Source organism: Cyanistes caeruleus, chromosome 5 (genome assembly GCF_971803275.1).
Source record: "Cyanistes caeruleus chromosome 5, bCyaCae1.hap1.1, whole genome shotgun sequence".
Taxonomy (NCBI): Eukaryota; Metazoa; Chordata; class Aves; order Passeriformes; family Paridae; genus Cyanistes; species Cyanistes caeruleus.
This window is the reverse complement of record NC_141705.1, coordinates 76,796,779-76,939,838: the sequence shown is the minus strand read 5'-3', so window position 1 is coordinate 76,939,838 and position 143,060 is coordinate 76,796,779. Positions and strand designations below refer to the sequence as shown.

Sequence of the window (143,060 nt, the reverse complement as noted above, 5' to 3'; positions counted from 1 at the left end):
GTGACCAGTAGCAGCAGCTGTCTGCAAGCAGCATCTCTGCTATCCTTCATGGTGCACAGCACAGGCCAGAGGTTTTTGTGTCCCAAGGCTGAGAGAATGGTAGAGAACAGGATACCTCATTCCTTAACCCTTCATCTAAGGCTCCTTTGTGCTGGAAACCAGGGGATAGAGACCATTGGGAAAAAAGAGCTCCAGGGACCCCTGCTTTAGACATTATCAGCTGGGCTCTCTATTAATGCCAGCAGTGTAATATGAAGTTTAGGAGTTAAAATACCAAAACCCACCCACATCTTGAAGTGTGACTGAAGCCTCTGTTCAGGTACCTCTTGGCCAGAACACAATTCCCTGCTCTCAGCATCTAGCATCTGATAGAGAGAATGATACCTTTTTTCCAAGCAGTTATTTTAGGGTAGAGGGATTTATCCTGTAAGGACTAATTCTGACATAAATCCTTGCCTCTGATTGTAATAAAAGCTCTTTATGGTGACTTTTCACCAAGCAAACTTCTGTCTGAAATCTTTCAGGATTACAAGCCTCCTTTCCCACGCCCTGCCTGGACAAGAGGGAATGGAGGAGAACAGAGTTTATTTTGCTGCAGGCAAACTGGCTTTGTGTGCTCCATGTATTTTGGCTTTGGGATTCTTCACAAAATTCAACAGAGTTTTCATGAGAATGCTTATAGGTTTGGAGGCAACAACTTATGGTGGCAGCCTGAGGCAGGTCAGCTGTGGATTTGAGGGGCTGCAAGGAAAAATGTTTCCTCTAATGGAAACCCACACTGACTCCTGTATTGAGAAGCATTGCAGGGACACAAGAAGCCACTGAATCCAGCAGAGATGCTGCCCAAGCAGTACAGGGAGGAGATGGGTTCTGGAAGGTTTCACTAAAATCAGGGAGCAAGTTGTGCTCCTTCCTCCGAAGAGAGAAGCGCAGCGCATGTCCCTGCCTGGCAGGCTGTGAAGTGAAACCCTTATCATTGAAAGCACAGGTACTCCAGGGAGCCTGATGTGGAAAATCCCTCCATCAAAACAATCCCTGTGAGTTTTGCAAGGAGTCCCAAACCTCGCTGGTCTGTCAGAAATGATGCTTAGCTATTGCTAAGGTTTTTCTAGAAGGATGCAGAGGGCCAGCTGTATGACTTTGGCAACAATCAGTGAACCTCCACAAAAAAGGTTCCCTTTTTTAATGGAGTTAATTTATATGAATATTGTCACTGCTGCTCTCTTCCAAAAGCTCAATTTGCAACAGCGGCTCAATCTCAGCCTAAAAAAAAGGAAAACGGAACATGTAAATGTGTATCACATGATGAACTCACCCATCACATGAAACCTCCCTCCACGTGACAAGCTGTCTGAGACATCCTGCTATGCACACACAATAAAAACTGTGGGAAGCTGGGACTCAGAGAAGTGCTTATTTAGTTTACAAAGTTGGAAACTTTGTCTTTATTCAGCTGAGGTTTTACACAGACTAATGCACCCTCAGCTCCAGACACAGACTTACACACATTCGCCTGTAGAAATTTCTACAAGCTCCAATTACCATACATAACTACACATGCTGGAATAACCAAAGCAAATTTTTCACAGAGCACAGCTACTGTGTGCTACAGTGAGTAAAACTAGATTCTTACTATCAAGAAATGCAAGATCTGCAAAGCCAGAAAGGAAAATCACCTTCACAAGATATTAGTTCACCAACTTAGGTAAAGGAAAAAGAGAAAATTGTTGTTGTGCAGGACAGCAGTGCTCAGCTGAGGGATATAGGCAAGCAGCAGTGCAGGTTACCAGAAAATTGTAATTAAAAGTAGATTTTGACCCTAGAAAAGAAGATAAAAATATATTACTTTCTAAGAGAAAACAAGTTTTCTGTTCTCCTGTATCTTTTACCAGCAAGTATATGATTATCAATAAATATATATATATATACATTCAGACCCCACACAATTTAGAACATTACCAAAACATTTATAATGCCGTTTATAATATCACATTATAACTGTATTACATTATAATATCATATGACTGCCCTAAAACTTCCTGCCTATCCCATTATACATTACAGGAATCCGCAAAGTTTCAATTTAAAGGCAGTGGTCCAAAACCTTCTGTCACTGATTTCTGAGTCTGCTTGTAGCAGCTACACTGACAAAACCTAACACAGCACTGCCCCACAGTTCAAAGGGACAACTCAAGCCTCCCTCACTTAGTTTGTCCCTGAGGCCCCTATAAAACAGCAGCTATACTGACTGAGAAACTTGAAATTCATATACAGAGACCACCAGAATCAATGCCTCCTCCTGAAATCAGTGTTTTCCTTTGATTTTCAAGAAAAGCAAGCCTTCCAGCCACAGCCTTTAAATTCATATGGAAAAAACCTTTTAGAATTTCATTAGAGAGAATAAAGCATAAGTCCTTTAAAATTTGTTATGAAGTAATCCTTAGGAATAGGTAATTTACTAGAATTCAAAAGTATTTTCTGTAAAATTCCACAGAATTAGAAAGCGAGCATCTGTTCTAAATAACTTCCTAATTGTCATATAGAATTGGAGAAGAATGTCTTTTGTTGTTCATTTTTATAGGCTGGTACATAATTCATGTAGAAAGATTATCATATCCTATTAAATGCTACAGCACTTTTTCATGCAGGAGTCTTATTCTTTTCTCTCTCTGATCATGTCTTATTTGAGGAGGGGAATGTTTTTCTGCAGCCAAGTCTCCATTATTTGCTTTGGACAGTCAATTCTGCAGCTGAGCCCATAAGGTTTCTCCATATAATTATAAAGCATGTCGGACTGATTCAGCAGTGGGTGGACAATTACAGATGTCAAAACTTTTCTTCCAGATGCTAACAAAACTGCAAGGATAGCAAACCTGTTATATGAACCTCCAAATTAAATATCCAACATCATATCAATTCTGCATCTGAAACACCCTGCTGGGCAACATGCATGGAAATTACCTATTTGAAAGAAAAAGCTGTTTGGCAGGGTAAATATTAACACTATCTGGCATGAAAATCTTGCTTTGGCATAAGTTTTAGGTCAAGAAAGAATAAACAATGACAGAAGAAAACCTCCCAGCTGAATAAATTATGCTAGTTAAAGAAAGTAAAAGGTGATAACTCTTTCCAAGACCTTTTGTTTTTTTAGATATCTTGTGAGTTACCTGAACCAGATTCAGTTTCAGACATTAATTCAAATATTATCTTAAGTATAATTTCAAAAGCATCAACCTCATTCAGAGTACAGTTTTATTTCAGAGATGCACCCACCAAACTAAAGACTCCCAACACACTAAAATGCTCATGTCGCTTGCCCAATGTCCTCCACACTAACTTTCAGTCAGCTCTTCCAAAATTTAATCTTTTTATTAGAGCAATAATAGTTCTGTAAACAAAAAGCATTTTATGATTGTTTCTGTATGTATCAAGATGTGTTTGGCACTGCAATCTGCAAAAGAGAATTTCCTGTTTACAAGCTCATTTTCTGTCCTGAATTTGAATGCATACTTGAGCAAAACCCTTCCACACAACTCCTCATCTTCTTTCAAATAAGAAAATATTTTGATGAGCATTTTTGCTTTAAGTTAACCATAATTATTGCAATAGTTTGACCTCTTATTTTTTTGAAAAGAAAAACAGAAGAAAAAGTATTCACAAATTAATAACAAAATATGGATGTTACGACATAATATATTAATCTAAACAACTTTATAGGTCTGAGAAGTCCTGTTTGGTTCAATGAGGCAACGCTACCATGTTGTTGGCCATGTATAAATGCAGCCAAAGCCTTTGTTTGTCAGGTTTTTCTCGACAGCTGTTAAGCATCAGCTGTATAAGTCTGACTTTTTGCTGTATTTATAATAATCCATACATTATTTTAGACAAAAAACTCATGAAATTATGCAGAGACATTAATTTACCTTATTTTCTCATTTCAAGATGCAAAAAAAAAAGCCTTTTTTATTTCTTACTTTTTATTTCCCATATCCTCATGGAAGAACATGCATTAGTTATGCTCTCACTACACAATTGTGTAAGTTCAAAGTTGAAATGTGTTACATTCATGAACCCGAGTATTTATGCTGTGGAGGAAAGGAGCCAAAGTAACTAGGATAGAAACAAAGGTAATAAAATAGATAGAAATAAAGAAATGCACAGTGAGGAGTATGATTGTGTTGTCCACATACCACTTAAAACACTGTCCTGGAGGTGTTCCTGAGAGCCATGGCAGAACTTGGGCCCCACATCATCAATGTCCAGGTTGCCCAAATTCCCATCTCATTTTCCTGAAACAAGTCTAACTTTGTCATCCTCAACTCAATTATTTCCAACTTCCAGTGGAATAAAGGATTTATCATCAGGTTTAGAAGAACACCTGGATGTAAACCAGCCATGGGGCAATCACATAACCCTTGGTCCCTGGGAACCTTTTTCAGCATCATGCTGGAATCTAAAAGCGCTGCGTACATTATTCAGGTCCAAAGCCAGCATATTCAGAGAAATGTTGTATTTACTTAAATGGATATTATATCACCCAAAATTGCTACCAGGTACAGAGCTTGTTATTTTGCCAGTTACGAATTTCTAGTCTTACAAACATGTTTCATGAAATTATTAAAAGTTACAGGGACAATTGCCAAATGGTAGCAACCTCTATTTAATATTCATATTCTAAGGAAGAGAAAAGCCTCAGATGTGTTGTAGAAAACAGCCACTGAATTAAAGGCTCAGCTGAGCCATTTTCTGTAAAAAAGGGGTTTTGGGCAGACTTTCAATAGTGCTTCTTGTAACAGTCCTTTACTCAGAAAAGCAAACCATTTTTGTCTGTGCAAAATAACAAACCTGCTGGGGTGAGGCTGTATAAGGAAAGGCAAATACAATCACAGAACAATAGGGTAGGACAACTCAGATGTTTGATTCTGGTTCATTTATCTTTATTCTTCACTTCTATGACCAAACCGAAGGTTTGCTGTCCCCCTGATTATAAAATACTCAGTCACAAGATAGATATCGTCAATAGGTTTGAATTTGCTCCATGGGATCCATAACTCCACTAAGAAATACTTACAGATTTGGAAATTGAAATCTGATGAAAAACCATGTAACAACATACTCCAGGCAGGACCAGTTGCTCAATACTTATGGAGTATAACCCCTAATAATTTAAATTAATTATTCTACAATGATGGATCTCCATTAGATCATCTACATCTCATCCCTATGTACCTTTACATGGGGTGTGCTGGGGGTAATCTGCTGTGGGAAGCACAGTTTAAATACCATATGGAGAAAAGCAGAGCCACAGCCTGGGAATGGTAGGCAGAGCAAGCCAAATTAATATCTTTTAAAATGCACACATGTTTAGCAATCAGATTGCACATTAACATTTTCAGGTGTGATTCCCTTTGCTTTGCAAATACCTTGGTAACTAGAGTAAAACCTCATGAGCATCTCAGCTCAGGAAACAGAGATGTGAGAACGGAGCTAATCCTCTGCTAACGTGCTCAGAGGCACAGAGGACACAGAAAAAAGGGGAACCTTTGGCTGTTGCTCTCTGCCACTTTAATTGCACCAACAGAAATTGAGGATCTTCACCACTTCTCTGCTGATTTTTGCACAGCTACAGACCGTCAGTGTCTGACAGCAGCCATGATCTTTACAAAGTCAAGCAGGTCAAAGACTAGCTCACATGAAATCAATCAGGATTTACAAAATAGAAATGAAACTGTCACTCCTCAAAGGCTAGATCTAACAGATATACTTAATTTGTAAATATATAAAGCCATGTGTCTAGTCAAGAGGATAAAGTTCTTGCAAAACATAGCTGTAGCTGCTTTGTTTTAGGTGGTTAAGCTGTGCTTTCATGCAAGAATGTAATTGTCAGAGCACTTACCGTGTGGGAGACACAAGTTCTCTTTTACATCTGCCACCACCCATGAGAATGATGTAGCTACCAGACTGCAGAAAAGGCATTCTTCAGCTTTTCAGTTGAATCACTGCTGTGTTTTCCTGTAAAATATAAGTCTCACTGATACAGAAAAAAAAAAAAAGGCATGCAGGAGACTATGCTTCTAAAGTCTAATAGCTATGTCTCTCACTAAGAAAAGGACAGTCTCGGTTCTAGTTCCAAAACTATGCCTGTAATCCCCATCATTGCATAAAACATATGAACACTACCTCATACCTTCCATTCCTTTTCCTTCAAAAAAACACAAATTTTTCTGTTCAGTTATTTAAAAGAAAAGGTATTTTCAGAAATACTCGGTGGATATGCACCCACTCAAGTCACCTCCCTCCTGAGCAAGGTGCCTAAATCTCAGAAGATGATTAGAATTGGACACAATCTCCTGTATTTTTGTCTTCTGCAACTTTTATTAACTATCTTGAAGCATCTCCTCACTCAACACATCCCCCTTCTGTGATACCTTCATTGCATACCTCCTCCAAGATGCCAAGGTATTCAACATTTGGATTCTGGATTTTGGAATTTGCAATTTGCAAACAGCTGCTCAAAGGTTAATGTCCTTACCTCTGTAGCAGAGGTCTGCTACATTTTTCACCCTCCAGAAAATAAAACAGACACATTTTTAGCAGCCAGGGTCTGGAAGCAAGCTCTCCTTTAGATTTCCATCTTCCATCTTTTTCTCCTGTCTCGTGTTCCCTATAGCTTCCCCCCTCTTCCAGTCAGTCCTCCCAGTATTTTATCAGATGGGCAAGCAGCAGTTGCTCATCATTGTAGCTGTGCTGGTGAGACAGGATATACTTACTTTACGATTTCTTCCATCATGAGAAGCCAGGATTTCCCGCCTTCTCTTGGTGGAAGAATTCATTGGAAGCCCACATCCTCACCAGATATTGTCTTTTTTTCACCATGCATCCAGCAAGTTAAAACTTCCAAACCATGAACTCTTGCCAAATGTAACTGAATTCACCAGCAGATTCTGAAGATTTTGGACAATAACACATAAATGTACATATGGACAAACATTCTGACTTCTAGACACCAGGCTTGATGAGGAGATGAGGCTGGGGTAGAGAAAGAGAGGAATATGAACTAATCAAATAGCTGGACATTTCTAAAGCTGAGATTCACCCATCATGTACACTGCAACCCTTTTGAGCACATGCTCAAGAAACCACCAGCCCAGTAGACAGAGAGTGTCTGTGTGAGCAAAAAGGGCTGGGGAGTGGGACCTGACACATCCTCCAGGCTGCTCAGATCTCAGCAGTGACCCCACTTTGGGCAGAGCTCTCTGCAGCACAAGGCTGTGAGGAGAGGGGTGAGCCTGAGCAAGGAGCACTTTCCCAGGGGTGCTTTGGATGCAGTCCCTCTCTTTGGTGAGGGTGACTCTGCTGTACTGATGTGAGCTAGGCTGGGCCAGCTGGCCCCAGGAGCAGAAAACAAACCTTGTAGAAGTAGCCAGAGAAGCTGGGACGACATCATGTGTTAATGTTGGCCCAGCTTATTGTTCACAAAGGGTGGATGTAGCTCTGTCCACTGCTGGAGCCCCTCGGCTCTTCCCACACGAGCAGCTCTGAGCCGGCAGTGCTGCGAGGACAGACAGCATTCACAGCTCCAGGAACTCAGTGTTCCCAGATCCTGAGCTGACGTGCTCACGGTAAAACGTGCATTCAAAATATCCCTCTTGGACAATGACCTCATGTTTTTCCATAATACAGGGGCTGCTAAATCCCCTTTTCTTTTTCAATCCTTCTGTGAAAAACTGAGATTCAAAAACTTGACAACAAAATTGACAGGCCCCATAAACAGCATTTTCTGTTGCCCATAGGGGTTAAATCAGTGCTCAGTGACTTCAGTCACAAACTGGAAGACAGGAGTAGTAGCAGGAATTAGTCAGATATCCTTAGCCCTGGACTTGAATCTTTTTCTCCCCATATTTGCACTCTTGGCAAAATATATATATACAGAAACACACATGCACACAAAAATTTCCACAAATATCAATACACATATATAGACATCTATTAATAGATTTACACAATAGCTGTACTTGTATCTACCCAATTTCTTAAACATATGCTGAGTATAAGTATCTAATTACATATGAGTATTTCTATAAGTTTGTTTAGACATACACTCACATGCACATACACAATACAGATAAGACATACCAAATACTGATTGGGGAGCAGTTCATGACATACATCCTGAAATATTTTGGCAAAGGTTCTCTGAAGGATGGAAATGGAAGAGTGGTCTGCTAGAAAAGTGTCCACAAGTGCTGGCCTGATCTCATGTTTCCCTGTGCTGTATCACACATATATATGTACACACACAAAAACTCCCACAAAAGCCAATATGATCTTTGGTGTAGAAGCAGACCTTTACAATCATTTCAGCAAAAATTTGGCAGGTTTTGGCGCATTTTGGTGAGTGACACAATAACCACTCTAGCTAACACAAAGAATTCTACTTTAATGCTTCTAGGATTTTTATAAAAATTTTTTTTTTTTTTTATTATCTATATTTTTATAGATAAATAATAAATATAAATATATTGTGTATATAAATATACCTATTTATAAATATAAATATTTTTATAAATTAAAACTTTCCCAGACTAAAAAAGTAGAACAGAGTCAGGTAATCACATTCTCCAGCCCTCAGTCACATATTCAGAAATGAAAAGTATTTAAAAGAATGCACCTTATTTCAAGACTTCCCTGCTCTGTTTGACAGTATCCATTTTTAAAAGCTGACCTTTTCTTTAGGCTTCTATTTCCAAATAGGCTGGAAATACACTTCCAGATACTATTTCCAATATACTTCATGCTTTATAGAGATGAATTCAGGAGCATATTGCTTTTCTGGAAGTTTCTATCTCTTAATACTACCTACCCTGATACTAGGTTACCATTGGAAATACTTCCCTTTCCTTTGGTCACACACAGTTTTGCACCCTGTAGCACACTTGTGGGAGGACACTGAAACCAATTCCCTTCCCTTCAGGTAAAAGTCTAGCTTAAAAATTTGGGTCCACTGCTATAAGGTCTGTTCTCCTCTCTTCATACACCCTGGACTCATCTGTCATACTCACAGCAATGTTGGCATTGAAAGCCTTAACATTAATATCAGTGACAGCATTAACCATTAATATTAAAATTAATACCTCTGGCATCATTCTTACTGAGCCCACCATGCTGCTATTTTATAAGCAAGATTTTTAGTTCTCAGTTGTATACAGTTTTACTGACTGGCAATACCTTTCCAAGGGTCCTCTTATTTAATTATCATTGACTAGTAACAGCAGAGAACCTTTCCTACAATTACTTTCCCACGAAATGCAACCCAGACGCTTTATCAATAAACTCTTCAGTCACTGATGATGTCTGTAAGAGAGATAAAACCTCCTGTTTTCTCAAAGTCTGTGCTTACTAACTTCTGAAATATGCCCTTACTGCTCCTTTTCAGTCCTTACAAGAAGACAATAAGCTAAATAGTAAAATTCCTCAGGATATTAGGCAGTTAAAAAGTATGGAAGTGTGATCATGCATTGGAAAAATAAATGGCATTGTATTTCTCTTAAAAATAAATAAATAAAGGACATAGAACCTCACTACCATTTTGAAATAAACTTGATGATAGTTGAGTCTCTAGATTTTTTTTTTTTTTCTGACAAGCAGAGCCCTTTTATTTGAGACTTTTAATCAGAAATTTGTAAAGCTGGAGGAAAAGCAGCTGGGCATTTCAGAAAGGGAAGGAGAAGGCTCATAAATTAACCAGTTGGCACAATCCTAACTATAGTATCACAAACAGTGCTGTTATAATATTATTGCTGTAGGTTAATGTGATCCTTTATACAGCCTTTTTTTCCCCTCCACAGTAGCCCATTTTCAACAAGTAAAATGGTTTCATTTGAATTGCAAATCCCAACACATATATAGTTTGATTCTTTTGGAGCAGGATGAGTGACAGTGGTATATTAGAGTTAACAAACCTTACCCACTTTTAAATACATTTCTGGTATTGAAAGCTAACAGAGCTGAAATCTGAATGGGTAAAGGCTCTGCTCTGGCATTCATTCCTTTATTGGAGCCTTGAAAGGACCGTATGGAGGGAACCTGATAGAAATTTCTTGTTGCTGCTAAATAGAACTCAGTCCAAGGTAGAAAAATAAAAGGTTAGGTCTGTCGTCTTTTATAACATTTCATTCCTGGGGGCCACTGCTTTCAAAACTGAAACTAGGGGCTGTGCAGCCTCTTTGATTCAACTGGTCCCTCAGCTTAATGGACTACAGGCCTTGCAAAATTGCTGAATTCAGCCTTTTGAAAGATTCTCTGCTTCCTGTACTGAAATCCATTAGCGCGTGTGGCAGCAGCAGAAGATAAAAAAAAAAAAAAAAAAAAGGGAAGCTTCAGGAAAATGTGCAGTGGGAAGTAGATAATGATCTCTTTCCAAGTCCTGCACACTTGGGGAGCTGGTTTTAGGTCCAGTATGGAAGCCTAACCTGCATATTGCCATAAACAACAACCAAAGGCATACCACAGACATTCAGACACAGAGCAGCCAAACAACGCAAATAGGACAGAGACATGACATGTCAGACTAAATTCATTTGCTAGTCTTTTTAAAGAAAATGCTGGACCCCAAAGCATATACTAACACATTTTTATAGGAGGGGGAAATCAAATTTGTAACAGGACAAATAGGAGCCAGTCAAAGCTGTGCTCAGGTGCTCTATCAGAAATACCTGCCCAAGCAGGAATTAAAGTCAGAATTGCTGCATATCACCCTCCATGTTCTTCCAAGACTTCAGGAAAAATTAGCAGTAAGACGATTGTACAAACAATACAAATATTCTTCTTGTAACCAAGCTACCCATCTGTTTAAAGCATCAAGGAGCAGAGCACTCCACACCACGGGCACAGACTCTAACGCAATGTGTCCCAACAAAGACGTTTCGTGTTTTCATAGTTAATCTTCCATTCAGCCATTGTACTTTGATGTGCTCTGAAAGCAGAAGAAATTTACTCATCCGCCCTTCAGGCTGCAGCAGCTGTGACACTGCAGAGCCACACAAAGGGACTGCTCTGTGGCCAGGGGATGGCAGAGACCTGCCTCCATTTGAGGCTGATAACTCATTCTGCCATTTAGAGCTCCAGTGCTCAACAAACAACAGACTTACACTCAAAAAATGGAAGTTATTCGAGTGAGAGACCTATAAAAAGAACGAGTTGCACAAAAGAGCAGGCATTAATTTAATTAATTTAAATATACCTCAACATCAGCTCAGGTTGAGGAGTGTGTGATTCCATGACATTCTGACACTCATTTCAATAGGTTTCAATGTCTTGATCATAAACAAAGAAACCTTTTCTACTCTTTTATATTTCTCTAAGACTAACACCTGCAAAAGTCTGGATTTTGCCCCTCACCATCCAAATGATCATAAATGCTGGCTGCAAATGTAGAAACTAACATTTTTAATGCTACGATCCCCTGCCAAAATAATCCAGAACACATACCTAATGGCATAAAAATGGGCCATCCTGCATTTATTCTTCCAGTTACTGTAATAATTATTAACTTGAAGATCAAGAAAATGTAGATTTTGAATGCTTCAGGAATAAATTTCCAACATAAGGTGAATATACTCAGTCATGGGGTGGACATTCGTGCTTTCTTTACTAGTGGCTTTCTAGCCTATAAAGAGCAGTGGCTTTGATTCATCAACCTTAGAACCAGGGAGAAAGCCAAGAAAAATGTGCCTAGGTTGCTACTGCAAATGCTGCATGGACAATGGCTTTTTCACACATAATTTCTTTTAAACATTGTCTTCATTTTTGTATTTCAGGGGTTTCCAAGAGATGAATGACAGATGTAGCAAGTAGTTTTAGCTGCCAAAACAAACGTTGGTCACTTCCCTCATTGTCCAAAGCCTTTGACTAAACAGATTCAGGATGTGAAGGATGCAAGGAGAAATTCCACACTACAATATGCATTCTGGGCTTTGCAATATCTGAATAAAAAACCAGTCTGAATGCAAAAATCACTTTTAAAAAACTGATCACAAATCTGTCCCTTTGGCAGCACAGATGGTAGAAGTTAGAGACAGAAAAACCTTACAAGGCATCCACTTTTGCTCATGAAGATCATTCTTCCTAATTCATTCTAACACAATAACCTCTAATATACTTTGTTATCTATGTTTATAAAAAAATCTGGATTCTCCTCATAGAAAGATCTGTAACCAATATATTGGATCACACTTTTCCTCAGAGTCCCCCTGACCTTTCCCAGTTTAATTATTAAATTTCTTCTCACAAATATCCCAAGCACAAATGCTTTCATTTTACTACTTACTGTTTAAGATTGAACAGAAATGGACACAGTTAAGCAAACAAGTTTTATGGGATCATCTGTACATAACAAGTATTTTTTTAATTTATACATTTTAAAAAAATAAATATTCATTTTGCATCAGAAGTGATTGTGCATGGGGCTGGAATTTGATGATTCAACTCAAGGACCAGGAAAAACAGTGAAAGCAGCTGACAATAGAAAAATAACTCATTTTCCTGTATTCATTTATTTGCCTACTAGGGACATGTTTAAAAGAGAAAATATCACCTTCTAATTGATCTGGGTACTTTTCACTCATAGTGCTCTTTGCTTTCTAGACAGGCAAAATTTCTTTGACAGGTAACACAAAAAAAGGAGCTATTTTTCACAGTTTATCACCCAAGGTTTTATACAATCTTATGATTATTCAGGCTATACCTTTATGATTGAAGAATACCAGTAGTGGTAGGGTAGTAACAGAACCAGCCAATGTAATGGAAGAACTGTCAGTGGGATTTCCACACAGGAAGGGTTTCTAAACAACAAGCAAAACAACCAGCTCATTACTTGCATTTGTCTTATTACCTGCCAACAAAAAACTCAGATTTTGAAGGCACGTTGTAAACATTGCTTCCGTCATTCAAACCAGAACCCTGGAAGCTTGTCTTCTGTGATGTTTTATAAAATAAAATAAAATAAAAACATTGAGGGAAATCAGAGATTGTTAACAAGACTTTTTCAAAGCAGGCCTCTTATTTTGGCTCCTCTTTAATTCCTAGGCTGACAAGTGAATCTGGTGAATTAATGTTGGAGATTTGAACAATAAACACTCTGGGCCTTTTCTATTGCTTCAGTGATGCAAAGCCTAATTAGATGGTTAACTAGGCATATGGCTACTTTGCATCATTGTAGAAGCAGTAAGCATCTGATGTGCACACTGCTTCTAGAAATTCAAAAGCACTATAATTGTTGGAACTTAATCTTCCTAGATGCCAATAACAAATGGTTGGGGTTGTAGAAACATGGGGGATATTATAGGTTTTTCTTTATTTCTTGTAAATATCAACAGTATAAGCAGAGAACTGAATATATACAGTGATTATTTTTTATTGCAGACTCATAAGTAAGTCAGACTCAAGAAACAGAAATATACTGAGTAAAAACCAACTATTTTGGTTCAGTACTTAGCTTAGCTAACAACTAAGTTAACTATCACATTTTGAAGGCAAATGCCAATTTTAAAAATTGGTGGTATCCATTGAAAATATTGCTGCAATCTTCATCGCATGTTAAAACAAATGAACAAAGACTGAAAGACTTTTTTCAGGGTTTTTAGGGTTGAACAATGCTCATCTGCCCTTTCAAAAACAATGTTTGTTTTTCAATACTGAAATTTCCATAAACTAATCACCAAGAGAGTAACAAACCCAAACCAGAGTGATTCTTTCAGAACATAAGGCTGATCCTTTTTATCATTTGAAGCTGTAATCTAAAGGATCAGGATCTTTTCTAATGCCTTCATTATTTAAATTTATTCATCAAATAGGTTTTTAAAAAGTTACTTGCTATACTGGCAATTTACAATCAAATCTTAGGGAACATTAAATATACAGAACTCAAGCTCTTTTTGAATAATGAATTTGTATGCTCTGCTTCTGCTTTTTTTCCCTCTGAAGAAAGATTATATTCAAAATTGCATTTCTCACTCTAATTCCCTTGACTACAAACTTTTATTTCTTGCTAATTTATGCAGCTTCTTTTCAATCACCCTTATCAGTGAATGTTCCAGCACTCATGTTTGTTTGCTAAGCAAGTCACAGGAATCAAAACCAAAGCAGAATGTGAAGGATCCTAGAATTTGAATGCCTGTGTATCAGGAGCTCTCCTGTCACAAGGAGTACTTTTAAGAAATTGGAAACCACGTCTATCCGGAGAGCTGGAAAGACAAATTAACACATCTGACTGTTGGTCCATGAGGAAGGGCTTCACAGATTCCACATTTTTAACACACACACTCTAAAATTCCATCCATCTTATCACCCTTTCTTATTAGCCTTTACTATTTTAATAAGGAAAATCAGGCTGCTGTCATTTAGCCACCTATATGAGTGCTTCCAGTGGAGTTTTCTGTATGCGTAAGAATGTCATGAGAATAAGTGGCACAGGCTTCACACAGTGCTTGTTTCTGCCAAGTCAGTGTGATTACACAACTTGACCAATCCATGATCTCACTCATTAGACAAGGAAAAGGCTGGCTGTGAAGTCCCACACAGTATTCCAGTGTCATAGCTGAGTATTTTAGGCAATTTGCTATATTTCACTTGCCTTGGCACAAAATCACTCTTCAGAACTGATACATATTCCAAAGCAGAGAAGGTTCAGATACACATACAGTGGCCCAAGTTTTTTCATTCCTATTGGATTTTGTTCATCTCAGTACACATCTTTCCTAATTCTGAGCTATTTTTATAAAGCATAGAATGTTTTTTTGCTCCCCTGTCAATAATGTAATTTGGAATCTAAATTAGCCTCCATTCTCTTCCTTCACCAAACTTTATAAACTTGGAATATCCTTCAAATACTACTATAAGAAATATATCCAACCAACTGTTTGAGTTGCTTGGTCCTTATATTATCAATCAAATTACTGAGTCTCTCAACATCCCTTAACATCCTGTGCTAATGAACCACTGCAAAAATAAACCAGATTACTACCACAGCCACAAATTTTCAGCATTCAGTAGCTGTCATTCTTACAGCATTGCAGGCATTGCAGAAGTATTTGTGATCTCAGGAGGGCTGGGCTACGTATTCTAAGGCCAAAAAAAAAAGCATCCAAAAGTAAAATAAAGGAGATTTCAAATTATTTCTTTTAAACATTTCAAATTAAATCAGTCAGTATCAAGAGACAGCCAATGATGCTTTGTAAAATAATGGCAATGGGCTTTCTCTGGTTTATGAGTTAATTCCAGGGAATTCAACTCTCTGACAAAAGCTACTAGCAAGTAACACAGCCCAATGGGAGAAGATTCCTAGAATGAATAGTTAGTGCTAAAATCTCATAAATCAAAAAAGAGTCCATTAGAACTTTTAGGCAAGGATCATGGACAAGGCATCTTAGAGATTTCAGTATGCTTTCTGTGACATTAGAACAAGCAATTAGTACAATCATAAAACAACTTCCCTCTGCAGACACCACAGAGTTTGTAACTCCTTTCAATGTTGCTGCACAATGTAACCGCTACTGTAAAAACGTTATTTTTTTCTTTCAAAATTACACAATGAATAATTGGCCTTGCCCAACTCTTGTCTTCATTACAAAGTTGCTGCTGCCACTTCCTCTCAGTGGGAAGTGATCCATGTGAGATGAAGGCTTCAATTCACATTTTTAAAATAACATCTCTCCTCTTTAATGTGAAGTGATCCTCAATCATTTCACGCAGATGAGAGAGGAAGCTGAAACTTATCCCAGCTTTTTATTCACTCTTCTATAATTAACATTTACCTATCCCCAGCTGACGTGTCTTACATGTAAAATTCAGAACAGTCTGACAGGAATGAACAAGCTTACCTTATGAGAGAGTTGAGAAATGGTGCTAGCTTCCTCCCTGGAAAAGTAGAATCTGCAATACGGAGTAAGGAAAATTTTATTTCAGTGGAAATTAAAAGAAATAAATCTTATGTGGGAAAAGAGAGGACTTGTTCCTATGTTTAAAGAGTGCTGAATGAACGGCAGAAGGCCACCCTGCACTGAAAGATAATAAAAACTTCAAGAACGTAGGTGTTTAGTTAGAAATACCTAGTTCTAAATATCTCAGGAAGAAAAGTGCCAGCCTGAAGCAGGATTTGGATTCAGGAAAAGGGCATTCTAAGTGTCAGTGCAGAGACACACCCAGACAGAGAAGCAGAAGTTTATCCCTGCATCAGAAAAGAGCCAGGAAAGGTTAAGATGAGAACAAAACCAAGAGCCACAGGAGCAATTCTCCGAGGAACAACGCAGCCAAACATCTACAGGAGCCATAAGAAGTAATTCATGCTATGTCACAGAAAGCACAGCCTGTTCTGTTCTTTGTCAGCTCTCACTCCCAGGACAGAGAGGCCGTGGCCACCCACTCAGGACCATCCATTCCCATTCCAGCCCTGCTATCATTGGTAGCCCAGCTGCAACCAGTGACTACTGCCTGACATAAGGGATGACAGGCAGGCCAAGGATTCACTCAGGCTGGGCAAGTAAGCACAGACCCAGCCACAATACTCTTTGGAGTTATGGGCAGCTTCACAAATATGAGCTGAACCGAGATAATGGCCTAAGGGCTGAAAAGCTATGAATTAAAAGCCCAAACTCGTCAATTTCCATGTTTCTAAAATGAAATATTAATTTATATCCAATACTTCCTTCAAAAATGTGGCCAAGAACACATTTTATGGAAGAAACTCTCCAAGCCAAAACAATCACCTTAAAGCAACTATTTATTTTATTCCAAATCATGTATCTTCTTTCTATTTCCTGGGGAAAAAAAAATAATTTCATTATTTTCCCTGCTTTTTTTTCATCTGATCATAAAACTGGGGGAGGCAGAAAAAGAATCCTTACATTGCTATAAACCTCCTAATAAAATGCATGTACTGTCTCCTTGCAGACATGCACTAGCCCTTTGAATTTCCAACTGGGCCACTTGGTCCTGGAAATCCTTCAAATCCTTCCTGCAATAATGGACTCAATGTATTTAAATACTGAATCAATGGAAGAGCAAAGCTGGAAGTGGGAAATACACATAGCAGTGGGATCCAGATTTCCTCCCATATCCATTGAAGTTCAGCCTCACCTTTCTCCATTGCAGCTCATCCAAGACCTGCAGAGAGCTAACTTTTGACAGGTGGTGTCAGAAGGCAAAATTCTATGTTTAGGACATTGGAAAAACTATCAAAAAACGTGTTCTCACATTTAAAAACCTCTAAATGCAGGGCATTACCATGTGCCAAAAACTATAACACAAAGCTTTAAAAAACCAAGGCATGAAAAAATGCTTTCTGTTTGCCAATGCTATCTCACTTTGTTTCTTATTTAATGTGTTAGGGCACAGGAAAAATAAAATCTTTTTTGAAGCCATGAATAAATCTTACAGATTCAGATACACCTAATATGTGTACACCCATACATAATCACCCATATCCTTACTCAGAAAACATGCTGCATATTTTTCCCATTTTTAACAAATTTAAGTTTTCCTAGATTTATGCATGTGGCACTATCATGCTCTCCTCAGATTCTAGAGTGGATTGAACTGCTCAAAAGCCTCCTAGAAAAATATTTGCAAGAATTGAGAAATAACCTCAGGAAGTTGGACTGACACTCTTGGAATGCAAAGATCAAGGGTTTCTTTGCACTATTTTTATTATAAACAAATAACCCACTACAACTGCAGTGGCATCACTGGGGGAGGTGGAGGGAGGGGATGAGGAACAGTAGGAAAGCTGGAAAAAAATACAGATAATTATTTGAAAGACCTGAGTATATTCTTTCTGTAATCCTCACATCATCATTGCAATGAAAATACCCCAGGCCTTTTCACCAAGAGCTTCATTTCTGTCTGAATGAAGCCATAACATCACAAATTTTGGAGGCTGTTTAAAACATCTTTATGTGAATCACTAAACATTTCCCTGTTTAAAAAAAAAAAAAAAAAAACAACAAAGAAACAATCAAGTACCAAAATACAAAGGAAAACAAAAGTAAGAGGAAGAAATAAAATGAGCTCAGTTTTCTGACCATGTAAATCATGAGGAATTGTTTCATCTTAAACACTAAATGCCCCAGCCATTGGTAGCATGTAGAGATAAGACATTTCCACCTCCACATGACAGCTCATACAAACTGTTTCTTGTTTATGTCCCTATTAGGAGTTCACAGCAGTCACCAAGATCATTTCACTTGATTTGATTCCCTCCCTGCTCTCTGTGGTTCATTTACCAAGCCCCATACAAAGCTATTGATGTCCCTTGGGAAGATCCAAAGCTAGAATTTGTGCTGAGAAAAGCCACAGCCAGACAAGGCTCCGTGGAGCCCTGGCCACCACAACACTGGTTCTTTCACCAGCACTCTCACTCAGATCACCTCCTATGGCCAAGGAGGGGAACAATTCTCCGTGCTGCTCCCATGTCACTGCTTTTCCCACCTCTCTCAATCTGCCAGAGACAAAAGAGGCTACACTGACAACTAAGGTGACAACAGGGACAGTTGTGAGGCTGGTGTCCATGGCTGTTGAATCCCAGGTTTCCCAGTACAGCCTTTCTGCTGCAAATAAAAGTGGGAGCACCTGAAGTACGTCTGGTTAAAGCCAAAATATATTCCCAGCAATTATTTGAAAATTTTTTCAGAAAGATGAACATGCAGAAAGCATGTATGACTGATGGTGATGAGTGTCACTGCCTTTGCTGTTATTGTTGTATTTTCTTATTGCTCAATCAAAACGTAAAGAGGATCACATTGTATTTCACAAGAAATGCATAAAAAGAAGTGTCTTCCACAACATAATTACTTTTAAAAAGCTTAGCTCTAGGTAACATTCTCTGCTAGCTGAAAAATCAAATTTTCATGTTAGTTTTTATAAATGACTTTTGGTGAATTATTGCCAGCCTACTGTCCAACCATACACTTACTTATACAGGGCAAAATATAATTTATACATGAATGAGATACCCATTTCTGCTCTAAAACCTGATGTAGCAGAAAAAGCCTTAAAAAAAAACCACCAAAAAACCCACAAAACAAGAAAAAGAAACCTTTGTTTGAGTTCCTGAAAAAAAGCCTTTTTCCCATGTGGAGAACACCACCAACAGCACCGCAGAATAACAGCAGAATTAATTTTGGCACATGCCCACAGTTTGCAAAATTAAGCAAATATTAGGGAGAGTTAGGAAAAGAATAGTTTGATAACATTAAAAAAAAAAAAAAAAGGAATAGAGAAAAGATAGCCCACACCATAAGGTTGTCTTGCACCCCTTTCTGGTTGAGGGCCACACCCTGTTTGGACAATAATATAAGAGACTTCAACAGCTAGTTGGTAAGAATTTACTCTCATGGTAAGATAAAGCAGATATATGCTGTAGCATGACCAAAGGAAAACACTTCAGCCATCTGTGCTTGAAAATTTACAAATATTTTACTAGCTGCAAAACCTGTTGCTCACTGTACCCAAAACACAATGGAAATTTTGGGGGAGGGTATTTATTCCAATGCAAATTTTTTATTGACGTTACAGAACAGACTAATTTTTGCAGTTAACTATTACAGGAAGGAAAATATTATAGCAGGCACAGATTTATTTATTTTTTTTTAAGTATTCCCCACATCATAGTAACACTGCATTCTTTTCGTTTAATATTACAACTTGAAGCTGTTCTAAGTGAGATACAAGTCTCCTGAGTGAGTGTTAAAACACTTCGGTATTACTGTCTTAACTTCATCTGTAAAATATGAAACAAACTGGAATGGTAACACTGAACACTAAGTAACCTTCCAGAACATTCCAGCCTTTAACCTTCGTGCCAATCAGAGATCTGCTTTCATATCACACACTGAAATAGATAATACATGCCATACTTGTGGAAAAAAAATTGAGGACCTGCAACTACAACCAATAAAATATTCTTTCACATTTTTTGGGTGTGATCAAAGAACAGAGGCTTCTGGAACATCATCCAACAATAAATGATAGAAATAGATATCTGAACTTGGTGTGATTCATTTGCACATGTGACCTGGGAAAGAAATCAAATAAGTATTCTGGAAGGAAATCAAAGACAGAGCCAGTCTGAAAAATTTTAAAATAAGAGCTGGAAACAATAAATGATTGTTAATATAGAGTAAGGCAAGTTAATACAGTAGTAGAGAACCCAGAAGCATTTTCTCAAAGACAGATGTGCAGATAGAGGCAATAGTATTTAAAATGGACTGTAGCTGACATCTGACATCTCTGTACACGATACAGATGTTATACACGAGCAGCTATGGCCAAGCTCCAGATGGTCACTCGTGATAGCTGTGACTGTTGACCTAAAAATCCCTGGAAAAGGAAACTGCAGGAGTTGTTGGGGTTTTTTGCTAAGCACTTCATTGCTGTTACTTGTTCCTGGATGCTTTAGCAGTGAAAAATCAACATTGTTGCAGAGAATCAACCAAAACAATTGACTCAATCAAAAAGCTGGTGTACAAAGACCAACCTACAAATGGAGGAGTGCAAACACATCAGTAAGGAGATACAGAAACATCTGGTACACCCCTTTACTCACTCCCATCTCATCCAACTTGAACAGCAAAGGAAAAGCGGTTACCGCACAGTTTCAGAAACTACAGGACATCTCTTAATCAAGAATCCAAAAGCACTTTTGGGGAATACAGCACTGAGGACTAGGTCTCAGGGGGATTCTTCTAGCTGGAACCTAGGAAGGAAACTAGAGAAAAGCCTGAAGCAGACTGTGGGATTAAACATTGTTACACATTATTTCTCCCATTTATATTTCATTGTCTTTGTCAGCAGAATTTAGCACAGAACTCCATTTGTTCCTCCTCCCCTTTCTCCAGTCTTCAATATTTTGATCTGCTGCAGACATTTCTTACAACCACATAATAAGATTGTTTTATTTTATACTTGACATTTTCTTCCATCCTTACATGTCACTGTATATTCTTAAAGGAAAAACAGTAATCTACTCTAAATTATGGCAGTGCTGAGCTTAGTAGGGGCTTTCCTGGGAATTGCAGCTTTGTAAATTCAGGCTGCAACAATGTAAGTTCTCGTGAAAATAGGTCTTTTCTGGCTGAACAATAATGAGCACTGAATTCTAAGACTTTCTTTCTAACTAAATCTGTTTGTTTCTCCTGAAAAGAAAATCAGCTTTGTATTTTGTTTTAAAGCAAGAAGGAAATGATACAATTAAAGAAATTATATAAAGCAAGGGGACAGAAAACATTAGACATGCAGGGGGGGAAATGACAGGATGATGAAAATTAACAAAAATAATAGGGGGTGGGGTGTCAAATCAAACACAAGGTATTCTACTGGTTTCATTTCTGCAAAAGAATAGTCTGGGATATCCAGTTAAACTGTGGATATTCAGGGTATTTCATAGGGCTGCTACCTGATGTAAGTGATGATGCAACCTGTTCTGTGTCAGCATCTGCCTCACTGTGCAACCCCACTGTGCTCTGTTTTGTTGATCACATCTTTATGAACAACTTCTGGGTAGTCTCCAGTGGGTGTATTCCATTACATTCTGCTTTTTGATCCTCTCTTTCCCATTCAGTGTCTCTGTGAGAACACTGGAAGCTTGCTTCTCTCAGGTGAGATATCTCCAGGAGACATGGAAAAGCCTCCAGAGGTTCAGTCATGGCCTTGCAACTCTTCCAAGTGTAGGACCTTATGCTGCATGATTTTGGCTCTTTGCAGGAAGTGTGTTATCACAGTTAGAATATGGCACTAGAAGGTCCAAATTCTATTTTTATTTCTAAAAATAATTTTTAATAACTCCTCAGGAAAAGTGAGGGCAATTTTTAAAAAATATTATCTTTAATATCATCTATGTAGAGTTGCATGAAGCCAGACTTTTTGAAGCAAACGGAACACATTTAGACGCTGAAATAAAGGTCAGATTTCCAGAAATGATCTGCAGCTGGAAGCTCTCACCACCCTCAGCTCACTAAGCTCTTTGGAAACTCAGCAATATATACAGACACCTAAACAAGAGCTGAGTTGTTCTGAAAATCTGGTCCCAATTGTGAATGCTAACATCTCCTGAATATCCACTCAGTGGGTTCTGAAAAGCTGACTTACCTACAGCTCCCACTGACTGTGAATCCCTATCACTGAAAGCCAGAGCCACAGCTGCCTGAGTGGAGACTGCTGTGGTTCCAAACATGAAAATTCACTTTTGCATTTTTCATTTGTAATTATTCATCTTTGGTCCAGCCACAGATGATTTAATTTGTTAGTGTTTTTCAAGGACCTTGTGCTGAAAGGTAGAAATTACAAGGATGTACTAAAACTTATTAATGACACCCTCTAAAAAATGGGCCAAACTTTCAGGGCTCCAGAAACATCCATTTAAGTTAAACAGTTTTGTTAGTGAAAATTCCACTATTTTCTAGGAAAATGAGGGAAGAGGAGAGCTGTCTGCTGGGAAGTTTCAGCTGGGTATGATTATGACTCCTTTTATACCCACCATAAGTATTTCATGACTTTGAAACCATCTATTTTTCCAATTAAGATGTCAATGAAAAAAAAAGTAATGGATCACAAAAGGCTGATCTTAAAAAGTCAACATCAACATCAACCTCAATTCTGTGTTGACACTTTATAGTTTATTTTCCAAATACTTTATTTCCCATCCTCATAGAATTAACATTTTCTTCAATTGTCACTGCAACATAATGTTAGTACAGAAAAAGGATTTTTCTCATCACTTACATATCATGAGGTTGCCCTCAATTTAGCTTGTGTTAAAATAACCCCTAAACTGACAAGGATGTTTCCCATCCATTCTCCTGCTTCCATACTCCAGCCCTGCAGCAACTTCTGTGATAATGTCATGTATTGGATTTTGAAAGCATAGTACTGATACTACTTAAAGAATATCGCTTTCATTTTAAAATGTAATAAAAAGTAAGAGCCCAGCAGTTTCCTGTCAGAATGCACAACTTCAATCTCCTCACAGAACACAGAATTTTGCAATCAAAATTATGGGCTTTTTTCACCAGGAGAGGAAAAAAGAATAGAACTCAAAATGCAACAATAAAAAGCTAACATAATAATGAACCTTAGCTTATTTTATTTTTCATTAAAGCAATACCAAAGACTGTACAATAGCTGATGAAAGTGCCTCTAGAACAGCCTCCATGCACGGTTTAAGTACTACACCAGCTATAAATTGAACTGCATAATTTCTAATGCATTAGGATACATGGATAAGGAGACTGACATTAGAATATTTTCTCATAATACCTCTGAGGAAGAAAGAATTAAAAGAAAAAAAACAAGGACATTTAAGTGAGCCTCTGACATCTATCAATATTTTAAACTACAAGTTAAGTTCTCTATAATTAATTTCAGTTTGCATTTCAAAAAAAGATAAAGATATTTTAAAGATTATCTTAATACTTCTCAATACATTCACAACCTGGACTATAAACACTAAAAATACTGAAATAAACCCATTTTATGTACTTGAGTAATTTTTTATTTGCATATAGATGTTACATTTTACCCTAAATAATCAACTGTGATTTCATCCAGCACACACAAACTTTTTCCTTCATGATGGCAGGTGGTTTTTCTTGGGGGCAACGCTGGAGTTTTGGGGCTTTTTTAGGAGGGAGAGGGATTGCTGATTTCAGGGATACTAAAAGAAAAGTGTATTTCCACAAGGATATCAGCATTTTAAGTGTCTCTCATTGCAAAATGCATATCCCTGTGACTGATGAAGACACAAACTCGATGGATTTTAGAACACGAAAGCACCGTGCTGATAAATATTTTAGAGAGCAGCGGAGAAGGCACAACCTGAAGAGAAGGGTGCCTCCCTGTGGCAAAGGAATACAGGAGAAGCCAGGAAAACTACTGAATCTTAGTTCCACTTTCTTTTCCATCAGCCACAGCCCTGTTCTGTGGGCAAAGGGATTATGAAACTTTTGCCCTCCATCTCCAGAACTGTTTGAAAGGACAACTGGATAGTTCTAGTACCATCATATGGATTCAAGCAGCCATAGAATCATATGTTCCTCTGAGCATGCTGTCCTCTTTATGCTGGGCCAGAAAATTGCCAGGGCAAAAACACACCAACACCACACACAAAAACAGAGAAAAAAAAAAAATAAACCTACAAAACACAGGCAAAAAGCATCACAATTTTTCCTAACTCCGGGACTTTAAAGTTTAAAGCTTATGCTGTGTTTTGATTTTCAATTAAAACAAATTAAATTACACAAAGATTCTCTTTCGGCATCATCTTAATATAGATAGAGGCACATTTTTACAAATTCAGAGAATCAAATTAATTATTTTCTGAGCATCAGTTAACATCTAATCTTTCTTGAGGCTCCCTTTCCATTCTCTGCTTCTAGTTTTTCCAAATCTGTTCTTTCTTTCCTGCCCAGTCCAACTCTTGTAAGGGCTCCATAGTGCCTTTACTGCAAGTTCCTTTTTCCTTATTTTTCCACATCTCCTGAAGCATGTTACTTTTAAAACTGAAGTTATCACAGCAATAGTTGGCCTTGTGCTACTATTTAGTTCAAGCTTAATCTAGCCAGTCAGATCTCTAGAAATAACTATATTTTTATCTGAGTGAAGACTGCATCAGCAACAGTCAAGATAATTACATTACCCAGATAGCACCGTCCCATACAGGTTGTTGAAGCATTTTCAGATGTTTCATCTTATTTTGGAAACAAATATTTTTAAGAGAGACAAGTTATTTTAAATATTTTTTATTTTTTTCTTTAGATCTCATTTTCTTTAGCTTGCTTTTCTTCACTGGTGGAGTGGAAAAATGACAGAGAGAAATGGAGGAACTAAAATCAGAAACCAGCTACACCAAATGGTTTCTGGAAATTACAGTATTTTTTAACAAAACATATCCTTTCTGTTGGATTAATTGCTATTCAGGTCCCTTATTGTTTTTATAATTATGCACAATTTAAAAATTATTCACAACTGTTCTGGTAAGTGCCTTTTCCTATAGCAGCACCACACAGGTTTACCCAAAAAAAAACTGGTTTACCCAAAAACTGCATCTCTGCTCTCAGTCACTTAATGCTACACCATCTCATTGGATGGGAAAAGATTATACCCTCCCAGATTAGTCTCTATCTTCTAGGAATTCTGTTCATTCAACAACTAATCCACACTCATGTGTTCTTGTTCAGTGTGTGCAGCTCTTGCTCTCTCAGACTCTACCTGAAATATTTAGCTACCGCTTTTTCAACACAATGATAAATTGACAAATCAAAGAACTGATACTTTGTTTTGCCATATAAAGTAACCAAGAGCAAATTTTTCATTTCTAGATTTGCATTTCCCCTCTCAAGCTCTGTCTACTCTTATTAAACATCAGGGCATGCTGCAAATATTGAAAATCTAACACTGATTTTTGGACCAAAGGTCAAAATAAATCAGCTATTTATTTGAAAACCAAAAAAAAAAAAAAGAAAATTATTTCTTCATTGTATCAAATCTAGAGGTCAACAATGCATAAGGCTTTTCAAAGTCTTGCCATGACTTGTCATGTTTACTCTTTAGAGTTATCATATTAATGAATCCCTCATTTAGAAGACAGTTGAGATTAAAATGCCCTAGCAAACCACAATGAGAACCACAGAAGTTTTAGAAGGAGAAGATCTTCATTGAGACATCTAGTCTGCCCCTGCAGATGCAGGATTGAGAGCAAAAGGGAAAATTGTAACTTTCCAGTCGAGTCCAAACCGGAAATGTTGAACAGCTCTTTAGAAGGAGCTTGAGCAGTGTCAGTTTCCAGCTCCACATTGCAGAGAGGGTTAAAAACAAATACAAACTGCATTTCAGATGTTGGAGGAAAACACAAGAGCCCACCGAGTGCCACAGCTGCTGTTGGGCAAGAAGGAGAGAGGAATGTTTTGTTGCACTATATTAGGAATGGCGAAAGTACAACACAGACTCTGGCTGGGTTGCAAAAGAGAGCAAGTTTTATTCTTCCAGATCTTCTTTTATAGACAGTTCCGAGAAGGTCTGAAAGGTAAAACATCACCATCACTGGACAATTGGGAACACCACCCCTTGACTGTTTCTTGCAAGCAAACAAGGATCCAAACAACACCTACAGAGGGGGTTTTCCTTCTCTAAGGACTGCTTGGATTCCTCCTTATGATTTCTCATGCCAGAGTGAGAACAAGTTTCACACAGGCTCAAGCTAATGCCTGAAGCCTAAAAATCTATTTGACCATTGATCAGTTCCCACAGTGCTGAACCAGAAGAATGGATTTTATGCTGCTGGTGGCTAAATGCATGGCCCCATGCTGAAATTCCTGCTGCTGCCTGTGCCATGGAAGGGAGGATGAGAATGGGGCTGCAGCTGGTTCAACCCAAAGTAGTTGGTACAAACCTGCAGTGCCAGGATGAGTAAAACATGAGCAAGGGCAGAGAGATGAGCTGAACACACATTGAGCCTGAGCATTTCCTTCATTTCATCTTCATGGGCAAAGTCTGCAGGGATGTGATCAAAATATTTACAGAAAGAGAGTAATACAGACATAGCTTTAGATGTTAAATCAATTGTGTTTCAGTGCTGTGCCTCTAAGCTTCATTAATTCCTGTTATTCTTCAGGCTTTAATTAGCCTTGAAGGAAGAAGTAGTCAGTTCCCAAAAGATTTCTTCCCTCTGTGTGCTGCACGCAATGATAGGAAAAATCAAATCATGGTGTTTCAATAGGAAGATATTATAAAAAAATATTATAATACATGGAGAAAAATTAGGAATAAATTCAATGTATCCATCTTGTATCTGATGTGTCCATTGTGCCAAAAGAGATTGGCTTATTGTTTTTTTCTCTCTGTCATAGTGCCCCATGTTCTTAATGAGAGATTGAAGTTCTGCTCTAGTAGGTGCTTTTACAAACCCAGAGAAAGATCTGGACCACACTGCAAAATGTTACTGTTCAATTAAAAACATTCCCAAAGCCCAGAAAATCTATGTCACAGCTGAAATTTGTGTGCTGTGTGAAACTTCAACATCACAAAAATAATTTCTTTCTTTTCTTTAATCAAAATGAAAAATATCAGAATTTAAATTCACTTAAGGGCTTATAAGTTTCTTTACATCCAATTGGAATAATTGGGAAAAAATCCTAAGCAGTACTGTTTCTTGAGACACTTAAAACTATAATGCACCTACTTATTAGACTCATTCAGTCATTTAAAAACATTTCAAATTGTTATGACACAACAGCTCAGTGAAAATTATTTCAGTACTGAGATTCTACACATCTTACTTAGCAACTTCAGGAATCGATTATTTGAGCCTGCTTACCAAAGATATAAATGAACATACGTAGATCAACATGAAATGAACCCTTAACATGAACTCAATTCTGTATCTCCTATTTATGGAAAAGCACTTTAATGTTACTTATCCACCTTATTCAGGCTTCTTGCAAACTTCTCATAAGTCTTTTTCCACCATGCCAATCTCTTTCTATCACTCTCTGCTTGCTTACCCTGCACATTCCTTTAATTCCATCAGATACACTTAAAGATTCAGTACATGACTTTAAATTGTATTTGATACAGAAAAACACATATCATTGAAATTCAACATATTCAAACATAAAGCAAAAATATTTTATCCTTATAAATTCAGGATATGTATATAAAACACCTCCATAAGGTCTTGTGCATGTATGATGGAACCAGTTCTTCCCTTTGGGTAAAAGGGGCATCTGAAAGATAAAGAAAAAAACAGACATATCTTAGGAAGGATAAAACTATCCTTTTGCAATCTAAGTGAAAAATTTGTAGTTAAGAGGTGTAGGATCACTGCCTGGTTGCAGAGAACTTTTTCTTCCGTGGCTTTTCCTGCATATTACCCTAAGAGGAAATAAGATTGAATGTTAAACAAATTATTCACTACAATAGTAAAATAAACTTTCAATATTTAATAAAAGCAATAAATAATAGATTAGTTGTCAACCTAAAACAATTTTAAAGGCAGAATAATTCTTATCCAAACACACTCCACTAGGCTAACAGGCTAAGTCAGGGTTATTGGGTTTGAAGTACACCAAAAAATCTTCAGATATTTTTTCCTCTGTTCTAGAGCCTGCTGTAGGCAGATGAAAACTATCATGGTTATCATCATGTTCTGAACTAGTTTATTTGAAAATAATTTTGAAGTCAAGGTCTTGTGATACTTTATGACCTCCTTTACTCTTCCTCTGAAATACTCTTGGATGGACTTAAAAGAGAGCTGCACATATGGTCTACCGGATTAAACAAGGAGGTAGGAAGGTCAGATTATTACCGGAATAATTTATATTTCCTTTTGCATTGGCTGTGTATTACATGAGCTGTAGGCAAATGAGACTGCCCGAAATTCATAGTCAGCTACACTTTGGATTGAAAATCAGACTAGAAAAAAGGAGATTTTTCATTAACCAGAGAACAGAAATCATGCCCAAAAACTAGAGATTGAGCGAATGGAGATTAGAAAGATCTTACCATGCACCTAGAATGCAGCTCTTCCTGCAGCATATACTTCACCTATTGTTCTTATTTAAGTTAGTATTTCAGATTTTGAAATTTGTAATCACTTCATCAGGGAAAAGACATTTTGTTTCTTTAGCCTCTCTCTTCACAGCAGTGAAGACAACCACTCAGTGGTCATTATACTGTATTCCTGCAACTGAAGGCAATGCTCCACTAAAAGAAGATGCACTGTTCATTTGATAGCAGCCTGATTCCTCTTTAGGAAGTTTCTTGCTAAAATTTACTGGAAAGACCCTGTTACCTAGGATGATCTGGGATATATCCACAAAACAGAATAAAGGTTTTTAAAGGTGCATGTTTTGCAGTAATCCTAGCAAAGCTGATCTTTCAGAAACAATCTTTTCACAGAATTTTTAAACAAAACCCACACGTATTTCATAAAAATAAAAATAAAAATAAAAATAAAAATAAAAATAAAAATAAAATTAAAAATAAAAATATAGAGAGAAACTTTCTCTTCTGCATTCTCCAATCATCTGAGAAATGAAGATTAATAACTAATTGCCTATAGGCAAGTTGTTATAGAATTACCTACTAAAGGACCTCTTCCCCTTCACCTTGCAACACCCAGCTCCGCCTTGAGACAAGGCATCAGCTTCTGTGTTTCAAAGTATATTTAAAAGGTCATCCAAAGTAATCACCATGATAAATGCAAAGAAAATCAACTGAAATTGGGTTAGGGAAGGGTTTTCTTTCCTTAGTAGAAAGAAAACTTCAGGAAGTTCTTCTGTCAATCCCAGTAAGACTTTGACAGTAACATGTAACCTCAGTCCTTGACCCAGCAAGTCTGAGCTGCGTTTAATTGGTCTGTCTGCAAAGCTATGAGAAATTTCTCTTTGTGTACTGTAAAATAAAATGTATATATTTCATACAGCTGGGAAACAATATCTACTATTCAGAGCTGCTGGCAGCACAACAGAGCACTTTCCTTGTTAAACTCTCTGAAACCATCCCTTTTTTTCCAGCCCTGCTTTTAGGTGCACTGAAGAAGCCAAAAATATAAAAGTCAACAAGTGGAAAGCATAATCACTGGAAAACTCAAAGGATATAAATCATTCTTAGGAGAAACACAGCATTTGGTGAAAATCATGAGAACCTTGCAGATTTGTTGGGTTAGTTTGTGGAGCTGGGGAAGGACTTATCAGAAAAATAAAAAAACACTGAACAGCTACACTGAAATCAAATCCTCATCTCTGTCCTGTCCATCTCTCTTTTTTTCACTCAACTTACTGGTCTTTCTCAGTATCAGGCTACTCCCTGTAAATCCACAGCTAGAAGCCATGTGGACTTTTATGAGACAAATCTCAGTATAACTGGGAACTCAGTTTATTTTTAAAAAAACTAAGCTTTTCAATAAATGATCAAATAAACATTCAAGAAGGAGGAATTTAAAGAGGGAGAGACAGAAGCTTTCTAATCTCTAATTCTCATGTCTGTCAGTGTGAGTTACCACGGCAGTTTTAACACACTTTGAGCTTGTGGCCATTTTTATGGCTGGGAACAGGCTAGGTCAAGGTATATCAACATTATAAATCCATGCCATGAGATTCCCTCCTGGAGATGCAACATGCTGGAGCAGCTACACCAGTCACATTAAGATGTAAACAAAGGTAGTAACAGGACTTATTTCACTGCTGAGGTGCAGCTACCCAAGGAGTTTTGCTGGCAACAAGATCTTAGTCACGGAAAGGAGGACATGGTCTTCCCAGTTTCCACTTAATATACCCAAAAACAGTAAAATTTATAGTAGAGGCTGAACCTGAGCTGTATAAAAACTTAGTTGCTGAAAGCTTACAGAAAACTGGTTAAAAGGAGAAAAATAGTTATTTAAAGGACGTCAATATTGATAAGATATATGGACTTTTCATTGATCCCATATGGATCTGACAATAAAATGTTATAATAAATAAATAATAAGATAATAAATGAATAAAATTATGTTATAAACATCACCACTTCATAGGACTGAACACAGTAACACAACTTCAACTTCTTCCAAGCCTTCATTTGCAATCAAATGACAAAGAAACAGGTAAATCATGTGTGTCCTGTACAGAAAACACATGTGGAAGTGATGCACATCATGTGTAAATTAGATCTATTTTTATTCTTCCAATTACCTTCAGATGCAACAATAACAAACTGTAGAAAAGGTGTTCCTGCATGCAAGTACTGTCAAGATGCAAGACCATTTTGAATCTTTAAAGGAGCTCACAATTTTACAGTTGCTGGCAGTAGAAAGGCAGAAAAAACCAAAAATGAGAGTATCTTCCTGCTAAGGGGCCTGGACAACATTCTGACACAAGTCTCCTTATTGTTTTTTACTTGAGTACAGAGAAATAAAATGGCAACAGAAACAATTGGTAATCATTAGGCCCATTTTTCTTTAATCCTGAGCAGAAAAAGAACATTCCCTTAAGTAGTGTTTGAGTGGGCACTGAGCAAGTGGTAAAACTACCCACTCCTGTTTCTCCCTAGATGCTGTTTGGTGCTGCTCTGAGTTAAATGGTAAAACACTAGCATTTATACAGTTTTATATCTTCAAGCTTTATATCTTCAACTTTTATATCTTCATACTGGTATGAATTGAAGGGGTTTTTTTCAGCCTTTTGTAGGTGTGTGATACAATGCAGAAATACAGGCTGCTGAACACTAATTAAAAACAAACCTCTAAATACATATTCCATTTGCTTTAGAGCATCAATTATAAAACCAGATGTTAGAGCCAGATGTCAAAGAATTATTTTTCATAAGCCACAGCTTATAGCCATGTAGTCTCCATTTATCATCTCAGATGGGAACATTTAATTTGACAGCACACATTTTGGTTAATAGCCAGTTTCAACATTAGCACTTGTTTTTGCAATTTTATGTAAAGGGATGCGATAAAACTGTCTATAATGAAAATTCTGTTATTTCAGTACCTCGGCATTTACAAATCATGTCTATCTGTGAGCAAGCTGAAAATGTTTTACACACTTGTGAACGTCTGCAGTATGTCTCAGAGGCATAGTTCTTTCCACATGCCAACTTATTTAATATATATCTATAGATAGAGCTTGCTCCTAGAAGCTGTGCTCCTCTTTCAAGACATTTATCTTAAAAGAACAGAAAATAAAACATCTTTGCTCCTGTGTTTCTTGAACATTACAAATTTCAGTGGATAGCTGATTCACTGATTTCAATGGATAGTTTTGGTTAAAAAATATTGCATTCTGCTACTTTTGGTACACGTTCTAAACAGAAATTTGGGCCTTGAACTCTCAGGGCAGCCCATATCTAGGAATACAAGTCCTGTCTTCTTGTGTATTTTTTGCACTTCTAGGTAAAATCTATGCCAGGTCTTTAGCTGCTGTCAGGCTGGCACAGATCCATTGACTTCAGCACTGTATTTCTTTTACATTTGACAGAAAAAAATATAATCTATCTGTCCTGAAGCCAGGTACAGTATGGAAGGGATAACTGGCATACCTTAAAAATCTGCCAATAGATATCAATCTGCTCTGATTTTAGCCCTAAAGGCGAACAGTCCCACTGCAAGGTTTCTACTGAGAAAAACTGGGTAATCATATCAAATTATGTGACAAATTTGTGAAAAGAGCAAATTCATTTTCCTCCTGACTAAAGCCAGGATTTGACTCTCCAGATAATGAGAAGACACAAGTACACTGTTTCAACTGTGATATTTCAGGTTTGAATTATTTTGTCCAGACGGCAAAACACATTTTTTGGCTGCTGATCACACGTTTTCAAACCCAGACATTAATTTTAGAATAAAATCCTCAAGAGGTAAAATCAAGATGTTTAATGCTTCCCTATCAGAAAGACATATTTTATGTGCTGCCTATACTTGTGAAAAATTAGGGAATTAGCATTTTGATTGCTCCTGTTCATAAATCAAAGAATTCAATGAACTAATACATAAAGGGACTAAAGAGGAACATACAGTATCATCTTTCAAGAAACTCCTACGAAAGGGAAATGGAGATGAATCATAACACACCTTTAATTCTTCAATAGGAGTCATGGCCAGATCACAGACTCCAACTGCTAATAAGAAAAACAGAGTCTCTTAACTGCAGATTAATACAGAAATCACGGCCAACATCCTTTCATGCTGACATAGAAGAAATCATACAAGCCAGCTTTACTTTTCTATTAAGAAGGATTTCAAAGTGTTTCTAAGAGAAAAAAAAAAAGTACATCTGAATTGGTCTCACCTTACCAGCTACCAAGAAAGAAAGAATAAATAAGTAAAAAAATAAGTGTGTGAATAGGTGTCACGCCTGGTTTCCTGCTAGTTTCTTTAGTAATCCAGAAATAGGAATTCCTAAGCTTCTTTCTGTTTTACAGCTCTAAGCCAGCACCACCATTCCGAGGACACAGGAATCAAAGGGTTTTGGACATTTGGGGTCCTCAGCCTAGGGTGGCTTTGCCATACAGGCTGCGTTAAGGGTGGTGGCTTCAGGTCAGAAACAGCCCGAGATCCCGAAGGCCATGTGCATCCTGGCAAGGGTGCTGAACGCTGTGTTAGCTCCTCCATGCGCTTCAGAGGCAGAAATGCAGAAGGCCTGGATGTAACCGTGCTCAAAGAGCCTTCCAGATTCTGAGCTGATGAGGATAGGAGGGTTAAGATTCCTCCCATGACATAAATAAATTCATTGGGGTTTAAGTTAGTTAGTTAGTTAGTTAGTTAGTTAGTTAGTTAGCTAGCTAGCTGGTTTGTTAGATTGTTTGTTTTCCTTGCTGAGGTTTTTTAGGTTTTTTTCTGTCTCGGAGACTGGAAGTTCCACCTATTAGAATTGGTGGAAGTCTTACTCCTTCTGGTCAGCATGCAAGCAAACCTAACACAAATACATTATCTCAGTAAGTTAGTAGATTAGAATATACTCATGACTTCTCCTTCCAGTTCCTGAAAAAAAACAATATTGAAACATCAGAGTTATTCACACACTGAAAATTCTGATTTTTCAATACCCTGTAGCAGTAAAGTCAGCTCAAGGCTTTTGAGCAAGTCACAGTTCCTTTCATGATTTTGGATATTTGTTTACAAATTCAACATAAAGAGACTGAATCCACTACAGAACTTCTGATACACACAAACTAATGTTCTGACACAGGAAAATGCCTGTATACAGGAATTGTACCTATTGGTTTCAGTTGTTATGGTCTGGCAAAAGGCTTTCAGTGCTCTCATATCTGCTAACACCACAGGAGAAGGGCATTGCAACTTAATTAACTTGTTAACAATGCAGAGGCAATGAGAAACTAACATTCTACCTTTTCACATAGATCTTGCATGTTGAAAAGCTCTAATGTTCAGATCATTAGCCACAAAAAAAGTTGTTTTTCCAGTCACCGACGTCCATGTTTTTATTAAAGCAGCCATAACACTGTAATGGCTAAATGGGTTTGCTTTCCCAGAGTGTCTGGGAAATGATTTTGCTAATCTCAGTTCACAAACTCATTACCAAACTGAATTCCAGCATCTTTTCCACTGTCTAGCCAGAATATCAAGTTTCAGGCACCTTTCAGTACTCCTTATTTATGTAATTCTTTATTAAACCTGCATTTTACAGCCTTTTTTTACAACTTGGGCATATTAAGTAACAAGGTCCGGGGTAACAGGAAAAAATTCAGCAGCAGCTCGAGAGGTACCATGGATTTGGGATGGAAGTGTAAAATAATTTACAGAGCGGCGGTGTACACAATGCTGGCAACCATTCGATGTTGACGCAATTTGCGTGGCTGCTGCCGCATGCTTTCCATTTTACACAGGAAGGTGCGTTACATTCCTTCCCATCTCATGTTAGCCCAGGAATTCACTTCTGAGGATTAACTGTTTCAAGAGCAATATCAGATTTCCACAGCAAGACGACCGGCACAGCAGCTAAATAATCTGCACTTATGAGGCACTGCAGACATTTGAAACATTGTGCAGACAATTAACTCGCTAAACCTTCAGCATCCTTTCCAAGGCAGGCAGGCAGAAGGGAGTGCACTACAAGCACAGTCACATGGCAGCCAAAGGATTGCACCAGGTGTGAGGAAACAGGGCCAATCTCCTCTCAGAGGACAAGGGACAAGAGCACAATCACCACAAGAGGTAAACTGAAGATTGCTATTAGGGACTGGGGAAAAAAATCCAGCTCTTACAGAAAGGGTGGTCACGCTATGGAAAAAGTTCCTTTGTATGGAATCTCCATCCTTGGAACTATTCAAGAATCACCTGAGAAAGGCCCCAGAAACCTCAACTGACTTCTAAGTTGCATTTACAATGAAGAAAGCTCTGCTGTGATTGGCTTGGATCAGCCAACTTCCCCTCCCAGCCTAATTTATTCCATGATTTGATCACACTTTCCACCCTGTGTTCAGGATTCCACAATTTGGGAACAGAAAAGGGAAGCCTCTGCTGTGGAAAGAGAAGGCACATTTTCTGCCACAGTGACAGGGAAGCAGAGGCTGAGCAAGGCAGAAGCAGCTTCAGCACCACACCCGAAACTCTTTTTCCTTTTTAACGCTTGCTCTATCCTCTACCCCCTTAGAAAAAGACAGCATGCACTAAAATCATAAATTTAAATCACCCTAATTTCATCTCCTCAAAGAGTATTTTTCTGGAAAGGGCTATAACATGATCAGTTTTCCTTGGAATTTTGAAGGGCAACAACCTCCCTGCAAACTTGAAGAATGTCTACAGCTGGAGGTATGCTGGATGCAGGAAGCTTTTCATGTTCTACCCTAAATCCAGCACAGTGGATATAGCATTTTAAAATACTGCTAACATTTGAAAATAGACTTTTGCCAATTGAATGTCTGGCCAGTGCAACAGCTATTAGCTGAAGACTTCTGCATTTCTTTTTGCTCCTTCAAAATCTCGGTTTGATATATTCTTTCTTAAAATTTCAAGTTATCTACCAAAATAATAAAAATTTTCAAGTGTCCCAAAGAATAATCTAATTGCAATTTTACTGCTGCAATAAAATTAACAATTCAAATCAAGCATTTTCCCTACAGTTCACAAGGAAGTTAGAATTGCATTTAAACTGTAAAAATAGTTTTTGTCTTATCAACTAATCTTATTAAACTAAGTAGCAAAGTTTTCTATGACATCAATGTGTATTTAAGTCTCACAAAGAAGGAAGATTCCTAAATATTGAAAAATTAAAAAAAAAAATAAAAATAGGACTTTGTTTCATCCTCCCCAGCTTCTGGAATAAACTGCACAATTAACTTCAAGATAGTTCAGGTTGTTTCATTTTGGTTCAAATGGTGTTTCATGAGTTGGTGGTGTGCTTGTTCAAGTGTAATTTCAAGAAAATTCAATCAAATACAGTAATGTAAACTGATAAATTGCAGAGTGGAAAAAAAGTTCATAAATTCTCACTTGCACACAGAGATGGTATTCGAAAAGATATTGCCACTTCTAATTATCACAGGCAAACAGCTGGCATGTAAAATCGTTAGTGACCAAAATTATACACAGATAGTTATTTAAATTTATTTCAGACTGGAAATGGGCTCTTGGAATGAAGAAAACCTATAACTAATTGATTTATACACTCTAATTTGCTTATTTCAGTTAAAACATAAACATTTCATACATTCCTGAAAAACCTGCCAAGGAAATTAACTGAGAAATGATGATGCTTCTTGCTTGAGTATTTTATCATTGTTCATTTTATTTCTGCTTTTTTTTTTCCTACTGGATATATGAAATATGCAAAACTTCCTGTCATTGTAATACAGATACATAAACAGAGGAATTTGGCTTCTCCTCAACTCCACTGCAAAGGGAAATAAAACAGAATTTAAACTATTGTCAGAGTTAGTCGTGGTTGTATTTTTTCAAAACTACATTTACTGCGGACCATATATGAGGGAATTCAGGTCAAATCTCATTCTGCCCATCCACTTTTCTTTCAGTCACACATTTCATTTATTTCCTCCTGCCATTTCCCAGGCTTTCCTGACACTTGGAGCAGCACCACTGAGGAGCTGGGAGGGATTATCTCAACCCATAACAGTGCTCCATCACAAAAATGGGCATTATTGCTCTAAGAGCCACTTAATGAGTAATTAACAATATATAACCTGCAACTTGAAATAATTATTTTAAGTTGAATTAAAACATTTTAAGTTGAATTTAAAAAAAAATTATTTAGGTATCTTAATACCAAGAGGACTCATTTTGAATAAATACCACTCTCTTTAGTCCCATTTTACTTCATTTTTATTTCATTGTTTTGCTTTAATTTTGCTGATACTTGGAAAAAAAACCCCAATATTTTGAGGCTTTTAATGCAAAAGGTAATGATATACCAACATATTCACAAAGCAACACTACTGCAAGGCTGGTCTCACTGTCTGTCTAAAGGTTAGAGAGCAAATAAATATATTTTAGACTGCAATTCAACAGTAAATATGTCTTTCTCAGTGCAGCCTGATGGTAGCTTTTTGCTTTCTGTGTATATGCATGAACATTCATATAAAACTCAGAGGGCAAAGCACTAAAAAGAGCACTGGGAAGATTCAGTAAGCCTAGAGAGAATCACAAAAATCTTTTTTTAATGCCATCAGGTTCAGAAGTCAGACAAAACTGGAAACTGGCAAGTTTTATCTTTGCATAATCCTTTTCTTGTATTAAGAGTATAAATTAGACTCTAATCATTAATCTGGATCCCTCAAGAACATACCAAACCTAAACACAGAAACAAAACCATGCTGAGGGACTGGCCTGAAGTTGTGTCAGGGGAGGTTTAGGTGGATATTAAAAAAAGGTTTGTCCCCTGGGCACTCAACAGGCTGCCCAGGGCAGTGGTCACAGCACCAGCCTCACAGACCTCAGGGAATATTTGGACAATGCTCTCAGGCACATGATGAGATTCTTGGGGTGACCTGCACAGGGCCAGGAGTTGCACTGCATGATCCTTGTAGGTCCCTTCCAATTCTGGATATTCCATGATTCCGTGCAGCCCCCAGGATGAACGGCTTCAGCAAGTTCCTGTATCCCTTTGTGGAGCACTGTGAGTGAGCACAAAATCCAAGGGCATTGCACCTATTCCACAGGCCAGAGGGGACAATCCAATCCCCTCATTCAGCCTCCTTATGCCACAGATCCTGACTTTCACCCAGGTAGAAAAACACTGAATTCTGCACCTTGTTACTAACAATGGGGAAGCTTGGTGGTGGTGCCTGCAGTGCCAGATGCTGCCAGCAACAGAAGGATGCTGATAAGCTAAATAGGGAATGAAAAATCTGTATCCTTCAGGACAAACACAATCCTGAATACTTAAAATTGGTTCAGAAGCTTCATTTGAGACTGTAGGTAATATTCTGATTTTCCTTTAAGGAGGCTGACCCAAACAAAATGCACAATGTACCACAGAAAAGTCTCATTTTAAAGAATAAATTATTTAATTAGCTGGAGTCTTTAGGCTGGGAAAAGAATGAATTAGGACTGGTTATTATGACTTAATGTTCAATTGTTTAATGATTTTAATGAAATATCTTACAACTGTGCTTAAACCTTTTTTTAGATTGAGAGGTTTTTGGTTTCCCAAAAGTAGAAAAAGAGCAATTAAAATTCTGCCTTTAAAAACGTATTTTTTAATGCAGACCACAACAAGAGCACACACACCCACAGCCTCGAGTGCCCCCAGCCTTAAGAGATCAAAGGCACATCCTGAATCCTGCTGGTTCCACGACAATCCCAATTCAGACCTCCCCAAAGAGCGAAGTGAGGCACTTGAAGCCCCCAGTTTCCAAAAACACCTTTTACAAATTGCAGCTTCACTTTATGATGATTCTGAGCAGACATGTCCCTAAACATGGCCTCTTCCAAAATTTCAGAACACCTGTAGGAAACTAGACTAATTTTTCCTTCAGCAATGGGCTCTCACCATCTACCAGTGACCGGTTCCTGACCTGCAGACAGAGTTTGGTTCTCTTTCCCTGTATGTGAAGAGACCCAGCCGCTTTCTGATGGGGATGCATTTCAAATGCTGGCATAAAGAGCATGTCAGGAGCTGCAGGCTGAGAGGAGCTTGGAAACAAACATGGAGAGAACTGGAGGAAGGGAACTGGGCCATGCATGGCTTTTTCACACACTTTTGTAAGAATTTTAGGCTAGTCTAGACAGTTGGGAAATCCCGAATGACAGATGATCCATTTTTATTACCCTTACATTTCCATTGTGGATATAATTCATATTGGACTTGTTGCAAAAAAGCACCATGCTCAAAGCCAAAGAAGATCTAGCACATTTCAAAACAGTCTTTTTCACATCTCTATGGTTATTCTAGGAGGAGTTAATGTAAAAAGTAGCCAGCATGACATCTGCATTAGTATATACATGCAGCACCTATGGGTTTACTCGTTAATTAAAGCAAGAGCCTGTATGTCATTTGTACAGCATGAGGTAAAGAACGTTTTTCCTGTCTGTATAAGCTTCGGTACACCAGTTTCCTCCCTAAAGAGCACATAATATCTACATTTAAGTAAATCAGGTCAACATGTCCTCCTTTATTTTATGTTAAGGTAAACTAGCCTTCCTGTCCCACTGCAGCCTAATTTTTTCTTTATAGCTATTTAAAACCTATTATAGGTTAACATTAACATTCAGACTGCTTCCTGCACTGTCTGATTTTGCTAGATGATAAACTTAATAGCACTTAGTGACAGACAGCAACTGAGAAGCTGGGGGAAGGGAGAATTTCATCTCCAACAGCAGCCTACAACATTTATAGCAGTTTAATAACGACATCAATAAAAAGGCAGATCTACTGTAAAATGCCTGCGGTGGCAATTACTCTCGTTTGTTTACTTTGGCTGCAGCCACCAGAGAGCAAGATCCATTCTGCTTACCAAGCACCACCTCTCCTCTTCCAGTCAGTCCTACCCCACATCTGGACAGGGAGAAGCGTAACTCGGGGTGGGGATCAGGAAAGTTTAGAGGACAGATGCCATACTGCACCTGGCACAGACCATGTTTCTCCAGCACACAGACGTTCATTCCGCTGTTGTGGCAGGACGCATTAGCATTCAATGGTCCGCACACAAACTATAACCTTGGAAAAGACATTACCTCACAAGAAAAAAATCTTGCACTGTATTCATTTTTCAGGATTGAATTAAGCCTGTTTTGGTTAAATGTGAGTATCAGTAGTTTCGAAACCCAAATCTGATGCATATGTCTCTCTATAATGCCTCAGAGGTTCAATCAGGGGATGTTTAAAAGCTTTCTTCTGGTAGCAGGCAGCAAAAGTCACTCAAGAGGCAAGAGGAATGATTTGTCAAGAGGTTTCTGATTCCCAAAGCTGGTATTCAGGAGCAGTTTTGTTCTGAGTATCAGTGTGGCTTCTAGAAACAGAAATTCTGCAGTTATGCTCTGAGGCTGCTTTGGAAATACCTTCCTAGGCCAAAAGCAATATATAAAGTATGAAAGACCATGTAAGTTACTTCTGCAACACTCAGTTTCTAAAGGCATTCACACTTAGCAGATACCTGAGTCTTATCTTTCAGGGAAAAAATATTAAAAAGACATAGAAAGTAAAACGTTTGTGTTTACAAAGGTTTTGTAACTGAAAAACTGGCTGTTCTCTTAAAATTATACAAATGGTACTAAAATTATTCTAAGCTGGTTGTGGGCTTTCCTGTCGTCAGGTCTACTTGGTACAGAGTAAATTCGTGGAATAAAGAGAAGAAGTTTCAAAACTGTAAGAAATGATGGACTCTGGAATTTTGCTCAGGCTGACAGTTTCCATATGGTCATAGAAAACCAGGAGAATTTTTAAAAGATGTCTGTGTGCCACCTTGTACAGATTTAGCTACTTTGGTAGTGCACATAAGGAGGTGTCACAGAAGACACTGCTATCTCCTTGCCAAGGAAACTAGACAGGTATCAGTCTGCACTCTCTAGTGAACAGCACAAAGCAACCAGTCCTTTCATTCGATCAACTTCCTCCTTGAGTTGGACTCAATTATTCTTTTGGGTCCCTTCCAGCTCAGGATACTATGTGCATGATAATGCAAACAGCTATGAGTATTGACTTTCCTCCATGCGAAAACAAAATGTCTTGCATTTGTCCCGAGGTCTCCAAAAATATCTCAAGCAAAATAAATACCCATCACAATTCCAGAGATCTCCTTATCTTTTCATCATATTATGATTATTTTTTCATCCCAAAATATGAGACCACACGATGGACCCATGAGATGGGGCAGGAGGAAGCTGGCAAGCCTTTTAAAGAGGGAGATGCCAGGCTGTGCATCCAGGAGAGCTCCTCTGAGCACAGAGCAGCCACACAGCACATCTGATCACAACATTGCCACTTTACCTGTGTCCCATGATGTGGCAAAAGAACAAAACAGTGGCAGAAAAGGAGGCAGAAGTCAACTGTGAGAGTTGCATTCTCAACACATCGTACTCAAAAGTCAGAACAAAGGAGTTATCAAGGAGCACCAACAGCCATGAAAATGTATGTAAGCAGCAAGGACAGGTGCTTTGTATGCCCCTTCTGCTTCCCATCCTCAATGCACAACCAGTTTCAGGATACAGTGGCATCCCAGGAAGCTGCAAATGCTCAGGAGTGCAGTGGCCTCCTGCCTCTCTGATAACCCCTTGGGAAAACATACTGTTTAATATCAATGAAAGAAAACCAAGGAATCTAGTCCAAATCAAGATCTAGGAGAGCCCAGCCAAGCCAAAACATGGAGAAGCACAAAAGTGCTGTCAAAGCACCTTTCCACTCCGCCTCCCTTGAACTCAACAAGGACTAAGCCCCAGACCTCACAGCTGGCAGCAGATGCAGCTGTTTGGGAAAGGAAAACTCAAGTGCCATTGCAAGCCAGCCCTCCAAGGCTGAGCCCCAGCCAAGGCAATACCTGCAGCATGTGTGCAGGTGGCACAAAGAGAATCTCTGTGCCATGGCCAGCAGGACAATGCCAGCCAAAGGGGTGGCTGAGGACAGCCACAGACGGTTTCACTGCCTGCACCAGGCAGCCAGCCCTGGCTGAGGGGAAACCTGGACACAGGACAAGGCTGAGAGTGGGCAAATGTTCTACTCCTTCTCAAAACAACTTTCTGTTCTCCTTTTGAAGTTTCACACTCCTTGGATTTGATTAAATTTGAAGGAAAGGAGGAGTAAGAAAAATTTTTGGACAATGGGCTGGTTTTTCAGCTAGCTGGGACTGTAAGCAATGCTTGAAAGGAAGTGTCAGGTCCTAAAGCAAATTTCTGTGTCCTTTAACAGCAACAAGAAAAGTATGAACAAGAGAGGGGCTATACCTATTTTAGGAATGTCACTGTTTTATAGGAAACACACCAACCCCAGTGTTCTTCTAATTTTGTTTTCTAATACTCAGTGCTTGTAAATTCCTTTGGTCCAGGAAGTCAAAGATTTCATCAGATAGCATAAATGTTTAAATAATAAATATTTAAATAATAAGGAGTTGCACACCATTTATGGGAGATTTTTAGTTCTTAATTTTTTCATAAATATCACTTACTGTACACTGGACCTATGAAGAATTAAGGAAAAAGGCCCTCAACTACCCTGTGCTGGTCATCTGCAAAAAATTTCATGGCAGAGTGCAGCAGCTTCTGGAAGCCCCTGGTTTACCACCACCTCCAAAGCATGAGAGTAATCTTCCAGAGACTCACCATGGAGAGGCCAAACAATTGCTACTGGTCTTAAAATGAAAAGAAAAATTGCTCCAAGGAGCTAAAGAGAGTCTGCTGGCTTGGTCTCTATTCCTACTCCGCTGACAATACAGAACAGTAAAGAACACAGATTTCTGCTTTATACCTCTTAAAGCACAGGAAAGATAGGAAGATAAAGACAATTCATAAAGATGGGAAAGAGTCCTGCAACAAAGAACCCTCCACTGCATGCTCAAGAAACAAATTCTTACGTCTTCTTCTAGACCACTCATAAATCAAGCGGAATCAGTTCTGAAGTCAGATTTTAATAACTCTAAATGAGATTTTCTTTCACAGTTGCATTATTGGAGTCATGTAAACTCCTGGAATCCATATCATCTTCCAACTATAAGCTGCAGAGTTTAAAGAGAAATACCTGATTCAGTTGGTTTTGAATCTGCTGCCTGTCAACTTCTTTTGATCTTGCCAAAGGCTTTCTGGGGAGAACATTGTCAATGGAATTTTTGTGAAAGCAGCGTGAGAATCTGCAGAGATTGCTACACAGCTTGGATGTTAGAGGAACTTCTGAAAATAAAATGCAAATGTTGCAGCTTATTTCATTGATTCAGAACTTTGCTTCAGCTGAAAATAGTCCAAGAATTTCATTTTCTAGTGTCTTTTGGTGGCCCATAGAAAGAAAAACGAAAAAAACCCAAAAAAAACCCAAACCAACATTGGTCCTTTTGCAAGTTCAAACAGATATTCTGCTTTCACACTGCATTATGACAAAGCAACACTCAAATCAGCATTCAGAAAGAGCCCTGAGGCTAGATGTTGTATGTAAATTCCCTGTTCAGGGAATGTTGTATGTAAATTCTATTCACCTGATTTTATCAACTAGCTTTCTGTTTATATGATCTCTGCTACTGCAGTCACTTCCAAATCTTAGTAAAAAGTAGCAATTTCTCCACCTTAACTTTGTGGGAAATTGTGGGGGTAAATACATAACGTTGTGTGCTGGTTTTGCATTCATTGATACTTGCTGAGGAGGGAAGAAGGAAACAATTTTTCAGAGAGAAGCTGCTAAGAGTTTCTCCTATGCCTGGAAAAAACCAATAGCTGGCTGCCTCTGAGAACTGACAACCTATTAAATCCTTTAGGAGCTGGCTCCGCCTCTGTGGAATCCACATTTTAAAAACAGGCAAAGCTGGGAAATCCCCGGCCCTGCTCCGCTGCGGGCTGTGCGGTCAGGCAGGGCCGGGCTGGGCCCCAGCGGTGGCTGGACAAGGGACGGGAAGCCGCGGGGCCCCGGCCGAGGCTGGGCTGGTTCACAGCTGCTGACACCAAGCCCTGCCCCCGCCGCCAGCCCACGCTGAGACGGGCTTTGCTGTGCCCTGGAAGCGGCTCCTGAATGGGCCAGGCCCCCTCTGTGGCCCCAGCGGCTGCCGGGCAGAGGGAGGGGCCCAGCACGGCCTGAAATCCATCACTGAGACTGCTGCCACCACTGCCCATAACCTTCTGCAGGCCTCGGTGAGATACTGACCCTTTCACTGTGCAGATGAGACCTGCAGACTTTGATTCTCTCTCCAGGGAGAGAAAAGATAGAGTGAAGGCACAGAAAAGATAACAGGAAGACACCAAGGTCAGTAAAGAAGGAGTCAAGTCTCAGAAGGAGAATGAGGAGATGCCCTATCCTTGGGGCTGGAAGCTCTTTTGGTAAGGCCATGGAGATCGACTGTGATACACTGAAATATCCCCTTTTATTAGTGAGAAACTATGGGTACATGAAGTGTTCAAACTGTAGATATGAGCAGAGGCATCTACTGATGAAGCCAAGCAGATGTTGGAGTAGATGTGATCCCATGAGAAGCATGAACAGAGAGAGAGAGATGAGATTGATGAAGACCCTTTACCCTCAGGGAGAGAGGAAGAAAACCTCTGTTCCCAGAGATGATCACAGAGACAGATGGAGAACCTTTGACTTTGAACAACCCATCCTTAAAATAATACCCAATGAGTTCATGGCCCATGGACACACCTCTGGAAAGGCTGTGAAAATGGTAGGAATGTCACAATGCAGAATTTTTCCCAGGCAGCTGCTATTCATGGAAATGAAAAGCCATGAGAAAACTGTTTCTTGTGGAGAAGTCTCTATGGCCTGGCACAAGAAAACTTCTCTCCCAAGAAGAATTGATGAAAGACTATTGTATAGTTGGTACAGCTTTAACATCCCAGGTTTTGTCTCTATGTGGTCAGCTGGGAAAGGAAAAAAGTTGGGAAGAGGGAGGAAAGGTGTTCTGGAAGTCTTATTCTGACGTTTCTTATTCTTGTAGTCCTGTTAATAAAGTTTCTTTATTCCTTTTAAGTTTTAAGCCTGGTTTTTTACCCTTCTAATCCATATCTCACAGCAAGAAATGAGAAAATGCCCTGGTGATTTTAGCCAGTGCTGAACCCACCACATTATTTAGTCCATTGGCCAGCAAACCCAAATTGGCAAATCTAAACCACTACATGTGGTATGAGAGACACAGATAAAAACTAACACCAATGTATCACAGTATTTAGTCACTGAGCAGTTTATTAATAATTCCATTAAAAGCTGCAGCAATCTTTGCTACAATTAATCTCAAGCTATTGTCTTAGGGCAGAAATTATTATTAATTATTATACAAATTATTATTAACATAAAGTGATTTGAAGCCAACAAAAAGAAACAGGCAATACCACATATAAAAGAGCATTTGGTGACCACTACTGAAGAAGGGAACTAATTCATTTTCTGTCTAAAATGTTTTAAAAGTTCTCCCACACCATTTTGGTTTCTCCAGACCCAGTTGCCTAAGCACTTCCATCTTTCTCGAGCTGCAGACCCATCTGGAAGAGACTCACTAGCCAGCAGGAAAAGAGAAACTATGGCAATGGCTGGCTCAGCAACTACAGCAATGATGTCGCTTCCCAGATTTTCCTCTAGAAAGTAATGGTTTCTCTTTCGCACTGAAAAAAGGACACTCTAATGCTTCCAAGAAAAACAGGACTCAGCTCAAATACAGTACGCCGGTTTTGCTTAGAGGATCTGTTAAAAAAGCAGTGAAACATCATCCCAGCTGTAGATTGCTCTTGTTAAGAGATACTTTAAAAAAATATGCAGAGTGCACTTCAAAGTGCTTCTTAGATGAAAAATTACCCCATTTTGGAGTAAGCTTTGGATACTGCAATGATGAACTTCATAACCTATCCCTTACAAGTCAAAACAAGAATTCACTGTCAGTATTCCTGCTAAATTACCTGTGTTTACAAAATTCAAGGTCCATTATGCTTCCCGTGCACCATCACTGACAATCTCCAGATAATAAAAACCACAATCTAAACTCCCTAGTGACAGGTTTTTCATGTGAACCATAAATAGGGAATAGAAAAAGAAAATAAAACAACAGATGACAATACAAATCTGGAGAAACCTGCAGACTAATGAGGTCAATATCTAATGTTTTGACTACAAAATCCACTAAATAATACACATTGTGCACAAACATGGAAAGAGATATAAAAAAAAGAAAAATTAAAAAACAAAAAAGCAGAGCTTAGTGTTGGTTCTCTTTTTCCAAAGAAAACTTCACCTCTTGAAAGCTGTGATATGTATGATTTCTCGCCAATCTATAGTGCTAGTTTTGAATTTTTATGTGTTAGACAGTTTCTTCGCTTTCTGAAACTTTCACATACAGTGAAAAAAAGAGTTAGTTCCCCAAATTAATGACTTCAAACAGCTTTGCAACCACTCACTATGCTCCACACAAAGTACAGACATGGTTGGAGGTTACACCTCATTGCATAAGCAAGGTCTTGTCCAGGGAGGTTACAGCTACCGGTGACCCACATGGGAAATCAACAAGATGGGTCCCCGCTTTCTTAACCTCTGGAACCCACTTACTAGGCCATCACCAACACAGGCACCAATTCACATAAATCCAGAGATGGAGAACCACGAATTGAAGCATGGTCATGGGTTTTGGTCACAGCAAAAAAGAAGACCCAGGAGCACAAAACAATAAGGATGCAACAGAAGGGGGAAAAGCGAAATACAATGAATTGCAAGACAAGAAGGACAGAACAACTTGGGCAGAACCCAAAATGGATTAGGGGATGAAGTAACTCTTCCCAGGTATATAGGACAGGTCCCACAATACACAGGGCTTGCCCCATTGTTCTAGGGATGTAAAGACACACGTCTCACTTTAACACTGCTGATCTAAAACCAAATCCTTCCCTCTTCAGTGGGGGCACACTAGAGTCAGACTTCCATTTCTCCACTCCTCAAGCCTAGGCAGTGCTCAGGCACAGTCCAGACCTAGAAAAAAAAATCATAAACAAAAGTCGAAAAAAGCTTCATCTCAGTTGAAACACCATGGCAATGTTCATCAAATATTTAAAGATATATCCTTATAAAAAGAGGGATATGCATACTTATATAAACATATACGCACATGAAAAGTCAGGTGCAGAACACGGCTACTAATGAAATAAATAAAAAACATTTTAGGTAGAAGATTCCTGATATATTAATTTGATTTATACTACTCAAAATTCCCATCCAGACATTGCATGCTATAACATGTATCATTGACAGTATTTCTGAAAAACAGTGAAATAGAGACAATTTCTCCAGGTTTTAAATCGCTTTCCCCAAGCCTTTGTGTACCAAATTTTTCAGACTATCGAATTTTAGGCCATGCCACTGACTAATAACAGCACTTAGAAGGCATAAAGCAACAGAGACTTTTGTTACGTCCTATGTGCCCAACAAAGTCCCTGTCAGCACCCACAAGGACACCCTCCCCAAAGCAGGCCTGGGGGTCACGCACGGAGCGCTGATGCTGAGGTCACAGGGGCTCCTGTGACATCATCACCCAGGCCTAAGCTGCAGAGCTGGGTTGTGCAGCAACACAACTTGCAGAGTCGAGGAGAGGATCGCGCACAAGCAGCTTCCCAAGCCCACTGGGCCACTTCTGGTGCCTCTTGGGCAGCTCATACGCACCTCTCGCCACCCAGCCAAGGATTGGTACGTTTGTCAGGAGGAGAAAGGCCGGCAGTGCTGCGGCACAGACCCTCCAGGCACTCGTCCATATCCTCGATGGAGCGGCAGGACTCTCTTGAGAAGTGTCCTCCTGGGAAGGAGAGAGGTGAGAGCCAAGTCTCCCTGCCCACAGTTCCCCATGGCTGGCACAGGGGGAGTGGCCAAAAGCAGCAGAAAGGGGAAGCAGGAGCTCCACAGAACAACCCCAGATTAGAGCCATCCCCTCAGGGGCCAGCGGGGCCAGGCTGGGCCGTGGGCACCTGTGCCTCCCTTGCCCTTCAGCCAGCCCTACAGGGACACAGCAGGGCCATGGGAACAATCCTGCAGGGACATTTCCTGAGCCCTGAGAAGCTGCTCACACATCATGTCCTCTCTCTCTCTCTCCCTTCACACTGCATATCGGGACAGAGGCAGATCCAACCAGCAGCAGCAGCCTCTCTCAAGAGCCCAGGCCATCCCAGGCTCGACGCCGCTCGTGGGGACAGCGAGCACAAGGCGCAGGCAGCCACACAGGGAAGCCCATACGGCTCAACCGCGGGCCACTGCTGCATGCTGAGACCAGCAGCCCCGGCACCGCCACTCAGGAGGTGCCAGGGCTGTCCCAGGACGTGAAGCTGGGCACCAGCAGCAGCAGCAACGGGGGCTTCCCTTACGCAGAGCAGAGTTTGGAGCAAGGCCATCCACAGGCAGACACAGAGCCAAAAACACCCCAGGGCTCGCTGGCAAATTGCTGCCCAATGGGCGACGTGGCAGCTCAGCATGCTGAGACCAGCAGCCCCGGCACCGCCACTCAGGAGGTGCCAGGGCTGTCCCAGGACGTAATGCTGGTCACCAGCAGCAGCTGCAGCAGCTTCCCCTGTGGAAGGCTGAGCTTGAAGCGAGGCCATCCACAGGGAGCCGCAGACCCACTGTCGCTCCAGGGCCCGCTGGCAAAACGACGCAGGATGGGCGACGTGCCAGCCCACAGTGCCGAGACCAGCAGCCCCAGCAATGCCAGCCAGGTGCCATGGAGGCCGTCCCTGGACACTCAGGCATCCAGGAGACAAACAGCTCCAAACAGACCACCATCGCTCTGCTTTCCCGGCCCCACCACCGACAACCGCTCCCAGCCTGGGCCTGCTCGCATGAGACACGTGTGGCGGCAACAGCGGCGAGCCAAAAAGCCCTACAGTCGGCCTGACAACCAGAGCAGGACCCGACAACCTTCAGCCCCCTCTCTCATTCCCCTCATCTCCCAAAATAAAATTTTCTTTTTCTTTCTTTGAACTGGGAGTTGCCACATTCCTTTTTCCAGTCACCTCACAGCCTCCTGCGGCTCAGCCCCAAATAAGGCCCCACTTCTTTGGGGCGCTCCAGCACGCGTGTGTGCCCTCAAGGGCTCAGCCTGCCCCACACCAACACTCAGGGTCAGATGAAGCGCTGGCCTGGAGATGCCAGCCCTCCCGCAGCTCCCCGGGAAACAGGGAAAACCATGGATGCAGCAGGATTATTCCCTTCCCACACCAGGCCACGCACAGCTCCATTCACCAGCGCTGCCACTGTGCTTGCACCTACAGGCCTGGAGAGTAAATGCGATAATGCAGCTGATGCTGGGAAGGCAAAACTAAAGCCAGCCCAAGCCCGGAAAAATACACTGCACACATGGCCTGAGGCTGACTCATGCACTGACAGGCTGAGAATTTCCTTCTTCCTCCAAGATTTTACACAAGTGCCAGCTCAGCCTCGGGGACAAATGGAGGAAAAGGCTTGATGGCAAGGACTTGGCTTCTGCCACAGGGGCAACCCTCACTCCTGCCTCCATGGGAACACTGCTTTACCAGACAGGCACATTGAGACACCTCTGATTTCACACCCCAGCTACCATTTCCCCTTCTCTGCCATGCATTTCCCCCACAACCAGCCTCAGCCACTGCACTTCCACAAGTGCCTTGCTTACCTGAACACCCTTGGCGGCTCCTCCCGGGGCTGAGCAAATGGCATCACATATTCTCTTGCTAATGGAGGCCAGCACTGCTGCGTGCAACCCAAAAAAGCCTTTTTAACAATCACATTTCAGAAAAGGCACTGGTCACCGGGCAGCAGGAGTGGGTTTCTTGAACATCAGAGTCAGTTCCACTTCCACACTGGTATTCTCACAATCTCTGCAGGACAGCAATGTTAAAGAATTTCTTTTTTTTTTTTTTTCTTCCATTAAATGATTGCGTTTTTGTGTTTTGGGCTGATTCTGGTTGTCCTGTGCCTCTGGGATGAAGTTCCACCTGAACAAGAAGAAGGACATTTTTACTGTGTGCATGACTGGCCATTGGCACACACTGGCCAGGGAGGCTGTGCACATGTCTGCCCTGGAGATGTTCAAAAGACAGCTGGACAGACTCCTCAATAACGTGCTCACCGAGATCCTGCTGGAGCAGGGAATTTGGATGACCATGAAATCATACAATGCTTTGGCTTGGGAAGCATCTTAAATCTCATTTGCTTACACCTCCCCTGCAATACGCAAGGACACCTTCAACAAGTCATCCTTGCACCAAGCCCCATCCAACCTGGAATGTCTCCAGGCCTGGAGCAGCCACAGCACCTCTGGCCAACCTGTGGCAGAGACCACAGCATTTTGACCACGCTCATTGTTAACAATTTCTACTTTCCAGCTAGTATGAATCATCGTTCCTCCAGTTTAAAGCCATCAACCCTTCCCTTCTTCCAATAGGCCCTGCTAAAAACTTGATCCTTGTGTCCCCTCAGGCACCCCCCGGGCACCTCCCATGATGAGGAAGAAATTAACTGAATTTAAATTAGAAATACGCTGCATGCCACAAGGGAAAACAACTCTGGTTTTTCAGCTCCTGCATCTCAGCTGCTGCAGGCACCCTGAGGGCTGCACTGACTCTTCCTGGGCTTATTGGGCACATGCCCTGAAGCAGAGGGCTGGAATCCACTCTTCCTGGCACTTAAAGCCACGCCTCTCACTTGAACACTGCTCATCTAAAACCAAATCCTTGCCTCTTTCAGCGGCAGCACCCTACACTCACACTTCCATTGCTCCACTCTTCAGGCCTAGGCACTGCTCACACCTAGATCAGAAAAATCACACACTCAACTCTGACAAGGTTTCATCTGAGTCAAATCACAATGGCAATAAGACACCAAAAATATTTATAGATACATCTCTAGGAAAAGAGCCGTATGCACTTCCATAGAAGCATATATATATGCATAGGAAAAGTCACGTGCAGGACACAGCAATTTAAGAAATCCTTAAAGGACTTATTGTGTAGAAGATTGCTGATATATTTCATTTCATCTGTTTGAAGTTAATCAAAATTCCCATCCAGACACTGAATGCTATAACGTGTATCATTGACAGAATATCTGTAAACCTCTGAAATACAGACAATTTCTCCAGGCTTTCAATCGCTTTCACCAAACGTTTGTGTACCAAATTTTCCAGACTATCAAATTTTAGGCCATGCCACTGACTAATAACAGCACTTAGAAGGCATAAAGCAACAGAGACTTTTGTTACGTCCTATGTGCCCAACAAAGTCCCTGTCAGCACCCACAAGGACACCCTCCCCAAAGCAGGCCTGGGGGTCACGCACGGAGCGCTGATGCTGAGGTCACAGGGGCTCCTGTGACATCATCACCCAGGCCTAAGCTGTAGAGCTGGGTTGTGCAGCAACACAACTTGCAGAGTCGAGGAGAGGATCGCGCACAAGCAGCTTCCCAAGCCCACTGGGCCACTTCTGGTGCCTCTTAGGCAGCTCATACGCACCTCTCGCCACCCAGCCAAGGATTGGTACGTTTGTCAGGAGGAGAAAGGCCGGCAGTGCTGCGGCACAGACCCTCCAGGCACTCGTCCATATCCTCGATGGAGCGGCAGGACTCTCTTGAGAAGTGTCCTCCTGGGAAGGAGAGAGGTGAGAGCCAAGTCTCCCTGCCCACAGTTCCCCATGGCTGGCACAGGAGGAGTGGCCAAAAGCAGCAGAAAGGGGAAGCAGGAGCTCCACAGAACAACCCCAGATTAGAGCCATCCCCTCAGGGGCCAGCGGGGCCAGGCTGGGCCGTGGGCACCTGTGCCTCCCTTGCCCTTCAGCCAGCCCAACAGGGACACAGCAGGGCCATGGGAACAATCCTGCAGGGACATTTCCTGAGCCCTGAGAAGCTGCTCACACATCATGTCCTCTCTCTCTCTCTCCCTTCACACTGCATATCGGGACAGAGGCAGATCCAACCAGCAGCAGCAGCCTCTCTCAAGAGCCCAGGCCATCCCAGGCTCGACGCCGCTCGTGGGGACAGCGAGCACAAGGCGCAGGCAGCCACACAGCGAAGCCCATACGGCTCAACCGCGGGCCACTGCTGCATGCTGAGACCAGCAGCCCCGGCAGCGCCACTCAGGAGGTGCCAGGGCTGTCCCAGGACGTGAAGCTGGGCACCAGCAGCAGCAGCAACGGGGGCTTCCCTTACGCAGAGCAGAGTTTGGAGCAAGGCCATCCACAGGCAGACACAGAGCCAAAAACACCCCAGGGCTCGCTGGCAAATTGCTGCCCAATGGGCGACGTGGCAGCTCAGCACGCTGAGACCAGCAGCCCCGGCACCGCCACTCAGGAGGTGCCAGGGCTGTCCCAGGACGTAATGCTGGTCACCAGCAGCTGCAGCAGCAGCTTCCCCTGTGGAAGGCTGAGCTTGAAGCGAGGCCATCCACAGGGAGCCGCAGACCCACTGTCGCTCCAGGGCCCGCTGGCAAAACGACGCAGGATGGGCGACGTGCCAGCCCACAGTGCCGAGACCAGCAGCCCCAGCAATGCCAGCCAGGTGCCATGGAGGCCGTCCCTGGACACTCAGGCATCCAGGAGACAAACAGCTCCAAACAGACCACCATCGCTCTGCTTTCCCAGCCCCACCACCGACAACCGCTCCCAGCCTGGGCCTGCTCGCATGAGACACGTGTGGCGGCAACAGCGGCGAGCCAAAAAGCCCTACAGTCGGCCTGACAACCAGAGCAGGACCCGACAACCTTCAGCCCCCTCTCTCATTCCCCTCATCTCCCAAAATAAAATTTTCTTTTTCTTTCTTTGAACTGGGAGTTGCCACATTCCTTTTTCCAGTCACCTCACAGCCTCCTGCGGCTCAGCCCCAAATAGGGCCCCACTTCTTTGGGGCGCTCCAGCACGCGTGTGTGCCCTCAAGGGCTCAGCCTGCCCCATACCAACACTCAGGGTCAGATGAAGTGCTGGCCTGGAGATGCCAGCCCTCCCGCAGCTCCCCGGGAAACAGGGAAAACCATGGATGCAGCAGGATTATTCCCTTCCCACACCAGGCCACGCACAGCTCCATTCACCAGCGCTGCCACTGCGCTTGCACCTACAGGCCTGGAGAGTAAATGCGATAATGCAGCTGATGCTGGGAAGGCAAAACTAAAGCCAGCCCAAGCCCGGAAAAATACACTGCACACATGGCCTGAGGCTGACTCTTGCACTGACAGGCTGAGAATTTCCTCCTTTCTCCAAGATTTTACACAAGTACCAGCTCAGCTTAGGGGACAAATGGAGGACAGGCTTGATGGCAAGGACTTGGCTTCTGCCACAGGGGCAACCCTCACTCCTGCCTCCATGGGAACACTGCTTTACCAGACAGGCACATTGAGACACCTCTGATTTCACACCCCAGCTACCATTTCCCCTTCTCTGCCATGCATTTCCCCCACAGCCAGCCTCAGCCCCTGCACTTCCACAAGTGCCTTGCTTACCTGAACACCCTTGGCGGCTCCTCCCAGGGCTGAGCAAATGGCATCACATATTCTCTTGCTAATGGAGGCCAGCACTGCTGCGTGCAACCAAAAAAAGCCTTTTTAACAATCACATTTCAGAAAAGGCACTGGTCACCGGGCAGCAGGAGTGGGTTTCTTGAACATCAGAGTCAGTTCCACTTCCACACTGGTATTCTCACAATCTCTGCAGGACAGCAATGTTAAAGAATTTCTTTTTTTTTTTTTTTCTTCCATTAAATGATTGCGTTTTTGTGTTTTGGGCTGATTCTGGTTGTCCTGTGCCTCTGGGATGAAGTTCCACCTGAACAAGAAGAAGGACATTTTTACTGTGTGCATGACTGGCCATTGGCACACACTGGCCAGGGAGGCTGTGCACGTGTCTGCCCTGGAGATGTTCAAAAGACAGCTGGACAGACTCCTCAATAACGTGCTCACCGAGATCCTGCTGGAGCAGGGAATTTGGATGACCATGAAATCATACAATGCTTTGGCTTGGGAAGCATCTTAAATCTCATTTGCTTACACCTCCCCTGCAATACGCAAGGACACCTTCATCGAGTCACCTTGCACCAAGCCCCATCCAACCTGGAATGTCTCCAGGCCTGGAGCAGCCACAGCACCTCTGGCCAACCTGCGGCAGAGACCACAGCATTTTGACCACGCTCATTGTTAACAATTTCTACTTTCCAGCTAGTATGAATCATCGTTCCTCCAGTTTAAAGCCATCAACCCTTCCCTTCTTCCAATAGGCCCTGCTAAAAACTTGATCCTTGTGTCCCCTCAGGCACCCCCTGGGCACCTCCCATGATGAGGAAGAAATTAACTGAATTTAAATTAGAAATACGCTGCATGCCACAAGGGAAAACAACTTTGTTTTTTCAGCTCCTGCATCTCAGCTGCTGCAGGCACCCTGAGGGCTGCACTGACTCTTCCTGGGCTTATTGGGCACATGCCCTGAAGCAGGGGGCTGGAATCCACTCTTCCTGGCACTTAAAGCCACGCCTCTCACTTGAACACTGCTCATCTAAAACCAAATCCTTGCCTCTTTCAGCGGCGGCACCCTACACTCACACTTCCATTGCTCCACTCTTCAGGCCTAGGCACTGCTCAGGCACTGCTCACACCTAGATCAGAAAAATCACACACTCAACTCTGACAAGGTTTCATCTGAGTCAAATCACAATGGCAATAAGACACCAAAAATATTTATAGATACATCTCTAGGAAAAGAGCCGTAGAAGCATATATGCATAGGAAAAGTCACGTGCAGGACACAGCAATTTAAGAAATCCTTAAAGGACTTATTGTGTAGAAGATTGCTGATATATTTCATTTCATCTGTTTGAAGTTAATCAAAATTCCCATCCAGACACTGAATGCTATAACGTGTATCATTGACAGAATATCTGTAAACCTCTGAAATACAGACAATTTCTCCAGGCTTTCAATCGCTTTCACCAAACGTTTGTGTACCAAATTTTCCAGACTATCAAATTTTAGGCCATGCCACTGACTAATAACAGCACTTAGAAGGCATAAAGCAACAGAGACTTTTGTTACGTCCTATGTGCCCAACAAAGTCCCTGTCAGCACCCACAAGGACACCCTCCCCAAAGCAGGCCTGGGGGTCACGCACGGAGCGCTGATGCTGAGGTCACAGGGGCTCCTGTGACATCATCACCCAGGCCTAAGCTGTAGAGCTGGGTTGTGCAGCAACACAACTTGCAGAGTCGAGGAGAGGATCGCGCACAAGCAGCTTCCCAAGCCCACTGGGCCACTTCTGGTGCCTCTTGGGCAGCTCATACGCACCTCTCGCCACCCAGCCAAGGATTGGTACGTTTGTCAGGAGGAGAAAGGCCGGCAGTGCTGCGGCACAGACCCTCCAGGCACTCGTCCATATCCTCGATGGAGCGGCAGGACTCTCTTGAGAAGTGTCCTCCTGGGAAGGAGAGAGGTGAGAGCCAAGTCTCCCTGCCCACAGTTCCCCATGGCTGGCACAGGGGGAGTGGCCAAAAGCAGCAGAAAGGGGAAGCAGGAGCTCCACAGAACAACCCCAGATTAGAGCCATCCCCTCAGGGGCCAGCGGGGCCAGGCTGGGCCGTGGGCACCTGTGCCTCCCTTGCCCTTCAGCCAGCCCTACAGGGACACAGCAGGGCCATGGGAACAATCCTGCAGGGACATTTCCTGAGCCCTGAGAAGCTGCTCACACATCATGTCCTCTCTCTCTCTCTCCCTTCACACTGCATATCGGGACAGAGGCAGATCCAACCAGCAGCAGCAGCCTCTCTCAAGAGCCCAGGCCATCCCAGGCTCGACGCCGCTCGTGGGGACAGCGAGCACAAGGCGCAGGCAGCCACACAGCGAAGCCCATACGGCTCAACCGCGGGCCACTGCTGCATGCTGAGACCAGCAGCCCCGGCAGCGCCACTCAGGAGGTGCCAGGGCTGTCCCAGGACGTGAAGCTGGGCACCAGCAGCAGCAGCAACGGGGGCTTCCCTTACGCAGAGCAGAGTTTGGAGCAAGGCCATCCACAGGCAGACACAGAGCCAAAAACACCCCAGGGCTCGCTGGCAAATTGCTGCCCAATGGGCGACGTGGCAGCTCAGCACGCTGAGACCAGCAGCCCCGGCACCGCCACTCAGGAGGTGCCAGGGCTGTCCCAGGACGTAATGCTGGTCACCAGCAGCTGCAGCAGCAGCTTCCCCTGTGGAAGGCTGAGCTTGAAGCGAGGCCATCCACAGGGAGCCGCAGACCCACTGTCGCTCCAGGGCCCGCTGGCAAAACGACGCAGGATGGGCGACGTGCCAGCCCACAGTGCCGAGACCAGCAGCCCCAGCAATGCCAGCCAGGTGCCATGGAGGCCGTCCCTGGACACTCAGGCATCCAGGAGACAAACAGCTCCAAACAGACCACCATCGCTCTGCTTTCCCGGCCCCACCACCGACAACCGCTCCCAGCCTGGGCCTGCTCGCATGAGACACGTGTGGCGGCAACAGCGGCGAGCCAAAAAGCCCTACAGTCGGCCTGACAACCAGAGCAGGACCCGACAACCTTCAGCCCCCTCTCTCATTCCCCTCATCTCCCAAAATAAAATTTTCTTTTTCTTTCTTTGAACTGGGAGTTGCCACATTCCTTTTTCCAGTCACCTCACAGCCTCCTGCGGCTCAGCCCCAAATAGGGCCCCACTTCTTTGGGGCGCTCCAGCACGCGTGTGTGCCCTCAAGGGCTCAGCCTGCCCCATACCAACACTCAGGGTCAGATGAAGTGCTGGCCTGGAGATGCCAGCCCTCCCGCAGCTCCCCGGGAAACAGGGAAAACCATGGATGCAGCAGGATTATTCCCTTCCCACACCAGGCCACGCACAGCTCCATTCACCAGCGCTGCCACTGCGCTTGCACCTACAGGCCTGGAGAGTAAATGCGATAATGCAGCTGATGCTGGGAAGGCAAAACTAAAGCCAGCCCAAGCCCGGAAAAATACACTGCACACATGGCCTGAGGCTGACTCTTGCACTGACAGGCTGAGAATTTCCTCCTTTCTCCAAGATTTTACACAAGTACCAGCTCAGCTTAGGGGACAAATGGAGGACAGGCTTGATGGCAAGGACTTGGCTTCTGCCACAGGGGCAACCCTCACTCCTGCCTCCATGGGAACACTGCTTTACCAGACAGGCACATTGAGACACCTCTGATTTCACACCCCAGCTACCATTTCCCCTTCTCTGCCATGCATTTCCCCCACAGCCAGCCTCAGCCCCTGCACTTCCACAAGTGCCTTGCTTACCTGAACACCCTTGGCGGCTCCTCCCAGGGCTGAGCAAATGGCATCACATATTCTCTTGCTAATGGAGGCCAGCACTGCTGCGTGCAACCAAAAAAAGCCTTTTTAACAATCACATTTCAGAAAAGGCACTGGTCACCGGGCAGCAGGAGTGGGTTTCTTGAACATCAGAGTCAGTTCCACTTCCACACTGGTATTCTCACAATCTCTGCAGGACAGCAATGTTAAAGAATTTCTTTTTTTTTTTTTTTCTTCCATTAAATGATTGCGTTTTTGTGTTTTGGGCTGATTCTGGTTGTCCTGTGCCTCTGGGATGAAGTTCCACCTGAACAAGAAGAAGGACATTTTTACTGTGTGCATGACTGGCCATTGGCACACACTGGCCAGGGAGGCTGTGCACGTGTCTGCCCTGGAGATGTTCAAAAGACAGCTGGACAGACTCCTCAATAACGTGCTCACCGAGATCCTGCTGGAGCAGGGAATTTGGATGACCATGAAATCATACAATGCTTTGGCTTGGGAAGCATCTTAAATCTCATTTGCTTACACCTCCCCTGCAATACGCAAGGACACCTTCATCGAGTCACCTTGCACCAAGCCCCATCCAACCTGGAATGTCTCCAGGCCTGGAGCAGCCACAGCACCTCTGGCCAACCTGCGGCAGAGACCACAGCATTTTGACCACGCTCATTGTTAACAATTTCTACTTTCCAGCTAGTATGAATCATCGTTCCTCCAGTTTAAAGCCATCAACCCTTCCCTTCTTCCAATAGGCCCTGCTAAAAACTTGATCCTTGTGTCCCCTCAGGCACCCCCTGGGCACCTCCCATGATGAGGAAGAAATTAACTGAATTTAAATTAGAAATACGCTGCATGCCACAAGGGAAAACAACTTTGTTTTTTCAGCTCCTGCATCTCAGCTGCTGCAGGCACCCTGAGGGCTGCACTGACTCTTCCTGGGCTTATTGGGCACATGCCCTGAAGCAGGGGGCTGGAATCCACTCTTCCTGGCACTTAAAGCCACGCCTCTCACTTGAACACTGCTCATCTAAAACCAAATCCTTGCCTCTTTCAGCGGCGGCACCCTACACTCACACTTCCATTGCTCCACTCTTCAGGCCTAGGCACTGCTCAGGCACTGCTCACACCTAGATCAGAAAAATCACACACTCAACTCTGACAAGGTTTCATCTGAGTCAAATCACAATGGCAATAAGACACCAAAAATATTTATAGATACATCTCTAGGAAAAGAGCCGTAGAAGCATATATGCATAGGAAAAGTCACGTGCAGGACACAGCAATTTAAGAAATCCTTAAAGGACTTATTGTGTAGAAGATTGCTGATATATTTCATTTCATCTGTTTGAAGTTAATCAAAATTCCCATCCAGACACTGAATGCTATAACGTGTATCATTGACAGAATATCTGTAAACCTCTGAAATACAGACAATTTCTCCAGGCTTTCAATCGCTTTCACCAAACGTTTGTGTACCAAATTTTCCAGACTATCAAATTTTAGGCCATGCCACTGACTAATAACAGCACTTAGAAGGCATAAAGCAACAGAGACTTTTGTTACGTCCTATGTGCCAAACAAAGTCCCTGTCAGCACCCACAAGGACACCCTCCCCAAAGCAGGCCTGGGGGTCACGCACGGAGCGCTGATGCTGAGGTCACAGGGGCTCCTGTGACATCATCACCCAGGCCTAAGCTGTAGAGCTGGGTTGTGCAGCAACACAACTTGCAGAGTCGAGGAGAGGATCGCGCACAAGCAGCTTCCCAAGCCCACTGGGCCACTTCTGGTGCCTCTTGGGCAGCTCATACGCACCTCTCGCCACCCAGCCAAGGATTGGTACGTTTGTCAGGAGGAGAAAGGCCGGCAGTGCTGTGGCACAGACCCTCCAGGCACTCGTCCATATCCTCGATGGAGCGGCAGGACTCTCTTGAGAAGTGTCCTCCTGGGAAGGAGAGAGGTGAGAGCCAAGTCTCCCTGCCCACAGTTCCCCATGGCTGGCACAGGAGGAGTGGCCAAAAGCAGCAGAAAGGGGAAGCAGGAGCTCCACAGAACAACCCCAGATTAGAGCCATCCCCTCAGGGGCCAGTGGGGCCAGGCTGGGCCGTGGGCACCTGTGCTTCCCTTGCCCTTCAGCCAGCCCAACAGGGACACAGCAGGGCCACGGGAACAATCCTGCAGGGACATTTCCTGAGCCCTGAGAAGCTGCTCACACATCATGTCCTCTCTCTCTCTCTCCCTTCACACTGCATCACGGGACAGAGGCAGATCCAACCAGCAGCAGCAGCCTCTCTCAAGAGCCCAGGCCATCCCAGGCTCGACGCCGCTCGTGGGGACAGCGAGCACGAGGCGCAGGCAGCCACACAGCGAAGCCCATACGGCTCAACCGCGGGCCACTGCTGCATGCTGAGACCAGCAGCCCTGGCACCGCCACTCAGGAGGTGCCAGGGCTGTCCCAGGACGTGAAGCTGGGCACCAGCAGCAGCAGCAACGGGGGCTTCCCTTACGCAGAGCAGAGTTTGGAGCAAGGCCATCCACAGGCAGACACAGAGCCAAAAACACCCCAGGGCTCGCTGGCAAATTGCTGCCCAATGGGCGACGTGGCAGCTCAGCACGCTGAGACCAGCAGCCCCGGCACCGCCACTCAGGAGGTGCCAGGGCTGTCCCAGGACGTAATGCTGGGCACCAGCAGCTGCAGCAGCAGCTTCCCCTGTGGAAGGCTGAGCTTGAAGCGAGGCCATCCACAGGGAGCCGCAGACCCACTGTCGCTCCAGGGCCCGCTGGCAAAACGACGCAGGATGGGCGACGTGCCAGCCCACAGCGCTGAGACCAGCAGCCCCAGCAACGCCAGCCAGGTGCCATGGAGGCCGTCCCTGGACACTCAGGCATCCAGGAGACAAACAGCTCCAAACAGAGCACCATCGCTCTGCTTTCCCGGCCCCACCACCGACAACCGCTCCCAGCCTGGGCCTGCTCGCATGAGACACGTGTGGTGGCAACAGCGGCGAGCCAAAAAACCCTACAGTCGGCCTGACAACCAGAGCAGGACCCGACAACCTTCAGCCCCCTCTCTCATTCCCCTCATCTCCCAAAATAAAATTTTCTTTTTCTTTCTTTGAACTGGGAGTTGCCACATTCCTTTTTCCAGTCACCTCACAGCCTCCTGCGGCTCAGCCCCAAATAGGGCCCCACTTCTTTGGGGCGCTCCAGCACGCGTGTGTGCCCTCAAGGGCTCAGCCTGCCCCACACCAACACTCAGGGTCAGATGAAGTGCTGGCCTGGAGATGCCAGCCCTCCCGCAGCTCCCCGGGAAACAGGGAAAACCATGGATGCAGCAGGATTATTCCCTTCCCACACCAGGCCACGCACAGCTCCATTCACCAGCGCTGCCACTGCGCTTGCACCTACAGGCCTGGAGAGTAAATGCGATAATGCAGCTGATGCTGGGAAGGCAAAACTAAAGCCAGCCCAAGCCCGGAAAAATACACTGCACACATGGCCTGAGGCTGACTCTTGCACTGACAGGCTGAGAATTTCCTCCTTTCTCCAAGATTTTACACAAGTACCAGCTCAGCTTAGGGGACAAATGGAGGACAGGCTTGATGGCAAGGACTTGGCTTCTGCCACAGGGGCAACCCTCACTCCTGCCTCCATGGGAACACTGCTTTACCAGACAGGCACATTGAGACACCTCTGATTTCACACCCCAGCTACCATTTCCCCTTCTCTGCCATGCATTTCCCCCACAGCCAGCCTCAGCCCCTGCACTTCCACAAGTGCCTTGCTTACCTGAACACCCTTGGCGGCTCCTCCCAGGGCTGAGCAAATGGCATCACATATTCTCTTGCTAATGGAGGCCAGCACTGCTGCGTGCAACCAAAAAAAGCCTTTTTAACAATCACATTTCAGAAAAGGCACTGGTCACCGGGCAGCAGGAGTGGGTTTCTTGAACATCAGAGTCAGTTCCACTTCCACACTGGTATTCTCACAATCTCTGCAGGACAGCAATGTTAAAGAATTTCTTTTTTTTTTTTTTTCTTCCATTAAATGATTGCGTTTTTGTGTTTTGGGCTGATTCTGGTTGTCCTGTGCCTCTGGGATGAAGTTCCACCTGAACAAGAAGAAGGACATTTTTACTGTGTGCATGACTGGCCATTGGCACACACTGGCCAGGGAGGCTGTGCACGTGTCTGCCCTGGAGATGTTCAAAAGACAGCTGGACAGACTCCTCAATAACGTGCTCACCGAGATCCTGCTGGAGCAGGGAATTTGGATGACCATGAAATCATACAATGCTTTGGCTTGGGAAGCATCTTAAATCTCATTTGCTTACACCTCCCCTGCAATACGCAAGGACACCTTCATCGAGTCACCTTGCACCAAGCCCCATCCAACCTGGAATGTCTCCAGGCCTGGAGCAGCCACAGCACCTCTGGCCAACCTGCGGCAGAGACCACAGCATTTTGACCACGCTCATTGTTAACAATTTCTACTTTCCAGCTAGTATGAATCATCGTTCCTCCAGTTTAAAGCCATCAACCCTTCCCTTCTTCCAATAGGCCCTGCTAAAAACTTGATCCTTGTGTCCCCTCAGGCACCCCCTGGGCACCTCCCATGATGAGGAAGAAATTAACTGAATTTAAATTAGAAATACGCTGCATGCCACAAGGGAAAACAACTTTGTTTTTTCAGCTCCTGCATCTCAGCTGCTGCAGGCACCCTGAGGGCTGCACTGACTCTTCCTGGGCTTATTGGGCACATGCCCTGAAGCAGGGGGCTGGAATCCACTCTTCCTGGCACTTAAAGCCACGCCTCTCACTTGAACACTGCTCATCTAAAACCAAATCCTTGCCTCTTTCAGCGGCAGCACCCTACACTCACACTTCCATTGCTCCACTCTTCAGGCCTAGGCACTGCTCAGGCACTGCTCACACCTAGATCAGAAAAATCACACACTCAACTCTGACAAGGTTTCATCTGAGTCAAATCACAATGGCAATAAGACACCAAAAATATTTATAGATACATCTCTAGGAAAAGAGCCGTAGAAGCATATATGCATAGGAAAAGTCACGTGCAGGACACAGCAATTTAAGAAATCCTTAAAGGACTTATTGTGTAGAAGATTGCTGATATATTTCATTTCATCTGTTTGAAGTTAATCAAAATTCCCATCCAGACACTGAATGCTATAACATGTATCATTGACAGAGTATCTGTAAACCTCTGAAATACAGACAATTTCTCCAGGCTTTCAATCGCTTTCACCAAACGTTTGTGTACCAAATTTTCCAGACTATCAAATTTTAGGCCATGCCACTGACTAATAACAGCACTTAGAAGGCATAAAGCAACAGAGACTTTTGTTACGTCCTATGTGCCAAACAAAGTCCCTGTCAGCACCCACAAGGACACCCTCCCCAAAGCAGGCCTGGGGGTCACGCACGGAGCGCTGATGCTGAGGTCACAGGGGCTCCTGTGACATCATCACCCAGGCCTAAGCTGTAGAGCTGGGTTGTGCAGCAACACAACTTGCAGAGTCGAGGAGAGGATCGCGCACAAGCAGCTTCCCAAGCCCACTGGGCCACTTCTGGTGCCTCTTGGGCAGCTCATACGCACCTCTCGCCACCCAGCCAAGGATTGGTACGTTTGTCAGGAGGAGAAAGGCCGGCAGTGCTGTGGCACAGACCCTCCAGGCACTCGTCCATATCCTCGATGGAGCGGCAGGACTCTCTTGAGAAGTGTCCTCCTGGGAAGGAGAGAGGTGAGAGCCAAGTCTCCCTGCCCACAGTTCCCCATGGCTGGCACAGGAGGAGTGGCCAAAAGCAGCAGAAAGGGGAAGCAGGAGCTCCACAGAACAACCCCAGATTAGAGCCATCCCCTCAGGGGCCAGTGGGGCCAGGCTGGGCCGTGGGCACCTGTGCTTCCCTTGCCCTTCAGCCAGCCCAACAGGGACACAGCAGGGCCACGGGAACAATCCTGCAGGGACATTTCCTGAGCCCTGAGAAGCTGCTCACACATCATGTCCTCTCTCTCTCTCTCCCTTCACACTGCATCACGGGACAGAGGCAGATCCAACCAGCAGCAGCAGCCTCTCTCAAGAGCCCAGGCCATCCCAGGCTCGACGCCGCTCGTGGGGACAGCGAGCACGAGGCGCAGGCAGCCACACAGCGAAGCCCATACGGCTCAACCGCGGGCCACTGCTGCATGCTGAGACCAGCAGCCCTGGCACCGCCACTCAGGAGGTGCCAGGGCTGTCCCAGGACGTGAAGCTGGGCACCAGCAGCAGCAGCAACGGGGGCTTCCCTTACGCAGAGCAGAGTTTGGAGCAAGGCCATCCACAGGCAGACACAGAGCCAAAAACACCCCAGGGCTCGCTGGCAAATTGCTGCCCAATGGGCGACGTGGCAGCTCAGCACGCTGAGACCAGCAGCCCCGGCACCGCCACTCAGGAGGTGCCAGGGCTGTCCCAGGACGTAATGCTGGGCACCAGCAGCTGCAGCAGCAGCTTCCCCTGTGGAAGGCTGAGCTTGAAGCGAGGCCATCCACAGGGAGCCGCAGACCCACTGTCGCTCCAGGGCCCGCTGGCAAAACGACGCAGGATGGGCGACGTGCCAGCCCACAGCGCCGAGACCAGCAGCCCCAGCAACGCCAGCCAGGTGCCATGGAGGCCGTCCCTGGACACTCAGGCATCCAGGAGACAAACAGCTCCAAACAGAGCACCATCGCTCTGCTTTCCCGGCCCCACCACCGACAACCGCTCCCAGCCTGGGCCTGCTCGCATGAGACACGTGTGGTGGCAACAGCGGCGAGCCAAAAAACCCTACAGTCGGCCTGACAACCAGAGCAGGACCCGACAACCTTCAGCCCCCTCTCTCATTCCCCTCATCTCCCAAAATAAAATTTTCTTTTTCTTTCTTTGAACTGGGAGTTGCCACATTCCTTTTTCCAGTCACCTCACAGCCTCCTGCGGCTCAGCCCCAAATAGGGCCCCACTTCTTTGGGGCGCTCCAGCACGCGTGTGTGCCCTCAAGGGCTCAGCCTGCCCCACACCAACACTCAGGGTCAGATGAAGCGCTGGCCTGGAGATGCCAGCCCTCCCGCAGCTCCCCGGGAAACAGGGAAAACCATGGATGCAGCAGGATTATTCCCTTCCCACACCAGGCCACGCACAGCTCCATTCACCAGCGCCGCCACTGCGCTTGCACCTACAGGCCTGGAGAGTAAATGCGATAATGCAGCTGATGCTGGGAAGGCAAAACTAAAGCCAGCCCAAGCCCGGAAAAATACACTGCACACATGGCCTGAGGCTGACTCTTGCACTGACAGGCTGAGAATTTCCTCCTTTCTCCAAGATTTTACACAAGTACCAGCTCAGCTTAGGGGACAAATGGAGGACAGGCTTGATGGCAAGGACTTGGCTTCTGCCACAGGGGCAACCCTCACTCCTGCCTCCATGGGAACACTGCTTTACCAGACAGGCACATTGAGACACCTCTGATTTCACACCCCAGCTACCATTTCCCCTTCTCTGCCATGCATTTCCCCCACAGCCAGCCTCAGCCCCTGCACTTCCACAAGTGCCTTGCTTACCTGAACACCCTTGGCGGCTCCTCCCAGGGCTGAGCAAATGGCATCACATATTCTCTTGCTAATGGAGGCCAGCACTGCTGCGTGCAACCAAAAAAAGCCTTTTTAACAATCACATTTCAGAAAAGGCACTGGTCACCGGGCAGCAGGAGTGGGTTTCTTGAACATCAGAGTCAGTTCCACTTCCACACTGGTATTCTCACAATCTCTGCAGGACAGCAATGTTAAAGAATTTCTTTTTTTTTTTTTTTCTTCCATTAAATGATTGCGTTTTTGTGTTTTGGGCTGATTCTGGTTGTCCTGTGCCTCTGGGATGAAGTTCCACCTGAACAAGAAGAAGGACATTTTTACTGTGTGCATGACTGGCCATTGGCACACACTGGCCAGGGAGGCTGTGCACGTGTCTGCCCTGGAGATGTTCAAAAGACAGCTGGACAGACTCCTCAATAACGTGCTCACCGAGATCCTGCTGGAGCAGGGAATTTGGATGACCATGAAATCATACAATGCTTTGGCTTGGGAAGCATCTTAAATCTCATTTGCTTACACCTCCCCTGCAATACGCAAGGACACCTTCATCGAGTCACCTTGCACCAAGCCCCATCCAACCTGGAATGTCTCCAGGCCTGGAGCAGCCACAGCACCTCTGGCCAACCTGCGGCAGAGACCACAGCATTTTGACCACGCTCATTGTTAACAATTTCTACTTTCCAGCTAGTATGAATCATCGTTCCTCCAGTTTAAAGCCATCAACCCTTCCCTTCTTCCAATAGGCCCTGCTAAAAACTTGATCCTTGTGTCCCCTCAGGCACCCCCTGGGCACCTCCCATGATGAGGAAGAAATTAACTGAATTTAAATTAGAAATACGCTGCATGCCACAAGGGAAAACAACTTTGTTTTTTCAGCTCCTGCATCTCAGCTGCTGCAGGCACCCTGAGGGCTGCACTGACTCTTCCTGGGCTTATTGGGCACATGCCCTGAAGCAGGGGGCTGGAATCCACTCTTCCTGGCACTTAAAGCCACGCCTCTCACTTGAACACTGCTCATCTAAAACCAAATCCTTGCCTCTTTCAGCGGCGGCACCCTACACTCACACTTCCATTGCTCCACTCTTCAGGCCTAGGCACTGCTCAGGCACTGCTCACACCTAGATCAGAAAAATCACACACTCAACTCTGACAAGGTTTCATCTGAGTCAAATCACAATGGCAATAAGACACCAAAAATATTTATAGATACATCTCTAGGAAAAGAGCCGTAGAAGCATATATGCATAGGAAAAGTCACGTGCAGGACACAGCAATTTAAGAAATCCTTAAAGGACTTATTGTGTAGAAGATTGCTGATATATTTCATTTCATCTGTTTGAAGTTAATCAAAATTCCCATCCAGACACTGAATGCTATAACGTGTATCATTGACAGAATATCTGTAAACCTCTGAAATACAGACAATTTCTCCAGGCTTTCAATCGCTTTCACCAAACGTTTGTGTACCAAATTTTCCAGACTATCAAATTTTAGGCCATGCCACTGGCTAATAACAGCACTTAGAAGGCATAAAGCAACAGAGACTTTTGTTACGTCCTATGTGCCCAACAAAGTCCCTGTCAGCACCCACAAGGACACCCTCCCCAAAGCAGGCCTGGGGGTCACGCACGGAGCGCTGATGCTGAGGTCACAGGGGCTCCTGTGACATCATCACCCAGGCCTAAGCTGTAGAGCTGGGTTGTGCAGCAACACAACTTGCAGAGTCGAGGAGAGGATCGCGCACAAGCAGCTTCCCAAGCCCACTGGGCCACTTCTGGTGCCTCTTGGGCAGCTCATACGCACCTCTCGCCACCCAGCCAAGGATTGGTACGTTTGTCAGGAGGAGAAAGGCCGGCAGTGCTGTGGCACAGACCCTCCAGGCACTCGTCCATATCCTCGATGGAGCGGCAGGACTCTCTTGAGAAGTGTCCTCCTGGGAAGGAGAGAGGTGAGAGCCAAGTCTCCCTGCCCACAGTTCCCCATGGCTGGCACAGGAGGAGTGGCCAAAAGCAGCAGAAAGGGGAAGCAGGAGCTCCACAGAACAACCCCAGATTAGAGCCATCCCCTCAGGGGCCAGTGGGGCCAGGCTGGGCCGTGGGCACCTGTGCTTCCCTTGCCCTTCAGCCAGCCCAACAGGGACACAGCAGGGCCACGGGAACAATCCTGCAGGGACATTTCCTGAGCCCTGAGAAGCTGCTCACACATCATGTCCTCTCTCTCTCTCTCCCTTCACACTGCATCACGGGACAGAGGCAGATCCAACCAGCAGCAGCAGCCTCTCTCAAGAGCCCAGGCCATCCCAGGCTCGACGCCGCTCGTGGGGACAGCGAGCACGAGGCGCAGGCAGCCACACAGCGAAGCCCATACGGCTCAACCGCGGGCCACTGCTGCATGCTGAGACCAGCAGCCCTGGCACCGCCACTCAGGAGGTGCCAGGGCTGTCCCAGGACGTGAAGCTGGGCACCAGCAGCAGCAGCAACGGGGGCTTCCCTTACGCAGAGCAGAGTTTGGAGCAAGGCCATCCACAGGCAGACACAGAGCCAAAAACACCCCAGGGCTCGCTGGCAAATTGCTGCCCAATGGGCGACGTGGCAGCTCAGCACGCTGAGACCAGCAGCCCCGGCACCGCCACTCAGGAGGTGCCAGGGCTGTCCCAGGACGTAATGCTGGGCACCAGCAGCTGCAGCAGCAGCTTCCCCTGTGGAAGGCTGAGCTTGAAGCGAGGCCATCCACAGGGAGCCGCAGACCCACTGTCGCTCCAGGGCCCGCTGGCAAAACGACGCAGGATGGGCGACGTGCCAGCCCACAGCGCTGAGACCAGCAGCCCCAGCAACGCCAGCCAGGTGCCATGGAGGCCGTCCCTGGACACTCAGGCATCCAGGAGACAAACAGCTCCAAACAGAGCACCATCGCTCTGCTTTCCCGGCCCCACCACCGACAACCGCTCCCAGCCTGGGCCTGCTCGCATGAGACACGTGTGGTGGCAACAGCGGCGAGCCAAAAAACCCTACAGTCGGCCTGACAACCAGAGCAGGACCCGACAACCTTCAGCCCCCTCTCTCATTCCCCTCATCTCCCAAAATAAAATTTTCTTTTTCTTTCTTTGAACTGGGAGTTGCCACATTCCTTTTTCCAGTCACCTCACAGCCTCCTGCGGCTCAGCCCCAAATAGGGCCCCACTTCTTTGGGGCGCTCCAGCACGCGTGTGTGCCCTCAAGGGCTCAGCCTGCCCCACACCAACACTCAGGGTCAGATGAAGTGCTGGCCTGGAGATGCCAGCCCTCCCGCAGCTCCCCGGGAAACAGGGAAAACCATGGATGCAGCAGGATTATTCCCTTCCCACACCAGGCCACGCACAGCTCCATTCACCAGCGCTGCCACTGCGCTTGCACCTACAGGCCTGGAGAGTAAATGCGATAATGCAGCTGATGCTGGGAAGGCAAAACTAAAGCCAGCCCAAGCCCGGAAAAATACACTGCACACATGGCCTGAGGCTGACTCTTGCACTGACAGGCTGAGAATTTCCTCCTTTCTCCAAGATTTTACACAAGTACCAGCTCAGCTTAGGGGACAAATGGAGGACAGGCTTGATGGCAAGGACTTGGCTTCTGCCACAGGGGCAACCCTCACTCCTGCCTCCATGGGAACACTGCTTTACCAGACAGGCACATTGAGACACCTCTGATTTCACACCCCAGCTACCATTTCCCCTTCTCTGCCATGCATTTCCCCCACAGCCAGCCTCAGCCCCTGCACTTCCACAAGTGCCTTGCTTACCTGAACACCCTTGGCGGCTCCTCCCAGGGCTGAGCAAATGGCATCACATATTCTCTTGCTAATGGAGGCCAGCACTGCTGCGTGCAACCAAAAAAAGCCTTTTTAACAATCACATTTCAGAAAAGGCACTGGTCACCGGGCAGCAGGAGTGGGTTTCTTGAACATCAGAGTCAGTTCCACTTCCACACTGGTATTCTCACAATCTCTGCAGGACAGCAATGTTAAAGAATTTCTTTTTTTTTTTTTTTCTTCCATTAAATGATTGCGTTTTTGTGTTTTGGGCTGATTCTGGTTGTCCTGTGCCTCTGGGATGAAGTTCCACCTGAACAAGAAGAAGGACATTTTTACTGTGTGCATGACTGGCCATTGGCACACACTGGCCAGGGAGGCTGTGCACGTGTCTGCCCTGGAGATGTTCAAAAGACAGCTGGACAGACTCCTCAATAACGTGCTCACCGAGATCCTGCTGGAGCAGGGAATTTGGATGACCATGAAATCATACAATGCTTTGGCTTGGGAAGCATCTTAAATCTCATTTGCTTACACCTCCCCTGCAATACGCAAGGACACCTTCATCGAGTCACCTTGCACCAAGCCCCATCCAACCTGGAATGTCTCCAGGCCTGGAGCAGCCACAGCACCTCTGGCCAACCTGCGGCAGAGACCACAGCATTTTGACCACGCTCATTGTTAACAATTTCTACTTTCCAGCTAGTATGAATCATCGTTCCTCCAGTTTAAAGCCATCAACCCTTCCCTTCTTCCAATAGGCCCTGCTAAAAACTTGATCCTTGTGTCCCCTCAGGCACCCCCTGGGCACCTCCCATGATGAGGAAGAAATTAACTGAATTTAAATTAGAAATACGCTGCATGCCACAAGGGAAAACAACTTTGTTTTTTCAGCTCCTGCATCTCAGCTGCTGCAGGCACCCTGAGGGCTGCACTGACTCTTCCTGGGCTTATTGGGCACATGCCCTGAAGCAGGGGGCTGGAATCCACTCTTCCTGGCACTTAAAGCCACGCCTCTCACTTGAACACTGCTCATCTAAAACCAAATCCTTGCCTCTTTCAGCGGCGGCACCCTACACTCACACTTCCATTGCTCCACTCTTCAGGCCTAGGCACTGCTCAGGCACTGCTCACACCTAGATCAGAAAAATCACACACTCAACTCTGACAAGGTTTCATCTGAGTCAAATCACAATGGCAATAAGACACCAAAAATATTTATAGATACATCTCTAGGAAAAGAGCCGTAGAAGCATATATGCATAGGAAAAGTCACGTGCAGGACACAGCAATTTAAGAAATCCTTAAAGGACTTATTGTGTAGAAGATTGCTGATATATTTCATTTCATCTGTTTGAAGTTAATCAAAATTCCCATCCAGACACTGAATGCTATAACGTGTATCATTGACAGAGTATCTGTAAACCTCTGAAATACAGACAATTTCTCCAGGCTTTCAATCGCTTTCACCAAACGTTTGTGTACCAAATTTTCCAGACTATCAAATTTTAGGCCATGCCACTGACTAATAACAGCACTTAGAAGGCATAAAGCAACAGAGACTTTTGTTACGTCCTATATGCCAAACAAAGTCCCTGTCAGCACCCACAAGGACACCCTCCCCAAAGCAGGCCTGGGGGTCACGCACGGAGCGCTGATGCTGAGGTCACAGGGGCTCCTGTGACATCATCACCCAGGCCTAAGCTGTAGAGCTGGGTTGTGCAGCAACACAACTTGCAGAGTCGAGGAGAGGATCGCGCACAAGCAGCTTCCCAAGCCCACTGGGCCACTTCTGGTGCCTCTTGGGCAGCTCATACGCACCTCTCGCCACCCAGCCAAGGATTGGTACGTTTGTCAGGAGGAGAAAGGCCGGCAGTGCTGCGGCACAGACCCTCCAGGCACTCGTCCATATCCTCGATGGAGCGGCAGGACTCTCTTGAGAAGTGTCCTCCTGGGAAGGAGAGAGGTGAGAGCCAAGTCTCCCTGCCCACAGTTCCCCATGGCTGGCACAGGGGGAGTGGCCAAAAGCAGCAGAAAGGGGAAGCAGGAGCTCCACAGAACAACCCCAGATTAGAGCCATCCCCTCAGGGGCCAGTGGGGCCAGGCTGGGCCGTGGGCACCTGTGCCTCCCTTGCCCTTCAGCCAGCCCTACAGGGACACAGCAGGGCCACGGGAACAATCCTGCAGGGACATTTCCTGAGCCCTGAGAAGCTGCTCACACATCATGTCCTCTCTCTCTCTCTCCCTTCACACTGCATCACGGGACAGAGGCAGATCCAACCAGCAGCAGCAGCCTCTCTCAAGAGCCCAGGCCATCCCAGGCTCGACGCCGCTCGTGGGGACAGCGAGCACAAGGCGCAGGCAGCCACACAGCGAAGCCCATACGGCTCAACCGCGGGCCACTGCTGCATGCTGAGACCAGCAGCCCTGGCACCGCCACTCAGGAGGTGCCAGGGCTGTCCCAGGACGTGAAGCTGGGCACCAGCAGCAGCAGCAACGGGGGCTTCCCTTACGCAGAGCAGAGTTTGGAGCAAGGCCATCCACAGGCAGACACAGAGCCAAAAACACCCCAGGGCTCGCTGGCAAATTGCTGCCCAATGGGCGACGTGGCAGCTCAGCACGCTGAGACCAGCAGCCCCGGCACCGCCACTCAGGAGGTGCCAGGGCTGTCCCAGGACGTAATGCTGGGCACCAGCAGCTGCAGCAGCAGCTTCCCCTGTGGAAGGCTGAGCTTGAAGCGAGGCCATCCACAGGGAGCCGCAGACCCACTGTCGCTCCAGGGCCCGCTGGCAAAACGACGCAGGATGGGCGACGTGCCAGCCCACAGCGCCGAGACCAGCAGCCCCAGCAACGCCAGCCAGGTGCCATGGAGGCCGTCCCTGGACACTCAGGCATCCAGGAGACAAACAGCTCCAAACAGACCACCATCGCTCTGCTTTCCCGGCCCCACCACCGACAACCGCTCCCAGCCTGGGCCTGCTCGCATGAGACACGTGTGGCGGCAACAGCGGCGAGCCAAAAAACCCTACAGTCGGCCTGACAACCAGAGCAGGACCCGACAACCTTCAGCCCCCTCTCTCATTCCCCTCATCTCCCAAAATAAAATTTTCTTTTTCTTTCTTTAAACTGGGAGTTGCCACATTCCTTTTTCCAGTCACCTCACAGCCTCCTGCGGCTCAGCCCCAAATAGGGCCCCACTTCTTTGGGGCGCTCCAGCACGCGTGTGTGCCCTCAAGGGCTCAGCCTGCCCCACACCAACACTCAGGGTCAGATGAAGCGCTGGCCTGGAGATGCCAGCCCTCCCGCAGCTCCCCGGGAAACAGGGAAAACCATGGATGCAGCAGGATTATTCCCTTCCCACACCAGGCCACGCACAGCTCCATTCACCAGCGCTGCCACTGCGCTTGCACCTACAGGCCTGGAGAGTAAATGCGATAATGCAGCTGATGCTGGGAAGGCAAAACTAAAGCCAGCCCAACCCCGCAAAAATACACTGCACACATGGCCTGAGGCTGACTCTTGCACTGACAGGCTGAGAATTTCCTCCTTTCTCCAAGATTTTACACAAGTGCCAGCTCAGCTTAGGGGACAAATGGAGGACAGGCTTGATGGCAAGGACTTGGCTTCTGCCACAGGGGCAACCCTCACTCCTGCCTCCATGGGAACACTGCTTTACCAGACAGGCACATTGAGACACCTCTGATTTCACACCCCAGCTACCATTTCCCCTTCTCTGCCATGCATTTCCCCCACAACCAGCCTCAGCCCCTGCACTTCCACAAGTGCCTTGCTTGCCTGAACACCCTTGGCGGCTCCTCCCGGGGCTGAGCAAATGGCATCACATATTCTCTTGCTAATGGAGGCCAGCACTGCTGCGTGCAACCAAAAAAAGCCTTTTTAACAATCACATTTCAGAAAAGGCACTGGTCTCCGGGCAGCAGGAATGGGTTTCTTGAACATCAGAGTCAGTTCCACTTCCACACTGGTATTCTCACAATCTCTGCAGGACAGCAATGTTAAAGAATTTCTTTTTTTTTTTTTTTCTTCCATTAAATGATTGCGTTTTTGTGTTTTGGGCTGATTCTGGTTGTCCTGTGCCTCTGGGATGAAGTTCCACCTGAACAAGAAGAAGGACATTTTTACTGTGTGCATGACTGGCCATTGGCACACACTGGCCAGGGAGGCTGTGCACGTGTCTGCCCTGGAGATGTTCAAAAGACAGCTGGACAGACTCCTCAATAACGTGCTCACCGAGATCCTGCTGGAGCAGGGAATTTGGATGACCACGAAATCATACAATGCTTTGGCTTGGGAAGCATCTTAAATCTCATTTGCTTACACCTCCCCTGCAATACGCAAGGACACCTTCAACAAGTCATCCTTGCACCAAGCCCCATCCAACCTGGAATGTCTCCAGGCCTGGAGCAGCCACAGCACCTCTGGCCAACCTGCGGCAGAGACCACAGCATTTTGACCACGCTCATTGTTAACAATTTCTACTTTCCAGCTAGTATGAATCATCGTTCCTCCAGTTTAAAGCCATCAACCCTTCCCTTCTTCCAATAGGCCCTGCTAAAAACTTGATCCTTGTGTCCCCTCAGGCACCCCCTGGGCACCTCCCATGATGAGGAAGAAATTAACTGAATTTAAATTAGAAATACGCTGCATGCCACAAGGGAAAACAACTTTGTTTTTTCAGCTCCTGCATCTCAGCTGCTGCAGGCACCCTGAGGGCTGCACTGACTCTTCCTGGGCTTAATGGGCACATGCCCTGAAGCAGGGGGCTGGAATCCACTCTTCCTGGCACTTAAAGCCACGCCTCTCACTTGAACACTGCTCATCTAAAACCAAATCCTTGCCTCTTTCAGCGGCAGCACCCTACACTCACACTTCCATTGCTCCACTCTTCAGGCCTAGGCACTGCTCAGGCGCTGCTCACACCTAGATCAGAAAAATCACACACTCAACTCTGACAAGGTTTCATCTGAGTCAAATCACAATGGCAATAAGACACCAAAAATATTTATAGATACATCTCTAGGAAAAGAGCCGTAGAAGCATATATGCATAGGAAAAGTCACGTGCAGGACACAGCAATTTAAGAAATCCTTAAAGGACTTATTGTGTAGAAGATTGCTGATATATTTCATTTCATCTGTTTGAAGTTAATCAAAATTCCCATCCAGACACTGAATGCTATAACGTGTATCATTGACAGAATATCTGTAAACCTCTGAAATACAGACAATTTCTCCAGGCTTTCAATCGCTTTCACCAAACGTTTGTGTACCAAATTTTCCAGACTATCAAATTTTAGGCCATGCCACTGACTAATAACAGCACTTAGAAGGCATAAAGCAACAGAGACTTTTGTTACGTCCTATGTGCCAAACAAAGTCCCTGTCAGCACCCACAAGGACACCCTCCCCAAAGCAGGCCTGGGGGTCACGCACGGAGCGCTGATGCTGAGGTCACAGGGGCTCCTGTGACATCATCACCCAGGCCTAAGCTGTAGAGCTGGGTTGTGCAGCAACACAACTTGCAGAGTCGAGGAGAGGATCGCGCACAAGCAGCTTCCCAAGCCCACGGAGCCACTTCTGGTGCCTCTTGGGCAGCTCATACGCACCTCTCGCCACCCAGCCAAGGATTGGTACGTTTGTCAGGAGGAGAAAGGCCGGCAGTGCTGTGGCACAGACCCTCCAGGCACTCGTCCATATCCTCGATGGAGCGGCAGGACTCTCTTGAGAAGTGTCCTCCTGGGAAGGAGAGAGGTGAGAGCCAAGTCTCCCTGCCCACAGTTCCCCATGGCTGGCACAGGGGGAGTGGCCAAAAGCAGCAGAAAGGGGAAGCAGGAGCTCCACAGAACAACCCCAGATTAGAGCCATCCCCTCAGGGGCCAGTGGGGCCAGGCTGGGCCATGGGCACCTGTGCTTCCCTTGCCCTTCAGCCAGCCCAACAGGGACACAGCAGGGCCACGGGAACAATCCTGCAGGGACATTTCCTGAGCCCTGAGAAGCTGCTCACACATCATGTCCTCTCTCTCTCTCTCCCTTCACACTGCATCACGGGACAGAGGCAGATCCAACCAGCAGCAGCAGCCTCTCTCAAGAGCCCAGGCCATCCCAGGCTCGACGCCGCTCGTGGGGACAGCGAGCACAAGGCGCAGGCAGCCACACAGCGAAGCCCATACGGCTCAACCGCGGGCCACTGCTGCATGCCGAGACCAGCAGCCCTGGCACCGCCACTCAGGAGGTGCCAGGGCTGTCCCAGGACGTGAAGCTGGGCACCAGCAGCAGCAGCAACGGGGGCTTCCCTTACGCAGAGCAGAGTTTGGAGCAAGGCCATCCACAGGCAGACACAGAGCCAAAAACACCCCAGGGCTCGCTGGCAAATTGCTGCCCAATGGGCGACGTGGCAGCTCAGCACGCTGAGACCAGCAGCCCCGGCACCGCCACTCAGGAGGTGCCAGGGCTGTCCCAGGACGTAATGCTGGGCACCAGCAGCTGCAGCAGCAGCTTCCCCTGTGGAAGGCTGAGCTTGAAGCGAGGCCATCCACAGGGAGCCGCAGACCCACTGTCGCTCCAGGGCCCGCTGGCAAAACGACGCAGGATGGGCGACGTGCCAGCCCACAGCGCCGAGACCAGCAGCCCCAGCAACGCCAGCCAGGTGCCATGGAGGCCGTCCCTGGACACTCAGGCATCCAGGAGACAAACAGCTCCAAACAGACCACCATCGCTCTGCTTTCCCGGCCCCACCACCGACAACCGCTCCCAGCCTGGGCCTGCTCGCATGAGACACGTGTGGCGGCAACAGCGGCGAGCCAAAAAACCCTACAGTCGGCCTGACAACCAGAGCAGGACCCGACAACCTTCAGCCCCCTCTCTCATTCCCCTCATCTCCCAAAATAAAATTTTCTTTTTCTTTCTTTAAACTGGGAGTTGCCACATTCCTTTTTCCAGTCACCTCACAGCCTCCTGCGGCTCAGCCCCAAATAGGGCCCCACTTCTTTGGGGCGCTCCAGCACGCGTGTGTGCCCTCAAGGGCTCAGCCTGCCCCACACCAACACTCAGGGTCAGATGAAGCGCTGGCCTGGAGATGCCAGCCCTCCCGCAGCTCCCCGGGAAACAGGGAAAACCATGGATGCAGCAGGATTATTCCCTTCCCACACCAGGCCACGCACAGCTCCATTCACCAGCGCTGCCACTGCGCTTGCACCTACAGGCCTGGAGAGTAAATGCGATAATGCAGCTGATGCTGGGAAGGCAAAACTAAAGCCAGCCCAACCCCAGAAAAATACACTGCACACATGGCCTGAGGCTGACTCTTGCACTGACAGGCTGAGAATTTCCTCCTTTCTCCAAGATTTTACACAAGTGCCAGCTCAGCATAGGGGACAAATGGAGGACAGGCTTGATGGCAAGGACTTGGCTTCTGCCACAGGGGCAACCCTCACTCCTGCCTCCATGGGAACACTGCTTTACCAGACAGGCACATTGAGACACCTCTGATTTCACACCCCAACTACCATTTCCCCTTCTCTGCCATGCATTTCCCCCACAACCAGCCTCAGCCCCTGCACTTCCACAAGTGCCTTGCTTGCCTGAACACCCTTGGGGGCTGCTCCCGGGTCTGAGCAAATGGCATCACATATTCTCTTGCTAATGGAGGCCAGCACTGCTGTGTGCAACCAAAAAAAGCCTTTTTAACAATCACATTTGAGAAAAGGCACTGGTCACCGGGCAGCAGGAGTGGGTTTCTTGAATATCAGAGTCAGTTCCACTTCCTCACTGGTATTCTCACAATCTCTGCAGGACAGCAATGTTAAAGAATTTCTTTTTTTTTTTTTTCTTCCATTAAATGATTGCGTTTTTGTGTTTTGGGCTGATTCTGGTTGTCCTGTGCCTCTGGGATGATGTTCCACCTGAACAAGAAGAAGGACATTTTTACTGTGTGCATGACTGGCCATTGGCACACACTGGCCAGGGAGGCTGTGCACGTGTCTGCCCTGGAGATGCTCAAAAGACAGCTGGACAGACTCCTCAATAACGTGCTCACCGAGATCCTGCTGGAGCAGGGAATTTGGATGACCATGAAATCATACAATGCTTTGGCTTGGGAAGCATCTTAAATCTCATTTGCTTACACCTCCCCTGCAATACGCAAGGACACCTTCATCGAGTCACCTTGCACCAAGCCCCATCCAACCTGGAATGTCTCCAGGCCTGGAGCAGCCACAGCACCTCTGGCCAACCTGCGGCAGAGACCACAGCATTTTGACCACGCTCATTGTTAACAATTTCTACTTTCCAGCTAGTATGAATCATCGTTCCTCCAGTTTAAAGCCATCAACCCTTCCCTTCTTCCAATAGGCCCTGCTAAAAACTTGATCCTTGTGTCCCCTCAGGCACCCCCCGGGCACCTCCCATGATGAGGAAGAAATTAACTGAATTTAAATTAGAAATACGCTGCATGCCACAAGGGAAAACAACTCTGGTTTTTCAGCTCCTGCATCTCAGCTGGTGCAGGCACCCTGAGGGCTGCACTGACTCTTCCTGGGCTTATTGGGCACATGCCCTGAAGCAGAGGGCTGGAATCCACTCTTCCTGGCACTTAAAGCCACGCCTCTCACTTGAACACTGCTCATCTAAAACCAAATCCTTGACGCTGAGGCACCCTACACTCACACTTCCATTGCTCCACTCTTCAGGCCTAGGCACTGCTCACGCCAAGATCAGAAAAATCACACACTCAACTCTGACAAGGTTTCATCTGAGTCAAATCACAATGGCAATAAGACAACACAAATATTTATAGATACATCTCTAGGAAAAGAGCCGTATGCACTTCCATAGAAGCATATATATATGCATAGGAAAAGTCACGTGCAGGACACAGCAATTTAAGAAATCCTTAAAGGACTTATTGTGTAGAAGATTGCTGATATATTTCATTTCATCTGTTTGAAGTTAATCAAAATTCCCATCCAGACACTGAATGCTATAACGTGTATCATTAACAGAATATCTGTAAACCTCTGAAATACAGACAATTTCTCCAGGCTTTCAGTCGCTTTCACCAAACATTTGTGTACCAAATTTTCCAGACTATCAAATTTTATGCCATGCCACTGACTAATAACAGCACTTAGAAGGCATAAAGCAACAGAGGCTTTTGTTACGTCCTATGTGCCAAACAAAGTCCCTGTCAGCACCCACAAGGACACCCTCCCCAAAGCAGGCCTGGGGGTCACGCACGGAGCGCTGATGCTGAGGTCACAGGGGCTCCTGTGACATCATCACCCAGGCCTAAGCTGCAGAGCTGGGTTGTGCAGCAACACAACTTGCAGAGTCGAGGAGAGGATCGCGCACAAGCAGCTTCCCAAGCCCACTGGGCCACTTCTGGTGCCTCTTGGGCAGCTCATACGCACCTCTCGCCACTCAGCCAAGGATTGGTACGTTTGTCAGGAGGAGAAAGGCCGGCAGTGCTGCGGCACAGACCCTCCAGGCACTCGTCCATATCCTCGATGGAGCGGCAGGACTCTCTTGAGAAGTGTCCTCCTGGGAAGGAGAGAGGTGAGAGCCAAGTCTCCCTGCCCACAGTTCCCCATGGCTGGCACAGGGGGAGTGGCCAAAAGCAGCAGAAAGGGGAAGCAGGAGCTCCACAGAACAACCCCAGATTAGAGCCATCCCCTCAGGGGCCAGCGGGGCCAGGCTGGGCCGTGGGCACCTGTGCCTCCCTTGCCCTTTAGCCAGCCCAACAGGGACACAGCAGGGCCATGGGAACAATCCTGCAGGGACATTTCCTGAGCCCTGAGAAGCTGCTCACACATGATGTCCTCTCTCTCTCTCTCTCCCTTCACACTGCATCACGGGACAGAGGCAGATCCAACCAGCAGCAGCAGCCTCTCTCAAGAGACCAGGCCATCCCAGGCTCGACGCCGCTCGTGGGGACAGCGAGCACGAGGCGCAGGCAGCCACACAGCGAAGCCCATACGGCTCAACCGCGGGCCACTGCTGCATGCTGAGACCAGTAGCCCCTGCACCGCCACTCAGGAGGTGCCAGGGCTGTCCCAGGACGTGAAGCTGGGCACCAGCAGCAGCAGCAACGGGGGCTTCCCTTACGCAGAGCAGAGTTTGGAGCAAGGCCATCCACAGGCAGACACAGAGCCAAAAACACCCCAGGGCTCGCTGGCAAATTGCTGCCCAATGGGCGACATGGCAGCTCAGCACGCTGAGACCAGCAGCCCCGGCACCGCCACTCAGGAGGTGCCAGGGCTGTCCCAGGACGTAATGCTGGGCACCAGCAGCTGCAGCAGCAGCTTCCCCTGTGGAAGGCTGAGCTTGAAGCGAGGCCATCCACAGGGAGCCGCAGACCCACTGTCGCTCCAGGGCCCGCTGGCAAAACGACGCAGGATGGGCGACGTACCAGCCCACAGCGCCGAGACCAGCAGCCCCAGCAACGCCAGCCAGGTGCCATGGAGGCCGTCCCTGGACACTCAGGCATCCAGGAGACAAACAGCTCCAAACAGAGCACCATCGCTCTGCTTTCCCGGCCCCACCACCGACAACCGCTCCCAGCCTGGGCCTGCTCGCATGAGACACGTGTGGCGGCAACAGCGGCGAGCCAAAAAACCCTACAGTCGGCCTGACAACCAGAGCAGGACCCGACAACCTTCAGCCCCCTCTCTCATTCCCCTCATCTCCCAAAATAAAATTTTCTTTTTCTTTCTTTGAACTGGGAGTTGCCACATTCCTTTTTCCAGTCACCTCACAGCCTCCTGCGGCTCAGCCCCAAATAGGGCCCCACTTCTTTGGGGCGCTCCAGCACGCGTGTGTGCCCTCAAGGGCTCAGCCTGCCCCACACCAACACTCAGGGTCAGATGAAGCGCTGGCCTGGAGATGCCAGACCTGCTTCTGGTCCCCCTTAAGCCAGCCAAAAACCAGAATGGTGTAAAACATGACATGGGATGGATGGCCGCTTCTAAAATCTTTGTTCTTGTGTCTCCCTAGGCCACCACTCTGGAACCTCACAGGATGAGGAAGGAATTAACTGAGTTTAAATTAGAAATACACTGCATGCATAATGGAAAAAATCTCTGGGTTTTCAGCTCTTGTATGTGAGGTGATTCTGGCACCATGAGGCTCATGGCCAACAACTCCTTTCCCTCCATCACCTCTCCTGAAAATACCAGAGAATCTGAGTCTCCACACATGCACCAGTAGCTCATCTCTGAGAAGCAGTAGGGCTGACAGGCAAACGTTTCTTTGGGGATAATTTTGGACTTCCTCCCTCACAGACTACTGTCAATGTCCTGAAAAAAATACCCAGCGCCCTCATACTCTCTGCAAATGAAACACAAGACATTTAAAAAGAATAAAAATTAACCATGTTTTGGAGCAGGGACAGGTCAGACAACCGGAGGCCTGAGAAGATTTACAAGTGACAGTTCTCAGAGAAAGTTAGTTGGAAATTTCTTCTTTCTGCTATTAAAATCTCAGGCTCTTGCCATCAGACACTCAAGCCACAAGAAAAGTACTTCAGCACCAGCAGCTGACTGAGCACCTGTTTGATCCACCTCAAAGCCATCCCCTCACATGCACAATTCCTCCTCTGAGCTACACATATTTCTTTCCAACTGGAAGTGCGACTGGGTTTTGTCACCCAGCATTTAATGTTAATTGGTGGAAGTCTTTTAAATGAAAAGGGAATGAAAACTCATAGTATCTAAAGAAAATTGGCTGCAAAACTCTAAGGTTTGCTCCATTCTAAAAAGGAACCAAGGTACCATGAGTCCTAAAAGACTCACTAGCTCTCTCAAACAAACAAGGAAAAAAGTCTAAGAGGAAAATGAACAGACAGACTGGAATTTAATTTAGTGTTAATACAGCTTTAGAAAGGATTAGGTTAAGTTTGCAAGACACCTTTACTTTGATTCAGAGATTTGTTTGGGTTTTCCTTCAAACTCTAGAGAACTGGCAACACACATCTGGGCAGTGTCCTCAGGCTGGTGCAGCAGTCAGGGCAGGGCAAGAGCCAACAGCTCACGGGAAGCAGCAGGCAAAAGCACCATGGCATGGGAACAGGAGGGGTGGGGTGAAGGGAGCTCTGCTCCCATCTGGGCTGGCTTGTGGGAGTAACTGTGATCAATAAACACTTACCTGAACCCAGATGTAACTCTGCACCCAGACCTGGGGTACCCAGCAGAAGAAGAACATGGACCTGCTGGAGTGGCTCCAGAGAAGGGTCACAGTGATGATCCAAGGGCTGGAGCACTTCTGCTATGGAGGCGGGCTGAGAGAGCTGGGCTTGTTCAGCCTGGAGAAGGTGCCAGGGAGACTTCAGAGCCCCTCCCAGTGCCTAAAGGGGACCAAACTTCTCCAATTCCTGCTATGGTTTCCCACCCCAATCCTGAATTTTCCACTGCCTCAGAGACTAGACAGGACTGCTATCCTGCTAAAATCCTGCCATGTTCCCATATCACTTTGCTCCTCATGCTCTCAGAATTTTTTTTTCCTTTTCAATACCCTTTAACCGCACTATTTTGGGCTTTAGGGATCCCTTCAGTCAGAAAAGAATGCAACAGTTTTGTGACTTTCAAAAAAGGAAAAATTTGCCCCTGGATCATTTGCACACAAAAGAATCCTTCTTCTAGCATTATGGTTTAAGAGCTTTCTTGTAACTCCCATCTGCTGTCCAAACCAAGATGCACTATCTTACTTGCCATCACACAACTATCTTTCCGGAATCCAGCACTGTAGCCATGAACACACATGGGGAAAAGCCAAAACTCCATTGTTATCCCAATTACTTGTGGCTACTAATCACAGATCACCTTTTGAGCTTCAGCCTTGCCCAGAGCTACAAACAAGTTGTCTTGGTTTGAAACAGTTTAGAGGTGGGTACTCCAAAATAGGTAACTTCCCCTTGATTCCAACCAATCCCTTTCTACCACTAAGGAACAAGACTCAAGTAGATAGAAGTGAAAAAATAACAGTTTATTAACAAATAGAAAGCCAGGAAATTAAAAAAAAAAAAAAGGTAAATATCTGCTAGATACCAAACTGCTAAATCTCACAAGCCCATGGGAACAAAGAGAAGCATTAAAATGCCAGAAATACCTGTACCCAGGGCCTAGCTCTTCTCTCAGCCTGAGAAAGTGGTTCAGTCCTCTGATGCTTTCTGCCAAGTGTCACATCAGACTGCTGAAAAACTCTACTTAAAAACTTTATGTAGTGGTACTTTTACTACCTTAAAACTGGCACAACCTTTTATTAACCTGGTGTGATGTTTACAAGACTGTTCTGCCAATTAGCTGACTCTGTGGAGGTACATTACAGCCCTGTTTTCCCAAATACATCTTATTTAAAATTTAGGCAATCATTCTTGCTTTATTATCAAGGGATATTCCCCTTCAAAATAAAAATATTCAAAATTGTATATATATATCTTTAATGTGCTCCAACACTTCAACCACAGACTTGAGCTGAAAGACAAATATAATGATAATAAGGAGTTCTGTCCCTCAAACAACAAAATACAATCAACAGGATAATGTGAATTGGAAGCTATCCATTGCATGGGAAAAGGAGCTGTATATTAAATGCAGACTGCCCTTGAGTTTCTGCATCTTTTCAATACTGGGAACACAAAACTCTCATCTGCACTACCTTCAGAGACTCAAAACAGTTTTCTGATCAACCAACCAAGCTCTTCCAGTGGTTACACAAAAGCAGTGCATATGCTCTAACTAGAGCATGCAGGATTTGTGTTCTGAGAGCATGAGGAGAGAGCTTAGAATCACCTCTGGATGGTTACAGCAGCTTCTTGTCCAGCTGCACTTCCACTCCTGCATACCTACGTAAATGCTGAGGAACCCAAATTTGCATCTGTCCCAAAGCCCTAAAGTGGGATTTTGTGTCAGATTCGGGACTTGACTAGGAACTCTACATGCAGCCAAAAGAACTTTTCCAGCTGTAACATTTGTTGAAACTGCTACGCTTCCATCCAAATTTTAAGTTTTGTCAACTTGGCAGGTTTTTATATCAGAGGGATTTTCTCAGGAAAATTCACAGTAAACTCAAACTCTAATCCCAAACAAAGCAGCCAAACTTTCCAAAAGACTCTGAGGATTCTTCTGGTTATCAGCTGCTAATTGCATTTGAAAGAAACAATGCTTACTTGAAATCAATAACTTAATGAAAATACTGGAACAGTGTAGATGGGGCTGACATGCCTCAAAATTAGGAGATCCTGACAATGCTCTCAGCACAGGGCTAAGAAAGACTGAACTAAATCACTAGAGATGATACAGAATCACAGAATAGGCTGACTTGGAAGGAAGCCACAAGGACAAATCCTAGCCCTGCACAGCAGCATCCCTAGGAGTCACACCTTCTGCCTGAGAGCATTGTCCAAACACTTCTATGTCTCATTTAGTGCTGTGACACTTCCCTGGGGAGCCTGTTCCAGTGCACAGCCACTCTGGGTGAAGAACCTTTTTCCAGTATCTGCCCTAAACATCCCCTGGCACAACCTCAGGCATGAACATATGAATATTTTGTTGATATGCTAAATCTGTGTGCACTAAAAATAAAGTCACAAATGCACAATTATTGTTTTTAACTCTTTTCTCAATATCTCTAATATCTCAAGAGGAAGGGGAAACGGTGATGTGACAAACCTGCAGCCTAAACTAACAAGTTTCCATGGCCTAGAGAAAGACAGACATATATGAGATAATATTCTGATTAACTGAAAGAACTCATTATGTTTTGTTTTGCTATCCATCAACTCTCTGATCACTACTAAATTATGAAGGATAGCATGTGAAATGTCTGTTCTATACCATACACATCTATCAACAGATTCTTAAGGCATCCCAACTGGACCAGATTTTATGGGTACTGCACACCTTGTATTAGTTGCCTGTGAGGTGTAGGCTCCCCATTACGGTAAACCCCTGTTCACCATTTTACCTACTGCACTTCCAGGGATCAAAACCTCCAGACCTCCAGAGTCCCTCCCCAGAATGTCACCAAGAACATGTTGTATTTTCCTGTGAAAAACATCTGGTGCCAAATACAACTTAAGGAGCAGTTTGAGCAAACTGTCTGGGAGAGGATGTTGAATGTGCACAAACATGTGCTCTGTTTTTGCACGGGAACCAGCCAGATCTGTGCTGATGCATCAAGTGCAGGAAAGTATTTGGCACCAGCCCTTAGCCCCAGAATCTATCCCCTTGTAGGCAGTGGAAAAATGTTCCATTTTTAGTTGTCCAGTTATATTGGGTCTATACACAAGTGAAGCATCCTGTCTTGTTATGCAAAGACAGTTACCCTGTCCACTTCTCAGGTGTTTCTAGGTATGGTAAGGCCCAGAGGACTGAACCTTTCCTTATTATACTTCAGCCCCTCTTTAACCTGAGTGGAATTTGCTGACAAGAAGGAATCTCAGGACAGATGGGCCCTGGTTGCCACTGAGCAGATCTGGGACTATGACTAGACCCTGCCACACCTGGATTCCATTAGGAATTTAGAAAGCCAAGGGGTCCTCTCATAACCTCATTACTCAATGGAGGGGTCTCTCATGCCCTTTGCATGCCTGGTCTTCATGCAAATCATTCTAAATTGGTTCTAATCAAATTTACCTCTGTAAGTTTCTTTTGTGTACTAATTAACAGAGTGACCCTTGCCAAACTCTGTTAGGCCTTGCTTTCAAAAACTTATATTAAATCCTAGTTTTTTAAATACCTTTGATGGTGATTTTTTAAGTGGCCAAACCAGTCATTTGCAATGGGCTTCCACAGTGGAAAAGGAAATTAAGTGGGGAAAGGATGGGAAATGCCTGAATTTTGTCTTGATGTACAAGCAAAATAAAGTCACAGGAGCTGGAAAGCACTGCAATTTCATTACCATGAAAGATGAGCAGGAAATAGTTTGCTTTAATGAGTTGGGGGGGAGGTCCCCCCAGAAATGTGTGAAACTTAAGGATGAGGAAAATAAGAAAAAATTTGAAAAGCCAAAAAAAACAGCCGGGAGCAAAGACAGCAAAGAGCACCATGAAGGAAATAATGAAGCCCTCGAGGCAGAAAAAGGGTCTGAAAGCCTGAGCTTCTGACAAAAGAGAGAGAGGCAAGAGCACAGTCCAGTTAAAGCTAACAGGAAAGACTAAGAGTGCTCAGAAGGAAGAGCCAGCAAGGTTAAAGAAAGAAATGTGCCATGGCCAGACCTCAGTGCTCAGTTCCAGCTTTAACACTCTCACTGGTATCTTTGGCAGCACTGTCAGCTTTATTTTAGTTGTGCTGTGCAGCCCCAACCTTCTGTACTCATCAAATACACTTCAGGAAAATCTTTCTATGTGTATTTGTACCTTATAACTTTAATCTAATTAGACTAAACATGTTTAATTTAACTCATTTCCAGTAAAAAATGAAATATATATGGCTCAACACACCGTGTTTTTCCTAAGTGTCAAGAATCTCCTAGCATTCAAACATCTCTACAATGAACTTGAACAAAAGATTAAAAGGGTATTTTGTAAATGCTTGGAACAAATATAAGCAGAGGGGAGACAATTTCCTTTTTTTTTTTTAATTAAACAACACAGCAAAGCATGAGACCTTCCAAATAATAGAACTAAATGTTTATGGCCTCCCTTCTTCCCATGACAACCTCAATGTTAAGTAAGAAAAACTTTAGCTTGTCACAGGCACATTTCTTTTCAGCATCTCATGCAGTACAGCCAAAAAAGCACAGAAGTACTGGTTTGATAGGGGCCTTCTGACAGAAAGGTTGAAACAGCTGTTGTATTGGATAACACAGACAGTCAAGATTTAAGGTATTTGGAAATATACTGTGATGCAAATAACAAATGAAGGAAACAAAAATATGACCTTGCTCAGCTCCCTTCAAGTCATGCTGAAGTTTTCACTCGCACAGAATGAGCTGCTTTAGCAGACACAACCCCAAGAAGGTTTCCATCCAAAAGTAGTTTAATAGAAGACAAAAAAAACATGGAGTGGAAGCATGTCCCATCTTTACAAACAGCATCTACACTTAGAGTGTACAGGGTGGCCACCATATGTTCTTAGTATCTGAATAGCAGAAATTTTTTAAGATGAGAAGTTCAAGACCCAGCCTTTCCTTCACCTACCCACTACAGAGCAAAGACAATCACACACAAAATCTGGCTTTTCCCGTCCCCACAACATAAGGCAGGTCAGCTGTAGCATTCAAGCTAAAACAAATTAATTAAATTGCCTAAAATAAGCAAGATTACAAAGGAAAAAAAATCTGTAATTATGTATCTCCAATCATCAATCCTAACTCTTCCTAAAAATTGAGACACATTGGCAGACAGATTGTTATTTTGGCAAAACTATTCTAAATTATCATCCCATGCTTACAAGAGATAACTCTGGATATGCCTGAACTACAGATAATGACTTAAGCTTTCATCTGGTACTTTCCCCCATTAATCTAAATTGCATCCAATGAAGTTTAAAAAAAATCAGTTGCCAAACCATCTCTCTTCTCATCTTAATCTGTTTGCAAGGTCTTATAACCATGTTCAAATGACATTAGTTGGTAGCAGTCAGAGGAACATCACATTAGTATTTTTCCCTCTTTTCAGTTAGTGCAGCTAGCAGCTTTCTTAAGCAGTTTCTATTTTATAGATTTTTTTTAAAAAGTCAAAAATATACAACTCACATCAGGGAATGAAACCATTATATGAATAACTTTTGGCCTCTGATATATTTCAGATTTAAAAAAAACTAAGCATATGTCATTTCAATGTAACTAGTATTCTTGAGGTTGGAAACAAGTTTCCCTAGGAATGGCCAATGGGAGAGGGGAAATATGAATCCTAGCCAACAAAAAAAAAAAGGCTTTCTAAAGAACTATTAATAAGAAATCTTTAAAGAAGGGCATTTGTCTGCCCAACTGAGTAAATATGAAGTATTTCCACCATTAATTTTTTTTCATACAGTAAATCACTAAAACATAGACCAGTATCAAGAAAATACTCTGGAATCAACACATCTCTGGTCCAAAGTAAGTTGGTAAAAATAACTCAGTGATTATTCCTCTTACAAACAGGGTTATGTCTTAGCTCAGAACAAATTTTTAAATGCTCCAGCAAGGCAAACAGCCATACAAACAGCTTGTTGAATGACGTGCCAACTGAAACAAGCTCTTAATAATGTTGTGAAATTACATTATCTGACACGTTTCAAAAGCTTATTCAGGTGCTTATTAAAGCCCATAAAACCTATAGGGAAATACAGACAGGATGACATTTCAGTCAGCTTACCATAACATTTTTCTAGTGAAATTGCATAGCAACATATTAATGCTGAAAAAAAAGTGTCAGCAGTAAAAACAAATGCCAATAACCTACACACTTCCTTGAAAAGAAAAAAAAAAAAAGCTACCGGTAACATACATCAGCAAATTACAAAGGCACCACAGTCTTAACAGCAGTTTAGAGCATCAAACATATGCTTTAAAAATATCACACAGCCTCCTAACTGCACTCTAAAAATGAGAGAACAAGGCAGTTTATACCACATGCCATGTGAAATCTGCATCTCACATCGTTCTGCCAATATGCACAATTTGGAGGAAACGATCAAACTTTTCATTATGCTATGAACAAGCAGACAGCAAGAATTGCTGTCAGTGTAAGAGCTTTGCATAGGTGAGGAAACTCAACACAACTCATCATCAATTAACACACTGCAATGAGACACACCATTCTGCCTAGCAGGTTTCTGGTCTGAAAATCAAGCTAGAAAGAGACAGTCAGTTGCTAAAAAAGGTTCTTCTTGAACTTAACGAATTATTTCAGTGACAGAAATACCATGACAAAGTGTCCCCTTCCCCACAACTCAAGTCATCTGCAATTCAGATCAGACTATGCTTGGAGAGTGCTTAAGGTAAAATCAGACAGGTGATAAGGGGAGAAGCCTGTAGGAGAATGTAAATGAATGTCATGTGAATTGAAATGGAAAAAGATGGTACAATTCTTAATACCACAAGTGAAACACTAAAGACAATACCATTCAAGATGCTTGAAGTACCAAATCGTGCTGTTTTAGTCATCTGTTTTCCATAGCTTAGTAACAGTCATCCATATATTCTTTTCACACCCAAAAAATGCCACTGAAGTTGCACCAAAAGGATTGTCAGATCAAGATCTAGATGCTCAGTGAATCACATTTGGAAAAATGCAAGCAGAATAAGCACTTAACCATCTGAAATTTTATTATTCTGAGCTCTCTCAAACATGCAGTGCACTTTTCCAAACCTACTTCCCAACCCATTCTTTACCTGTTGTACAATTTCCCAGGAGCAGCATCTGTTGCCTTGACTAAGAAAAAAGAAATATGACTAAAAGAAACCAGCCAGAGATGAAAGCTGTCTTTGATAGTTGCACCCCTTGGACACATACAAACAGCAATATGATCTCCTTGCTGCACTTGTTCTCTCCATGGTCTTTATAGTCCCCTTTTCTTCATTTTTAGAACTCACTTGTAACTGTTTTCTAGCAGTCCCTGATGCTTACACTCAGCACAAATGGATTAACACCATTTAGGGTGAACTCACAGCAATACTGATATCTTAGGTTGCAAGCTGCCTAGCTCTGAAGGACACTCTTTATGTGAAAATCATGGCATATTTCTGAATTTATTGGCTAAGTTTTTGAATTTATGCCCTAAAGTGATACAGCCAAACCAGTGAAAAACATTTTCACGTAGTCTAATAAACACTTGTTTGTAGTCAAGAGTTTCAAGTATCTTCCATTTAGAGCAAAAGACTTTATTTGTTAACAACAAAGGAAGCACAGCATGAACCGAACGCCATTCAGCAACAAACTAAAAGAGGCAAGGTTTGAGTGCCCACAAGCCAGTTTGAATCCTGCCTGAATATAAATCTGGGCCCACGAAAGGCAGTAGGCAACAGACTGAAGCAAGAAAGTGCTGGGATCAGAACACTGGAGTCTGTGAGTCCCCAGCCAACATCATTTTCTTGCCTTGGCCATGATACAGCAGAGGTTACCAGAGACAGAAATGAGGAGAACAGAGGAAAGAGAATATCTGAACAAAGAAAAACATGGGAAAAAAGAACTTCCTGTTCTAGAGGGATACAAACAATTTGCCTTTGGATATCAGTGGTGGCCATCAAATAGGTATCTGTGATAATTATATTCTTAGGCAAAAACATAGAAGACTCACACAGATGGCAGAACTAAGCCCCAAATATTCTGCCTACCACATTTCTGAGGACCTATAGATCTTAATTACAACGCACCTGAAAAGATATGCAGTCCCAAAGAAAAAGTCACACCTCTTCATGGAAAAAAAAAAAAAAAAATCTTCATTTTCTGCCAGCATTCATGACATCAGTGCTAAAGTGAACAAGCACCAGCCTGTGCCACCTTTGCTTGGCTGCCACTTGTGTTCTCACACTCCCTTAGACATAAGTGATGACATGAAGACTAAATCTGAGTTACAGGGCAATTCAGCAAGAATACCAGATTCTTTGAAAAGAGCATGTAATGTGGCAAGTAGATCTGGATTTTTTTCAAGCCCCCATCTCAAGCTCACTAACTTTGGTTAATTTGGTTTAGTTCAAATAAATAAGAATTCTGAAAAGGGGGATATTTAGTAAAATCTCCAAATTTGTAAAAGCTCCTGTCATGGTTTTAAAGCAGTAACTAAGAATTACTAGAAAACTTACTTATTTCTTGCTGTGAGATATGGATTAGAGCAAGAGCAAAACAGGCTTAAAACTTAAAAGGAATAAAGAAAGTTTATTAACAAAAATACAAGAATAAGAGCACCAGAATAAACTTTCAGAAAACCCTTTTATCCCGCACTCCCCACCATTCCCTTGTTCACATGACAACATAGAGACAAAAGACTTTGGAACTTTGGTGTTTAAAACAGTCTCAATTCCTGCTAGAGTCTTTTTATCAGCCTTTGTAGAGAAACATAAGTCTTCTTCTGCTAATCTATGGAGAAAGCAAGCTATTTCTGCTTTAGTTTTCTATTTCTCTGATGCCAGCTGCCCGGAAATCCTGTCATCAGTTCACTTCTCCCATTTCACATCTCTCTGAGGTTTGTAATGAGTCTAGAGATGTCATTTTTTAAGAATGAGTTATTCAAAGGCAAAAGTCTTCTTCATCTATCTCTGTGAGCTTCGCAGGAAAACAGTTTTCTCATTGCCCTCAAGGCCTCAAATCTTCGCTTCACTCTGTTCCACCACCTCACTGTATCACAATTACTCCACCTTTTGCTCAAAATCCACACTTTGAACACTCCATTCCTCCCAATATACTCTGTCATGAATTATAGGAGATAATGAAAACATTGAAAACAATAATGTTTTTCAGAACATTATTGTCCATCTCCATAGCTTTAACAGAGAAATATTTCAGCTTATAAAGCATCTCCTTATTCTCTCTTCCCCATCTAAAACTTAACTTTTTCCTTCACTATCTTTGATGGTTTTTATGATGTCTTCTTCATGTTGATTGTCTCTGTCTCTCTGGGAAAAAGGAGTAATCTGTGCATTTTATCTAGGTAGTAAAAGAATAAAAGTCTTGCAAAGGCTGCAGATGTTGATGGTGTCAGGTTTCAGTCCTGAAGCAGAAACTACAAACCAAGCCAGGCCGGCCAGCTCTGTTTCTCTCCCCCCCGCCACCCTCTGCGGCCTTGTCCGGCCTGGAGGGGGGGAGGAGGCCGAGACAGAGCCTTGTTACCTTGTCAGAGGCCAGAAACCCAAAGAGGACAAGAGACCTCTGGCTTTACATCTTAAGGCGGTGTTCACAAGTTGATCTCACTTTTCAATGGTCAAAACTGCTGTCAATTCTTAGAATTGATTGGTAATTGGTCAGGAGAAAAGACTCCCATCAGCCACCAGCAGCTTCAACTTCCTTAGCTCTCAAAACTGTCTTAAAGGTAAACTCACCCCATGACAGCTCCAAAAGTTTATTTAATATTAGTTTTCTAAAGTAGATATTCAACATGCCTTCAAAAGGAAAACAGAGGATTTAAATACTATATAAAAATCTTGCTTTGTGAACATAGTTAATGCTCAACTGAGATCACTTACTTCCATACCTTCCAAAAGATACCAATAGTGAACAAATGTCATGAATCTCAAAATATTCTCTGAATACTAATAAATCTCTAAATGGCCATGATCCATTCTTTAGCCAAATGAACTTCAGCAAACAGATTGTAGAATTCTATAAAACAGGAATAAAATATTGATTGTAAATTGAGGAAGGTTTTTTTTTAAAGAACAGATGTACAGCTAAATGGAATTACAGATCTAATACTGTCAGAAATTCCTTAACTCTCATCCACTCCTCTACCCACATGAAAATGTATCATGTTTACAAAGGGAAAAAAAAAAATTACAGACATTATCAGATGTCTTTATTTTTTTTTAACTTAGAAGGGAAGATTCCAGCCTGCACCTGTACTACCAATTTGGCTTACAAATGAATCCCTGTGTTATTCACACTCACATCCACTGGTTTGTTTCTCAGAGCACTTTAATGCAGACATGGCTGGACTCACCCATATCTGTGGAGAGCCAGCGAGGCTATGAAGCTCCTTAGATTCTGATGGTAGATCCCACAAACAGCAAAAGAGTTGTCAGATCTGCTCTCAGTTTATTTGGGCTTTTAATAGAGGCTGAGTGGGAATTAGCAAAGGAAAAGAAAACAAAGCAACCAAACAACCAGGAAATGGTTGTACCAATTTAACTGAATGCATGATTAGGTGTTGCAAGTTAATGTTATACCTCTGTCTCAGAAATGACCAGTTAGGACATGGGAAGCACAAGAAAAAGTTTGATTTCTACCCACTTACTGTTTCACACAACATCTTTGGGAAATGATTTAGCATAGTTTAGAGATTGACTAAATCCCCACTGGAGTAGTAAGGCTGTTTCAAGGTGCAAGGAACATTTCTTTCCTAGCAAAGTGAAAATAAAATATGTACATATATATTTAACTTTCACGTACTTTGGCTGTCTTGAAGCTTCATGACAGTTGCAGACCACATGAACCATGTCAAGTCTTGGTCCTTTGCAGAATATATAGCACTGAAAGTGGAAACTTATTTTCTTTTCCTCTAATCATATAGCCAACATTTTTCTTCTTACAAAAGTAACCTGTTTTAATTGCTAAATTATATTTTCAAAAGTTATTTCAGTATTTGAGAGCTTATGTGATAGCACAAAGGCCTTCAGCTGGAATTTCCCACAAGCAATTCAAGTACCATTTATATCCTTAAGAAATCAAAGTGGGGAAAGAGTAATTATGTGCCAAGCACCATAAATAAATATTTGCTAAAGACAAGGAAAGGCAACTCCATGGCAACAAAATTTACTGTATAAAATAATCAATGAAGGGTTCAATGATACCCTTGTTAAAAAAAAAATATTCTCCTAACATAAAGCCACCAAATTAAGAAGAACTCTCTCAAAGTTATTCATCACTCAAACTACACTGAGATTCAAATCTGATAAATGCAACATGGAGATTTACATTAATGCTTGGTCCTACACTGATGAAACATGAAGCAGACAGATAGTCACATTCCTTTTCCTCAGCAAAATCCCTGTTTTCACCTCTACTCTTTCCCCAGCAGGGTGCAATAATCACAGAATCATAGAACAGTTTTGGATGGGAGGACCTTCCAGATCATCTTGTTCCAACTCCCCTGTCACAGAAAGAGACACCTTTTAATAGACTAGGATGCTCAGAGCCCTATCCAACCTGGTCTTGGACACTTCCAGGGATGAGGCATCCACAGTTTCTCTGAGTAAACTGTGCCAGGGCCTCACCACCCTCCCAACAAAGTCAAGGTTACTGGACCGTAGCTAAAAGTTGGAAATACAAAATCATGGAAATAAACCTCAAAGGTTTTCTAGGAAAACACCCCTAGTATTTTAATTATTAAAAAAAAAAATTAAAGGCAAAAACTGACATCTCCATTACCCTCTTAATCCCATAGAGTTGTCAAAGTATCCAAGCAAAACATGGCCATGTAAAGCTTTAAGCAATGGTAAAATTCTTCATAGAATTCCCATTAATTTCTAGAACATACAAGCATGCCATTTATAAGCTCAATTTTCTCATTTAACAAATTCATTTCCTTTCTACAGATACCAAGACTATCTAAAATGAGCTTAGTTAAAGCATTCCAGTGGTAGACATATTAAAACCTTCAAAACTTCAGCCAAAAGCCAACTGGCAGGAAAACTTTAAATGAAAACATTTACCTCACATCATAATCTGAAGTGCGCTCTTTGAAGCATTATTTTTAGATCAAATCTATGGTAAAATAGGACTTAGGGAGATTTGTTCATAGCATGCTAATGTATAATGTCCTAATCTTATTTATTCCAAAACTTGGAGCTTCCAGTAAAATTCCAGTTTTTCCCCAGTAGTACTTTGTTTGATTTTCTTCTGAAAATCCTTGCTGCTTCATATCTGTTTGCTATTACCTTTCAGACAGGAACACATTTATCATGATTTAGGGACGATTCCCTCTCAGACACATTTATCATGATTTAAGGGTGATTCCCCATCTCTGTTTCCCCCCCACCTAAAATTTCAGGTTAAAGTTTTGGATGCTTCACCCTCTCACCACTGACTGCACATTTACCGAGACCCAGATGCTTTAGAGACAACTGGATCATTTGTGCACTGGCATAAAAACGTAACAAAAACAAGGCCAGCCTTTATGGTCTTTGAATTGTATACTCTAAAAAGCCAGTGTTTTTAACAACAGACTATATCACTCAAAAAAAAAAAAAAAATCACAGACCTTTAAATTCCAATACTGCTATGTAGAGGAAAAATTCAGTGTTTTCTTATTATATTTCCAGTCATAGAAAATCTACATTTTAATTCCAAGCTAAGAACCCAAAACAAACTCAGACTGGCAATAAGCCTTTTTCTCTTAGCCAACAATATCTTAACCAAACTTTCCATTTCCTTTGTTTACAAAGTTCCTTCTAGCTCCCATGTTACATTCAGCACAGATCCCGAGAGCACCATTCATCTATGAAATTGTTGCTAAATGGGGTAGAAAAATGTTATGTGCAACAGCACTGTCCCTGCCTACAGGTCCCCAGGCTTTCTTCTGCATTGTTGTACACAAGTTACAGGAGTGAGTTTTGAAGATCTCAAACCCCACCTCGCTTTGACCTTGTCTTTGTTGCTTTTCTCTGCAAACATCTAAATTTTCTCCTCCTTGAGGCATGCTAGAAAACAGTCTTTAAAAAAAAATATGTGTTTTTACAACAAGAGTATTTCAGAGAAGGTTCTGCAGTAAACTGTCTCAACTGTCGATAAATCTCAGTCCTTATCTGAAGGAGCTGCCTTGAAGGCACAAGTGGATAAGTTGTTTCCTTGCCCATTCATTCCTTGTTAAAGCTTCCAATTTTGCCTCTTCACACAAAAGACCACAAATCCAGTATTTGCTTTTTCTTATGAAATTCAGCTATGCAGCTCAGCTATGCAAAGCACCAGAAAAAGTCAATGCTCATTCCAGATTAAGAATGTAAAACCAGAACTCAAATCCAAGCCAGTTTCTTTTTGTGGATGTCGTGGTTTTAAACCAGTAACTAAGAAAATTACTTATTTCTTGCTGTGAGATATGGATTAGAACAAGAGCAAAACGGGCATAAAACTTAAAAGAAAAAAAAAGTTTATTGACAAACTACAACAATAAGAACACCAGAATAAACTTCCAGAAAAAACCTTTTCATCCCCTACCTACCCACTATTCCCTTGTTCTCATGACAACAGAGACAAAAACTTTGGAACTTTGATGGTTAAAACAGTCCCAATTCTTGCTACAGTCTTTTCACCAGTCTTTATAGAGAAACAGGAGTTTTTTCCTGTTAATTTATGGAGTTTCTCACAAGAAAACTATTTTTGTTACAGTTTTCTACTGCTCTAATGTTAGCTGCTCAGAGCTACTATTATTAGAGTTCACTCCTCCCATTTTCACATCACTCTGAAGTGTGTATGGGCCATGAGTCTAGAGATAGCATTTTTAAGGATAAGTTATTCAAAGGCAAAAAAAAAAAAAGTCTTCTTCATCTGTTTCTGTGAGCTTCACCAGAAAACAGTTTTCTCATTGCCTCTCAAGGCTTCAAATCTCCCAGCACTTCACTATACCATAATTACTCTACTTTTTACTCAAATTTACACTTTGAACACTTTATTCCTCTCTAGATCCTGTATCATGAATTAAAGGAGTTCTTTTCAGGACTTCATTGTCCATCTCCATAGTTTTAACAGAGAGATATTTCAGCTTAATTAAAGCATCTTCTTAATTCTCTACCTTTCCTGGAGCTTCTTTTCTTTCCTGTCACTGGTAGTTTATAAAGTCTCTTTTCATGTTGATCTTTCTTTCTCTCTCTCTCTGGATAAAAAGATTAATCCGCAAGTCTCATCTGGGTAATGAAAGAGTTAAAATCTTGCCCAGGCTTTTGTAGATGGTTCGGAGATCTCTGCTGAACAGGAGCTGGAGCCGTCTGCGATGGAAAGTTCCTCATGGCTGCTCTGGAGAGTGTAGTCGCTGCTCCAACCCGCTGCAAGTCCAGGGCCTCTCTCTTTCTTCACTGGGCAGTTTCTAGTGAATTAGTTACAGCAAAACCTGCAGCCGAGCCAGAGATCGGCTCGGCCCGGCCCGGGGAAAACCTTCCCCAGGCCCCCCCATCTCCCGGCCGGGAGACGGGGCAGGCCCGGCCCCATCCCCGCCCGGCCGCATGGCCTGGGCAGGGACGGGAGGCCTGGAGCTCCGCCACCCTTCACAGCCAGGAAACAAAGAGAACCCAGAGAGCTCTGCTTTTACACTTTAAGGAAGGGTTCACAAGTTGATCCCACTTTTCAATGGCCTAAACTGCTGTCAATTCCCAGCAATGACTGATAATTGGTCAGGAGAAAAGACTCCAAGCACTTCCCAGCAACTCCAACTCCCTTAAAGGTAAAGTAACTCCATGACAGTGGAGTACAGGATATGTATGGTGTGTGTCCATTCTTTCCACTCCAAACAATACATGCTGGAAGGTATCTAGTGGTGTTCACTGCGTGTTCTGGGCAGGTTCCTGCTCTCTCCCAGCCTGCTACCAGGGAACACCATAATCATCACTATTAAAGCTGTCCTTATCAAGTGTTAGGACAAGTACAGAGGCAAACCATGCAGGCTGGATCTGCCAGCACAGCTTTTACAATAAATGTCAAATCTGCCCATTCATAATGGGCACAAGACATTAAGTGAAATAAATGCCACAGAGCGATTTGGCTTCTTGTGAGCTGCAACAGACATGACAGATTTCGAATACAAAACTTGCTGATTGGAAGAGTTTTTCAATTGCCAAAACGCTGCCATCTGTTCTTCTAGGTTTACTGAGAAGTACGGGAAGGGTTGCCACAGGCAGTGTTTGATAAATCGGTGGTAAATGACAGATAATGGCTTTAAACTGACAGAAGGCGAGTTTAGATTAAATATTAGGAAGAAATTCTTAAATACGAGGGTGATGAGGCACTGGCCCCGGTTGCTCAGAGAAGCTGTGGATGCCCCATCCCTGGAAGTGTTCCAGGCCGGATCAGATGGGGCCCTGAGCAGCCTGGTCTGTTGAGTGCCATCCCTGCCCAGAGCAGGGGGGTTGGAACAAAATGGCCTTGAAGGCCCCTTCCAACCTAAACCATTCTTTGAAAACTTTAATTGTACCTCTGAGGCCTTTCCCACTTGCCCTAGATTTGTCCCCCTGCTCCGTACATCAGATCATTTGTGCCATACCCGTGGATGACACTCTTTGCGGAACTTTGATCCCAAGTTTCTCCTCAGAGCAAGGAAGCACAACTTCTCACATGTTCTACAGAGCTTCTTGCAGGTTTAATGCCTGGTGCAAGACATTTGGGAGTTGTCATAAATCATTAGAAATTGAAAGCTGGAAGGAAAAAAGAAAGAATTGCTCCAAATCTCTGGCCTGGTCACACAGCTCAAAGCCCTAAAATCTTTAGGGAAAATCAACGTAATAGCAGTGATCCTTTTAGGAGAGGCTTGCAGCAAATCCAGTTTATACTTAAAACACTCCAGCCAGCCCTATTAAAGACAGAACTGAAGTTAATCTACTTCATGTGAAAGAGAAACAGGAAAAGCCATGGGTGTCCTGGGAGGCAATGCCTCTCCAGGCCCAGAAACACTTCTTTGACACAATTTGACCTGCTGTATCCTATTTTGGAGCAGTGGCACAAGGTACAATGTAGCTCTCAGTGGGAGAAGGATAAATGTGGTTATAAAAATCATACAGGAAGAGAACTAAGCAAAGAAACAGCTGAGTAAAACCAAATTCTTGCACTTCAACTAGTTGAGGCTGGTAGCTGTCAAGAATGAGATACCGAACTAGATGGAATTAGCCTGCCATCATGGCAGTCCTAAATTTCTTATATTTCTAAAAGGAAAGGCATGCTGTATTTCTTTCTATAAATCCTAGATGCAATTCAAATGCTAGACTATAGATAAGAGAATAAGTGTTAAAAAGCGTAGCTGTCTCCTAAACAAAAAGCTAAAAATTGAAGGAGGTATCTTTGCCAAAATATAATAGCAACCTTTGAACTCTCTTTAATTCCATATCTGGCTTCTGTTTAATCAAAGCAATCTCTTCCCCCCATTAAAAGCCACTTTGGCTTAGATCTCTAGCAAACCCAAAGTGCAAGGTCGGCGCTGGAGCTGTGACTTGAAAGAAGTGCCATTTCACAAACGCAGGGGCTACACTGTCACCACAGCGTGGCATCCGTCATGCTCCATCCCATTAATCTGTGAGGTAATAAAATTCTGCATGCTGCCTTCTGCTCAGGAATTAAGAGTCCTCATGCCAAACCATGGAGCTTTTTCCATCTTTCAAAAAGTAGCAACCCAGCAGCACAATTGTCTCTTTGCTACGAGCAACAAGCTAATAGGGATAATTGTTCTAACCACAGCCTGTTTTAAAAGTTTTTTTACATATATCTGTTGGTGACACTTTAGAGTGAAATTATGGAGTAATCCCTCAACAAAAGCAAAATGTAAGGCATTGTTTTAATTTTTTTTTTACATGGGCAATATACCCCAAAATTCCAGATTCTATTAGCAATGCTTGGTGTTCCTACAGTTTCAGGGCTTCACACCTGAATTAAAAAGTGAGACCTGGAGTTTTCTAATTAGAGCCTAAAAAATAACCAAAACAGATTACAATAATACATAATTTTACCCTCAGAGAAATGCTAGATTTTTATTCCTCTTTCATAACAGATTTTCACACTTTGTTTAAGGTTAGGGTGAATTAACATTTCTGACTTTGGAGATGAACAAAGTTTGCCATATTTTTAAAGGTCATAATTAAGAAATGTCTTAGGATCCACACTGTGCAAGAAGAAGCTTCAGTTTAGCTTTACTAAAATTCTGATATTTTAGTGAAGCTCTCTAAAGCAGCTGAAGTCTGGTCCTGCTTTGTATGTTGAAGGACCTATCACTAATACTAGAAAAAATTCACTCTTTATTTTTAACATCAAAATACATATATTTTTAAGAGAATTCCAAAAGTAGAGCACTGAGCTGAGTTACACAGCAGCTTAAGGCTACAATAATCTTTTGCTTCGATAGGATCAGCAACCAAAACTAAGAATTAAACACTGTGCTTGAAAAATAAGTGTCCATTTCAGGAGTCATTTTTACAGCCCATGGCAATATTTTGACATATTTGTATTCTGCTATAGAATTTCTGTTTCAGCTTTGCTTTCTTTTGTTTCATCCATGGAACAAAATTCCATGTGGATGTACTCTGCTCTTTCTTGAGGGAAGGAAATACATTTTTAATTAATTTAACAAATTAGTCACACTGCTGAGGCATAAATAACCTCTGTAATAATACCAAGTTCAGTAGCCCTTTCACAGCAGCTGTTAACACCTCTTCTCACTGCCAGAAACTTCCGGATGGCAGCTTGGAACAGAGTCTTTCCATTTCACAGCAAGATAAGCCGTTCTAATTCTTTCTCTGTTGGAGCAGGACAACAGTATTTTAGCACTTTAGTGTTTAGAGAAAAAAAGAAAAAAAATCAAAATTATGAAATGAAAAATGCATAACTGAAACCCAATACATGCCTTTTCTAAAACCAAGGAAGAGAATTAAGTTGAATGAGAGCCCACAGAGTAAAAGGAAACAGGCAAAACCATGGAAGAAAGTCAGGGGGGAGAAGAAGCAAGAGCATGTCAGTAAGCACCAGGAGCTGAGGGAATCAATAAGAAGGTTATGATCCAGGGGGAGAGATACAAATCTACACAAATCATATGCCATAATTCAGCTCCAGCTCCAGATGGGCAGAAATGAAAGACAGGAAAATATCAAAGCAGAAAGAGGAGGGGGAGATAGAGAAACAGAGAACCACAGAGATTATTTTACTTTAAATACCGTATGGTTTATTAGAAAAACTCAGTGATAGTCTGCAGCTAAAGTATTCTCAGCTGCAAACTTCATCTGCAACGGCTCAGCTTTGCCCTTGTGTATTTAGCAATTTTAATTAAAATCTCACATATTTCTAAGTAATTTTTGCTAACATGTTTCTGTTCCAATTTCAGGCAATGAAATGGGGTCTTACTCCAACCTCTAAAACAATCAGTAAGTCCCATAAAGTGTGTGCTGTCAAGAGGCCAAAGCCATAAAACTCATGATTCTCTTACACAATGTGAACCCAGCATTAGCAAACATCCTGTAGGGAATAATCTTATGCTGGCAAGCAGATAGAAAGGACAGCTTAACAAGCCTTTTCTATCAATTTCTATGATGTTATCAGTGCAGTACTTGACCTTATCATTAGTGTAATTTAAAGAAATTGCCATGTTTTCAAATGCCCAAGGAGGTTAAAGTTTAGTGATCATTAGACCATCTGACCTTATCTCTTGCTGCAGGACATAAAGTATCTCCTCCCATTCCTTCCACATTTCTGAAATTAAAATGAAGAATTATTCCTGGACCTTCTAAATCTCCATGCTCAAGCATGACTCCTCACTACAAAGAAGCAGGAAGAAACTGGGCCAAAGTCATTCCCCTGTCCCAGTCAGCACTGCCAGCCACAGAGTGAACACCTGAACTGATTTACTCCTGATGGAATTTTCTCAGGTGGAAACATTTCACTGTTGAGATCATGTTCACCTGTCCGTAGTAGTGCACAGCTGGAATGAATCAATCAGAATGAAACTCATGTTCTCTTCACTGGGATTGTGCAAGTGGAGCAAAGAAGAAAATTTGTCAAATTTTCATCTTTGATAGTTCACCTAAAGCTATAACCACTCACTTCTCCATTCTGCTTGGAACTGTTTCCTTTCATTACGATAAATTTTCCCAAACAGCTTCTATCATGGAATTATTTTGCCCTCACACTCAATGATTCAACTCCCCCACATCCTGAAAGGAAAACAGCTGTCTACGCCCAAACTGCTTTACTGATCCAGCAGAACTACTGTAAGCAAGTCCGAAATTCTTGTTGTTGTTTTATTTGGAGACCTAGGGAAGCTTATGGAGTAAAGCATCCTCAGCTTGAGCCTCCTGGGGCACAATATTGATTCCTTCCAACCACAGCGAGTTACAAAACATCTGACTCGTGCAGTTCTTGGTGGATGAGCTGCCTTGCCAAGTAAGCAAGAAGATTAAATTAAATATTAAAACTCAAAATATGAAATATCCTCAACTGTTCCAGGATATTTTTCTTCACTGGCTGCAAGTGAAGGCAGAAAGATGATCCTGCCACAGGCTGTGCATTGAGGACTGGGTGTGCAGCTGGAAGGTACTCAAGCCTATATTTAAAAATATAGTGGGGATGAGGGAGAAGTGAGATGAGGAGGAAAGAGAGGGTTGCTGAGAAGGGCGGGCTATTTTGGGCTAAAAAAAGACTTTGTAATCAAATCAGTTGGGTTTTTGTTTTTTTTCCTTGGGGAAATGGGAGGTGGGGGAAGAGAGAGGGAGGAAAGGAAAGGTTTCACAGTTCCTTCAAAGTCACTGAACAAAACAAAACCCTCCCAAACTTAAAATATGTGAAATCTAAATACAAGAAGTGCTTTTAAAAAATAAAGTACTGATAATTTCTCCCTCAGCAGTACGTAGAGAAGCTCTGTCACTGAGAAAATAAACATTAGGTGTACAGAAAGAACATGAGTAAAATGGTTTCCCCCCTTGGACACTGTATCTGCTCAATATGCATTTTAATCAAATTCACAACAGATTTACTGAGGGTCTTCTATGGTCTGACAGGTAATTAATTAGAGCAAAAGCTATTCTACATAAAAGAGCATCACATCAAACTTCTAAGACCTGATAAATCTGTGGCAAATATGTTAATTTAAAAGGACCAGGCAAACTGAAACTGAGGATGGTATTTCACTTTTCAATGTATTGCTAGGGTATGAATATTTTCTTTGTAACTACAGTTCCTCAGAGATGCCTTCTTATTTATTTAATATATTTTTTAAAAAAGACTTTATTTCCTGACTAGCAGACCATATTACTTTTATTAAAGATTATTCCTCTGACAATACCTTGTTTTTTACTTTTTTAAACTCTGTTTATGGAAAGTTACTTAAAGCACATAAAGATTACTTAAAATATGGGTCGACAGATATAGCTCTTATAACAGTTGCTGTAATGCCCCAAGAGACAGGCATGGGGAATAAACAGTAATATCATATAAACTGCATGGCAAAATGAACAGTGTAATTAAAACACTTAAACATTAAAACATCCTTTACATTGTGACAATCTTAAAATGGTTTTCACATTTTTAAATTCTTTAAATTGGAAGATTTCCAGAAAACCTTCTAGTGAGCAAGGTTGCCTTTAATAAAATGTTGCCTAAAATTTGCTAAGTTAGCCATAGGCCCATCCTGCTTCTTTTAAACCAAATGAGAGTTAAAAACTGGGAAAGAATTATTAGGTTTAGGAGCAAATTATGAGGATAACTTTTGAGCATGAGAAATACGCTAGTTACCTTAGTGCCAGGCAGTGGTCCACATGCCAGTGGCCTCCATTCCCAACTATGCTGTCTTTGTAACCCTTTTCCTTCACTCTCCTTCTCTTAATTTCTCATCCATAAATAACATCATTGAATTATTTTACCTCCTCAACACAGTGTATTAGAAAATAGTGGAAAGTATTAGAAAAATAAAAAGCACCATAAAAGCACCAGCTAGCATCTGAGAGCTACAGACAGGTAGGAGACCCTTGCTATCATCAAACCAGGAGTCAGAACAGCAATACTGTAAAAAAATGTTGAAATTTCAAGGAAAATGATCAAGAACAGAGAAGGGAGACCCTGCAAAAGATCGATTCTTAGTTTACAGAGGCTCTGGGCATTGGCTTGTGTTCTCATTAAAGCTAGACGCTCTGCCAGATACATAATGTAATATAGAAAGTATTTTAAAATAGAAGCCTTCCTGCCCACAAAATGCGTTTTCCAAACCTCTTATTGTGCTCTTCTCACTCGTTACAGCTTTCCATCCTGCTTGGTTATAAAAATATACTCTCACTGGTTTTCTTTCTACCTTGCTTCTCAGTTTGTCCTTCATGATTCACTCTTATCTATCTCTTGTAATACTGGGTCCTGTATCAAGATTGAATCCAGATGAGAGTTCCTGGCGAAACAGAAATTAATTCATTCACAGATTGGACCCATCTGCCAACAAATGTAATGGGATTGAAAACAATAATCCTCCAATTTCACTATTGCTCTGTAAAATATACTCCTTTCTTTCAAGATGTTGGGGCGGAGGGTTTGTCATCTTCAAACTGGAGTTCAAAGAATAGAAAATTCACACTTCAACTTTATTCACCAAGTCATTTGAAGGGGATAGAATCTCAAAGATGAAGACTAAGGGGGAGTTTCAGGTCACAAATTAAGTGGGAGAGCAGGTTCCAGCTGCAGGACTATACCACCACCGTAACAGGGCTGATGTTGCTGTCTTTCCGTGGTCTGATGACAGATGTACCAGCACAGCCACATAGCATTGCAAATTTTGCAAGATCATCGCCAGTCTTGCACCTTTTGGGGGTTTCCTTACTTCTCCAATAGGTTTATTACATACTCAGGTACACATGCTTAAATCTGTGCTCAAACCAACACTCAGGCAAAGGAGATTTCCTTTTGTTCCCCAAGTACCTCTGTGTGAAAGAACAGAACAGTCAAGAATCATCATCACCTACTTTTCCACTGCAGCCTCAGTCTAGCATAATGAAACAGAAATGTTGGATTCTCTCAGATTGCACATCCTTTTAGTAATTAGTAGGCAGAAAGATGCATTTCAGGGAAATGAAGGAAAAAAGAGATAGAAATCAATCCCATAACAATCAACCAGTGTATCTGGATGTTTTGCCACCTCATCAAGGAAGAAGGGTTATGGGTGTTTTATGTAAAGAAATGAAAAAGAAATAGGAAAGTTCTGGGAAATTTGTCCCAGAAATACTCAACAAGAATATTGGTTTGGTGGGTTTTTTTTTACTAATGCCAGAAGGAGAAAACAGCTGGCCTTCATGGCTTTATACTCCGATTTCCAACAGCAAATAGGCACTGGTAAATGAAAAGCATCTTTTGCACAATTTGACTGTTTAACACTTTCAAGGGGTATCCTTTGATTTTTCCCAATACTGCAAGAGTAGCAGCAGAAATAAAGTCAGTACTCCACTTCATATATAAGAATTTTTATCAAGGACACTTTAAATCCACTTAAAATATACAGCATTTACTGTATACTGGTGATTAAAGAAGCAAAAATTTGTGTATTGCTAAATTTCAGACTCTATTAACATCTACATGTATTATAATGCATATTTTGTTGCCAGCAAAATATAAAATCTGACCAAAAGTGGAGTTCTTCAAAAAGGTTTCATTTCCTTGAGCTCATTGGCACCTGTATATTTCAGAATATAGCTCTTCTCATTCAGAAAAGATGAGTTATTCCACCTCCTGAGCAAACCAACAGTGCTCACCAGGAGTCCCTTCAGCCAGAGCTTGAGAGCATATCAGTACAGCACAAGGAAATGTCTTCTGGGGCAAACCTGTGCTCTCTTGTACAGGGAGAGGTACTAGATGTAGCTACAGGGATGTTCTGTTGCTTTCCCACCTGTGTACCTGTGGTAGAAATAAAAGAAAAAGCAGTCATCTTCAAGGACAGTGCAACAAATATGACCAAGGGACAGCCTTCCAGCACTAGCTCCAGGAGCAAAATTAACCCAAAGGAGAAAAATCTGGAATTCATAAAAGACATTAGCTACCAAATATGTGACCACAGAAATTGCCAACACCAACTATGCGACCACGGAGTCCAGAGTATTTTAATCACAGCCTTTCCCAATTTAAAGCCAGAAACACTAATGTAATATATCTAAACCAGTCCAATACATCACATGGCAAATCCCAGCAAGGAAAGGAGCACTTTGCTTGCCTTCCCCCACCTGGCAGTGGGAGGGCTGGGCAAGGTGCTGGCTGCCAGCACGTTCTGGGGGACTGGCAGCATGGGCTGTCTCGGTGGGGCTGAGCTCTGGCCAGCTGGCACCAGCTGGGGCCACTTTCTGCTTCCCTCTCTCTGCCGAGCTCCTTCAGCCTTTTAGGAAATTATTCTACATTTCTCCCCTCTGCCCAGATTAGTCTTTGGCAGCCAGGAAAATAAATACAGCAGGAGGAATATAGAAGGACTGCTTTTATGACATGGCATTTTTAGACATTTATAGCAACGGACTGAGAAATTTGTTTTCACAGAAAAACCAAACTTCACATGTCAATATCTATTGCTTCTTAGGTAATGGTTGAGGTAATGGGACAAACCTATCTCTTTTTAAATTCCACAGAGAAGCATATTTTGGTCATCTATCTCACTGTTCTTAAACATACATGTATTTTTAAATAAAATCAAAAAAAGAACCTGCGTGGCGCCAGCCACCTTCAACTACAGGCAGCCACGTGAGAGCCCAGAGAAGACTGATCACCTCCTCTCCTGGCTTCCTCCCCCTCACCACACACCAGGAGCCAGAGACAGGAGCCCACAGCATGCCAACACAAACATGGGAATTACCAACATCAAGCGTCATGGCAGGATAAAAAAATGAGGAACAGGAAAGCCCTCTGGGGGTGGGCTAGTCTGGGTGCAAAATTCAGCTGTGTCTGGCTTTCAAAGGGCACCTGCCAGAGATGCTGATCCATCTTATTAATCAGGGAATAGCCCAAGCCAAGGAATTGCCATAAGGCTGTCAGGACAGTGCCAGCACTTCTGTTCCCCCAAGGCCTTTATGCTACCAACCTGCGAATAGCACTTCCGAACTTTCTTCTGATCTCCAACATTAGCATGCATTAGTTGAAGCAAACAAAACACACAAAGAGTACTAATAGTATGGACCAGTTTAAAAACCAGGTTAAAATTAATTAATTCTGGAATATCAATTTTTTACAATTTTTATACTTTAGTACAGACAAAAAAGATTTATTGCTTTTTTAGTAAAGCAAGTCTCCCTGCATCAGCAGCAGCTGATGATAAATTATTCCAGCCAAGAAAGTCTGAGAGGTGAGGCCAGCTTTGCTGATCACAGTTCAATACCTGTGCATAATGCCAGCCTTGTCTTCACCACCTTGTGGCAATTTAATTTTCTGAAAGTATCTGCCTGCCCATTCAGTTTAGCTGCATGTGTAAGAACATCTGCAAAAGTAACACTCACTGCCTCCCAATGCATTTGATGTTCTGCTATTTTCCAGCTATGCAGTGAATTACTTGCTGTTATATTCCTGTCTTGGCAGGCAAAACAGATTCCTTTTTAAGATGTGTTAGCTCAATTAAGTTAATATAAATTACCTGAAAAACACTATTAGGATGCTGACATGTGAGAGCCTCCCTTTACTGGGTGTTGCCATTAAAATGAATGAACAAGCAACTTTTTTTTTTTTATGCAGTCCTGTTGAAAATACAGAATGACTTTTCATGGTGGGATTTTTTTTTATATTGAGTGGAGAGATGAGATGGATACTTACTCTTAAGCCCCATATCAGTAGTGAACGAATAGTTTATCTTTTTTCCCTCCAGCAGCCTCTTGTCAGTGGCCTCCTCTGAAAGGAGTTTCACAGGAGTTATCAGAAGCTGCCTGACAGTAGCATTTATTGAAGCACTTGAAATTTGGGGGAGGTTTTAGCTTATTCAGGCAGGGGAAGCTGACAGGAATCTGAGGGGAAATGCACTCCATGCAAGAAAAATGAGAGGCAAAAGGACATAGACTTCTCAGGGTCCAGTAAGGCAATAACACAGAAATGTGTGCTGCCAGTGTAAGCCTGCAGAGATAAGCACAGAGAAACTGACTCTGGTGACAGACCAGGCATCACAACTGGGATCAAAACATTCTAGTACACACTATTAAATGACACAGAGATAGACCTTGATAAGGCACACAGAAGTTGTCATGCATAATGAGCTGGTTTTTGAAAGAGGGATGGTCCTCAGCCATTAAAAATCAAAAATTGTCTAGCAAAATCAAATAAGGTAAAAAGAGCTACAGAATTCAAAGTCAGAATAACCCAAAAAAAAACACAAAAAACCCACTGTATTCAGCATTATCAACTGCAAAAATACTCAGAATTTAGGGAAAAAGATGCAAGAACTATAAAGAGTGCTTTTATGCCTTTGCTACAAAGTGACTGAAGGTCAGCTTAACACGTGGAGTTTACAAGCATGCCCATTATCTCAAAATAATTATTCAGAGAAGAGAATATCTCAGAGAATGATTAATAAACAATCATCTAGAAAACAGTTCAGGCCATTTTTCCTTCTATTTTACCAACAAGTGTAGGAGTTAATATGATAGTGTACAAAAACTGCTCTTACCTCTCTGAGAATATTCACAATCAGTAGATGAATGGGCAAGGACTTGGCAATCCTGTAGAAGAAGGAGTATGTGTATAAGTCAAAAAGAAATTGAAAAGATCCAGTTTTGAACTCAATTTCAAATACTTAAGGAGCAACTGCTACACTGAATTTGCTCTTATCAGCAGGAAGAACTTGTTAGACAATGAAAGCAAAGAAATTCAGGAAAAATCTAGTTACTTTTGCAAGCACTGAGTAAATCCTTGAAATGAAAAATACAGATCAGAAAATCTTACCTGTTCATATCACAGTGACTCTGATCTTAAGGCATATTATTCTGAGAATCCCATACTGAGCAGAGGTTTCAACAAAATGGGTAATATATCAGAAGGTTACTACCATAGAAAAACATTTTGTTTCTCAAAAGATACAGAGGGGTCAAATAAAAATGTAAAGGGATTTCTGGTTTTTAATATAGAAGAATCTCCAAGATAAGGCTGATGCAGAATTATTCTACAAAATTAACATATCTGTATCTACTGCAAAAATCCAAACTCTACCAGTGTTTTCAGGAGCACCTCTTTCCCACTCTGCCACTTGGGATCTGCACAGCTTCCACACAGTGTCACCAGGAAATACAAGTTGCAAAGGGAAATAATTGCTACACAAAAAACACATTTCTAATTTGAGAGAAAATTTTGCAAAGGTACAAGTAAAAGTTTTATCAACATTGAGTTCCTGATTCTTCTTCCAGTACCACCTTCCTTCAAGCTCCCCTACTAATTTCTTACTGCTACAACATGATGGTAGGGAACCTTTATGGTACAAATAAGTTTGCCCAAAACTAAAAAAAAACATCAGGATGACACAAAAGTGAGTGATGGAAGTGAGTCCAGCAAAGAGACAAAGGCTGGTGATAGCAAACCTGAGGAGATGGTGAGTACACCTGCTCCTGACAGCTGAGGAGAAGACAGAGATGTTCCTTGAAGCAGCAAACTGCAAAGGGACTTCTTTTTTCTCCTAATCCAGGCCCAAATCTAGCAAGAGTATCAGATTTGCAGTTGGAGGAAAGACTGTGTTCTGGTAGACTTTACTGGCACTAGTCACACAGTAAAATTTTCTACAATGCAAATAAAGGTATCGCAGCTCGTCTTTAAATTCTGCTCTCTGCTAAATTCTTGCAGCCAGAGCTGAGTATGCTTTTGCTTACATACTTAGATATAGATATAGATATCTATATCTATCTATCTATCTATCTATCTATATATATATATATATCTCAGCCATTATAATTGAAGAGTTGGAGGTGAAATTCCCTGCTACCTCTGAAACATAGCAGTTGTTCCAATTAAAAAAGGTTAATAAAAGCAAAATGCTTTTAAATATAAAAGCTTAGGCTTTACTGGCTTCATGCTACGTGCCAGCTAATTTTATCACACAGTCATGTAAGTATAAAATAACAACTTGCAGTTGCACCTTCTCAGGTGATGAGGCAAAGGAACATGGCAAGGAACACAAGCAAATTTTGGTGAAAGCAGAGACTATCTGATTGGCACAGCATGAGTAAAACCTCTGTAATGGAGTCATCCAAACAAAAGCTTTCCCCATGAAAACAATGTATTAGTCTTTCTTCTCACAGCATTCCTATAAAATATAATTTTAAAAATCTGCCTCAATTACTGAGTAATAATTCATCCCAGAATCCCATCTGATGAGATTTCCAAAACTGCTTGAATTTTTCCTGTCCAAAAATTATTTGCAGAACAAGCAGTGCTGAAGTCCTGTTGTCCAGATTTATATATATATATTTTTTTAAATACTGTATTGTTTAGTTTTTTCACTTTTTGAATAGCTGGCAGGGAGGATGGAAATCCCCTGTCATGTTTACCTCCTCCTGGATCCCTGTTATTAGTCCTTGTAAATGCACACCAGCATTATCACATTCTAAACACCTAAGCATACTGTCAGTGTCCCAGGGAAACAGCACAATATGCTTTGGCCTAGTGTGAAAAAACGATGAAAAGAGGAAAGACATGAGTCTCTGGGTTTTCATTATTTATTTATCTCCAGATAATCGCTTTTAACAAAGAATCCTATGGAAAAGCCATTTTCAGGTATCAGTTAGGAAATAAAAAAGTAACATTGCTGAGTGGACATTTGGCTTCTCCACAGCTGGAGAGAGGAAAACATTCACCTGCACACAATCCAAAAATAAAGAGCATATGTGTTTCGGTATTTTTATGTTTGGAAGGGGAGTTCAAGGAGAAGGGGGCTTAGAAAGAGTACATCTAAAGGATGAAAGCAAGGAAGAGCCATCTTGGGTTTGGAATAGGAAAAATTCTCTTTTCTTAGAAAAGAGAGACAACTCCCGATGAGTGCATATTGCACATATTCAGGCTGAGTTCGTTCTGGAAGGTGTTAAGTGTTCTGGCTTGCTTCCAGGGAAGCACTTAATCACGTACTTAACTTTAACTACACCCACAGTCCTGTACGACATCAATTAGGCTGATTTTAAAAAGACCACTTGAGAACATTTGAAGTCACATACTTTTAAGTCCTGTTGGATTGGAGTGAATCAAAGCTTTTAAAGTCTCCTGTTCTTTGACAGGTAAAGGCAAAAGCTGTTAGAGCCAGAGCTGGGGGAAACTTAATTTGAAAATGGTCTGCCTTCAAAACCAGGTTTCATGAAAGTCGTGTATTTCTCATTAAGATTATAAATTCCAAGAACGTTCATCCTTCCTATTCTGTTACTAAGCACAACAGGAAGAAATAATAATACTCACTCTCTCCTCCCCCTCTCCTCATTCTCCAATTCTTCATTTTCCTTTTTTTTTTCTTTTTTAAATTCAATAATTTTGGGGTTTATTCCATAATTTGGAGAAATTACGAAGTATTTTTCCCAGAAGGAAAAAGAGAAAATGAGCAAGGCATTAAAATGTCTACACTTTTTATTTAAAGGTCTGAAGTGTAACCTGACGAAAAGAAATATTTTTGTTTCAGGTGTGAGCATGTGTAGGATTGTAATTTTCTGATTTTTGAATTAGAAAGTTTTAAAGTCTTTGTAATCAAAACTGGCACTAGTTTACAATAAAATAGCACTCTGAAAGACTAGATGTCCAGAATAAACATCAGTAGCACAAGAACTGCAAACCTAAGTGCAACAAGGGAGCCAAGTTTATCTGACTCTCAGCCCAGGGAATCCTGCTTCCCGCTAACCAGTGCCACTTTCTCCTGCAATTGTGCTTTACATTGCTGCAAGGCAGCTGGCACAGACACTAATCCCTAAAAGTCAATATGCTGCTTTGCCAACTTCTGCTGCTACGCATAGGTGAAGCAGGGGGGCTGCATAGCTGTGATCCCACCTCACTGCTGCTGCACATAGCCCATACCAGCCAAGGCTCCAGGGGAAACTGAGTCCTCAGAGCCTTCTAAACCTGTTCTCCATGCCAGAAAAAAAAATAATAAAAAGGTCTGCTGGGTCTGTGGGTGAATTTTTGTGTTATTAACAGCAAAAAGACAGAGCTGGAGAAGAGTTGGAGCTCAGTCATTTAAGGGGTTTACCTAAGAGAAGTAGAAAAGGAGAAGAAAAATTTTTTTCACTTTGCTTTACTTCTCAGTTTTCACTTCCAGGTATTTCTCCTCTTCAGGAGTTGTGTGCATGATTAACATAAGCTAAAACAATTTAAGCAGAGTGTTAAACACTGTAACTCCCTACATGTTTGAATATTCTTCACCCAGACTTGGCTTACTGGCATATACAAACAAATGTTATGTATACTTCCCTATGAAGCCAGAAAAACTTACAGGTTTTCTAAGCTGTATCTCTGAGCCACTTATTCCCAGAAGAAATTCTGTGTCAGATGCAAATAAACAAGTTCTAGGGCCCCAGGTAAGGCAAAAGCATTTTATACCTACTATCAGCATATTGGCTGCAAATGTCTTCCAGTTGACACATTCTGCCAAGAAAGGTTTTGAGTAGTGTGCTGTACAAATGGACAGACTAAACCATTTAATGTGACAGAAAATGTTTGAGAATTTCAGATACTTATATTAGTTATATTTACTTTCCATTATTTTGAACCTATAGTTAGTTATAACCTCCCTGTTTTCTCATATAAGTTCCAAGTTTAAAGGTGACAACCTTAGCTTACTTAGCTACTACAACCCTGGGCTTTATTTTTTCCCCTTACACTTCTAGTATTAATCCCTGATATAAAATTTATATATAAATTTATATATATATAATACTAAAAAAAAATAAAAATCTAATCATATTAATGGCCAATGAAACCTTAAAAATATATTGTCATTGACACAAAACTTTTCTAATTCCAGTGGTAAAAGTCAACAGTTGTATCTCATTTATGACTACATGAACCTCAGCTATTCCATAATACAACAGCTAAATATCAGTGTGAAGACCTGGATCATCACACTGCTTTCTTTGACACTCATTTCTCAGTGTTGTCCCTTCTCTCACTGCTTGGCTGTTAATCGATGTAAAGAAACACAGGGTTAGAAAATAAAAGCAAGGGCAGGGTGTCTCCTGGAATACTGGCCTTTTTTCAAATGGGGTTACATCATTTAGATGTTTAATCTCTTCCAGGCTGGAAGAAAGCGTTTATAGCTCACTCTCAAGCTATTAATATGCTGCAGAACTGCAACGCTACTGCTCGTTAGCTCACCAAAACCAAAATCCTCGACCTGGGGGACATTGTGAGCAGCAGGCCAGGGCTCTGGGAGGAACATTGCCCTCATTCCCCAGCCTGTGGGCTGATCACAGCCCAGCACCACAATCCCCACTGCCTTGTGGGGCAGCCAGAAACACACACATTGGCAGGGGGCTGCTGCACAGACCTGGCTCCTCCCTCACCAGCACCTCCTCTGGCCCCACAGCTGTCTTGAGTGATTTAATATAGGTAAACTCTGCAGAGAGAGACATTGGGGCAGGTAGAGGATTATTGAACCAGGAGCAGCAAGAGGCTCCTGCATAGCACACAGGCTGTAGTCAAAGTCTTTCAAGCATGAGTGCATTTATAATGAGGAAAAAACAGAAGTTTAAATGGATGTATGCAGCAAAAAAACAGAAGCAACTACTGGACTTTCCCTTCTACCTTCCTGTCCTACCTAGATTACAGATAGGTGCTGAACTGTTCACTGTCTTCTTTCAAAGTCTTTATATGTCTCCATAAGAAAAGAAAAGCTCGTGCCCTGCCACAGAGCTCCTGCCTTCTCTTCCTTGACTGATGCAGCTATGACAAGCCTACCACTTCTATGACTCCTTGTATTCACCCTCAGAAACTTTTATCAGGCGACTCCTTGACTTGGGTAAGTGATCCCTGCTTATTTAAGATGCAAAAGCTGCTCCTCTGCCACCAGTTAAAATGGCTGCCAAGGTTATTTCTGATGCTATCAGTTCTTCATCAGAACCTACAAATGGCTCTGTTTAATTTCCTCCAGTACGACAGAAGGATGGCTTCACTAGTGGTGTGTTGAGCAGTCAGACCCCCAGCACCGAACACAGACCCATTCACCTCCCCAGGCACAGGGAATTCAGGCACAGCACTCCCAAAAAGCTCATTACCTAAGCTCAGGAGGCAAACACCAGCTCCAAATCCCAGACAACACACTAATAAAACATGACCTACGCTCCAGCAGTTTTCCAAGGACTCTTAAATCCACCCCCCTCCCCACAGCATTCTGAGAAAGGCTAGTGCAGAGGACAAATAATCATCAGCCAGCCCAGGAACCAGGGCTGGATGGCTGGCATATTTTCTGTGTTGCCTGCAAAGCAGCAGGCATCTCCCTTTGTTGCTGATGCAGATTGTTTCCAAGCTCTCAGCATGTCTTTTTCAGGCACTTGCTCCTGAAACTTAAAAGGAAAACAGTGCTCACTTAATTTGAAAAATGCCTTGCAGATTCCGCAGCAGAAGGGGCTGAGTAGGTTGGAGGGGGTAAAAGAAACTGTTTCACAGCGTTATTGAGGCCATGTGTGACAGGCTAAACAAAACCTCCAGGCAATTCTGTCACAAGTTATTTTCACTTCTTTCAATTTGCACAACCAAGTGGGTGGCCATATGTCTATCCCTTCTCCTTCTTTTTCAACAAATGAAATGAGGAGGATTTTAATTTTTTTTTAATAGTTTAGTTCGTAACAGTTCTGCCTTTATTGTTTTCAGATTGAATATGTGCAACTGAACAAGATTCCTTGTTAAATGCAAAAGCAGATGATGATCATGCTGATGAGGCTCCTTGCACTATGGGATTCCTTCTACATATCAGGCTATATTTATTTATCTTTTTTCCTATATTTCCTATATTTATTTATCTATTTTTCCTCTAAGAAAAAGGTCACGTAGTGTCTTACACACATCATGGAACCAGAGTGTAAATGCAGAGCCAAAACTCTAGCCTGTGTCCAAGGTATTCAAGGAAAAATAATCAGAATCTGAAAAAAAGTTTACAGTAAAATAATAAGCCAGGCTCATTCCTCTTTCCCTTTCACACTCAAGCAAAGGTCAAGATTAAGATAAACATAAATAGGTTTTTTTTTTCCTCCCCATACTTGATGCCTTGTAAAGGACAATGCTAGGGCTGCCTTCACAGTCTGTTCAGAATAAAGAGAAAGGTTATCCAGCAGAGGTCTTGGTCTTGATGGCAAATACATTGATGGGACATTACTCCAAATAGGAGATTTGGGGGAAAGAGCCTCAAGGAAATCTAAAAGAGCTTCGTGTCTCCAGTCTGTCTCAGAACTCAATCTCTCAAAATGGGTTTTCCCTTCTGCCTGCTGATTAGCATCACTAAGTTTTTTCTTTTCCAAGCACACCGAAGGTGGACAAGTATGGATTTAACTCAACAGTTAACTCTCCCTGAGAAACAGGAGGGGGACCTTTATGATCATCTTCTGTCATTTAAGCTACTCAGCATTTCTGATTGAGCAGTGGACACCATCTACTCTGCATTCTGAAGCAGCTAGCCAGCACAGAAAAGCAGTTGTTTGGGAGTAAAGCACTCAATTCACTTACATTTGTAATACCTGCTATAATGAATTTCCAACAATGGAAAATAAAAAGACATTTCATTCAAACTGTTCAGCATATCTACAAGACATTAAACTGATGTTATGGTAAAACAATCATTTATCCTATTCCCCTTTTAACTAAAAGCTAGTCAGTCTGTGCTTTGGGATAAGGATTGAGAATACCATTCTTCAGAAAGAGGTCATTTCATACAACACAGAGTTCAGTCCCAGCATATTAGAAAGGTTTTGGATTTAGTGTTGCTCACAGGGACTCTGCCTCCTGGAAATTGATATTCCAGCATGGCAATTGTCTTTACTGAATGAGCAATAAATATATATATAGATATATATATAGATATATAAGGAAACAAAGAAGGAAGTTGGGGTATTTGCTTCTCTTCTCTACCCTGGTTCTACGTTTTCCATCCATTCATGCAAACTCCAGCTTCTTTGGGTGCTTCTCGGTCCCCATCTCTTTTTCTTTGCCGAGGCAATTCCACTCTTATTTTGCCTCCAGAATGCATCTCCCACTCCAAGCACCCATCCTACACAGCATTGCTTTGTATGTCCTACTCTTGTTCCTTAACACAAGGTCCTCAACTCCCTACATGCCCTCCATTTAATCTGCATTTCCTAAATGCTAACCCATCCCACCATCATTCCTACCTGTAACAGACTTTCCCAAGCCGTTCCAAGCCCTTTATAGCTCTTAAAATAACCTCTAACAGTGGTTTTCCACCCCCACCCCTCCCCAGTGCAGACCTTGTTGTCTCCCAACACCAGGATAGTTCCCACTGCCCCAGCTCTGCATTTAGCCAAGCCAACAGTACATCTACCACTGCTTTCAGCAAGACCCAAATTGAGTCTTTACATTTCAACAGAACCAGATGATGTCTACTTAGCATGAAATGTAGTTATTGTCCAAGATTTGTATGTTCCAAGCAATTTCTTAGCATAATAAATTTTAAATCCGTTGGGTTTAAGTGTTTGGAAATCATCTGCTAGCATATGTAGCAAGTTTGTTCTTATTTTCATTATCTATGCAGATCTAAGAAATTCCAATTATGAAAGGCTCTACTCTGTAAGCTTATTAAAAGTTAATATTCACCACAACACTGTCTCTCTATTCCACTGGTTCTTTGCAATCGCCTAGCAAAGAAAATAAGCACCGGGCTTTTTAAGAGACAGACACACTTTCTTACATAAGAAGACTCAGTCTTGTTCTCTCCAAAGCACTCACACAGGTGGAAGTCACAATTTTCCTGACTTTTCTTTCTTTTCCAAACCAATGCAGCATGAGAGAAAGTAACTAAGGCAGATGGATCACAGACAGGTAATATGACATCAAGGCTTATTCCTCAGAGGCTGTCAGCAAGCACCAGAAGATGATCTTAAGGATCTAGAGTAACACCAGCACCTTCTCAAGAGAGGAATCCTTTGAGCAAGCACATTGCTCATCACTTCCATCCTGCTTTGGTTTAATGAACCAACTACTCTTGGCAACAAGCAGCAAGAGGATCTAATTTGACTGTTACTATCCCTTTATGTTTTATTCAATCATTACATCAGAATAGGCATTTTAATTTTCTTTCACATTACTCAGGGGACCTTGGCACAAAGCAAAATGAAGTCAATTGAGAAATAACTAGCTTAAATTTATATACACCAATAAATCATGCTGCATTTCAGCGTGTGTAAGAGAGACATGGGACTTTCCTTCCCTCTGAGCAGCTGCAAGCATAAAAAGAGCAGTGATGCAGCATTCATTAATAAAACTTGTTTCTTAGAAATCTCTTCTTGTGGACAGATTCAACATCTGCAAGAGATACCCAAAACATACTCTTTGTGTTGCACTTCCCTTTTTCCATTGACATGTTATACATACCAAAAATATGTTATCAAGTAGGTATGAACACACCATGCTCCCAAATTTTCTTCTAACACATACCTATGTATGTTATAAACAATCAGCAAAACAAGGTAAAAGTATGGCACAGATACAGCAGCAAAGGGAGTTCATCACACATCTCCTCTGGAGAGCTCTGCCTAAAAATACCTTGGGAAACAACAGATAGTTGGCCAGGACTTTAGTCAGTGATGTGAAGGAATTTCTCATTGCCCCATTTACAGCATCTGAAGCAAGAAGTAGCAGAGGATCCTCTTTAAGGACCCAACACCTTGAGCAGTATCCAGCACAGCACAGAAATTTAAACTGAGCAATTCAGAATGGGCAGCAATTCATCTGGCCAGCTCACACCTCAGCTATCTGCAAATTCCAGACCAACATAACACTCCAGGGCAGTGAGATAGCCAGAAGATTCTCAGCTAAAGAAAATCAGGAAAGAGCACGATGTTCCTTTGCCTGGCTAACCTAGACAACATCTCCTAGACATTAACATGAAATTAAACAGAGAGAGAGGTTGAATTACTTCCAGTGTACAGATACTGCCCGAGTGAAATGTGACAGGTGACCTACAACATAAAAAATGCACTTAGCTGTAAAAACTAGAAAGTGAAGCTAAAAATGAGAAAAATTAAAAGCTGTTCTTGGATATGCAGTAAAATGACATAATAAATGGGAGAAGGAACACAAAAGCACCCAGCTGTTCAAAAGCTGCACTGTTAAGGTACAAAGAAATCAACAATTTTTTTAAAGAAAAAATCCCTCACAACACGAATGAGCTCAATAACACTCAAAACAACATTATTTATTAGAAAAATCATCTGCTCCAGTGCCTGAAGCAAAAGGTTTGCAGTTTATTCCATCATTCCTCCAAATCCAGGGATTAGTGTGAACTTCTTTAAAAATTCCTTCCTTGCCTTATGGTCCTTCAGCTGCTCCAGAGCCAAAGCTCGCTGCTCAGTCAGTACACAAATCCCTGCGGTGTCACCATCCACTCTGAGCAAGAGAAGGACTCGCGATGGTGAGCGAAGGGCAGCTGCCTGATGTCTAAGCAGGCTGCTCTCAACTCAGTGGCACAAACTCTGCTTTTGTTCACACAGGAATTAAGAGGAGAAAAGGCAGAAATTAATGATGGGGTGATGAGGAGGAACACTGGGCTGTGCAAGCACATTCAATCCAAGCAACATCAACGCTAGGTGTGGTTTAAAATTCACATTTACTCTTTATTAAAGCCATGCACTGTATTTATGGCTCTTGATGAATTCTGTATCCAAAAGGGACGCATTAGATGATTAAAAATTAGTTGGATTTCTTTCTTTCTCCTGTAGCAGTGCCAGCAGGCAGGAGAGGTAACAAAGGCAGTTCCCTGGCCTTCAGGCACTGCACAGAAGTGGGATACACAGATACATACCCATACAGTCAAACTGCAGTTATTTAATTCAGGGCCTAAGACATGAAGCTAGGCTGCTTTTAATAAATCATGGACAGGGGTGAGCTCCTAACTTTAGTATTCCACTCCTCCCTCTTCCTGCTGAGACAGGCTGGACAACACGGATATCCCTAATACAGATTCAGGACTCAGGGACAACAGCCACCCCAAGAAGCCATTGTTCCAACTACCTTTTCTTTTTGGCATCACACCAGGAAGAATAAAAAGAAGCAAAAAATATTCCATTTATTATTATAGATTAAAACCTCTCTAACTACATAGGAGTTGTATTTTGTAACCTTGTTCTCCAGCTAAAGCAAAGTCTGTTTTGAGGCAATAAAAGAAACAGAGAAATTGCTGAAAAGAAACTGAGGAATGTGAAGCCAAATTTTCAAGCATTGCATGCAATATACCACTCAGGGACATTCTACAGCTCAGCAAATCACAGCTGGAATGCAATGGAGTAGGGAAACGGGGAAATGCTCGACAAAATAGGTGCTACAGCCTCTTATGCTCAGACTCTTAGCCCAAAGTATGTTCCAACTCAACTGAATGGCACTGTAAAACTGAAAAGTACAGACCTTTTAGACTTTTGGCTAGTTTACACTTCTCAGATTTCATTATTTATGCAGCTCCTCTCATTTGCACTACTGGCCATAAGGTTTAGTGCAGTAGCCATCCAAGAACCCAGGGTCACTACTATATTAATAATACAGAATGCAGATCTTGGAGTGCCTTAGTAAAGTACAGAAAACCAAAATTATGATCTTCCTCACAGCAAAAGTAACAAGCAAAAAAAAGAAGTGTGAAAACACTTTTTTTTCAGATGGCTGAAATTAAGTAAATTCTTAAAATTAATTAAATGTCTGAAATTAAAGTAAATTTAACTGTTGTAAAGTATTCAGAATATACATACAATACAATATACTAGAGTCCAAAATTTAAAAACTTAGTCATAGAAATATGGGGTAAGAGGGATATGTTTATTTGGAAAAATCAGTCCAGCTGAGATCTCTTGGCTACAAATATCTTGAATTTAGTTCTTCTGCCTTCGTAGAACCTCCTGAGAAAATAAAAAAAAAAAAATAATAAAAATCATATGGGAAAGACTAGTGTTGAATGCAATCTACTTAGACCTGATACAAAAGTCTGATTTATTCTCTTGATTTATTGTCTTAAGGAAATGAATTAATTATTCTTTCACCCAGAGGTCTATGGCATTAATCCTTGAGTTAAATCAGAGAAAATTCAACCTCTCATGAGTTCCAAGTCCATTGACTTTTCTTGTAGTATTCTGTTTCAGGGACAAGTTAATGAGAAAAGTGACATAAAAACTCCTTCACTGTTTTTCATTTGGCACAAAACAGTGTATTTCAGCAGGAGAAAATTCCACTCCTACCTGTATGAATTTAATACCCTCTCTTCACTGCACTGAAATCAAAGCCAGTGATTCCAACCATTGTTAATTGTGCTGAAATAGAGTCCTAGAGACTTGTGAAGTAATCACATAAAATGTAGTGATTGCCTCTACTTCAAATGCTAGCATCCCTTTGGAAGAAGCCCTAAAAGACCTCAAATCCTGAGGTTTATTTATTCAAACAAGAGGCTCAATCACCTTTTTACTTGTAATAAAATTATCTCTAAGTTTTTTAGAGGAACCATGCAATACATAAGAAAGGCTTGGGTTTGATGTAAAGAAATGTAAAAGAAAAGACAATCCAGACAGAGGGACTTGAAGCTGAAGATGCTTCTCACATGCTTTAGAACCCAATAGGAGCTCCCACCTTTTTGTCTTAGTAGCTGACACTTCTCCTGACTGTGTGCAAAAGGAATTAGCAAAACTAGTGCCTGTTCAGTGCAGCTTTGTCAAGGGTCCCTCCCGAGGTCAGAGACCATCCACATCACACCTGCATAAGCAGAGATGCTTTGGCAATTCTTACATATCTGAGCTATATAAAGTCTCTTCCAGATCTAGCAAGATGCAATTTCCCTAGTCCTTACTCCATGAGAAAAGTCCACACACACTCCCATCTTCTTATGTTAAGAACCATGAAGAAGACAAAGCCAATTTTATTGTTTTTTTTAAAGGAAATTCCTTTTCTCCATTGCCTCATGTCAATACAAAGGAGAGGTTGTTTCCTCCTTCAATAAGCATTCAGTATTTCATAACATGGAAAGTTCTTGCACAGAATGACCTAGATTTGAAAAGATATATTTTGAGAGCTTATCTCAGTATATTTTGGGACACAAAACAAATAATTTTCAGTGGTGAGTATTGCCATAGATGCAGCAGCAATTTACAAAAAGAACACTTAAAACTGAGGATAAGCATTTGTGTGCAAAACCACTTTGCCTTCTGCACCCTTTCTGAAAAGCAGTATTGATCTACACATGGGGAAAATATTTGCATTTTTTTTTTTTTTAAAAAAAAAAGTTTGAAAGTATCCCGTTCACATCTGTGGGTGACTGCAGAACTGATACACAGAAAGTGCTCTTACACGGCTCTTTAGCAGAAGTAGCACTCTGGAGAACATCTGGGGAAGACATACAGGGATGATATGAAAGTATATTTCATTTACTTTATTTTTTCCAGATGACCCAGTAGCAGAACCTCAGCATGTACCAGTCTGAGAATTTTGGAACAGTTTAGATGGTAACAGATCAATGAATATTGCTGACAGTAAATGTTGATGGGGTGCACTGCCTTTGGTGCTATGTCTGAAAAAGGGAGGGCTTCACACTGCAGTAAAAGAAGAATGGAAAACTTAAATAATTAAAGGTACAGAAGAAGCTGACTTGGCTGTGTGTTTTGTGGCAGCCCATTTGTGAGCTGCTTGAACAGGCAGATCTAAGGCTACTTTACTGTCATTCTTGAGGGTTTATTATGGCATTCAAACAGCTGCTATCTCTTAGCACAACTCTGTCAACCTTAGCTTGATGACAATGAGTTCAGTTTTATGGTGATGTCACTGAAACAGGCTTGGGAGTTCCTCTGCCTTTACCATACAATTACCTTGGTTTGTTGTTGTGCCTCCAAGCTTCTCTTTGCACATTTCTCAATCCTAATCTGTGTCCACTTTATCCACATGGAGCCATTTACTCATGGCAGAGTCAGAAGCATCAATCCAGACTTACACTGTGTTACACAATTGTACAGCCATCGAGGCTGTGAAGTAATTTACCAAGTTATTCCTAATTTACACAAATAAAAGTGAAAATAGGATTGTGTCAAAGAGGACAGTAAGCTCTTATATTGAGGAATAACTTGAAAAGTTAAATAAAACCATCAAATTAAAAAGTTGCCTCATTTTAATTGTTATGGCAAATGGGAAAAACAGCCAACTTTACTTTATCTAGATAGTAGATACTATTAATACTACTATTAATAAATTAATGAATGCTTACAAATAAATTGGTGTTTAGTATTACAGCACCCCAATATATGTTCTCTTCTTGCTCCTCCTTGCAGAGAAATGAAAATAATCCAAATTTAAGAATAAACATTTTGCTAAAAATGTTAACATTATGCTATTCCAGTTGGCTAGCTCCAAGAAGGAGGATTAAGCACATAAATGAAAATTTAGGACTGCACATTCAAACTTGAATGCTTGAGGGAAGACATACAATATCTAATAGATGGAGGTGCTAAAGCCTGAAGAATTTGGATCCAAATTTTTCACACTAAGATAGTGAAAAAATTGTGCATAATACTTGTATCACTGATAACAAATATAAAAGGAATTCAGAAATATAGTGGAGCTAGAGCAAGGAATATCTGGAGAAACTCAAAGCATCCCGAAGTCAAGATTATTCATTCTCCCAGAATTGCCCTCAATGTCAAGACCTCCTGTTGGTTTGGTAACAAGGATTCCCACAAACATACTCCCTGCATGTCAACCTGTGGTCCTGCAGAAAGAAATACTGAAGAATCTATTCATTTCTTTCCCACCTGAACACATTTTCTTAGAAGGGTCAACAAAAAATGTACATTAAACATTACCTGAAATTTGCAAGCAGCTCATTAATACAAAGAAAACACATTGCTTTAAACTAGAGCTATAAAAGCACAAATGCTTCTTTTGCTCTTACACCAGCTTTGGTTCAATTTGGTACAGGTTTTAGCTTGGTCAGGTCAAGGACATGGTGAACAAATATGTACTTAATGTGCTGGCTTTAGAAATCCTTTATCTCCCGCTCCTCATTTCCACCCTGAGCAGCCTCCTCCCTGGGATGGGAACAGTGCTGTGAGCTCCAGTGAAAAGTGAGACACAGCACCTTAAACTGACAGGTGATTAATAAATTAACACATTTTACTCTGCACTGAACAAATGAGGAATGTTTACAGACAAAATTCCAACATCTCAAGTGAGAAGGCTGCAAGTCCCAGATGAGGAGCAATAACAAAAAAGCTGGATCACATTTCAGATTATCTTCATTCTACATCTTTTTGGTATTCACAGAAGAGTTTACATTTGATAAACTAACTAAACATTAAGCTTCAATATATGTTACCTCAGTGGGTTTAGGATTTGGGGTGGGGTTTTTTTTCCCTTACATAACCTATATTAAACATAATGGCTGAATGTAACAGTGATCTTGTCTTGTGTGGAAGAAAGAGCAATAAAAAAGGGGTTTTTTTAAAAAAAAAATATTTGAGCAGTTTTGGTTTTTTTTACAAGGCTGGTCTTCTGAAAGTCTTTCTTTTATGGTACTTTCTAATATCTAACACAAATTTTGAAATCCTTTAACAAAAAGAGTATCCATCCAAAGCTTAATGACAAGGTACCTTCAACAGAATGAACAAACTAATTCTCTACAGAAAAATCACTCACTTCAAAGGCAAAAAAACTGATCCCAAATGTTTTGTGCAACTAGAAGGAAAGGGGCTCTCAGGAGTCCCCTGCAGCACACCATGTAAAAATAATGGTGGGAGCCACTGCCTCTAAGACATCCCGAGAGCAGAAATCAGTCATCTGCAGAGCACACGCTTAGATGTTCTCCGGGTTTATTACTCTGACTTTGGCTGGAAGGTTGATAAAGGCTCTGGAAACTGCAGACCCAAATCTATTTTTTATTAAAAGTTTTGGCAGCGGGACGGGTGCGTGCTTTACGATGAGCGAAGGGTGGGGGGAACGGAGTGCTGAAAAACCTCCAGTCACAGCACAGGGTTCCAGCACATCTGCCAGAGCAGCAAGGGCTGCGATTTCTGAGAGGCTTGTGGTTAACCTCATGGCACGGAATGAATTATCCCCCAGCCCTGGCCTTCATTAAACCACCCATCCTCCGAAACGTGTCGGTGAAGACGGCGCATGGCCAGCCACTCATCAGCACGATGACGCTCCGTCCCCAGGATGCTTTCCTCTCGGCCAGGAGGGAACGGAGCTCTTCGTCCCGTGTGATTCCGAGCTGTCTGCCTTGTGTGCCGCCCAGAGGGACGAACAACTCTCCTGGCTGAATTCACACAGCCTGAGCACACACACATTAATGCTGGGTGTCGTGCAACGCGCCTCGCGAGCGCAAACGCTTCTCAGACCCGCGCAACTGCATTCGCAAATATAAATCAGATACGAGGACTAAAGATGAGCTCTCTTAAGTGGCCCAAAAAGGGTAAGGGCAAGGGAAGCTTACAACGAAATTTGCAAAACTAAACAGCCTTAATATGCTATCCAGGCACCTCCCAAGAAATCTCCGCAAGAATGTCTTAGGACAGAAGTGACCGGGAGGCTGAAATATTTAGATATAAAAGCTTTCATGCCTACTGTGTGGTTTATCCCTCTCTTGAGGATCATTCTTTACATGAGTGGTCATTAAGTAATTGCTACTATATGACACTTCAAATGGTAGAAAAGCAGAGAGAGAGAGAATAAACAAAATTGAAATTTTGTTGAGCTGCAGTTGACGAAAAAAAAATGGTACATGATTTTGGGCCAACATTTAAATGAAGGTTTTCCCAGATAAGATTATTTTAAAGTGTTCTTATGGTGACATCTGATTTGCTGGAGCAGTTTTTTATCATTTGCAACAGGTAGGAAAAGAAGCTGGGCTGAGGTGCTGTAAAACGCTAAGTTCTGGGAGGAGTGTATGGGCAACTAATCAGGGCTCTTCAGTCAGACACTTCAGGCACCAAAATCATCACATCTTTCTCCAGAAGAGATCATCATATTTTCCCACAGGGAGAATAGAACAGGAATAGAAATACCATGGCAATGAGGGAGCTGGAAAACCTCACAAGGAAACTGCTCAAAATGTTCTCAGAGCAACACTTGAATGGTATTAAATAAATAAGGCATGTGAGCTACAAGAAGTAAAAATAAATCGTGAGCTTACTTAGCACATTCAGTGAGCACAGAATCTCCTTGCAGTCTGTTTGGAAACTGAGATAACACTTCAAAATCAAATCAGATAACCCTATCACCAAAAGGTAGGCTGGAGAATCCCAGCAGTCACCAAATCCAGAATTATTTCCATTCTGGTTTAACCATTTTGTGAAGTCTCAGCACTCTCTCTTTTCTCATACAGAATAATTTTACTCTTGATTCTGAAAAAGTCATGCTGTGTTCCTGCTAACTTAAGGAAAATAATTACAATTGACTGAATGTTGGGGGAATCTTCTTCGAGGGTCACAAAAACAACAAGCAATTGGCAGTGGAGAAGAAATTTAAAAAGTAAAAAAGAGAAAAGATAAAATAATCATCTGCAGTAGAAGTTCAAGAAGGATCAACAATTTCAGCAAAGAGAGGAATATTTTGCAAAATGCATTAAAGGCATTTGGTCAATATCTTTGTACAAGGGGTTGTTTCCCTCATATTGTTGGCAGGGGAGAACTGAACATGTTTGCAGAACTTGAAGATTTATGGTTTGTACAATGAGAGGGTGAGATGGAATACAGAAGGTGTAATTGCTTAAAAAAATTGTGTGCCAACTTCACTTTTTTTTTTTTTTTTTGACAGAGCAATAGAAAATTCAGCCAAGTATAAACTATCCTAATTTTTGGTGAGACCAATAAGCTGTTACTTGCTGAGGTTGGAGTGGTGGGTGGTGGGTTTTTTAAGCAGTATTTACATTATTTCCCTTTGTTCTTCCCCTGACCCTTACCAAAATCCCCAAAGGCTAAGAGAAAAGCCCTTTAATGCTGTATGCAAGGAACATGTGTCGCTAGAAGGAGCTGCTATGAGCTGACAAAATTTAAATGTGAAATCAATTTATTAAAAAAGGAAGTTCCAGGCAACATTGAATTCTGTATATGCAACATTCAGGTCATCTATCAGGAGCAGGAGATGCACTTCTAGGGTTCAGCTTGGCTAAGCTCTCATTTGAGCTTTCATCTAACCTTCTCTTTTATTCCTCCTACCCAGATTATATAAACCTGAGCTTAAATTACTGTACTGTAATTAATGGGCTCAGTTTCCTCACTTTTTTTCAGTGTTAAACCTAATGCATCATAGATGGGTTAAAAAGGTGTTTCAAAAGGACTGAACTTGACACCATTCTGAAATTCAAGCCTGCTAATATTTTTTTTTTTAATTTTACACAGATAAAAAAACAAAAAACAAACATACATTCATACATAGATATGTATATATATATACATATATATATACATATATATATATATATACACACATATATATATATGTATCTATTTCAGTCTCCACGAGTCCTGCATGGCCTCCCTGCTCTGTTTCAAATTTCAAGTTGCCAAAATGAAGCTGTTTCTCCCTCCAGCTTCACAGATGCTAGTCCTTAGTAATCACATCTCCTCACTTGCTTCACATTTATTCTATGAGTCACTCTAGTAAAGGAGAGACTGGTCAGAGAAAAAATTGGGGCGGTGTGATACTTAAATACAGCAGTAATAAACTCAAGAAGTGCACCCAAATGGACCTGAATATCATTATTATTGTAACCCTGACCCTTCCTCTCCCTGCTCTTTCCTGCCCCCACACATATGCACATACACTTCTCCTCCCATTCACTGACTTCTGTCTGAAATAAGATCTTTTGCTCCTAAGAACTGGGCCACTTCTTTCACAATCCTCAGTTCAAGTGCTTTTATACAAGTAAAGAGTAAGTCTGACAACCAGGCAGATACCTGGATAAAATTAGTCTAATTCCCTGTAGGAAAGGATGCTCCTTAACTAATACTTCAGTGAACATGGACAAAAGCCTTTTCTTACTTATTTTGAGATGGTCTTTCAAGTAGAGACTGAGGTAGAAGAAACAGACTGATGCAGTGTGAATAAAACTGTAATATTGCTTCTGCTCATTACATACCCACTTTATAATGTAATTATAGTACATTGAAATGAAAATTCATAATTTACAATGTACTAAAGCTCAGCTTTCATAAGCACTATCACATGAACAAAAACCTTCTAATTTACCTTCTCTAAGACGTGTCAAAATCATCCACTCACTTTTAAGAAAATTAATAAACTATATGAATAAAAAACATGCTATTGTTGGCAGCTGTTTCACAAAAAAATATAAGGAAGCTGGTTCTTCCAATCCATCTGCTTCAAGGTAGTTATAAACTCAGTGAACTAACAAGTTCAATAAATTAAAAAAAAGTAAACCCCCAAAATGACAAATTAAATTTTGTTTTGTATACTGTGAAATGCATCATCCTTATGTTTGTGTTTTTACTCAGAACACAACTCAGGACCATTCAGGGATGACTTTGCTACTGATACATAAGCTACTGAATGAAAACAGACATTAAGTCATTTCTCCCTTAGAAAAAAAGAAAAAAAAGACATATTGTTACACAGTTTTTGACTTGAGCAAAGCTCTGTGCTGATGTACCTGGATGTGGTCCTCTGAGACCTAGTTATGTTCTCTCTGAAACCACTGCCCTGTACCCATTAAACTAACTTGCTTTCCTTACATTTCCTTTAGCATTAATTTTTACAGCTTTTTCATTTTTTTTCTCCCACAAGCTACATCAAAATGAGGACTTCAGCTTCACAGAGTTTCTTTGGTACAGTCTTCTCAAACATTTTCAAAACTAAAGTACTCTTACACATTTTTTATAACAGAATTGCCTCAAAAGCTGGATGTTTTCTGTGTTCAGGTGGTATCACTGAGTTTCCTTCAGCAGATTTAAACTGAGTGGGCTGAGAAGGTGAAAGACTGAGACACAAAGCAGTGGCCACAAAAGGATGATCTGGAATTGTCATATTTGTATTTTTGCATTCAGTAACTGTAACTCACCAGAAGCAGTGCTGAAAGGGAAAAAGAACATGTGGAGAGGAATATATTACATAAGACTCTCCACTGCACACAGAAATAGATGCTTTGGGCACAAACTATAAAACATTTCTCTGCTGGAGTGAGAGTGTCTACAGGGAGATCTCACACCACCTCATCTCACCAAAGACTGAAACAGCAACCTACTCCTTTCTGGAGTCTCCATCTCTCACATTTAGGGGCACTAACGAGGCAGCTGCCAGTCTCTGAAGGGTGCATTCAATCTGGTTGTGTGTTATTTGGAATTCTTTTTCCTGCAGGGAAAAAGATTACCTATGACAGGCTGGAACTCCTTGAGAGGCAAGGAAGCATTGTCAGAAGAAAGAGGCAATAGCCTTCAGCATATGAATGGTGACTGGGGTACTTCTGCAAGGAGCAGAGAACAAAATCCAGGCCCTGGAGAAGAGAGAAATTCCAGTTTTTATTTTAACATCTTAGAGAGGATTGATTAGAGCTTATTATAACACAGACAGCCATGAAAAACTGGTGGACAGAGAACAAAGCACGCACAATCCCCCTGCAAGGACAAGCAGGCAGATGGGATATCTGTTCTCACCCTTTCTCTGCCTCTATTTTGCCCTACCCTAGACCTAATGTTTTCAGTTTCTGAAGTTGTTTTGGCCATCTAGAACTGGGGGATTCCAAGTCCAGCTGGTAGAGATGTCTCTGGGAAAAGGCACAAGGACCTTCACCCCATTTCTGCATGGGAACCTGCAGGAGCCAGGACAGTGCTCAGCTATTACATCCAACCCCATCAGACATCATAAAGCAAAGAGAGCTGAGTAATTGCTGCTGTCAATAAATTCAGTAAATAAGTGGATCATAAACGATCCCAAATTGTTACCCTTTTTTTTTTTTTTTTGTATCTAAACTACAGTAAGTCAATCAATCAATCGATCAATCAATCCATCCCTGATAATGACTGACTCATACTATGATCCTTAACAGGCATCCAGACAAATAATTGCATGATATTGCTTTGAGGTAAAAAAATATATGCCTTACAAAGAGGACACCAATACAAAGGATGACTCTTGGTTGATTTAAAAACCAAACTAGAGATTTCCTTCACCTTGAGTCCTCAACTTTGACTTTCAGATGTATGTTTTACCATAAGGATCCATAAATTTTCCAAATGATTTGACAACACCTAAAACACCTAACTATTTTATGAGACTTCATAAATAGCAGTGGACTAAGTTATGTCTGACCAATGCACTTATTGTCCATTTCATAAGAAAAAAAAGTGTTTGTCATTTACACATGCGCTAAAATGCTCACAACACGTATCTTCCCAGGTGATAAATATCTCCTTTTCAGCGCTGACATGAAATGCTCTCATTTGTGGAAGGCCAGGACATGCATCAGGAGGAGAGCTGTGCTGCCACAGCATAATGAATGCTAAGTACAGGTACAGGTGGCTTCAGCCAAGGTTGCACTCGTGGCCCGCAGCTCGCTCGTGTAGCAGCAGCACTGCGCGGCACAGCACGAAAGCTGGGTGGTGTCAGCACTGATATCATCACAGCACAGAGTCAAAACATGGCCACTCTTCCAGCACAAGGTTTCAGGAATCCAGTGTCCTGGCACAAACCTTCAGAGCAGACAGGAGCTGGAAAAACTCCAGTCTGAGAGGAGCTATTGCAACTTCTATTTAAAGCACAATGTGCTAAGAAGCTTTGCTAAACCCTAGAAATGAATAGCATCCAAATAACCTGCATTTCCAATTACTTATATTCAGTCAGTCCAAACACATGCCACAGCATTAAATTCCACCCAAGAGTCTGGCTCACCATACTTCATTCCCTGGAATACCAACTTTAGAACACAATTATTCTAGGTAAAATGGTAGAAGCCAAAGCCCTTAAAACAAAAACAAAAAACCAAAAACAACCTAGCAAAAAAAAAAAAAAAAAAGTGAGGGGGAAAGCAGCACTCGTTTTCTCAAGTAAACACTTTTGCATGTGTCTTTAATACATAAATCTGGCACTGCATCCTTCCAATTAACAGCCTCTTCTGCTATGAAATAAAATACTGAAAGGTAATAAATGTATCAACAATAGATGCGAATTTTTTTCACCAAGATGCAATGGTCCTTGCAAAAGGATTGCAAAAGTCTTCTACAGATTCCTAGTGACATGGATTAAGTGGATGAAGAAAAACAGAAAAGTTCAAGAAAACATTCACTTAAAGCAGGAATTTCCAAACATGTTGGAGGTACCACAGATTTGCCTTTTCTGCCCAAGTGACTCTTGAGTGTTTTGCATTTAAAGGCAAGTAAGACAAACCAAAGCACTCTGCAGTCAATTCTGCATTGCCATGACCAAGGTAATAGCTAATCAGCTCCAGAGCACAGCTCTTTCTTCAGCTAAGATGGGAACTATTATCACATTCAAGTATTGCCAGCCCAGCCACACACCTCTCTCAGCTCCTTCTCTACAAAATCCTCCCTTCCTCCTCTTAGGCATTGCGATTGCTTTTGCCCCTGTAGTTGTAGTAGCAGAACAAGTGTCAGTGAGATTGCTAGAATTGTATAAAATACAAGGAAAATAAAGTGATTACAGGAGTATTTTTACAAGGGAGCAGGCTTTTTATCAGATCACAAAAGAGTTCCACAATTTTGCTTCCACAACAGAGGAAGCTGGGTGCTGCAAAGCAAAGGTGGAGCAAAAACGCACTGAGCTAATCATGTCACTGAATTTTGTAAACAAATCCACAGCAAATTGCAAAGATCACTGGAAAAAGAACACGAAGAGACAGCTAGTAAACTGTGGAATTCACCATGCAGGGTGAGGAGGAGACAGTGACTTTGGAATTACAGAGTCTTTCACAAGATATTGTTTTCCTAATGATTTTTGACATCTCCCTGTTTAGCACTACCAGACGTTCCAACAATGAGCAAAGAATTCAGTTTTATCACCCCCAACATATCCATGGGTGGGCTAATTTTCAACTGATAGCAATAAATAATTTTCATTGTAAAGAATCTTTGTGGGTTCTTTTTCACTGCTGGAGCAGTCCCTTGACAAATTAGGAAGTGGAATTGGATAAAGGGTCTTGTGGCAGTAGCAGGCAGCCAGAAGAAATTCAGATGAGTGACAAAACAAATTACTTTAATTAAGCAGTCCTTGCCTACCTTGCCCATCTGTATTTATGTTACAGCTGTACTCCAGAGAGGATCCATAAAACTGTCCCTAAAATAGGTTGGACAGGGGCCCAGGGGACTGTGATTGTTGTGAGGCCACAATTGACTTCAACTGCCCTTGGAGGTTCATTATTTGTCTTTGTTCTCTCACAGTTAAATATTCTTCCCAAGAAAGGACAGGAACAAGGAATGCTGCCTCATACAGCACAACAAGTCAGACACTACTTCAAGAGTCTGCTTGAAATTCCAGAATCTATTTTCACCAAATTTCAACCTTTTTTAAAAAAATAAATAACAAATCATTCTACTGTGACTATGTTCCATTCCAAGTTACAACAGGCTACAAGGACACAACACCTGCTGAGTGCTTTGTGCAGCAGAAGCCTTCTTCCTAAAGCTGAAATATGGAATGGAATAGCTTCCCAATGACTTGCTAGGTTACAAATGCTGCAGAGCTGTCTCCTTCTCCATGGCACTAACCACTCCACATTTAGAAAGAAAAAACAAAAACAAACAACCTCTTGCTCCCAGAAGGGCACCAAAATATGTGAAGTGCATATGTGCCCCACACACTTGATCTACTTTATCTGCAAGAAAGGTGAAGAGTTAATTGCTTGTGAAAGTTACTGGAACCTTACTGATACCTATTCAGTATCTGAAAACATTCCCTTTGAGGAGAAATGAGCTGGAGTCAGAGGTGTTTTGTCAAGCAAACTTGAACTGACTTCTTGGCTAGCTTGCAGTTCACAACCACATCTAGCTGCTGGTAATATATGTCAGGACAGTATCACTACTTCTACCTAAAGATGACCAAAACATTAAATCAAAACTCACACTTCCCCTAGAGATCATATCCTTATCCCATCCACTCCCTCCATTTCAGCTCTGCAACAAAATATAACTAAAAATAGAAGACGCCGGCTGACAATGGGGAAAGCATTTCAATAAGGAAGAGAGATAAGTGCAGAAGAGTCATCCCTTCTGAAATAAAATATATTCCATGTTTGCATTGATGTTTACATTGAATGCCTCTGCCTTTTACATGCTGTCAGGCACAGTAAAACTGAGCAGATGTATATGCAAGAATGTAAAGTCATACTGCCTCAGGCCAGGCCAGCTTGAACTCGTCTGATTTTTTTTTTCCCTTGGTGTTTTAGTTTTAATACTGTTTATACACATTCTTAGGGTGGGGTGGGGGGGAAGGGGAAGATAAAAGAGAATTATTTGTCCCTTTGTCAGTCTGGAGAAGATGGATTTTTTTTTTGTTTTAATCTTCATGCCCTGTGAAATCTTCCCTGTCCCAGAAATACAGCTCCCACTGAGCTACTAAACCAAGGTGTCTCAGAGTTCACAATCTCCTTACCATGATTTGTTTCTGATTTAAGATCTTTACTGAAGGATGCCAACAAAAGCAATAGAAACAACACAGTGGAAACCATAAGTTAGGATATGAAGTCAAGAAGAGGAAAAGAATAATGAATTCTTGAAAACTTACTTGAATTCATTACAATCTAATTTAATTCCAAATTCAAATCCTCCTTGGCCTGAACCTAAATTGAGCCTGTAGCAAAATTATTTGAAAAGAATATGTAAGTATTTTGCAAAATACTCAACACTGTTCATAGAAATCTACTTTGCTTATATCTATACATATATCTACATATTAGAATGACAAGAAATCTCAGATTTAAAAAAAAATAAAACCAAAAAAGAAAACAACACCAAAACTAAGCACACAAAAAACCAAAACACTGATAGTCAGAAATGACTTTGCATTTCAAAGTTTTTGTTTTCCTCTTTCTTGGTCATTGAGATTTCATTCCAATGATGAGCAAGTGACTGGAATTACAAGAGTTCACATTCGTTTTCTGGGCAAGCAGAATCCTTAGCAAACATAAAAAAAAACACTGGAAAGAATTCATGGAAGGCCCAAGCCTGGCATGAAATCAAACTGCAGTGTACCATCTGGTAAATAGGTTTTTTCTTTTCTTTACCTCTGCTACAAAAGATGGGTGAGTATGTAAGAATTCACTACTTTTTTCCATCTCTGGTTTGTGTTTCTGGTGTTTGGTTTGCTGGTATTTTTCCCCAAAATGTGTGCAAACAAAGAATCCCTTTAGTTGCAGTAGATGACACTGTTGCTTCTTTACCTCTTCCAGATTTCCCAATAGTTTTTCTCATTTATTCTGAGGTGTGGACATGACAGCATTACATATTTGTCATGGAGGGTATCTGACCCAGCCCTGTGACTCTTCTCTTTCGTCTGGGACCCTTTGCTGCTCTCTACATCTCTCCGTCCTTTGGAAGCACAGGAGAGCCAAGGCAATATAAGGCCTGGAAGGGTCATCATCAGCCACACAACAACCTTTTTATGGGAAGATGGAAAAGGAATGGATGTGTATGTCCCAGCTTTAGTTTGTGTTTGCCATGATATTATACTATAGCATGATTCGTAACAGGCTGTGAGTTTGTGCTTTACTTGATAACTTTTTGGATAGCTTCCTTAGCTGATATTTTGCCTCACCTAAAACTAATGAGGAGAAGCAAGCTGGAGCTTCCTCCCCTCATGTCTGTTCTAAGTCATTCCCTTGGTGGATGTTTTACTTGCAGAAGATTTGGACTCAATTTTCCACATAATTTTTTGTGGAAGAAAAAAAAATTCTGAGGGAACAAGGACAAGTTTCTCCATAATGAGTTACTAGAGGCTAATATGATCAGCTAGACCTATGAGTTTATATCATTTTTTTCCAAACATTTCTCAAAACTGTGTAAAAAATAGAGGCTTCCTTTTGTACATGGTGACATCTAGCACATGCAGTAGTATCTTACCTTAATGGCCAAAAATATAATTCATAGATATTAAAGTACCTGAAGAGACATTTTTGAAAAATAAAGATATTGACCCCTGTCATTCTGTTCTAATGTAGATCACCATTCTAATTCCCTCACCAATTTTAATTCCACATGGAATGCACTCCCACTCTTAAATTATTGCAAATAGAGATACAACAACCAATCTTCAGTCAACAAAAATCCACACCACTTCCTTAAGCAAAGCACAAAAAAAATCTGCACAGCATTTTCCCAGGAGAGCATGCACTTGTGTGCATATCTTTGTTTTAAGTACATAATTAAAGACAAATATGAATATTTCTGGCAAGGCCACTGTGGTATCACGGATGTCCATTTCAAGTTAAGTCTCTCTGCACGTTGTCAGTGCCTCACGCTGCACACGGTTTCCATTCTGTTCCCTTCAATGCTCTTGGAAGCAATTGAAGTCAAAACATCCTGGAAGAAGAGTTCAGGTTTTTACACCCCTGGTTTCAATTATTTTTAAATCTGACACACAAACACAGCTTTTTCAGATATGTAAGTGAAGTGCCAAATAAGGATCTTTTGATTTTTTTTTTTTAAGTACATGTGGTTGAAATCTGAGACCTGCCTGCTGCCAAGCCACAGTATTTGGAATCAAGTACTGGCACAAGAAAATAAGCCATTGTTCAGAGTATCATTTTAAGAGGAACTGTCCTGCAAAAAGGAAAACTTAAATTCCCATAGTTTAGCTCATAGTTATAAGACAATCCCATAATTCTTTGTTAAACACTTGAAAGTTGAAATATAGGTCCTAGCAATGTTTATCCAGGCTTTCAGAAATAATCTTTTGATATAAACTACACTAAAGCCATTAAGTTTTTCTCCATTATAAAAAGAATCAAAATTATAGGATGGGATAGTCCATCTCATCAATGATTTTCTCGTGGCTCGCTGACATTGTCGCTTTTAAGAAGCAAAGCTGCTTCCATATTTTTGAATGTATCAGGAAAAGTAGTAACAGCTCCTAACTGAGATAAAAGTACATTGAGGGTAATACTGTATCATTAGGTAAGGCTGAGCAACATCACATCCCTGATTTTAGAGGCCAAAAAAGCATATTTTTTAGATGTATACACATTTAAGCACTTATTTGCAGGCCCTCTGAGGGAGCCAGAACTTCAGCCACTCTCAGCTTTGACCAAGTAAAAAAAAAAATTAAAAGAAAAAAATGTTTCCTAAACTAACAAGGGCTCAGAACTTAATTTTATTACAAATAACACTTCCTAGAATCATGGATGAGCATGAAGGGCATAGATGAATAAAGTAGAGATCTGGTATTTAGCTTTTGTGAGGGTTAAGGTTGCATAGAAAGCACACAGTTATGTACCATGGATATTCACATACAAAATTAAAGAAGTTGAAAATTAAATTGAGAAGGCTGACCTCCTGAAGATAAAACTAAGTCATTGATTCTAAACTCAGCTAGTGAAACAAAGGAAAAAATTTAAAAACATAAATTTTTCAGTTCATTGAACAAAAATGTGCAGTAGATTTGTTTCTTCTAACAAAAGAACTAATACAGTAAATGAAAAAAATCATTAAACAGCCCATCTAGTAACACCTCCATTAGCCTAGGGTTTTAACTATGAATGTGCTCCTTCCAGTGCTTGATGCCAGAGTAACACACCAAGTCACAATATTTAAATTTAACTTAGAGAAAAAAAAAATTATTTATCTCAATGCTCAAATTTCAGTCCTTTGTGAACACATTGGTTCAGTCTTTCCCACTCAGGTTCTTCTACAAAGTCAGAGCCAAGTTAGACCCAGATCTACCTTTGACAAGAAGCATAATTTTTAGGAATCCTTCCTATTTTATTTTCCTTAGAGAAGAGCAACAACATCACTGATTTTTAAGGTGTGTACATTAAGAGAACATGCCTGCTCAAACCAATGAAAGAAACTCCCAAGTATCTTAACTTGCCTCCTGGAAGATTCTCACAGGTTGGGCACCTAGCCTAGAAACTTTAGGATACTGATAACTTACTGAATCATGGAGGACTCAATGAGTCATGGAATTATGATGTTCTGTGTGAAGTGTCTGTGTGCCAGCCTGCACAGGCAGAGCAGCCCCTGTGTTCAGGCTGGCTTGCAAAGCATGTGCAGGTGCAGAAAAACATCACTCTGTATCAGAGTACTCAATATCAGGGCACACCTGCATCACTGACTTTTCAGTCTGAGCTTATTATCTGCTTCGAAGACCTAACTTTAACCAAATCTGGGAGGAGGATAAAAGAGATAAGAGGAGAAGAGAAAGAGAAAACATATTTTGAGTTTGCCTTACATTCAGGACACTGGTTCTAGTGTACACACATTGTGATGTTCCCCATGGCTGAGCAGGAGCAAACTCTGTTTCTGACCATACTTTGCTTTTGTATGCACAGAAGGAAACTTTATCTTGTATACCAAAGCTGCAATACATATTTCTTTTTCTCTTAAGCCTGGTTGTTGTTGGTTTGGGTTTTTTTCTGGAGAAACACCAACTTACTCGTCCCTGTCCATGGCACAGGTTGATTTTACTTTGCTTCACAATCTGTCTTAAGTCATTCACATAACTGGAAACTGTTCTCATGTTTGTGCTGCCCTTGAGAGGTTTTCCTCAGATTGCTTTGTTTCACAAATAATTGTCTCTTCCTTTTTGTGCTCATCTTTTGTTTGGATTAGCTCTCAGTACGCAATATGTCATGTTCAGAGTGATGCAGTGTCAGTATCAGAGCCCACCCCAGATCATTCCCAGCAAAGTGGAGGGGGTGTTATGCCCATGTGTGCATGTCTGCATCTGCCTGCAGCAAAAACGAGTTAATCTTAGGGTGATGCCTGTCATCTGGCTTCTAGGCTTTGTTGTGCCAATACTCTGAAATAAGCTCAACCAAAATATTTTCTTTTGACGCAACAGAAGCATTAATGCATGATAGATACATTTGGAAATTATTTATCACTCACTGAACATTCTCTAAACAGAAATTATGCAAAACAGACTACAAGAACAGTCTATAAAACTGACTTCCTCTGAGGTACTGAGAAATCTCACGACAGTCTCAGAGCAAGCAGCACTCAAGGTGCACTAAATAAAAAGGTACAAAGCTTATGATGTGTTCAAGCAGAACCTTCAGACATGTATCTGTTCAGAAGTTCCTTCATCCAGGCACTCTGCTCACCTTCACCCATTGCCCCTGCTCGGTCTTTTAACTGGAAGGTTTTCTTTCAACAAATGGGACGTGGAGCAACCAAATAAAATACATCTGGGAAAGCCAACAGGGAAACCAGCATGAGCCTCAGGCAGCCAGACCAGGAGAGTTTGGGAATGAATAGAAAGGTACCGAGACAAACAGCTGATGACTGCTTACATCCATTCTTCAAGCACAATACTAAAAACCCTAACGCCAACCTTGCATCATCTGGAGGCCTTCAATTACCATCCTTTAATTAGCACCCTCATTACATTTTCTTCAATGTGTAACACAACATTTCTGGGCAGTCAATATGCCAACAGTCTGAGGCTGCTAAGCAGGCATCTGACGCTGCTCAAAATGAAAAGCGATCTCTCCATCAGGTGCAGTTTCTGTACATGTGGTTTTTGTTTATTGACTCCATTTTATTATTAGAAACATACAGACTCAGGTCAATTTGGGCTGTCTTCTTCAATTACAGAAAATGTCGATCATGCTGCAAAAGAAGCAGGTGGATCTGTGCTTAATTTGCCCTCACAGGGTCCATCTTGACACAACACTTCTACCACCTGGAAGCAAATATCCCACCTCTCAGTGCATTGTTAATGGGAAAGATAGAAACTTTATTTAAGAGTTCTGGAAGAATTCAGTTCTCATAACAGCTGAGCTCCACTGTGTAAACAAGGAGAAGGGCTATTCCTAGCAAGATTCCCATGAAAAATCTGGAAATCTGTTTCCATTTCAGGTATAATCCCAATGGTGTTCACAAACTGGATTTCTGAAGTTAAGTTTATTAGCATCAGTATGATTAAACATGAAACTGAACAAGCTTCTGGCTACAAACTCTATGACCACTGGCCAAATAGAGTAATATTTAACATCTTAATAGTAAAAAATTAAATTTTAAAAAGTCAGCTGGCAAAAAATACCAACATTATTCAAGACATAGTAGTACGTGATCAAAAAAATAAAAAAAGGTATTCCTTGTGGTACAGAGGTTTTTTTTTTAACTCAAACTGTTGCACTTTTTTAGCTACACTTAAACCATCGCCCACAAACTCATGGGACACGGTGCAATCAAACTGAGACCTGACGTGCTCAATTGTTCCAGTTTGTGCTGCTAATAAATGCATTTACAGAATAATGCTTTCCATCTCCTCGCTGAAATGTTTTCCATGTGGTAAAAATGTTCAGGTCTGCGTCTGATACTTGCATGCCGCAGTACAAGGCAAATTTAAAATTAATAAGGCCATTCTGTGGATTAAAAATTCAAGGATGATGCGTCAGTTCTGTTGATAAAGGATTTGTGGTTCCCTACAGAATGGCATATCCATTCCTTACTTGACATGCAGCTAGATTCCAGTGATATGCACCTCTCCTGGTACTCATCCTGTTCTTTTCCTTTACCCAAGGCCATCTTCCTCATATAATTTTGTTAGATTTAATCATTATTACTAGAATCAGACCAAATACGTGTCAGCTCACCAAAGGCTGGCTGTGTAGCACCGTCTAGTAACACTACATGCTTCCCAACAGCACACAGGGAATACTGCCATTCCCACATTATGGACAACATTATGGACAATTCCCCATTAGGGAATGGGGACACGGGTCCTACACGAAGCATCCAACGTCACCAAGTGTGTTGGTGGCAAAGCTGGAAAGAGAACTTGTCTCTCAAACATTCAAGGGAGTGGGTGAGGGAAGCAGTTTGCCAAGCCTCCCACACACACATAAATGGAGGTTTGCTGTCGATCTGTTCAGCTCTTTGGCGCTGCAAATACTTGCAAGTTTACAGCTACAGCCGTAACTTCATTAAGCAAAGCATTTCACAAGTATGACAATTCCTCTATAAGGAAACCGACTCTCCCAGTAACCCGACCCGCTGTCCTGACACCAGTGATGTAATCCAGGGCAGAGGCTCCGAGGAGCATCTGGTAAAACGTGATGATTCAGTGGAATTTTGTAAAACAAGAGCTGGAAGGGCGAAACACATCTTTGAAGGAATTCCACTGAAGCTCGAAACGGAGAGAAGACAGCACAATGATGCCAACAAGATTGCATTAGGGATTAATCTGGCCTGAGATCAACTTCACCTGCCCCTCTAGCTACTCCACTTAAATCCATGAACTGGCTAGAGAGAACCATTCCTCTCGAATTAGAGCAGGCTCCCTGACTTTAAGGTTTCACTCATCCCTGCTCCTGACAACTTCATTTCAATTCCCATGACTGTCTGGCTGAGCACCACGTTGGCTCCCCTCCCTCTCGCTTCTATTTCTCTCCTGTCTCCTGCAGCTACAGCTTTGTAGTCCCAGGCCAGAAGCCACCTGCACAAACCTGAGGGGACAGCTGTTCTCTCTTGGTGCTCAGCCTTCTCCTCTCATGCAGAGGCTGCATCAAGATGCTCAGTGGCAACCCATCACACCACCTCAGCCTTCCCCAGGGAAGCCCCTACACGAAACTTTGCCAGATCCTCCCAGTGATTGTCACTCACATCTCTTCTGGAGCTTACTCCAGAGAGAAATGCCAAAATTATCTGAAATTCTTTTCATTGAAACATCTCTACAGTTTATAAATAAATAAATAAATAAATAAAAAGGACAACATGGAATTTACTGAGCATTTTCACAGTCTTTGCATGTCTTGGTCAAGAAAAAAAAATGCTCAAAGTTTTGCAGTTTGGTGGGATTCATTTTTGGACTGCATTTTTTAGCTCCACTTAAACTTATTTGTACTTTTTGTACTGATTTTTTCTGGTTCCTAAAAAATCACATCTATGAAACCATAATTAGGTTCTTTTGTTTGTGGTTTTGTTTGGCAGTGGTTTACTTTTTGGTTTTGTTTTGGTGCTTTTTAAGGAAAAACACAAACTTTATAGGAATTGAGGAGAAGATTCCCACCTAGCTCTAATAAAGGACACTGATTCCTTCTTCAGCCCCAGCCTGCAGCCCTCCGCTCCCTGCAGTGGGCAGGCTGCTTGCTTGGAAGCCAGAAAATAATCAAAAAAGCCATAAAAACAGTGAGCTAAAGTTTCCCCAGTAAAATCTCCAGATAGAAGAGTACAGAAGTCATTCAATTAAACAGTATAAATCTAGAATAACTGATACCCCAGACACTTGACAGAGCATGAGACACAATGTGCTGTTGTTGTTACTGTTTGGGGTTAACACCATTTTCATTTTTTCACTGCATTACCCGAAAGAGACTGAACAGATATTTGGGAGGGGTAATGAGATTAAAAAAAAATCATGGTAAATTGAAATTCTGAGCTCCCACTTCCAAAATATGCTGCATTTATGGCTTCAGACATAACCCCCAAAATTCCTTGCATTGAGTCTACAGACAATCTGAAAATATTAATCAAAGAGGAGTTACTTTCCCTTTTCCCTACAGGACTTAAACAATTATTAGGCTTGGTAAAGAGTTGTGCCAACGAAAATTCACAGAACTCTAGTGTTGCTGTATGGGAACCAAATCATTTTCAAAACCTGGATTATTTCTTTATTCAAGCATTTTTCCTGACCTGCCAGTCAACATTATCCAATCTCACTTTCATGAAGCATAAAGGGAAATTAAAAGGAAGACTCCTCTCATTCCTGGGTAGGGTTCCTTAAAATTCCTAATTCAGTAGGAGACAATGAAAGTGGATCTTCTTCTGGAGACCCTCTTTCACCACAGTTCCCTGTCAGGAACAGACACTCATGCATTTGCACTCACATACTTATATTCCACATGACAAGCGGCAGTTATGGGAATTCCTGGCTTGGAAACTAAATGGAGAAGCATCACAGTCTATTTTTAGAAGCCTTCAGTGCAATTTAGCAGCTGCAAACAAGCTGAGAGAGGCAGCAGCTTACAAGCAGCCTTCTGGAGACCACAGTTGGGAACCCCTGCACCACGAGGTCCCATCCAGTGCACACATCCCACAGCTGGGCTCATCCTCAGGGACCACACCCTCAGTGTGGGAGCAGCACAGACAGGTGGATAAAAATAATACCAACATCCTGGAATGGAAGAGACAGACCTCCAGTTGGGCAGAAACATCCCAAAATGCCTGAAGAAACTCCATGCAAAGAGCAGGCACATAGACTGGTGTGCTCTGTGCCTACCTGCTGCAGGAACTCTTCCTTCCCCTTTTTCCATCCCCTGGGACACAGCCAGCGACTTCTCCAGGCTCCCACCCGGATGCTGGGCCAGGAGACAGCATGTGCCTGGCTGCTACCAAGGTGCACTGCAATCCCAGCAAGGATTTGTGTGTTTGCATCAATGGACCAGAAAAAGCACACAGGGAAAAGACAGACGCAGAGCTCCACAGCAACTTTTGTGCCAGGACAAAAAGGAGGCTCTCAGATGGATTTTTTTCACCTTTGCCCAAGCATTGGCTTCTGCAACACCAGTAAGATCTTCTTGTCTTTGACCTCCATCCTTAACTTTATCAAAACATTGAAGAAATTATGGTGGGAAAATTACTACATGAGCAGACACATCGTTACCACACCAAAATCACTTCCTAGGAAACATTGCTAAGCCCGTGGAAATTTCAAAGGAAAAGAGGGGAGAATAAAACCTCAAAAGAGGCAGAAAAAAAACACTATCAAGAAAGAGAAAGAATATTTATCTGCAATCAGCAATCTCTCAAGAGGCTGCCAAAGGAAGTGGCTTATCCTGTGCATTACACTGTTTTTATAAGGAAAGCAATTAGAATGCTTTTTACCCAAGAAGTTCATGAACAATTAAGACCTGCAAGGAGATAGATCTTAAAATAAAGAATCTATTTGGAATACCACAAGTCACATAAATTTAAGGTTCAAGAATCACAAGGAGGTATCCAACTGATCAATATTAACCCCCTTGGAAGGAGAAAAATCTGCATGCATGGGGACCAAGAGCCATTCCTGGCATTACTCTCCTGGCTTTTTCTCAAAGAGCCACTACAGAAAATAGTGGGGGAAAAAAAAATATCTGTTTGAGAAATAACCTTTGTGGTCAAGTAGAGCTAAACTCTCTCCTGGTACAAACTAGGAAACTTCCAGTGACTGGAACTGCTTTCTTTTTTCTGGCAGAAACATGTACCAGCTGAACTGCCAGAAGCTGAAATAGGCCATCACAGCAGAAAGAATACTACAGTAGAAGTAAAATAATTTTCTTTTAAAAGTATTAAAAGAAAATGCAGTTTTACTTTACGCTTATGCATGTTTAGTTTAAAAAAAAAAATGCACACATTTGCATATTTTCCATGAAAAATACATAATTTTACTTTAGTATCTGAGTGACAATGTGTTCCACTAGTGCCACCAAATTCCACCCAGTGGTCTGCACTGAAAAGCTTAGATCCACTGGCACTTATTTTCATAGCTCTATTTCCATTTATCAGGAGGGTCAGAAAGGCTTTTTACAATGAAGCACTGTGTTAGTGACATGGCCAAGCTTCAAATTCCAGGCAATATTGCAAATTTAGGTGTTACCAGTGCAAGCTTAAGTCCCTCTGCTTAAGGGACTTAACTTACTTAAATCAAACCATGAGCTGCATGAAGCAGTTAATTATGGGAGACACCACACCTACGTGTTGTTGTTTGTTGATTTGATTCCAGTGAAGGCATGTTTCCTAAAATTGTAGCAGACACTGACAAATACAGAAGTAGCTCTTGGGGAACCACTCAGAAGCATTTGTTTGTGTTTTGTGTTACACCATTTCCATTCTCTTCTCTCAGCAACCCAGGCCCAAGCTGGCTACCTAGAGGCAAGAAAATAGACATCTATATCTATATCAGTATCTAAAGGGGTTCAAGATTTTGGCTTCCTGGGACAGAAACACCACAACCAGTGCTGCAGGTACCACCAGCACCAGCAGCAATGATTCCTTAAGCTACTACTGCTCTTCCAGAGCTCTCACCAGAGCATTACTTGTGCTCCAAAAAACCCAGTGGTTTGCCATTCCTCCAAATTGCCTGATTCGTTCCTAATTATTTTAAAGTACTTTGCACTTTCTTTAACATGACATTTTTTGAATTAGGAACATTTCAAACCAGATGCTGGGGTTAAGAACATCTGATATTAAAAACATGGCTGCATTTTTTTCCTTCAGCACTAGACTGCTCTCTTATGGGAAGCCAGTTTATATGTATCATCTGGTTACAGAATGTTGCTTCAGGGCTGGAGCACTGGAAGCATTTAACAATTATTTTTTGGTCTCTGTACCAGAAAACCTCAAGAGAATTCCAGGACTTCGGAACTTGCTGGATGTCAGCAAGAGTTATCATAAATATGTAAAACAAAAGCCTATTAAAACAAAAAAAAATCTAAGATATTTGCTCCAATGAAAACACTTTGATAAAAATTGGTTCTGTAATGTATATTGGCCATCTCTACTGCCCTTAAATGCTTCTTCTTTTAGGACAGACACTGAGTAGATTATTTTATTGCCCTACAGTATCAAAAATTGCCTTTTTGATATTAAATGTAAAACTGTTTTCTCTCTATAACATATTTCAATTCTTGGCAGTTACATGGTTTATTTTCTTCACAGAGTAAACAAAGCAGTTTTGACTGATGTTTGTAAATAGCTGCACATTTAAAAAGTTGTACTTTTAGATGGCAGCTGAAAGTTCAGAATCATATCCCTCAAATTTCACAAGCAGTGTAAGCAAAAAAAGTAATTCTGCTAATTAGCCATTAAATATATCTCCATGCTTGAAGAATAGGGAGATGGAAAAAAGAGAGTTCTACACCTCAGAAAATGTTATGTAGCTGGAAATGTCAAGATTATTAGGGAACTAATGGAAGTACCTATAAAAACATTCATAGGCCCCTGTACCATTATGCTAAACTTTAAGATCCAATGTCAAAAGGTCAGTAATTCCTATCTTTTTTTCCAGTATTATTGCATTTAACTTAAACCACATTTTCTCACCCGACTGGAAGTAGGGCCAGAGTCCATTCCTATGAGCTGATCACTACAAATCCAGTTTGGAACTCATGCAGAGCACCTAGGTCTGCTGTTTGCAAAACGTGTCAGATCACTCCATAAAAAGAAACAGACTGAAGTGTTCTGGTAACTGCCTGATGCATTAATTTATAAGATTTATGGCTTTTATATAAAGGTAGGATTAGCACAATGTATAAAAATTCCAACTGCTGACAGAACTTTTACAAAAGAAAAAAAAAAAAACCAACCAAAACCCTAATGTTTTCAATAAATTGGAAAAAGCCCTGTAACATTTCCCCCACCCTATGGTGAGTTTTTCTTGCCCCTTGAAATGCTCCATATCTTTCATCACAGAACCTTTACAAGCAAAGGCTGGTCTCTTGTCTATTACATACCTTCACTCTCCTGGGGAAGACCATTCCAGAACTAGGACTTGTAACTAATGTGCTGCAAGCTCAAATGAGAAACTGAAAATCATGTTCTGACTTCCCAGCCTCCCACTTACCTGCTTGTCCTTAGTTCGTCTCCCATCCTCAGCTGCTTGCACTGAGTGTTTTTTGAAGAAAAGCTCAGTAAGAATTCAACCTGGTCTAGTGGAAGGTGTCTCTGTCCAAGTGTCTAGATGGTATTTAAGGTTCTTTCCAACCCAAACCATTTTGTGATTCTGTGAGTATGTACTAATGTGGTCTGATATACATAAACACATTACAGATTTAAGTGTAAGAAATCAGAGAATTTAAGAAATCCCAGATTCCAAATAGACTCTGTCCCATTCTTCTACCTACTGCTTTTCCTATTATTTTAAGCAGAACTAGGTTCACAATTTCAGACAAGGCTTCAAGGCAGTCACATGCTTAAAGACAAGAACATAGTTGCATGCTTAAGTGAATGCAGGTTTCATAATTCTATGTTTCTCATTAATAAAAGATCTCCCAAAGGTTGTACACCTTCACTCCAACAAGAGCACTAAGATCCACAGCAAATTTTGGTGGCCATCCAAAGGTCATTCAAATGAACTTACAATGGGGCTGTAACTCCCATAATGAAATTTATACTTTAAAAGAATCAAACAGACAATGTGAATGAACGCTGGGCAAAGTATACATTAAAAATAGTTGAGTGTGAAACAGATTTTCATTAGAATGGCCATTTTTTCGATATTTATTC

General features: G+C 42.4%; 8 protein-coding genes and 5 long non-coding RNA genes across 14 annotated transcripts; 10 read left to right on the top strand and 3 right to left on the bottom strand.

Annotated features, from left to right (window-relative positions):
• Window positions 1–44,795: 44,795 nt before the first annotated feature.
• LOC111929062 (uncharacterized) lies at window positions 44,796–47,077 on the bottom strand. Its single transcript, XR_002864496.2, has 3 exons — window positions 47,010–47,077; window positions 46,717–46,744; window positions 44,796–46,580 (listed from the first exon to the last, which is right to left on the bottom strand). It is a non-coding gene; the product is annotated as an uncharacterized LOC111929062 (long non-coding RNA).
• A 10-nt stretch (window positions 47,078–47,087) lies between these two features.
• LOC147653282 (uncharacterized) lies at window positions 47,088–48,572 on the top strand. Its single transcript, XM_086890535.1, has 2 exons — window positions 47,088–47,412; window positions 47,715–48,572. Exons 1-2 carry the CDS (start codon window positions 47,364–47,366, stop codon window positions 48,569–48,571), a joined length of 906 nt encoding a protein of 301 aa, XP_086746661.1. The 5' UTR covers window positions 47,088–47,363; the 3' UTR covers window position 48,572.
• Window positions 48,573–50,975: 2,403 nt separating this feature from the next.
• LOC147653281 (uncharacterized) lies at window positions 50,976–52,382 on the top strand. Its single transcript, XM_086890450.1, has 2 exons — window positions 50,976–51,223; window positions 51,526–52,382. The coding sequence occupies exons 1-2, from the start codon at window positions 51,175–51,177 to the stop codon at window positions 52,380–52,382; spliced, it is 906 nt and encodes a 301-aa protein (XP_086746576.1). The 5' UTR covers window positions 50,976–51,174.
• A 2,397-nt stretch (window positions 52,383–54,779) lies between these two features.
• On the top strand, window positions 54,780–56,187 carry LOC147653280 (uncharacterized). Its single transcript, XM_086890532.1, has 2 exons — window positions 54,780–55,027; window positions 55,330–56,187. Exons 1-2 carry the CDS (start codon window positions 54,979–54,981, stop codon window positions 56,184–56,186), a joined length of 906 nt encoding a protein of 301 aa, XP_086746658.1. The 5' UTR covers window positions 54,780–54,978; the 3' UTR covers window position 56,187.
• A 2,396-nt stretch (window positions 56,188–58,583) lies between these two features.
• LOC147653279 (uncharacterized) lies at window positions 58,584–59,991 on the top strand. Its single transcript, XM_086890534.1, has 2 exons — window positions 58,584–58,831; window positions 59,134–59,991. The coding sequence occupies exons 1-2, from the start codon at window positions 58,783–58,785 to the stop codon at window positions 59,988–59,990; spliced, it is 906 nt and encodes a 301-aa protein (XP_086746660.1). The 5' UTR covers window positions 58,584–58,782; the 3' UTR covers window position 59,991.
• A 2,396-nt stretch (window positions 59,992–62,387) lies between these two features.
• LOC147653278 (uncharacterized) lies at window positions 62,388–63,795 on the top strand. The gene is made up of 2 exons (XM_086890533.1): window positions 62,388–62,635; window positions 62,938–63,795. Exons 1-2 carry the CDS (start codon window positions 62,587–62,589, stop codon window positions 63,792–63,794), a joined length of 906 nt encoding a protein of 301 aa, XP_086746659.1. The 5' UTR covers window positions 62,388–62,586; the 3' UTR covers window position 63,795.
• Window positions 63,796–66,191: 2,396 nt separating this feature from the next.
• LOC147653277 (uncharacterized) lies at window positions 66,192–67,599 on the top strand. The gene is made up of 2 exons (XM_086890120.1): window positions 66,192–66,439; window positions 66,742–67,599. The coding sequence occupies exons 1-2, from the start codon at window positions 66,391–66,393 to the stop codon at window positions 67,596–67,598; spliced, it is 906 nt and encodes a 301-aa protein (XP_086746246.1). The 5' UTR covers window positions 66,192–66,390; the 3' UTR covers window position 67,599.
• Window positions 67,600–69,995: 2,396 nt separating this feature from the next.
• LOC147653276 (uncharacterized) lies at window positions 69,996–71,403 on the top strand. The gene is made up of 2 exons (XM_086890531.1): window positions 69,996–70,243; window positions 70,546–71,403. Exons 1-2 carry the CDS (start codon window positions 70,195–70,197, stop codon window positions 71,400–71,402), a joined length of 906 nt encoding a protein of 301 aa, XP_086746657.1. The 5' UTR covers window positions 69,996–70,194; the 3' UTR covers window position 71,403.
• Window positions 71,404–77,556: 6,153 nt separating this feature from the next.
• LOC147653275 (uncharacterized) lies at window positions 77,557–79,011 on the top strand. The gene is made up of 2 exons (XM_086890529.1): window positions 77,557–77,849; window positions 78,154–79,011. The coding sequence occupies exons 1-2, from the start codon at window positions 77,801–77,803 to the stop codon at window positions 79,008–79,010; spliced, it is 906 nt and encodes a 301-aa protein (XP_086746655.1). The 5' UTR covers window positions 77,557–77,800; the 3' UTR covers window position 79,011.
• Window positions 79,012–95,065: 16,054 nt separating this feature from the next.
• LOC147653273 (uncharacterized) lies at window positions 95,066–101,804 on the top strand. The gene is made up of 2 exons (XR_015287302.1): window positions 95,066–95,299; window positions 99,263–101,804. It is a non-coding gene; the product is annotated as an uncharacterized LOC147653273 (long non-coding RNA).
• On the bottom strand, window positions 97,563–99,468 carry LOC147653274 (uncharacterized). The gene is made up of 2 exons (XR_015287301.1): window positions 99,246–99,468; window positions 97,563–98,351 (listed from the first exon to the last, which is right to left on the bottom strand). It is a non-coding gene; the product is annotated as an uncharacterized LOC147653274 (long non-coding RNA).
• A 9,507-nt stretch (window positions 101,805–111,311) lies between the features above and the next one.
• LOC147653272 (uncharacterized) lies at window positions 111,312–114,192 on the top strand. The gene is made up of 2 exons (XR_015287300.1): window positions 111,312–111,508; window positions 112,360–114,192. It is a non-coding gene; the product is annotated as an uncharacterized LOC147653272 (long non-coding RNA).
• Window positions 114,193–117,512: 3,320 nt separating this feature from the next.
• On the bottom strand, window positions 117,513–128,998 carry LOC111929094 (uncharacterized). 2 transcript variants are annotated; one of them, XR_002864516.2, is made up of 4 exons: window positions 128,919–128,998; window positions 128,202–128,267; window positions 126,059–126,181; window positions 117,513–117,599 (listed from the first exon to the last, which is right to left on the bottom strand). It is a non-coding gene; the product is annotated as an uncharacterized LOC111929094 (long non-coding RNA). The 2 variants fall into 2 exon arrangements; XR_002864515.2 differs by lacking the exon at window positions 128,202–128,267.
• Window positions 128,999–143,060: the final 14,062 nt, after the last annotated feature.

What these genes read in the sequence shown, in the direction of transcription:
- LOC147653282 (XM_086890535.1), top strand. Translation starts at nt 47,364, where the DNA reads ATGGAGCGGCAGGACTCTCTTGAGAAGTGTCCTCCTGGGAAGGAGAGA. An exon ending in TCCTCCTGGGAAGGAGAGAG is followed by an intron (nt 47,413 to 47,714) that starts GTGAGAGCCAAG and finishes ATATCGGGACAG; the next exon opens with AGGCAGATCCAACCAGCAGC.
- LOC147653281 (XM_086890450.1), top strand. Translation starts at nt 51,175, where the DNA reads ATGGAGCGGCAGGACTCTCTTGAGAAGTGTCCTCCTGGGAAGGAGAGA. An exon ending in TCCTCCTGGGAAGGAGAGAG is followed by an intron (nt 51,224 to 51,525) that starts GTGAGAGCCAAG and finishes ATATCGGGACAG; the next exon opens with AGGCAGATCCAACCAGCAGC.
- LOC147653280 (XM_086890532.1), top strand. Translation starts at nt 54,979, where the DNA reads ATGGAGCGGCAGGACTCTCTTGAGAAGTGTCCTCCTGGGAAGGAGAGA. An exon ending in TCCTCCTGGGAAGGAGAGAG is followed by an intron (nt 55,028 to 55,329) that starts GTGAGAGCCAAG and finishes ATATCGGGACAG; the next exon opens with AGGCAGATCCAACCAGCAGC.
- LOC147653279 (XM_086890534.1), top strand. Translation starts at nt 58,783, where the DNA reads ATGGAGCGGCAGGACTCTCTTGAGAAGTGTCCTCCTGGGAAGGAGAGA. An exon ending in TCCTCCTGGGAAGGAGAGAG is followed by an intron (nt 58,832 to 59,133) that starts GTGAGAGCCAAG and finishes ATCACGGGACAG; the next exon opens with AGGCAGATCCAACCAGCAGC.
- LOC147653278 (XM_086890533.1), top strand. Translation starts at nt 62,587, where the DNA reads ATGGAGCGGCAGGACTCTCTTGAGAAGTGTCCTCCTGGGAAGGAGAGA. An exon ending in TCCTCCTGGGAAGGAGAGAG is followed by an intron (nt 62,636 to 62,937) that starts GTGAGAGCCAAG and finishes ATCACGGGACAG; the next exon opens with AGGCAGATCCAACCAGCAGC.
- LOC147653277 (XM_086890120.1), top strand. Translation starts at nt 66,391, where the DNA reads ATGGAGCGGCAGGACTCTCTTGAGAAGTGTCCTCCTGGGAAGGAGAGA. An exon ending in TCCTCCTGGGAAGGAGAGAG is followed by an intron (nt 66,440 to 66,741) that starts GTGAGAGCCAAG and finishes ATCACGGGACAG; the next exon opens with AGGCAGATCCAACCAGCAGC.
- LOC147653276 (XM_086890531.1), top strand. Translation starts at nt 70,195, where the DNA reads ATGGAGCGGCAGGACTCTCTTGAGAAGTGTCCTCCTGGGAAGGAGAGA. An exon ending in TCCTCCTGGGAAGGAGAGAG is followed by an intron (nt 70,244 to 70,545) that starts GTGAGAGCCAAG and finishes ATCACGGGACAG; the next exon opens with AGGCAGATCCAACCAGCAGC.
- LOC147653275 (XM_086890529.1), top strand. Translation starts at nt 77,801, where the DNA reads ATGGAGCGGCAGGACTCTCTTGAGAAGTGTCCTCCTGGGAAGGAGAGA. An exon ending in TCCTCCTGGGAAGGAGAGAG is followed by an intron (nt 77,850 to 78,153) that starts GTGAGAGCCAAG and finishes ATCACGGGACAG; the next exon opens with AGGCAGATCCAACCAGCAGC.